Consider the following 110,810-nt stretch of genomic DNA (forward strand, 5'->3'; position numbering starts at 1 on the left):
AGTACTCAGGAGGAGAGTCGGGATTTGAACCCCAGACCTCTGCCTCCCAAAGTCAGTACTCTTTCCCTTTTACCACATTGTTGCTCACCTCTAAGCAAAGGATGGAGGGGAGGCAGAGGGGTTCAATAGCAAGACAAGGCAAGAGAAGAGAGGAAATAAGCATTTATTCAGTACCTACTATGTGCTATGCATTAAGTGCTAAACACTTTACAAATATCTCATTTGATTCTCACAGCCCACTGAGGTAGATACTAATATGATACTCTCTTTACAGTTGAGGAAACTGAGGCAGGCAGACGTTAAGTGATTTGCCCAGGGTAATACAACTAGGAAGTGTCTGAGGCTGGTTTTGAATTCGGGTCTTCCTGACTAGATTGTTGTTGGCCAGTCATGTCCAACTTGTTGGGGGTTTTCTTGGCAAAAGATACTGGAGTGGTTTGCCATTTCCTTCTCTAGCTCATTTTACAGATGAGGAAACTGGGGCAAACAGCGTGCAGTGATTTACCTAGAGTCACATAACTTAAGTCTTTCTGACACTAAGCCCAGAGCTTTATCCACTGTGCAACCTAGCTGCCTTCTCCATGCCAACCAGTGGGTTAGAGAATGTAAACATCTATAGATGGTCATACTGAATCTATGAGAAGTTAAATGATCTGCCCCACTGTTAGTTTCAGAGTCAAAAAGCCAGAGCAGCTTGTCCAGGTCATATAATGACTATGTATGAGAGGCAGGACTGAAACTCAGATCTTCCTGGCTTGGAAACCAGCTCTCTACCCTCCATACTATACTGTCTGTCTTATACGAGATTTCACTAATAAGGACAAAAGAGAGGTCTTAAATCCCTGCCACTGTAGGAGTCAGAGCTGATTCCTTGGGCAGAACCTGAGACACAGAACCCCAAGTCTGCACCCCAGATATGAAGGAGATTATCTAGGGAGAAAGAGAAGAAGAAAAGGAACCATGTCCAATCCTCTTCCCTTCCAGCCAGCCACCCAACAGGAGGCTTCCCATCACTCATCCAGCTGATGGCCTTTTGGATGGCAAGCGAGCCACACCTGATAAGAGCTGTATATGTGGGTCTGGTGGGCCAGTCGTTACGCCCCTTGTGTGCTCAGGGCTACAGCTCTGTGCTGATTATGCAACCCCAGAAGAGGAGACAAGTGAATTCACAGCCTCCTGGCACTAGGAAACAGGTGAGGGAATGCCTGCTGCTTCTTTTAATTCTCTCTTATTTACTTTCTATTCTATTTTAAGAAAATGTCCTTTGACTTGCTGTATTATCACATGTCTGGTTCTGACTGATCGGAGAGGGAAGATTCGGGAGAAAATGGGAGCTTGTGAACGGTGGTTTTGAACAGATGATGAACCCAAACAGAATGTAATAATATGAATGTAGCAACAGGCATAATCTATATGGAGAGAGAGACAGAGAGAGGAGAGGGAGAGAAAGAGAGACAGAGACAGAGACAGAGAGAGACAGAAACAGAGAGAGACAGAGAGAGGAAACAGAAAGAGACAGGAACCGAGAGACCAGCCTTCTCCCAGAAGCTTCATTTAAGGAGGGAGCCCTGGTGAGCCATTCTTCCTTTCTCTTCCCACTGCAGCCCCCTGGATTTCTCCATCACGCCCCCACTTCATGTTTCTTTTTGGATGTTCTCATTCCCCCATTAGACTATAAGCTCTTTGAGGACCGGGACTGTCTTCTACCTTTCTTTGTATCTCTAGCACTTAGCACACAGTACCTAGCACATAGTAAGTGCTTAAAAAATGTTTATTGACTGACTACTGTCTTAGCCACCTCTCAGGATGGGTTTAAGTACAACAGGACACTAAAAGACTGGAGAGGAAGAAAACAAGTCAGGGGTCAGGCAGAAAGAAAAAGCCTCCCCAATCCCTGGTTAACAGATGACATTGCCATTCAGCAGGGTAACCACACACACATACTTTGGAATCTGCGAAATAACCCTATGAGGAAGTTTGCAGCCAGCCCTGTATGGCAGAAGCTGCTGTTTCTTCTAGGATTATGCTACCCACACAAACCCTTCATCTGAGTTTCCCACAGCACTAGCTTCTAGCGAACACCTGCACCCACGAGGAAGGACCAATAAGCACCTTAAACACAGGTGCTCACTAACACGTACTCCCCTCTAACACACTAACTCTGCGTGCCTTCACACTGACACACACAAGCCCAGCTCTATGTGTACATGCATTTATAAATGCACAAAACAACTCATCTGTTTTTCCTAGGCATACATGAGCAGGGAGATATGCCAAAAAATGTGTAGTTTTATTCAAATGTATTCATTCATAAAAACAAAATTCTGGATATTAAGAGGTAGGTAGAGAAGAGGTGATAGTCCCATTTCACTTTGCCTCGATCATACTCTACGAGGGGGACATTAGGGGAGAAAAGGAGATACCAATGGAGGACACTGGCTATCCACCCATCATCCCTTGCTCTTACTACTAGATCATCCTATTTTTCTTGACCATCATAATTCCTTCAGGACATCCTTCACTCCCGTTCTTCTTGAGGGTTCCTCATTGGTTATCAGTAACAACCTGTTCACACCCACCCTGTACCTCTCCATTGACCCCTGAGAGATGTTCATCTTTAGTTCTTCAGAGGCAGTGGTGTTTGTCATCTCAGTTATATAGAAGCATTAGTAAACCATTAGTATTGAAGATAGGTCCTTTTTGTTGTGGGAAGTTTGGGGTCAGTAGAGCTTTGCAATTTCTTTTTTTTTTCTTCCACTTAATAGTATTTTATTTTTCCAATTACATTCAAAGAGTTTTCAATATTCACTTTTACAAAATTTTGAGTTTCAAATTTTTTTCTTCCTTCCCTTCCTTCCCCCTCCCCAAGAAGGCAAGCAATCTGATATAGGCTATACATGTACAACCATATTAACTGTATTTCCATATAAGTCATGTTCTTCAATCTCATTAAAGCAATCTAGCCCACTCTCCTCCTACTTGCTAATTATACATCTATACTATCCTGTACATACATACTAAGAAGCTCTATCACATGTCCATTCAGATGCTTGGTGAAATCTGGGCAACTGACATTCTTCATCCACTTGATCTTTCCTGTGTGGATGAAGAAGCCAAACTCCTCTGGAGGATTACAAGCTCTCTTCTGTATCACTGAGTATCATTGAGTTCTTCATATATGAGTGTTGTCTCTTCAGTTCAGCTATGAATAGGGAGAAGAAAAGAGGAAGGGACCAGGCCTCTGAGAGGCCATGCTAATTGGGCAAGGGTACAGTCTTTGATTTAGAAGGGACCTTAGAGGTGATCTAATGCAACTACCTCATTTTAAACAGAAATAAGTAACTTCCTAATATCACACAGTTATCAAGTGGCAGAGCAAGGATCTGAACCCAAATCTTCTGACTCCAAAACCAACAAGTGTACTTTCCACTTTAGTCATTGACTTCTCTTTCTACCCACCCCACATCCCCCACCCCCCACCCTGAATGCTTTGGGGTGTGAGAAAGAAACAAAGATTCTGTTCCCTCTCCTTCCTTTAGCTCTCCGTGTTAGCAGCTGGTCCACAGCAGAGGGATCCAGCTGTGTTTATCCTGCTCAGGAGAATTGATAGGGAAGGGAGTCAGGTAGATGGGAGATATTTGACCCTAGGCACATCTTGTGTTGGGCTGATCCATTGAGTACCAGGGATGTGAGCTGGGGCTGGGTTGTAGGGGCAATCAAGATATGCTTGTTTCTATCTCTACCCTCAGGCTTCCCCAGCCAATCCCAGCTGTGCCTTTCACCTGGATTCCCCATGAAGTTTGGTCTCCTATTGTTTCCAGTGGGAATTTCAGGCCTGAGGCAGCTGGCTTGGCTCGTTTGTAGAGTCTATCACCCCACTCCCTTTCTCAGCTGCCTTCTCTTTAGTGCCTCTATATTCTAATTTCAGAACCAACACTCTCATTTCCAGGAGATACCCAGGACTTCAACCCAGAGGTCATGGGGGACAAGTAGGGTTCCTGCTGATATGGATAGTACAAGAATATCTGCAAAACTGATATTAGAGGGATGAGTCAGGGGCTTCTGGGAATAGCACCAGCAAGAAAGGCTATAGGGTAAAAAGTGTTCAGAAACTTGGGCTATTGGCAACCTCCCATCCCCCAGACAACAAATATAGGCCCCTGTGGGGTCGGGCTGGGAGTGGCCATTAGGGAAGAATCTCCAATAGTGAGAGAGAAACAGACCTTTCTGATCTCAAATATGTTTTGACAACTCTCATGCTGGTTTTAATGCAGGTATGGCCAGATATGTTTGTATGTGCATAAATGGATAGATTTGTACATGCTTGAATGTGTATGTGTATATACATATATACGTATGTATGTATAGGTGTTTTCTTTCTCTTTCTCTACCTAGATAGATAGATATAGATATACCTATGTAGATATATACATATATACATATGTGCACACACATATATATACATTTATGCATATATCTATATACATATATAGCCATGTCTGACTCTTTGTGACCCCATTTGGGTTTTTCTTGGCAAAGATGCTAGAGTGATTTACCATTTCCTTCTCCAACTCATTTTACTGATGAGGAAACTGAGGCAAACAGGGTGAAATGATTTGCCCGGGATCACACAGCTAGTAAGTGTATGAGGCCAGATTTGAGATCAGGTGACTGCTGGTCTGGCTCATTATCTTCTACACCACCTAACTACCCACATACATACATATGTTTGCATCTATATATTTGTCCATTTTAATTTCTAAATCTATATTGGAAGAATTTCAGAGTTTGAAGGAACCTCAGAAGCTATCTGATCTAATCTGTAGCTGAAAAAAAATTCCTTTACCACGTCCCTGGGAAGTGGTCATCTTGGCTTTGCTTGAAAACTTCTGATGAAGGGGGAGTCTCCCATCCCCAAGGCCATCCATTTTACTTGGAGAAAGTTCTCATTATTAGGAAGCACCCCCTTCATATCAGACCTAAGCATTCCACTATAGAATTTCCCCCCTGTTACTTCTAGTTGTTCCCTCCAGAGCCAAGCAACATAAGGCTATTCCCTCTTCCATGGGAGTTCCTTCAAGGTCATCATATCCCCCTTTGATCTTCTATCCTTCATGCAAAACATGCTCAGTGTCTTCAACCAGTCCTCACATGGTGTAGACTCAAGGCCTTCAATATCCTGGATGCTCTCTAGCTTATCCATATCGTGTTGAAACCCAGAATTGAACACAGAATCCCAAATTGTCAAAGTCCTTGAATGCCAGAGTCAAAGATTTGTTTCTATGGGTATCTGGCAAGCAAAGGGGAACCCTTGAAGTTTTTGAAAGAAAAGAACAGTAGCATCATTAGGTAAGTGATTGATAAGTTGGTATCGACTGCTCTTGACTAATTCAAATTATCAGCCTCAGATAAAGAATTTGGCCAAGTACTGACAAAAATGGTGGCTGGGATTGTTGCACCAATAACAATCATGGAGAGTAGAAAAGGTACAATGGGATTTGTTTAGTTGTTTTCAGTCACGGCCAGCTCTTTGTGACCCTATTTTCTTGGCAAAGATACTGGAGTGATTTGCCATTTCCTTCTCCAGCTCATGAGGAAACTGAGACAAGTGGGGTGATGTGACTTGCCTAGGATTACAGATCTAGCAAGTGTCAGAGGTTGAATTTGAACTCAGGTCTTCTTGTCTTCTAGTCCCAAGCTCTATGCACTATAGCGCTACATAGCTGCCCCTCCATGGGAATAAAGAAGGCTAAACATTCCCCTGACTTTCCAAAAGAGGAGAAAGAATAATGTCTACAAGTTACAATAAGCTTAACTTCAATTCTCACCAAAATTTTAGGTTCTATTGTCTAAGAAACATCCAGGGAACACTTGGAGCAAGAAGTAGTCATGACAGAGAACCATCATGGCTTCCTCAAGAAGAAAGCATGTAGGACTGACTTCATTTCCTTTTCTGACTGGGATACTAGACCAGAGCTGAAGAATGATTTTTCTATTTTAGCAAAGCATTTGACAAAAATTCTCATATTGTTCCTAAAGAGATTTGGGTTAATTGAAGGTACAGTCAGGTGGATTTGTAATTGGTTGAATAGTTGAACTCAAAGAGTCATGATAAAAGGTTCAGCAAGAGCTTGAAAAAAGGTCCCTAGATGAGCATGCCAGGGGCTATCTATGGAGTTATTCTATCAGAGACTTGTTAAAGGCATAGAATTCTAGTTTCCTCCAGAGCTCAGCTCAAACATTACCTCCTACTTGAGCCTTTTCTGGATTCCTCCAGCTGCTAATACCTCCCATCCAAAATTACCTTATATTTGTTTAGTGTCGCTATAGCGCCAACATGATACCCACAGCAGCCACTATGGATATGCATGCATATTTCCAGGGTAAATTCACAACATATAAACTCTCTTCCTCAAAGATGAAACCAAAATATTTATTCAGATACCAGAAAGCCAAATCCATCATAGTAACAAAGAAATCTATTCACATCATCCATGGAGGGAGCACAGCCATCCCTAAGCCTTTCTTCTGTCAGGCCTCCCCACAAAAAAGTTCCCGTAGGCAAAATCACTCCCTCTCTCACTCATGCTAGCTGCTCTGCTCTGCTTTGCTTGCTCTCTCTCAGCTCAACTCTTCTGGCTCCACCCCTTCAGTAAGCCCCTTCTACCATCAGCTCCATGTGACTCAGGCTGTGGGCTGGGCCAAAGCTCAAAGTAGATCACATGGGCCTATGAAGGGGCAGGAAAGATCTTCAAATTCCCTTAGCATTACTATTGCTAATTTTTATGTATAGCGGCTAAGAAGCACTGGATCTGAGTCAGGAAGCAGATTTCAGATCCAGCCTCAGATACTTACCAGTTGCATGACCCTAAAGCAATCATTCAATCTCATTCTGATTTAGCTTCCTTATCAGTAAAACAGGGATAATAACAGCATCTGCTTCCCAGGGCTGTTGTGGTAATAAAATGAAATATTTTTAAAGAACTTTGCAAACCTAAAAGCACTATATAAATGCTAGTTATCACCACTACCACCACCATCATCATTTGCACATTTCTTTACCTATAGGATGTAATAGATTGTAAGCCCTTTGAGAGCAGTTTTGTCTCCCCAGCCGCCAACACATTACCTGGCAAATAGTAGAGGCAGCTAGGTGTTGAATTATAGAGCACTGGTCTTGGAACTCTTCTTCCTACATCCAAATATGGCCACAGACACTTATTAACTGTGTGACCCTGGGTGTGTCATTTAACCCTGTTTGCCTCAGTTTCCTCATCTGTAAAATGAGCTAGAGAAGGAAATGGCAAACCACTCCAGTGTTTTTGTCAAGAAAACCATAAAATGGGATCACAAAGAGTCAGACAAAATGATGGAACAGCAAAAATAAGTGCTTGTTGATTGATTGATTATCAAATTTGCATATGAAAGGAGACTGGGAAGCAGTTAACACCTTGGGACAAAGAGTAAAGGTCCAAAAAAATCTTGGCAACTTAGAATATTGGGTCAAATCTAACAGATGGAATTTAATACAAATAAGGGGAAGGGAAGGGAAAAATTATATATATATATACATATATATAAATACATATACATATATACATATAATTATTAGTCACTTACTGTTGTCAGGTGCTGTGCTAAGCACCTTACAAATATTATGTCATTTTGATCCTCACAACAACCCTGGGAGATAGGTAATTATAATACCCATTTTGAGTTGAGAAAACTGAGACAGACAGAGGTGAAATGATTTGTTCAGAGTTACTCAGCTAGGAAGTGGCTGGGGGTCAGATTTGAACCCAAATCTTTCTAATTCCAGGCAAGCCAACACTCTATTCACAGCACCATCTTTGTTATTGTTGTGGGAAGCTAGATGGTGGCATGGATAGAGTACAGACCTCAGAATCAGGAAGACTCATCTTTATGAGTTCAAATCCAGCCTCAAGACACTCAAACTGTGTGACCCTGGACACTTCACCCTGTTTGCCTCAGTTTCCTCATGTGTAAAATGATCTGGAGAAGGAAATGGCAAATCACTAGGCTATATTCAGAATGGACTGAAAGGCTATCCCACTGCATTCTGCCCTGGTCAGACAATACCTAGAGCGTTCTGGTCAGTCCTAGGTGCCACAGTTTGAGAAGGATAAATGATAAACTGGAAGGCATCTACAATAAGGAAGTCCCCTTGTTCTCCTTGGTCCTAGACAGCAGAACTGGAAGACATGGGAGGGGTAGGGCATGCAGAGAAGAACATTTCTGCTCAATGTCAAAAAAAGCTTCCTCACAATCAGAAGTGAAAGAAGTTCAGTAGTAAAAGAAGCAGTCTCTAGTGGCAGTGGGCTCCCCCCATTAGAGAAAGTTAAGGCTGGGACATATAGTAGATGCTTAATAAATGTTTACTGATTGATCGGACAAATGACTGCTTGTCAGGGGTCATAAAGGGGCTTAATCAGACATGGGTAAAACTAAATGGTTTCTGAAATCCCTTCTAACTCTGAGTTTCAGAGATTCAGAGATTCTCGTGCCTTGGGCACACAGTCAGGTACAGTAGAGATTTGGGAAATTAAATTGAATTCGTTCCTTCTCCCAAATATGTTTATCTCTTTTCTCCCACTCTAAGGTCCTGCCTCTGTCTCCTCTTTCTCCTTCTTTCTCCCCTTTTTTGTCTCTCTTTCTTCTACTCCCCTCCTATGATGTCTCAGCTGGGCCAGTTCTTCTCTGTTATAGACAAAAAAAAGGCTCAACTACAGTCAATTAAGAAATGTTATTTGGGACTGTTCTATGGCAAACAATTCTTTTCCAGTTAACCCCAATGAAGACCCAGCCTCTTATCTCCTGCTTCCCTGGGAACAGGGAAAAGCACCAGCTGTAGATTCTCCCACAATCTCACCCACAATTTCCCTCCTGTCACCTGTCCAACCTGACAAAAGATCACCCTGATTAGGGGAGGAGAGGGAAATGAAACACTAAAGAACAAAGAGACCTGTCTGAAGTCCACTGGCACTTGAACACATACCCAGAGCCTCGTCCCAGCTTTATCACTCATTTCCTGTGTGGCTGTGGGCACATCACTTCACCTCTCTGAACCTCAGTTTCCTCCTGTGTAAAAGGAGGGGGTTGAACTCAATGTCCTCTAAAGTCCCTTCCAAATTTAACTCTGTGATCCTATGGGTCTATGGGAGTCTATGACTATGGTGTCTTCCAACTCATGGTTCTCGTGGTTCTGAGATTGTTTTTCAGAACAGCCCTTCCTCTAGGGCTGGGGCTGAGAACTAAAGAGGGGAGTCAGAAAAAATGCAGATCCCAGAGAAAAAAAATGTATTTCAATGCAGAAACCAGAAAAATACACTCTGGTGTATCCCTCTCCATCCATCCTGGGACCATCTGCATGAAAGACACTTTGCTGCCCCCATGTGGTGCTGAGACACAATTGTTCATAAAGCTTCCAAAAAGACCCTGGGCTTATCTATTCCTGAGCAGCCAAAAAAGCCAGCTCTGGGAAACACTGATGATCTCCCAGCAAGGCTGAGATCCTTGGGAGCAGGTTCCTTTATACAAAAGTCATAACCACCCACAGTTTCTGACAACCTAGTGTAAAAGAAGGAGTCCCAGGAGTCAGGGGTTCTTACATAATCATTAGCAATCTGGGGGACCTTGGTCAAATGGAATTATTCAACATGAGAAGCATTAATTAGGAAGCTATTGTGTACAAAGCCTCACTTCAGTGCAGGGTATACAGATACACAGCTACTGCCCTCAAGAATCTTATAGTCCTTTTCTGATCTCTCAAGTCTCAGTGCCCCATGTAAGAGAATCGGGAGAGATGAACCAAGTCTAATTAAGAAATGGAGAGGGGAAGGCTGGGGAAGGACAATCATATAAAACAAGATATGATAAGGTCAAAGAATAACAGAATGTGACTTGAAAGGGAGCACCATGGCCAGCTGATCCAACCAATAGCAGAAAAGGATTTCCTTTTATAAAATATCCAATGATCAAACAATTAATCTATAAATATCTATTAATCACTTACTATGGAAAGTGATCATCCAACCTCTGCCTAAAAGACCTCCAAGAAGGGGGAACCCACTCCAGCTGGGAGTTCCATGATCATCCAGCATAACCCAAAGCAGAAAAGGACTCCCCTCTATAAATAACCAATGATCAAACACTTAATCCCCAATTATTTATTAATCACCTACTCTGGCAAGTGATCATCCAGCCCCTGTCTGGAGACTTCTTAAGAGGGATAACCCCCTGTCTCTAAAGGCAGTTCATTTCATATTCCAACTCTTATTTTTTAGGAAGCTTTTTGTTCCTGAAGTCAATCCAAAATTGGTCTCCTTCTATTTGGATCTATCAAGCAAGCAAGGATTTCTCTGTCTATATGCCAGGCTCTTGATGCTCCTGGTTCTGTTCTTTGGAACCAAGGAAAATGAGTCTCTCTCTCTCTCTCTCTCTCTCTCTCTCTCTCTCTCTCTCTCTCTCTCTCTCTCTCTCTCTCTCTCTTCTTGTTCTTCCGAAACTTGAAGACAGTTATCACCTCATTCCTGAGTCATCTCTAGAATAAGGCTCCTCCATTCTGTCCAGCAGTTCCCATAGGGTATGATCTCAATGTGGTGCGAAGAGTGCAGGATTTGGAGTCAGGGGTTCACAGGTGGCAGTCATTTCCCATCTACAAATTTTCTTATCAGCAAAATGGGATCTTTGGACCAGATCATCTCAAAGGGTTTTTACAGCTAAATTCTATGATGCTGTGGTATCAGAAAGAATAAGATAAGGGGAAAGGACTAGGAGAAATGCAAGAGGTATAGCACATTCGTGGTGAGAGTATGAGTGAGGTACTTTAACCCCATATTCATGAAAGGAGGTACTGTCTGAACTGGACCACGAAGAAAAGTAGGAACGTTCACAGATTGGGATGAGAGAGTCTATCCCAGGAGTGGGGGCTCATAAGATGAAAGGCCCCGAGATCTGAAGACAAGAATGGGGAACAGGGGCTAGTCCAGTACAGCCAGAAGGAGAATATAAGAAATGGGGGTTATTGAGATAAAACTAGAAAGCTTGGTTGTAGCTAAAGGCCCTGAATGCCAGACTTGAGAGGCTATACTTTATTGGGTGAGGGCAGCTAGGTGGTACAGTGGATAGAGTACCAACCCTGGAGTCAGGAAGACTCATCTCCCTGAGTTCAAATTCAGCCTCAGATACTTACTAGCTATGTGACCCTAGGAAGTCACTTCACCCTGTTTGCTTCAGTTTCCTCATGTGCAAAATGAGGTGGAGAAGGAAATGGCAAACCACTCCAATACCTTTGCCAAGCAAACCCCAGATGGGGTCATAGACAGTCAGACATGACTGAAATGACTCAACAACGACAACGCTTTGTTAGATGTACAATAGGGAGCCATTGAAGGTTTTTCAGTAAAGGAAGGACTTGCTTTCCTCTTCTGTAAAATGGGGTAGTTAGACCAGATGATCTCTAAGGTCCTTTCCAGTCCTGAGGTTCAAAGATTATACAAACTCAATTCAAACAATGAAATTTTTATTGAGTATCTGCTATGATTGGGTTGATACAAAACTATAAGGCATGTGCCTGCTTTCAGTCTAGGTGGGGAGAAAAAGAAAATAGTTAGACAAGAGAGAAATATCGGAGATTGGAGCAAACAGGGAAGGCTTCCAGGAGGAGAGCAGGGCTACAAATGTCACTTTCTCTAGGGGTACTTGCTGAGAGCATCATTTCAGCACCAAAGAATCTGATGGAGTTTCATCCTGAAAGGAGAACACCATTTCTCAGGCCTCTCAAGGCTACCTTCCCCTCCCCCCAATACCCCATTTTCCCTGACCTGGCTTACGTACCCAACTACTGCCTCCCAGGGCAGGGTCAATTCAGCACCTCCCCAGCTGGGCCCGGAGGTCCCTCAGTTCAGCCCGATGAATGTTGTTCCCACCGCACACAATGAGCACAACAGAGCCCAGTGAGGGACTGAGGCGGCCCTCAGCCTGGAACCGACCCAGGCATCCCGAATAGATGGCAGCTAGTGCAGCCCCACAGGCTGGTTCCACCAGCATCCTTTCATCATCTGTGGCCAGAAGGGAGGACAAGAGCAGGGGTACAGGAAGACAGGACAGTGAAACAGGGAGACAGAGAGGGACACCAAGAGCCAGTCAGGACTCAGCACAAGGTACCACTGTGTTCCACTGAGTCCTCAATGGTTGCTTATGCCATGGACCATGCTGGTAGCTAGGTGGTACAGTGGATATAGCACCTGAAGTCAGAGAGACCTGAGTGCAAACCCTACCATCGACACTTACTAGCTGTGAGACCTTGGGCAAGTCACTTACCCTCTGTTGGACTCAGTTTCCTCATCTGTAAAATGAGGATGATAATAGCACCTGCCCCCCAGGGTAGATAGGTTAAAAGGATCAAACAAGATACTCTTTCTAAAACACTATTTAATGCTAGCTATTATTATTTCCTGAAAAGGCTGGAGAACTCATCTCCACCATAGAGTATGGACACAGCAAGACCAAACCTGAGGAGTCAAAAGACAATAGTGAAATATCAGCTCTAGGGTAAAATTTCAGGGAAATATTTTGAGGTTAGAGAGAGCAGTTCTCAGGGATTCTCAGGTCGCAGACCTGGGTGGTTGCCTAGTCTGCCTACAGGTAAAGCTGACCTTCCTACCACACTCACCAAGGAAACGTTCAATGGCCTGTATGGCTTCCTCATCGTCCACCACCTCTGAGATGATCGGGCACTCACGGGCACACTCCAGTGCCCGGGCACACACCGTCTTGGCACCCAGACATTTTGCCAGGCTGGGGGGAGCAAAAGAAAAAGAATTCTAATGGGAGACCCTGAAGAAATCAACTCCCCACATGTGAGAAAGACACAGATCATAGATAGTGTGCCACAGTGGAAAGGGAACTGTATTTGGAGACCAAGGACTCGAGGAGGGGGGCATCAAAGCCCAGCAGCTCTGCCTCTTATTAGTTGTGTGACCTTAGGCAAGTCACTTTAACACTCTAGGCCTCTACCATAAACTGAGATCGTTGGACCAGGTGGTGTCTAAGGTCCTACTACTGTGATCCTTTGAAGAGACCTTAGACATTACCTAAGCCAACTCCTTCACTGTTCTTTTACATAGGTACATATATTATGATGCTTAAGGATTTGGAACTGGAAAGGGTTCCAGAGACCATCTAGTCCAACCCTCACATGTTACAGATGAGTAAAATGAGGCCCAGAGAAGGAAAGTGATCTTCTGGGACAGATGCAACCCCTTGAAAGTCAGGTGATGCTCACCTGGTAATGTCAGGCAAGGTGACAAGTCTCCCAGCCCGGATGGCTTGGTTAAAGCTGTCAGCCCCCCGAGTCTCCATGGCTATGATAGGCACATCCTGCCAGCCCACCTCCTTCATTCCTGCCACAACACCAGCCAGGAGGCCCCCACCCCCTACAGAGAGAATGATGGCACCAGGCTGGGTATCCAGAGTATCCTTCAGTTCATGAATCATGCTGCTATGGCCTTCCCTAGAGACAAGAGCAAGAAAAGAAAGGCCCCCATAACTACCACCACCACCACCACCACCACCACTACCACCACCATCACCCCACCAAGGGCATATCTGATGGAGTCAGGAAGACCCGAGTTCAAATCCTGCCTCTAATATTTACTACCTGTGTAACTGTAGGCAAATCACTCTATCTACCTCAACTTCCACATCTGTAAAATCAATCAATAAAAATTTATGAAGCACCTACAGTGTGCTTGATTGAGCCCATATTATTAAGCACCTACTATGTGCTACTATGTGGAAGACACAATACACATATTAAAAATGGAAAGACAGTCTTTGCCCTCAAGGAACTTACAACCTAACAGAAATAAAAATAGCACCTCCCTCAGAGGGTTGTTGTTAGGAGCCAATGAGACAATGTTTGCTAAACACTTTGTGAATCTAAAAGTGACATAAAATGTTAGTGATGATGATGATGACGACGACGATGATGATAAACATAGAGCTCTAGAATGTCAGGGCTGGAAAGGACCTTAGAATATGGAGCTGAGAGGGACCTTAGCGATGCCTCCTCATTTTACAAAAGGAAAACGGAGACCCAGGCTCAAGAGCCATATTCATGCTCATAAGCAAGTTTGTGTCGGAGTCAGGACAAAAACCCAGAGTTCCCAGAGCCCTTCCCATTGTACCAACTTGTCATAGAAACATAACCTGGTGCTCAGATGCCCAAGTCAATGCCTCTGAACCCCATCCCAATTTCCTTTTCCTGTAACAATTCTAATGTTGGCAGCCCACAGCGAAGTTGTGCAGAGAAAAAGAAGGGAGAAAAGTATCTGTATCCCCAAGGATAATCTGAATAGTAGTGAATTAGTTTCTAATGAGAGCAGACCTTAAATCCAGTGGCCAGAATGTTGGAGGTTCAAGGGACAGAGCTGGGAAAAGGGAAGGAGCCCATAGTTACCAGACCAATGGGTGGTCAAAGGGGTGAACGCTGACCCAATCATTCATTTTAACCAACTCCTGGGCCTTCAAATTGGCATCATCCCATACCTACAGGAAAACAGACAGAATTACTCAATGAATCAAAAGGCACTAATTATTACGAATCTAAGATAGTGAGAGGTGAAAAAAAAGATATAGAGTAATCAGGAAATGGGGTCTTATAACCTAATTATATCATCAGGGCTAATGGGGTATAGAAGGGAGAGCGGGGAGGAAATGTCTGGGTCAGGGATTCAGACTCTAAAAATCTTAACGGAGACACTGGGGCCAGGCTGTAAGCCAGTGGCTAAAACCACTTAAGGATTTGTATAGTCAATGGACATTGTTATTCAGGCAGTGTCCCAAATCTGCCTCTTCTCACTTCTTCTCCCCTAATTTAGACTAGACTGACAGAGCCCAAAACAAGTGGAATTATGTTTAGCAGCTTTTTCTCCACTTCTAAACCATCCTACAATATAGAAATGTCATGGAATGTTACTGTGCTGTAATGAACATAAAGAATCCAAAGAAGTATGAGAAGATTCTATGAACTGATGCAGAGGGAAGCGAGCAAATCCAGACAGACAAGGTACATGGTAATGACAGACAATCTAGATGGAAAGAATAATGATAAAGAAAAGCCAATGACAACAAAACTAGATGAAGTTATAATGACAAATCTTATCCTCAAAAAAGATATACAGGGGGAAGAGCCAAGATGGCAGGATAGAAAGACACACATATGCTAGCTCCAAACCCACAGCCCATAAAGTATCTGTAAAGAAGAACTCCCAACAAATTCTGGAGCAGCAGAAGCCACAGAACAACGGAGCAGACGAGATTTCTGTTCCAGAGAGCCCAGAAAACCTGACGCAAAAGGTTCATCAGCGCCCCAGACCTGGAGTGGAGCCCAGCCTGAAAGGAGCAGATCTGAGTGGGCTTCAGGGACGGAATCTCCAGCTGCCGCACAGCTCCCTCCACCCACAGGTGCGGGGGGTGAGTGAGTCTTTTTGGCCTACCAAGAGGGGAGTGGGGTGTCCCCATAATTCAGGCCCCCTCGGGAGGCAGCAGCGAGGGGGGGGGCAGCGGACAGGGGCTCCCCAAGCAGGCAGGAGCCGGGATCCATTGTTGAAGGTCTCCGCATAAACCCCCTGAGGGAACTGAGCCCCAAGTGGTGGCCCTGTCCCCACCTGAGCACCTGAACTTAATCTCACACTGAATAGCAGCCCTGCCCCCCGCCCAAAGCCCTGAGGCTGGGAAGCAGCATTTGAATCTCAGACCCCAAGCACTGCCTAGGCAGATCTGGAGGTGAGGTGGGGGTGGAAAGAAAACTCAGAAGTCAAGTCACTGGCTGGGAAAATGCCCAGAAAAGGGGAAAAAAATAAGACTATAGAAGGTTACTTTCTTGGTGAACAGATAATTCCTCCCTTCCTTTCGGATGAGTAAGAACAACACTTACCATCAGGGAAAGACACAGAAGTCAAGGCTTCTGTATTCCACACATCCAAAATAAATATACCATGGGCTCAGGCCATGGAAGAGCTCAAAAAGGATTTTGAAAATCAAGTAAGAGAGGTGGAGGAAAAACTGGGAAGAGAAATGAGAGAGATGAAAGAAAAGTATGAGAAGCAGGTCAACACCTTCCTAAAGGAGACCCCAAAAAAATGCTGAAGAAAATAACACCTTGAAAAATAGGCTAACTCAATTGGCAAAAGAGGTTCAAAAAGCCAATGAGGAGAAGAATGCTTTAAAAAGCAGAATCAGCCAAATGGAAAAGGAGGTTCAAAAGCTCACTGAAGAAAATAATTCTTTCAAAATTAGAATGGAACAGATGGAGGCTAATGACTTTGTGAGAAACCAAGAAATCACAAAACAAAACCAAAAGAAAAAAGATATACAAAACTATGCCTCCCTCCTTTCTTCTCAGAGGAAGACAACTACATGTGTAAACCACTGCCTACAGATGTTGAATTTGGTTGATGTGTTAGTTTTTCTGAACTGATATTTATTTTCCTCTTTTCTTTTCTCACTTTTTACAAAAGGCGGCCCTTTGGGAAGCAGTGCAGAGAAATGCTGGGAAATGAGGGTGATGTGAAAATAGATAGAGGGCTAGGTCTGGAGTCAGGAATATGTGAGTTCAAATCTGGCCTCAGATACTTATTAGCTGTGTGACCCTGGGTGTTATTTAACCCTGCTTGCCTCAGTTTACTCATCTCTAAAATGAGCTGGGAATGAAATTGCAAAACACTCCATTGTTTTTGCCAAGAAAACCCCAAGTGAGGTCATGAAAAATCAAACATGACTGAAATGATTGAACAACAAACAAAAAGGACAAGAGGAAAATGTCTCCAACTTTTTGCTAAAAATTGGCTGGAACAATCTTCGCTAAAAACTGGCAAATATTTTGCTTGTTTGCTCAACAAATATTAACTCAGCATATACTCAGCACCCAGTTCTACTCAAGGCTCTGAAGACAAAATAGAAGGCATTATGGAATAGTGGGGACAGCACTGGCTATGGAGTAAGGAGAGGGATGTTCTAAAACTCCCTCTGATGATTACCAGTCATGTGACCATGAGCTTTAACTTTCCTTCTTACACATTTAAACTCTCTGAGACTCAGTTTCCTTATCTGTAAAATGGGGATAACAAAATTCTTTACATTTTACCTTTATTCAATGGAATTAATTAATTAATTCAATAGAATTAGAATAGAAGTTAATTATTCAATAAGATAAAGGCAGCATGCTGTGATCCAATACCTGTCTGACTCTTTTCAAACAGTGGTTATAAGGCTCAAGCAAGATAATGTATGTGAAGTGTTTTACAGAGCATCTTAGTACTAGTTCCTACCCTCAGAGAGATTATAGTCAAATCAATAATAATTTACTAAATGCCAAAAATTTATCAAACACAGGGGATACAAAGAAAGGCAGAAACAGTCCCTGCCTTCTACGAGCTCAGTCTAATCCCAACAGCTATGAACAAACAAGATATAGAAATTGGAGGCGATTAACAGAAGGCAGACATATTGGGGTAAGAGAATTCTAATTCTAAAGCATTACAGACCAAGGAGAGTGTAAACTGTGGGATCCCCAGTGCACTAATTCAGAGAACTCCTGTCTTGTTCACTCTTTTCAAGCATTTGGGGGACTTTTTGATCAATTAATAAAAAAAAGTTGCTGGTTTTGGCTTTGATTTACAATATTGACAAAGGTACTGTTATTTTCCCCCTGTAAATTATAATATTTGAGGGGAGACCCAGATCTGCAATTTCCTTGATGAAGGGATTCCCATACAAAAACTCCATCTGCCATTGAAGATTGGCTCCTGGTCTGCAATTTATAACCCCAGTGAGTTAACTGGGGCTTTAAGAGGTTCAGTGATTTAAGGATTCTAGATTTAGAGATAGAGGTCATTTAGAGGAACTTTTCATTATATAGATGAAGAACCAGTGAAGTAAACTAAGGTCACACAATTGTTAAGTGTCTGAGACAGAATTTGAGATTAGGTCTTCCTGACTGCAAATTCAGGGCACTATCCCTTTCACTACATAACTTCAACAGTCATTCTTTTACTCACGTATTGTTTAGGAGTAAATATAATGCTGCTGGTCATGAATTTTTTTGTATGATCAGACCCTGACAAGTGCTCCTGGTCCAAAAAAGGAGGGGTAAGAAGAGATCAGTGGCAGAACGTGGTACACAGAGATGTATTTTAGTTGGATCGGTTGAAGTACCCTCCCATCTAGTGTCACAGGAATGGGTTCACTTGTAGCCTGGGCGAGAGACTGGGCAAGGCTGGAAGAAGATTAACCATGGATAGGGCATGACCTCTCCTGATGCCTTTTGGGAAGACTATCCTCTCTACAGTATAAAAAGAGGATAGTAATACCTGTGATATTTACCTGGTCTGGTTGTTAAAGGGCTCAAATGGTAGAGAAAAGAGAAGGAAAGCACTTGTATTCCTTCACGTATATCAATATTGACCATTATTACAGTATTATGTACAATACGACAGTATTATTACAGCATAATTATTATCTTTGTTATACATATTACTTATATAATTATATTTGTTATGATTATATTAATATATATTATTATTAATTATATTAATAAATGTAATTCTAAGAGATGCCTGGATAGAAAGTGGGCCTTCAAATCAGGTGGGCCTGACTTTAATTCCCACCTCTGATACACATTGACTGTGTGACCCTGGACACTTATTTTATACTGTCTCAGGACCCCCAGGTAACTCTCTAAGACTAGTGATTACAAAGCAGGTACACTCTGCTTGGGTAGAGGGAGTTCCCACACCAGAAGCCGTTTACACCTATAGTCACAGTTCCAATAAAATAACATTACTATACTTCTAACACTGAAGAGATTGAGGAGATAACAGGTAGAAAGAGAGATCCCAGTAGACCCCAGGGCCTCCCACTCTCCCAATGGGCTGTGCATTGCAAGAAGCCTTCCATTACCTTCCCCACCACCTGAACTTCAGCCCCTTCCCTCTCCAGCCTCTGAAGCACAGTTGGATCAGCACCCTTGGGCAACACAATAGTGACTGGGACACCCAGCTTTCTGGAGGCATAAGCAGCAGCCACACCTGCATTTCCCCCTGCAGAAGCAACAAAAGGGTTTAGGGATCATATATGGTTGGTGGGACATTTACATGTACTTAGTAAGGCAGAATATGGGAGAAGAAGATGAAGGACAAAAAAGAAGCTGCTATCTTGGTAAAGGACATTCTTTTGGAGAAGATGTCTTCCAAAAGTGAGTTATGGGGCCCACAGATATTTGGTGTTTCACACATACATGCACACACACACGCACAATCAATTCAACATTTTGGGATCAAAGCATCACAGTATTTCAAACTATAAGAGATCTTAAAGATCATTTACTCCAACTCCTTAATTTTACAAATGAGAAATCTGAAACCCAAAGACACTGTGACTTGCCCAAGGTCACACAGGTCATAAGTAAAAGAATGAGGGCTTGAACCCAAATCTTCCTGTATCATCTTTTCTTCCTCCCAATTCTCTTTCAGAATCTTCCTATCAGTCAACCAGTTGATAAACATTTATTAAGCACCTACTATGTGCCATGCACTATATTAAGCACTGGAGATACAAAGAAAGGCAAAAGATAATCCCTTCCCTCAAATGACATACAGTCTAACAGGAGAGATGTAACATGCAAGCAATTTTGTACAAAGCTGTTCATACCTATGTTTAATTGAACACAACAAAAGAAGGCATGAGAATGAACAGATAGTGAAAGGTTTCTCATAGAAAGTGGGGTTTTAGTTGTAATGACCTCATTTTTTTTTCAGTAAAATATGGCACAAGATTCTCAGGAGAGGTAGAGGGAGGGGAAGCAACTGCTAATTTGAGAAGAGCCACTATGGTGAGTGGGATAGTGAGTTAATTAGACAGGTGTAAGTAGCAATGAGGGTCAAGTTGGTTTAATATTTAAATATAAAGAAAATTTGATATGAAATGATAGGAGACACAGTATGGTTTCATAATTTTCTCTAGCTTTGTTCAACACCACATGTGTCAGTGTAAAGACAGTGTGTGTCAGGACTGATCCAAGGCTGAGACTTGACAGGGCATAATCAGTGATATGATAAGGTAGCAAATGATTCAAGAACAGAGTTTATTGTTGAACTGAATTAGTTCACTAAAGGGGTCAAGATGGGGAATGGAGAAGAGTGTGGCTAGAGTAGGACTGTTGAGCTGGGGAAGAGTGAAAGCTCAAAGGATTGGAAATCCCAATATGGCCAAAGAACAGCCAGAGGGAGAGGTAGTCAGGCAATAGATTGTGATCAGATAAGGGAATTTCAGAATTCCTGAACAAGGAAGTGATGCATTTGTGGGTTATGACAAGATGGAGGGTATGACTACCTTTGTGTATGGCTGAGGTGGGGTAGAGGAGTAGGTTATGGGAGTCAGGGTGCTTGAAGGGGAAATCAAAATGTGTTTTCTAAATGTCCCCCTGGAATCTTTCTTAAACTGCATTAAGAGAGTCAAATTGTCCAAAGCGGGAGAGATATGATGATCCCTCTGTACTCTGCCAAGGTCAGACCATATCTGCAGTATTTGTCTTTAGTTTGGGGCACCGTCGGATAAGACTATTGACAAACTGAAGATCATCAACAAAAGGGAGTCTATGGTGATGATGATGGAGCCACACTATATGAGAATGAACTGAGGGAACTGAGAATGTTTACCCTGAGAAAGAATAAATTTGTGGGGAGGGGGATGATAATAGCTGTTTTCAAATATCTAAAGGTCTGTCAAGTGGAAGAATCCATCAACAATCAGTAAGCATTTATTAAGTGATTACTATATACTGAGCACTGGGGATACACAGAAAAGGAAAAAACAAAATAAAAAAGCCCTCACATTCTAATGGATTAGATTCATTCTACTCAGCCCCAGAAATGGGTAGAAGAGGAGAAAGAAAGTTATAGCGAGGTACCTTCCAGTTCAACATAAGGATAAACTTCCTAAGAACAAAAGTTGTTCAAAAGTACAATGGGTTGCCTTGGGAGGTAATGATGTGCCCATAGCTAGAGGTCTTCAAGATAGGTATGGATACCACTTAATAAGCATAGAGGAGACTCTTAGCTAGGGATGTAATGGATGAGATGACATCTGAGATCCTTTCTGTCTCTGAGATTCTACTGTTCTCTCAGTCTTTCCAGATTTCTTCCAAGACTCTTCCCTCAGACCTTTCTCCAAAAATGTTTAACCAAATAAGGGAGAGGAGTGATGACAAAAGCTAAAACGTAATTTTTCAAATCCATGAAATTGAAGTTTTCACATGAACAAAATCAGTGCAGCTAGAATAAGAAGAGCAGCAATCAATTTGGGGAACATTTTTTTTTGCAACAATATCTCTGATAAGTATCTAACTAGCAAGGTATATAAGGAACTAATACAAATGAAACAAAACCAAGAGCCATTCCCCAGTGTTAGTGGCCAAAAGATGTGAATAAATAATTGTCAAAAGAACTGCCAACTATAAGCAACAATATGGATGGCTCTGAATCATTTGTAATAAATGAATATCAAAACCATTCCCCACTCTCTTACTCAAGTTCACCTTGTGATTTTCCTCTAATGTTCCCTAACTTCTCTTTCCAAATTGTCCCTGTAACTCAACATCTCTTTCTATCAATCTCCTCTAGTCTCTCCTCCAAAACTCTCACCTCCAATCCCTTTCCACAACTTTTTCCCTTCAATCTCAACCCCAATCAATTGTCTAAATACCCACAAATCTTTTCTTCCCCTGTTCCATTATCCTATTCCCCTGAAGGGGGAATCTAGAAGGTATCTCCACCCCCAGACTCCAGTTCTGTGGTTACTGTAGGAGTTCCCACTTCTTACATACCTTTTATTCTTAGGATGCCCAAGAAGAATCAGGCATATAGAGTATGAGCTCACCTGATGAACACACCAAGTGTTTGCAACCCTTCTTGGCCACCTGTGGAAAGAAGAAAAAGAAAGCCAGGCACTCTTCACTTGTCAGGACTTACATGTGGTGATGTGGAAGCATGTGGAATTTACGTATGAGATACTGACCTTTTCAGTCACACATACATACACACTCATGAAGGACACAAATGAACACACTCTTTTAAAAAAAATTTATATCTTTTGTTTTTACATCACCTTCATTTTTTAATATATCCCTTCCCATTCCCTTTCCTAGTCTCTTGTACCAAAAAAGAAAAAAAAAGAAAAGAAAAAGAAAAAAATCAGGTAAAATTAACCAACACATCACCCAAGTCTGATAGTTTAGACTCATAGTCCCCTACCTCAAAAATAAGAGAGGTATAGTCTTGTACACATGGGAAAACACACTCTTACCCAGCCACGTGCATTTATTATCTTTACTATACCCCTCCCTACTCCAAATATGCCTGGTGAGCATCATTTTAAGCCTCAAGGACATAGGTTAAAGTATTCTCCAATAAGTGGTCCCTAGTCTCTCCCATACACATAGCCCAAGGGAAGAAAGAGACCATAGTATCCTAGGCTTCAAGTTTGAAGGGACCTTAGAGACCATCTAGTCTAACCTTCTTAGTTGACAGTTGAGGAAGCTGGAAACTGAGGCCTAGAGAGATAAGATGATTTATTCAGTATCATGTAGGCAGTCATAATAAAGTCATGAATTTAGAGATCATCTTGCTCACCTCCCCCATTTTACAGTTAAAGAAACTGAGGCCAAGAGAGGTGAAATGACTTGTCCAAAGTCACACAAGGAGTACATACTGGAGCTGGTATTTACATAATAGTCCTCTCATTACATAGTGTGGCATTTTGGAGGGGAGAAGAGAACTGGGAAGACTTAGAAGGAAACTGACCTCTGTACTCTTCCTTGGGAAGAAGTGACCATGTTTTAAATCCTTAGACATTCTACACCCTCACATAGCTTCCTAATCCCTAGGTATTGTCCTAGCTTCCCAACCCCTGCCCCCTAGGTCCCAGATACTAAGGAACACCACAGCCTCTCTGCCCCAGAACCTTTCAAGTCCGTTCACCCTGGGATGGGAGTCTAACTGGATCAAGGGAAGCCGGAGCTCTGAACACCTCCCAAACTATCCACCCGCACAGACTCCCTCCCTAGATCCCTTTATGCCAGACATCTTTTTCCCTCTCACCCAAAATCTTTATTTCTCCCTTCCTGCCTGGACACCTTAAAACCTGTCCTCCAGACCAAAGTCCCTCACCTCCTGGCAGAAGTGTCCTATGCCCCTGATCTTGAAGGAGCCAGTAGGCTGAACATTCTCGAGCTTCAGGAAGACAGTAGTGCCTGCAATCACAGAGAGCACAGAGCTTTCCAGGAGAGGGGTGGCAATATGGAGATGCTTCTGTTCCTTGAGATTGTTATTCTGAGAACAGTCCATCATGGAGTCCCACCTGAAAAACCTGACCAACAAAAAGACAGACCAAGTCAACCAAGAATGGAACCGCCAGACACACAATGGACAACAGGGAGAACCTTCCTGGCCCAGCCCACTTCAGGCTCCTTCTAATTCTAGCCTAGCTGCTCACTGTCTGGATGACCTTGGCTCTGAGCCTCAGTTTCCTCCCCTGTAGAATATGGGGGAGGGGGGGGAGAGTCTCCAAGTTCTGTTCCAGTTCTAAGAGTCTGTGATTTTACATGAAAAGGCAGGAGAAGCAGAAAGGAAGGCATGGAAGGAAGCAGAGAAAAAAGACAAAGGAATGAGGGAAAGACATGGATTGGGGTAATAGAGTCAGAACTGGACTTGAAGTCAGGAGAACCAGGTTCAGATCTTAGATTTGCCAGTCATTACTTGTGTGTCCCTGGGAAAGTCAGTTTCCCTCTCTGGATCTCAATTCCTCCTTTTAAAATGGAGAAAGTTGGAGTAGATGATTCCTAAAATTCCTTTCAGGAACTGGTCTCAGTTTAAGCCAGGAAGACTTGCCTTCAAGTTCAACCTTTCATTCATGTGACCCTGAGCAAATCACTTAATCTTTTACTGTTCTAAGAAACGCTCCAGACTGTAAGACTCCACTGTGCAGGGAAAGTGCCAGCTGCACTGCAGAGGGAATTGGCTTGTCTAAGAGTCCCCTAAAACTAGGAAATCATAGGTCCAATCCCTGGGCCAGTGCCTCTGATCCTAAGAGGGGAAATGGAAGAGATCATTAGATAGTAGAGGCAAGAGATCAGAGAAACAGAGTGCATGGAGAGAGACAGAGATGGAGAGTTAACAGAGACAGAGAGACAGAAAAAGACAAAGGCAGAGAGAGAGAGAGAGAGAGAGAGAGAGAGACAAAGAGAAACAAAGGCAAAAAGACAGACAGAGAGACAGAGGCAAACAGAGGCCAACAAAGGAGGACAAGAGATGGAAAGAGAGACAGACAGAGACAGAGGCAGACAGAGGAGGGAGAGAGACAGAGACAGAGAAAAAGAGACAGAAGAGGAAAAGGGAAGAAGGAGAGAGTTCAGAAGAAGAATGCAACAACAGGGAAGGGGTGAGATAGAGAGAGGGCAAGAGGACGGACTAAGAAAGAATCCTGGGAGATGAAAAACTGACCGCTCCACACAGCAATCACTGCAGGGGTCAGGAAAATCCAAAGGTCCAGGGGTCCCTAAGAGACCTCCTCCCGAACCTCTTCAGTTGTGGGTATCCTGACCTGCCCCCCTGGGTTGCCTTCCCATTTCAGAGGGATCCTGGAGGCTGGTTCCTGTGGCTTTGCTTCCCACAGACTCCAGGTCCCAGGCTCCCCTCTCCCACAGCCTTGGTCCCTCCCCTGTGGGCTCAGGCACAGCCCCTATGTGGCCTTTTCTGCCTGGAGATTTGAATGGCTCAGAACCAAGGTCTCCCTCCCCCATCTGCACTAGGAGCCAAGAGCCCAGACCAGAGTGGGGAAGGAACCACCTCATACAAGTAAAAGATCCTAACAGTTCTAGATCTCAAATTACACCACAAAGAAGTCATAACTCCACAATTTGGTAATGATTAAAAAATAGAGTGATCATTGGAGCAGATCAGAGGCACACCATACAGAAGTAAGCAAACATAGCAGCATGATTTTTAGTAATCCCAAGACCCCAGTTCCTGGGGTAAAGACTCACAATTAGACAAAAACTGCTGGGAAAACTGGAAAGAAGCAGTTTGATAGAAATTGGCATTAGACCAACATCTCATACTGAATACCAAGAGAAACTCCAAATGGGTGCATGACTTGGACTTTTAAAACAGAGCCATCAGCACATTGGAGGAGCAAGGACAAATAACTTCTTAGATCTTTGGATAGGGGAATAATTCACAGCCAAGCAAGGAATAGAGAGGTTCACAGAAAATTAAAAGGACAGTTTTGATTATGGAAAATGGAAAAGGGTTTGCACAAACAAATCTAACACATAAAATTAGAAGGGAAACAGGTAACAAGTTGGGGGAAAAACTTTGTAGTAAGTTTCGCCAGTGAAGGTCTCCTCTCCAAGATATATGAGTCATCAGTTCAAATTTACAGGAACAAGAGGCGTCGCCCAGTAGATTAGAAGACAAAGGATATCTATCAGCAGGCAGTTTTCAAAGGAAAAAAATCCAAGTTATCAGTAATCATATGAAAAAATGCTCCAACTCTCTACTAATTAGAGAAATGTTGATTAAAGCAACACTACGGTTCTTCCTTGCACCCAGTTGACTGACAAAGGTGACCAAAAAAAGTAAATAATAGATGGTAGAGGGCTAAGGGAAAACAGGCACATTAATGCATTGTTCATGGAGCCGTGAATTGGTCCAGACATTCTGGAAAGGAATTTGGAAGTGTGCCCCAAAAGTCACTAAACTGTGATCCAACTATATAATTTCTAGGTTTGTACCCCTAAAAAGATCAAAGAAAGAAGAAAAATAACCATATGTTCAAAATATTTCGACTCTTTTCATAACAATCCCCAAACTGGAAACTAAGAGAGTATCCACTTAATGTGGAAGGAGTCAAAGTAGATACTTTGTAACCAGAAAGTTCAAATCCACTCTTCAGACACTTAGTAGCTGTATGACCCCAGGCAAGTCATTTAACTTCTCTGTGCCTCAGTTTCCTCATCTACAAAGAGGAATTTACATCCTCATGTAAAATCAGGATAACCATAGTACCTACCTTCCAGGGTTATTGTGAAGATAAAATGACATAATGTTTGTAAAGTATTCTCCCCTTAAAACGCAATGCAAATACCACCATTATTTGTGTTATTATTTATTATTTCATAAGAAATAGTGAAATAGTTTCACAGGAAATTGGGAAGACCTTTATGAGCTGATTCAGAGTAAAGTGAGTAAAACTAGAACAATTTAGATAATTACAGTCATCTCTTCCACATCTCCGGAGTTAGGGGCATGCTGCCCCTGTGATCTGGAAAATCTGTGTAAATATTTTTTACCTTCCCTTTATACCAGAGAAATTGAATTTTTTCTTTTTCTTTTATGGGAGGTTTACAGGACCTTATTGTAAAATTTGGGGTAAGTATTTGGCTATAGGCTCTTATCATCCTGTGTTGTCCTGTGGGGTTTGCATAAAACTCCCCAAAAATTCCCATTTAAGTTCTTATGCCGACCCACAATATATGGAAACTCCATGGGATACCTGTTTAGGGTTTAAGAGTTTAGGGGCCACTAGGTAGTGCCATAGTACACAGAGTAACAAGCCTGGAGTCTTGGAGAGATCTGAGTTCAGTTTCAGCCTCAGACACTAACTACCTGTGTGAACCTGTACAAGAGTCCCTAACCTATTTGCCTCAGTCTTCCTATTTGTAAAATGAGGATAATAATAGCACTTGCCTCCCAGAGTTGTTGTGAGGATCAAATGGGATAATAATTGATAATTATTGCAAAGTGCCCGAGGACTTCACAGGAGATAGACAAGGAGAAAGAAATTATATATGGAAAAGGGGGAAGAAAATCCTTCCCTATAGATTTAGAAATAGAAAGGACCTTATAAACCATCTAATCTAATCCCTTTGTTTTACAGATAGGGAAACTGAGGTTTAGTGAGATTAAGTGAGTTGTCTATAGTCAAAGAGCTGGTAGTGATCAAAAGCAGGATTTAAACCCAGTATTTTAATCACTCCACATACATTGGACCTAAAACAGGGAGGGATGCGTAAACAGCCCTAAGCGAGAAGAGCAGCGATCAGTTAAACAAGAAAGCCTTGAACTGAAGCAGCAACATTGTGGTGATCTACAAGGCTATTTTTGTGGATGATTAGATACCTACATCCTATCATCCCCTTTCCAGGAAATCTTAAAGGTCATACTGCCCATGAATGAAGCAGGTCATCTGACTCTTTGGTCCAGAACACAGCATTGTTTCCCAGAACTGTCACTGGAATATCTTTTGGAAGGAGAAGGGGAGAAGCCAGGAACCTCTGAAGATAGCTTGTATGGTTGTCTACCCCATTAGAATGTGAGTGTTCTGAGAGCAGGAACAGTTTTTGCCTTTCTTGTTATATCCCTAGGACTCAGTCAGTCAATACATATTTTACACCTACTGTGTGCTAAGGCATTGTGCTAAGCATCTGGGATACAATGCAAGGTTACAGTCTAATAGGTGAGACCCAGCATGCAAACTATGTCCGAACAAGCTACACACAGGATAGCCGGAGATGATCAACAGAAAAGAGACACTAGAATGAAGAGAGGTTGGGAAAGTCTTCTTGTAGAAGGTGGGATTTTAGCTGGGATTTGAAGGATGTTCCAGGCACATTGCTGTTCAGTCATTTCAGCCATGCCCAACTCTCCATGACCCCACTTGAGGTTTTCTTGGCAGAGATACTGGAGTGGTTTGTCATTTCCTTCTTCAGATCATTTTACAGATGAGGAAACTGAGGCAAACAGGGTGAAGTGACTTGCCCAGGATCACATGGATATCAAGTATCTGAGGCTGGATTGGAACTCTGGAAGAGGAGTTTTCCTGACTCCAGACCTAGTACTTTATTCACTGAGTATAGTAAGTGCTTAATAAAGGTTTGTTGATTGATTCTACCCCTCCAGAGAGCTCTCTGGGGAGAAACTTTTTCCCTTGATGTAGATCAGTGCAGGTCTCTAACTTATAGTCTAAGACAGAGCCGGCATGTGTCATAGATAAAGCTTGAACCCAGGTCTCTGTGGACTATTAGACCTGCTTCCTCTCCCCACTATTGCAAATTGCCAAGCTGCAAAAGGTGAACAAAGCTGATCTGGAGCTGTTAAAAAAATGTGGTATGTGAAGAATTCTGAAAATCGTGAAAAGACTTACGTGAACTGATGTAGAGGAGAGGAAGAAATCAAAAACAGAAAAACAATACGTAGAATAACTACAAATATGTCTATAACAACTACAAAGACAACTACAAATATTACAACACCACAGAGCATCAAAACTTAGGTCAAGACAACGGACAACGCTGATGAATTTCAGTTAAAGCACTGCCTTTCTCCTGACGATGTGTGTTCGTCCTTCATTGCCGAAGACCACGCCTTCAGAGAAATGATGACATGACTTGCACTTGACTTTGTTTTGGGTGAGGGAGGGCTGTGCAGGTCACCAGCCTCACTTCTCCTCCAGAGCCATCTGAATACAGTGACCAGATATTCATCAGGATGACTGGAAATGACCCAGGATGAGGCAATTGGGGTTAAGTGACTTGTCCAAGGTCACACAGCTAATGAGTGCCAAGTGTCTGAGGTGAGATTTGAACTCAGGTCCTCCTGACTCCTGCACTAGTGCTCTATCCACTGCACCAGCTAGCTGCCCTCTTCTGACAATAGGAAAACTATGAAAGAGGACATGGATTTGTGCTATTAGTCCCACCACACAAATCCTGTTTTAGGTGAGTTTGCTTGAATGTTTTCAGGGAATTTACTTTGGGGAGGGGTTGTCTGTGTAGTTGTTAGGCCAGCAAAAGGTATTAGCCAAAATTTATATTAAAACAGTTTTCTTCTAGAGCTGCTGTCTTCTGGTCTCAGCCACCAGGTTTGGAGAGATGGAGGAAAGAAAGGGAAAGTCATAGAAAGATGCAAATCATAGATTTAGAGCTTGAAGGGAAGGTGGGGATCATCTAATCAAAATCTCCCATTATAGATGAGAAAACTGAGGTTCAGAGGTCACACAGTAAGTAAGCAGAGGTAAGATTTGATCCCAGATTTTCTGGCATTAGATTGTGATCTTCTCGAGGGCAGGGGCTATTTTTTGCCTCTTTTTGTATCCCCAGTGCTTAATCCAATGCCTGGCACACAGTAGGTGCCTAATAAATGTTTAGTCATTCGTTGATAACTTGTTAATTGAACTATTAATTGATGGAGAACTCTTTGAGTACAGGAGCTGTCTTTTCCCTTTCTTTGTATCCTCAGCACAAAGCACAGTTTCTGGCACATAGTAGGAGCTCAGTATATGTTTATTGAATGGAATTGAATTAAGTCCATATCCAGCTTTCTCATCTTGGAAGGAACTGCCAGACTGCCCATCCTCTCACCTTTGAGCTCAGAGAAATATAATCAAACAAAATCTGAAGTCCCTAGTTCTGTTCCTCCCAACCTCAAACCACCCTGAAGTTGGGGCTACCCATAAGGCCCAAGACGTCACCTCCTTACTTCTCAACCACCTGCCCTCTTGAGCTTTGTGATCTCCAGAATAATTGGAGAACTTGCCCCTAACAAACTCTGTGGTGCTCTCTCCTTAGCTTCAGTTTTTTCTAATATAAGAGGGGTGAGGAGGGATTCCATATTTATTCACCTCTAAAGGCCCCTCTCAGCCCTGACATTCCAGTTTGGACATCCTCTGTTCTAAGGCCCTCCCCATTTCACCATGACTAGGAAAGCTCTCTTGTATAAGCCCCAGGAGTTCCCAGCTATCAGCCTCTCTGTTGCAGCATGTCCAATTAGCCACTGCGTGGAGCCCTGCAACTCTCCTAGACACAACCTCCAAGCCAAGCTGTGCCCAGGGACACAGACTGTGGCCCCCAAGGGGAAGATTCTAGGCCAAACAGGAACTGTCGGGCAGGCTTGCCTCAGGTCCAAACTGGACAGTTCTAGCTCCTTGGAGTTTGACCTTGTTTACTGTCAAGAGGTGATGACATTGGGCATTTTAGACTGGAAACAGTCCCCATCTCTTCAGATGACCACTCGTGTGACCTGGGGCAAGTCACTGACTCATTCTAAGCCCCAGTTTTCACATCTATAAATGAAAGTGTTGGACATGATGGCATCTGAGGTCTCCCATTTCCCAATAGAGCTCTGACTCTTTGACCCTTCCAGAACCCCCATCACAGGGTTTCCCAATGAATGATTAGGTAGAAATCAGAAGGTAGCCCAAGGGGCAACTTTGTCCTCCATTCAATTTTTTGTTTATCTCATTTTGTTTTTAGGGACCCTTAGCACATCAGAAGGATGGGGGGAGGAGGGCAGCATGCTAGGCTTGGGGTCAGGAAAACCCAAGTCAGCATCCAGCCCCAATCATTAACTAGCAGTGTGATGTTGCACTTAACCTCTCTCTGCAGCTGTTTCCTCATCTGTCATATGGGGATAATAATAGCACCTCCTTCCCAGGATTGTTTTGAGGATCAAAGATAAATTTATAAAACTCTTAGCATAGTGCCTGGCACACAGCAGGTATTATATAAATGCTAGCTATTTTTATTAGATTGGAGAAGGAAATGGCAAATTGCTCCAGTATCTTTATCAAGAAAGCCTCAAATGGGGTCAAAAAGAGTCAGATACAACTGAAATGGCTGAAAAACAAAATGATGAGGCCAGTAGGTAGCACAGTGGCTGGAGCCCTGGACCAGGAGTCAGGAATCCATGATTTTGGATCCAGTCAAAGACATTTACTAGCTGTGTGACAAGTCACTTCACTTGTATTTGCCTCAGTCTCTACATCTGTAAAATGGCACCTACCTCTAGGGTTGTTGTAAGGATCAAATGAGATAATAATTGTAAAGCTCTTTACAAACCTCTTTTAAACAAAGTCCTTTATAAATGTTAGATCTTATTATTCTCAATTAACCTCAGAAACTAAAGAGTAGACCCCAGTATAGTACATCTCTCTCTCTCTCTGTCTCTCCCCAACTCATCAAACACCATTCTGATGTGCTAACAGCTGGTGGTGAAGACAGCAACCATCAGTTAAATAAACAGGTTATTAGTTAAGACCAAATATAAACTCTGTTGGGCATTTAACTAGCTCTTTCACCCACTGTACTACATATTGTACTATATATACAACAATTCAAATAAAAACGAATGTGATGGTAGATGGCGGTGGGTTATCCTTTATTCCACCATCTACCATCACATTTCTTTCACAGCCTGGTCTCTTCCTTTCTTTCAGTAAGTAGATTTATACTTCTTACAAAGTTTATCGTCCAGTCACCCTGCCTTCATTTCTGCTCCTGAGATAAGACATTCCATCTCTAACCTCCATACCTTTGCAAAGGCTTTTCCCCCTGTTTTGAATGTCCTTCCTCCCCACCTCTACCTCTTGGAATTCTTTCAAGATTCAGCTCAAGCACTGCCTTCAACATAAAATCTTTCCTTATTCCCCCCTCCTCTGCTGCTAATGCCCTCCCTACCTCCATCACAACCTTCTTGTATGTATTTGTGTGTATATATATATATATATATATACATATGTGTGTGCATGTGTGTGCGTATATATGTATATATATACATATATATGACTGTATGTATGTATTGTCTCCCCCATTTCATTATAATTCTGTTGAGGATGAGGACTGGTTCACTTATGTTTTTGTATCCCCACCATGAGGGAGTCAGCCTAGATGACTAATTAGGTTCCTTTCAGCTCTAAATCTATTCTCCCATGATCCTCCATGCTTTGGATCATAAATTCAGAGTTGGACAACTGTATCGACTAACATCCAACTTTGTCAAAGAAGGAGGTCACAGGATCACAGATCCAGAGACAAAAGCAAACTCTGAGGCATCTAGTCCAATCAACCTCACTCATTTTACAGAACAGGAAGCTGAGACCCAGACAGACGAATGTCTAATTCTAATTAGAATTACTAATAGGTAGTAAGCCTTAAGGGGCAGCAAGGTGACACAGTGGATAGAGTTCTGGGCCTGGAGTCAGAAAGGCTCATCTTTCTGAGTTCAAATCCAGCCTCAGACCCTTACTAGCTGTGTGACCTTGGGCAAGTCACTGAACTCTGTTTGCTTCAGTTTCCTCATCTGTAAAATAAACTGGAGAAGGAAAAGGCAAACCACTTTAGTATCTTGGATCAGAAAACCCCAAATGGGATCATGACTGAAATGACTGGGGGAAAAAAAGCATTAAGCTTCAGAGGCAGGTTTTGAGTCCAAATCCTCTACATCTGATTCCAGAGCTCACTGTAGTATTTCCTAAAAAAAAAAAAAAAAAAAAAAGCAAAACACTAACAGAACTTGGTTTGAGCCCTAGCAGTTCTGTCGGACTCTCTAGTTGTCTCAGACCTTTGGTCACTCAGCTCCTATTAGACCCAATAAAACAAAGATAACAACCCTTCCTCCTTTCTTCCTCCCTCCCAGAGGAGTAATAATAGAAAAGAAAGATTCTGAAATTTATTAAGTACAGGCCAGATCTAAAGGGTTCACCCTGAGGTCAGTTTAATTTTTCACAAGGTGCTGATAATCAGATCCAAAGTCTTTCATATTACAAAAAAAGGAAACTGAGCCACAGAGAAAGAAAATGATTATAGAGTTAGCAGAGAGTGACTGCTACTTATCCCAATAAAGTGCCTACTAAATCATGGGCACATTCTGTGGTGTTCACTGGCAGATACCTGTACCACCTGCCCCTTTACTGTCTCCCAGCCCTCTGGACACACAGAAGACAGAGCAAAGAGCTTCAGGCCAGTCTTTTTCTCAAGAACCCTGACCACCTTTTTCTGAGTCCCATGAAACAGGAGTGAAAAATAGTCATTTCCAGTAGATACCAGGGATGGGGTTCTTTTCTTTAAAAAAAAAAGAAAAGAAAAGAAAAAGCTGTCTCATGGAGGGGAGGAGATATTTCCCAGCCCCAGGCTCAAAGCATCCCTCAGTCCTCTCTCCTCAGATTCACTTAGCCCAGTTTCCCCATCACCAATGAAGAATTCTATTATTTTCTAGAAATTTGCCCTGATATCCTGTGCATAGCCAAGCCTTACCCTGGAAATCAGCTGACAGTCAGTCAGTCAGTCAACAAACATTTGTTCAATGTTTACTATGTACCAAACACTATGTTAAGATCTAAAGATAAAGAAAGATAAAAAACAGTCCAGGGCCCCTCAAACTGTTCCCCTCCCATATTCTAGCGAGGCCCAGGGGCTTGTCTTACCTCACTGCAAACTAACTCCTGCTGACCTTCCCCTCCGACTCACTCTTCAGGCTGCTGGCCCCTGGTACCTGGCTCACTTTCCTGCTGGAGTTTAGACCTTCAGCTCCTCCTCCCCCTAGGTGAAAAGGCCACTTTGCTCAGGCTCCTGGAGGACCTCCAGATCCAATGAAGAAAGGGATAAAAGGGAGAAGAGGGAGAAAAAAAAACAGCTGGAGAACCTTCTAGAGGCAGTGTGATGGGATAGAAAGAATTCTGAACCTGGCTTCTGGACACCTGCCACTTAAATCCTGGAATTCTAGATCTGGAAGAAACTAGGCGCAGAGACCTAAAGGACCACATGAACTAATCCCTTTCATTTTACAGATGAGGAAATTGAGGCCACTAATTGTGTGACTAGAAAGATCTGGTCTGCCCCACAGGTCTTCTACATCCCCTTCTCCCACCTTCATCAAGAATGCCCTTGGCAGATATATAGATCATTGGCCATGATTTTGGAGGGTGGAAAGCATCCTTTTCATCCTGACAGATGCCTCTACCCCTGCAGTCATTTCCTCTTATAGGTCAGCTCCTCCTAAGGCAGCTAATTGGTGCAGTGGTTAGTGTGATAGCCTGAAGTCAGGAAAACCCTAAATTCAAATCTAACCTCAGATACTTACCTGGGGAAGTCCCTTCACCCCTGTTTGTCTCAGTTTCCTCATCTGTAAAATGGGTATAATAATAGCACCTACCAGAGACCATCTTGTCTAATCTCTATATTTTAAGGATAAGGTACCAAGTGCTTGAGACAGAATTTGAATCCAGGTCTTCTGGACTCCAAGACCACTGTTCTCTTCAGAGCAAGACAAAGGACAACCGAATCACCACTTACCTTTTGTTTTAGAATCTTTACCCTTAAGAATATATTGACGGAAGTGAAAATATTTTTGGATTTGAATGTGATAACCTGTGTTCAAATCCTGGATCTGTGTGACCTTGAGCAAGTAATTAGTTATTTGGTGTTGGTTTTTTTTTATCTTTTCCATGAGGGGAACTAAATAACACCCTAGCTCTAAATTTATGGTATTATAAGAGGGTGTTCCTTCTTAGAATTCATTACCTCTCTCAATCCAAACATGAAGGGGAAGGAGGAAAGAATCAAGCACTTATTAAGTACCTACTATATCCCAGGCACTGTCTCATTTGATCCTCATGCTAATATCCTCCCCATTTTTTTAAAGTTGAGGAAACTGAGGCAGGTACAAGCTAAGTGACTTGGCCAGGGGCATACAGCTGGTGTCTCCATCAGGACTGATCTCAGATCTTCCTTGATTTCAAGTACAGCTCTCCTATATACTCCATAAATCTCAATAACAGATTCCTAGGATTCTACAAAGAAACTGGGCTGGAGGTGTATTTGACCGTCTCTAAGGTCCCTTCCAGCCTCAGCTTCTTTATCTGTAAAATGAGAGAGATGGGTAGTTTTTAAAGTTTGTAAAGATTTAGAGGTGGAAGGGACCTTAGAAGCCATGGAATCACACGACTAATGTGGAAATATTACTGTTATTGTACCTGTGTAACCCAAATCAGATCGCATGCCATCTTGGGGAGGGGAGGGAGGGAGAAAAAAAAAGTTTGGAACTCAAAATCTTATAAAAGTCCATGTTGAAAACTTTCTTTACATGTAGATGGAAAAAATGAAATAACATGAAAATGAATATTTTTAATTAAAAAGAATATTTTAATATAAATATTCATATAAAGTATAAAAGAATATTTTTTAAAAGAAGTCACTTTATCTCCTTCATCTTAAAGCTGAGGAAACTCAGGTCCACAGAGGTGAGTCCCTGACCAAGGTCACAAAACGGTAAGTAGAAAAACTGGGATTGGACCCCAGAGTCTCCCAGGACAGCCAGAGTTCTCTTGACTGAGCCACATTGGGTGTTCTCCCAGCTAGGAAGGCACAGGGCCAGGAATGATGCTATGGGGGATTGCAAGGGCAGGGGCAAGAAGAGATGTAATAGGAGATGAACTTGGAGAGGAGGCTGGGGCCTTGCGTCTAAAACAACCCTTGACCTGCAGGTCACTGGCCCCTCACCTAGAGTCTGCCAGATGGATGTTCGTCAGCCAGCTTCAAGCCTAAGGCACCTCTTGCCCCATGATTGCATCTATTGGCCACCATGCACACACCTCTCTGTGTCCTTGGGTTATTGCTTAAGCGATTGTTTCGCCTCCCACCCACCCCTAGGTCCACTTGGCTGGGGCTTCCATTCTCAAAATAAGACCCAACACTGGTTTCCCTCTCCTGAAGAAGAGGCACCTTGCGGGCACTCCACTGGACACGTTCAGCAACCTATATCATCTCCCTCTCCATGAGGACCATATAACCTCTTAGTCTCAGTTTCTTGCTCTGAAAAAGAAGAGGGTTGGATTTGACAACCAGCCAAATTGATGATTCTTACCTCTAATAGAGAGGGTTATGTAGTTCTCTTTAAAAGTTTGTAAACTTTTGTATTTTAAGGTTTGTAAAAGACTTTTCAAATATTATCTCATTTGGCCCTCACAATAATCCTGGGAGGTATTCTCATCCCCATTTTACAGATTAAGAAACTAAGGTAGACAGAGGCTTAAATGCTTTGGCTGTGGTCACATAGCTATTACATCTGAGGCTAAATTTAAAGTCCACTGCATCACCTAGCAGTCTTAGAGATTCTCCAGGGATGGGGAACCTTTGGCCTCAAGGTCACATGTGGGTTGCAGGTTCCCTACCCCTGTGTCTAGTCTGATGCTCTCATTTGACAAATGAGGAAACTGAGGCATGAAGAAATGGATTAACTTGCCCAAGATCATATCACTAGTAAGTGTAACAGAAGCAGGATTTGGACCCAATTTCTCTGATATGCCAGAAGGGACCATACCACACTTGGCACAAATAGCAACAAAGTGGTTGATGTTGTGGGTCTGGGGCTAAGAGATAGCAGGGAAAGAAGGACCCCATAGGAATCAGTCATCTCTACCCTCCCAGGCTGAAAAAGTTAGTCCCTAATCCAAGCCTCTGGTTTCTATAGACATAAGATATAGACAGATACAAAGACAGACAGGATGAGGAACATTGAAAAGAATAGTTAATAAATAGATTTATAATCTATAATGTATACTATATAACAGCAGTATATATCTAATTCCTCATGTAATTATTTTTATAACTAAGTATACCTTATATATAACACAAATTATATATAATGTAAACCATATGATGTATTATGTTATAATTTATACATAATTATTGTTATATATTATATAACACATTATAAGCTACATAATAGAAATTATATATTACAAATTACATGTTTTATATACACACATATATAGATATATAATTTGTTCTTGGCAACTGGTCGCATCACTTCTTGGCAAATAGAGGGAAAAGAACTGGAAGGAGTGTCCAATTTGATCTTCTTGGGCTCAAAGATCACTGCAGATGGAGACTGCTGCCTTGAAATTAAAAGACTCTTGCTTCTTGGAAGGAAATCTATGGCAAATCTGGACAGCATACTAAAAAGCAGAGATATCACCTTGCCAACAGTCAAAGCTATGGTTTTTCTAGTAGCAATGTAGGGCTGTGAGAGTCGGACTATAAAGAAACTGAGTGCTGCAGAATCGATCCTTTGGAATTGTGGTGCTTCAGAAGATTTTTGAGAGTCCCTTGGATAGCCAGGAGATTGAATCATTCAGTAGTTAAAAGAAATTAATTCAGACTATTCACTGCAAGGTCAAATACTAACACTGAAGCTTAAATACTTGGGCCACGTAATGAGAGGATGCGGCTCATTGGAAAAGTCCCTGATGTTGGGAAAGTTTGAAGGAAAAAGGCTTAGAAAAGGATGAGGTGGGCGGAGAGTGTCATGGAATTTGGTCAGACTTCAAGAGATAGTAGAGGATGGAAGGGTCTGGCGTGCTATGGTCCATGAGGTACCAAAAAGTCAGACGTGACTGACCAAAAAAATACATCATTATAGTATATATACATATATACATATACATATATAATACATTATATTAATGGGAGTATAGAGGATTTATAGCTCTAGAACTGAAAGAGATCTTAGAGATTATTTCATCCCATTTCATCAATCACTATATTTTAAAAATAAGGAAACCGAGTCCTAGGAAGTTTTGCATAGGGCACCCCTGAGTGGGATTAGAATCCAAATCATCTGACCCTAGAATCTGTGTCTTAATAGAGGGAAGCCCCTCTTTAAAATCATGTTTAGGTAATCCAGCTTCCTCGCAGGCTTGGCATGGTTTTGCCTGCTATTATATAGTTAGAGGTTGGCATGACTCCTGATCAGCTGAGAGAATACTTATTGAAACACCGCCTACCTGCCATAGGGAAAGTTCCAGAGACTCTCCAAAGAGCCACCTGGAGAAAGAGCTTCCTGGGAAAGTGAGAGAGAGAGAAGGGCTTTTGAATAGCAGAATATAGTTTTCTACGCAGCAAATATTTGGGAGCTCCCATCATATTCTTAACCTTTTATTTAGTTGTAGTTGGATTTCTTTATCAGTTCCATCTGATTCTTCATGACCTTATTTAATGTTTTCTTGGCAAAGATACCGGAGTGGTTTGCCATTTCCTTCTCCAGTTTATTTTACAGATGAGGAAACTGAGGCAAACAGGATCACACAGCTACTAAGTATCTGAAAAAAAAAATTTTGAACTCACAAAGATGAGTCTTCTTGACTTCAGGCTCAGCACTTTATCAGCTGTACCACCTAGCTGTCCATTCTCGAACTTAGGGCCTATAAGTTTAGAGATTTCTAAAGAAGGACCTCTCCTCCCTTTCTCCCTTTCCTGGTTTGAGCCTCCTGTTTATGCTTGAATACCTCAAGGGAGGGGGAACTCACTATCTCCAATGCACTGGGACAGACCTAAAGGTTTTAAAGTTTTCCTGATGGCAAGCCTAGATCTGCTTCTCTGCCACTGTCCTCTCTAGCCAAATAGTAATAATATGACTAATATTTATATAGAGCTTGTTATGTGCCAGACACTGTGCTAAGTACTTTACAATTATCATGTCACTTGATTCTCACAATAAGCCTGGGAGATGGGTGCAATCATTATGCCCATTTTATAGATCATTTTATTCATGAAGACTAGTCAAGTGACAGAAGGAAGGGAAGGAGGAGGGAGAAGGAAGGAAGAAGGAAGGAAGGAAAGGACAGAGGGAGGGAGGAAAGAAGGAAAGGGGGAAGGGAGGGAAAGAAGAAAAAGTAAGGAGAGAGGGAAAGGAGGAAAGAAGGAAGGAAGGAAAGAAGGAAGGAAGAAAGGAAGGAAGGAAGGAAGGAAGGAAGGAAGGAAGGAAGGAAGGAAGGAAGGAAGGAAAGAAGGAAGGAAGGAAGGAGCAAGCACATAGATAAACCTTACCTACTTGCCTACTTCATAGCCTTACTTCAGGTCAGACCTTCTGGGAAGGACAAACAGAACAGAGATCTGAGTGTTCAGACAGCTGTGAAAACAAGCATCAAAATTCCCACCTCCTCCAGAGCCAAGAACACACAGATCGAAATAGGAAGATAGGAAGGCCAGGGGAATGAGTGACATAAGCAGGGCAGACAGATAGGTGACCTGGAGGTCTCTGCCACATGGGCTGGGCCGGTTGGCAGGAGGAGGTGGGGGAGGTGCTGCATTCAGGGTGACCAAGAGGTTTTACACCTTCCTTTGGCTTTGATGGTAGCCCTCTTGACAGGAGTAAACTGAGGCTCAGAGAAAGTCCCCTTCCATAAAGCTCCCATAATTCCTAGTCCCTCTTCTTACTCCCTACCCCTATAGGGTCTCTTCCTTGAAGTAATCTGTGAAGGCTATAGGAGGTAAGAGTGTAGGAAGGGAGGTGAACTGTATGTACAGGAAAGGAAACTTGTTCAATACCACTGACAAGGAAAACCTCCCCCAACCAAGACACACACACATACACACACTTCTCCATTGCCTCAGCCACTAAACAGATGATTAGAGCTGGCCAGTTGTGATTTCTGTATACTTCCCTTTCTTGAAGAAAGTTTACTGGAGGGGAGGACGGGATGTAAAGAAATCCCACGGGGAAGTGCTCCGTTTTTTCTTGTTGGGTCTTACAGATTGCTGAGACATGGGACACACTGTCCCTGGGAAAGAGAAGACTTTAGGGATTTGTTTTCGTCTCAGCTGCCTCATCCACCTCATCATCATTCCGGTCCCTGCTTTCAGCTCTGCATCCTGGCTGGAGCCCCTACCACAGCTATCTGACTCAAGGAGGCTTTGTCTGATGGGTCAAACCCTGCTGTGTGTGTGTGTGTGTGTGTGTGTGTGTGTGTGTGAGAGAGAGAGAGAGAGAGAGAGAGAGAGAGAGAGAGAGAGAGAGAGAGAGAGAGAGAGAGAGAGAGAGAGAGAGAGAGAGATGAAAGACAGAGGGGCAGAAAAATGGAGAGGCAAACAGGCCCAGAGACACTGAGAAAGAAAAAGGAAGAGCTAAGAAGAAGGCAAATTACTGCACAGGGAGACAAGCCCTTGGGTTCAAATCCCACCTCTGAGAGTAACTACCTCTGTGACTTTGTAGAAGTCACAACCTCTGTGGGCCTCGATTTCCTCATCTGTAAAATGACAGAAGATGTAGGTAGTTTCTGAGGTTCCTTCCAGAGCCAAGATCCTATGACCCAGAGACAGGAACAAACAAAGCTGGGGACTATGGATTAGAATTCACTTTAGGTTAAGCCCGACCTCACTGTATGCGGTAGACCAGATGACCTCATGAGAGTCCCTCTGGCTGGAAGATACTGAAAGGAGGAAAGGACCTCAGAAACCAATCAAATGGTTCAGTATCAGAAATGAATATGGTTGTATTAGTGGAAATGACACTAAGGAAGGTAGGTAAAGATCTGCTTTGTCCCTGCACTCTAAGGGCTACAGGATCTTTTCATCTGACTTACAACTTTTTATATGTATGGTCTTTTCCCATTATAATGAATGCTATATATGTTATATATAATGCTCCTTGAGAGGTGGCTGTCTGACTTTCCTGTTTTTAGTCCCAGAACTTGGCATAGTGCTAAGTTCCCTGCCTGTTCCCGTGTCCTCTCTTACCTCCCACCCTCTGTGGGCACCCCTTGGGATAACTGTCTGCTCTCCACAGGTCTTCTGAGGGGAAGAGAGGGGAGGGAGCTGGCATCAGGGGAGGAGGGGAGGCGGGGCCCTCTCTAAACTTCCATTGGCTCCCCTGGGACCAGCCAGACTATATAAAATTGAGAGAGGATTTGGGAATTGACAGTAAGTGCTCACCCCTGGTCCTTGCAAGAGGGCTCTGGATACTCCCTCCACACCCTTGGCCAACTTCTTCCTGGTGAGTGAGTTCTGATTTCTCCCCTGTCCCTCTCTCTTCTTCTTCCCTCTTCTGCTGACCAAAGTCATGGGGAAAGGACTGGCCAAGCAGTTGGCCAAGAGAGTCCTCAGTTTGGGGGATGGGGTGCTAGAAACAAACCAAAAAGAAGCAAATTGGTAGCACCACTTAAAGAGAGGGTGTTTGGGGATGGAAGGAAAGAAGACAGCTTGCTCTTCTTTTGTCCCTACTTCACCCTGGTCCTTTTGAATTATTCAACACCATCCACCTCCAAGGGGCAGCAAGATGGCCCTTTTGAGAAATGAGATCCCAAGAGCCTGACACTGTGGGCAATGCCCAGGCTGCCCCGAAGATTTTTTAGCCAATACTGTGCAGACAAGAGTCAGATTGCTGCACAGAGGATTCTATCTCAACTACAGGTTGTCCTGGAGGGCTTCTGAGGTCTGAAATTCTACAATGCCAATTCTATGACCTCCACCAATCCAGACCCCAGACCAGCGAGAAGGTTAGCCCCAGTAGCCCAAGCCCCCAGTGCTAGAGCCTCTTCCCCTCCAGACTTTTACCTGCAAACTCAGAAGCTCCAAGTCTCATGAATGGAGTACTTGGGCATGGGATGCAAGTCTCCAAAGAAACACCACCATACATCTCAGCACCCCAAGCCCTGCTCCCCACAGGAAACAACAATTTCTTCAGCACTCTAAGATTTATAAAACACTTTCCCTAACATATCCCTTGGAGAACGTTATTGCAAGTATTTTTATTTTAGGAGTCTGGACTCATGATCCCAATGTAGGAACCCCCTCCTTCTACCAGTGTGACTCATTTGTCATTTCTAATCTTCCCAGAGATGCCTCCAGACCAGAGAGGATGAGTGACTTGCCCAGGGTCACACAGTCAAAGGAAGGTCTTGATCCCAGAGTCTTCCTCCCTCCAAGGCTGGGCCATTATTCACTATGTCAAACTATCTCTTGGCTCAAGTTCCATTATTTTTATTCTTACTTTTTTCTCCTTTTTTTTGTATAGAGTTTAGACAGAAACAGTGCAAGGATAAGTCACTCTCCTGCTATTTGGTCTTTTATACTTAATGTTATGTGGATTCATATGCAACTGGATAAAATCATTGTTTTTTGTAATTGAGTAGCATTGGAATGTCAACTCATCTTCTCTAGACTTAGTCTTATGATTGTCTGAACTTAGTATGTAACTGAATAGAAAATCCCTAATGAAGAAATTCTGTCTGTCAATGCAGATCAGTAACTATATCTCCAAAGGACAGTCCTCCGATAGAGACTCATCTTTTTGTTGTCACATATCCCTTTTGCAGTTTGGGTCCCCTAAAGACCTCTTCTCTGAATCAGGTTTACCACCCACATTTATGATGAAAGAAAATGTTAAATTTCAATTAGAGGTGAATGAAAATAAAGGTGTAATTTTTTTCCCCATCCAAATTCATTCTGACAGAAGTCAGTTTCTCTTGTAGAAATAGTAAGATGTGGTGGCTAAAGCAGTGGTTTTGGAGTCAGAAATTCCCAGGTTCAAATCCTACCTCAGACACTCAATTAGTTGTGTGACCCCCCAGGCAATTCACTTAACTTCTCTTTTAGGATTTAATTGAGCAGGATAAATCCTAAGTGCCTCAGTTTCCTTATCTTTAAAAAGAAGTTGGACTCTTAAGGACCCTTCCAGTCCTAAATCTATAATCCTGACCCTTCCCAGTCATTTCTAACACTCTTTCCTCAGCCAGTGTAATTGAAATGGATGGAGGTTAGGGAAGGGAGGGCATAAGCATTACTATAGTCCCCACTATGCTGAGCACTTTAACAAATATTATCTCATTTGATCTTCACAATAACCCTGGAATGTAGGTGCTGTTATTATTCAGTTTTACAGATGGGGAAACTGAGGCAGGGGTCAAGTGACTTGCACAAGGTCACACAGCTAGTACATGTCTGAAGCTAGAGTTGAACTCAGGTCCACCTGACTCCAGATCCAGTCCCCTGTGCACTATGGCACCAACAACTGCCTCTGATGGGGAGTGATGGATTCACCATCCCCTTCCTCTCTCTCCCCTCATAGAATTTGAAAGCTGGACCATAATACATCAGTTTAAGCTGATCTGACAAAAGGTCAGCCTGAGATTTATTTGCACAGATGGTGGTGATGGTGATGATTGCTTGTATTTCTTTGGGGCAACAGGAAAACCTCCATAGTATAACAGAAATCAGACTAGGATGAAACTGTTTCTCTAGCCCAGGGGCCCTGGGGCCCTGCAAGTCACAGACCAGCAGCAGGGCAGAGGGGGTACCACAAAACTGGATAGGGTATGCCCACCATAGGCTTCCCGCTATCTCCTTCCAGATCCATGCCACTTCCAAGGAAATACATGGATTCCCTCTACCCCTGTCAGGCAAGCATGGACAATTCCCCTCAGCCTAGCCTGGCAGGGTCAGGAATGATAGAATGGAGTGGAGAAATAAGTTATTAGTTCTCCTAGGGAAATTCCAGAAGGTCAGGCCGGCTCTCCCCATCCATTGACAGACACTACAGATTTAAAACATTCTAAAATCCTAGATCCTCCTTCTCTTCTCCCTGAACCTAGCATCCAAAAGAAGGACAACCTCATTTGATGGAGGGAGGAGCAGGCAGCGGGGATACACAACATCTTCTACCTTTCACCTTCCACCAAATACAGAGGCTGATCATTGGTATTAACACCAACACCCTCTTTAACTCTAGGCCAACTAAGATCCAAGGAAAGAAGTATTTATTAAGTATTTATCAAGTATCTAGTGTGTGCTAAACTCTTAAATAACTACTATCTCATTTAATCCTCACAACAACTCTTTGAACTAGATGCTGTTATTAGGTCCATTTTACAGAAGAGGAAACTGAGGCAGACAGAAATTAAGTGATTAGCTCCAGGTCAAAGCTGTCTGCCTAGGAAGGGCCCCATGCCTGGAAGTCATAAGATTTTAAGTTTAAAGCCAGAGGAGGAAACAGACACTCAGAAACATAAAATTACTTCCCTTAAGTATCAGAAGCAGGATTTGAACACAGGTTTTCTAACTCAAAATCTAATATTTTTCCTGATGGATCATGGATATGAGGAGGGAGAGAGAAAGAGATCTAGACTCATAGATTTAGCTCTGAAATGGACTATGTGTGTTATCTAGTTTACTACTCTATAGATGAGAAAACTGAAACCCAGAAAGGGTAAGCAACCTTCCCAAGGCCACAGAGGTAGCAAGCCACAGGGCCAGAATTGGCACCCACATCATCTTGGGGGTAACCCATAACCTTCAGCAGCAGAATAGGGATTCTCCTGAGTTTTTAACTATACCTGCTTCACAGAACAGATTTACAAGAAAATTGGGGACTTTCATATCCTTCTCTGTGTCTCTGTCTCCAAAACTAGTGCTACTTTCATTGTCTCCTTTATCCCCACCACATTACAAGCCAGCATCCTTCCAGGCAATCATCCTTTCCATTTTCTAGATGAGGAAACTGAGTCCTAGAGAGGGACATTCCTCCTACCCCAGGTCCCTCAAAAGAAGGAGTGTGCTGGTAAATATTTCATAGCAGCACTCTCTTCCTAATTATTAATAATTATAAATAATAAATAATCCACTTTCAGATGAAATCAGCAGTATTAACATTGTCTCCATCCCTTTCTTAAACCTAGGCAATCAGTCAACTCTCTTATAATAGAACTGACCTAAAGTGGAGTGGGCTACCTTGGGAGGAGATGGGATCCCCTTCCTGGAGGTCTCCAAGCAGACGTTGAATGGTTATTTGTTGGGGAGAAACTATAGAGAGGATTTTCCTCCAAGTATGGATTGGACTAAACAAGATGATCACTAAAGCCCCATCCTATCTTTTTTTAAATTAAATTTTATTTTTTTTAATTACCAGAAATCTAACTCATCTTCCTCCCACCCATGCCCATGGAGGGCAGTAAATAGGGATAAGGAAGAAAAACAAATTCCCATATTAATCATGACCAAAAATACCTTTCTCAATCTATACCCTATGTCCATCCACCACTTGCAGTCAGGTCGCATATTTCATCAAGAGTTCATTGGAATGTTGGTTCATCATTGAGTTGACCAGAGTTCTTACATCTTTCAGCTGATTTACTTTACAACATTGCTGTGACTGTATACATTGTTCTCCTGGTTCTGCTCACTTCACTTTCTATCAGTTCCAACAAGCCTTCCCAGGTTTTCCTGAAGCCATCCCTTCATCATTTCTTACAGCACAATAGAATTCCATCATAGTTATATACCATAACTTGTTCAGCCATTTCTCAGTCAAGGTCCCATCTTATTCTGAGTCTCTGATTCTGTAATGAGAGTTGTTCTATGTGTGACCTGGGGAAGAGTCTCCTTGCTTTACACAGGCAATAGGAGTTCAAAACCTAGCTCTGCTACTGTCCAGTTCTGTGATTTTGAAAGAATCACTGGACCTCTGAAAGTCTCAGTTTCCTCTTCTATACAATCAGGGAGGTGGACAAGATGGTCTCTAATCTGAGATTCTGGTGGTTTTTCCAAGTCAGAAAGGTTTCTTTTGCCTCACTCTTCACCTTTCTCTGCCCCCCTGCAGTGATCATGCCTCAGGAGCCTCTCCATGTAAAGACCCCCATCAGGGACAGCATGTCCCTGTCCAAGGTGGCAGGCACAACTGTTTACCTCAAGATAGACAGCGCTCAGCCTTCAGGGTCCTTTAAGATCCGGGGCATTGGACATCTGTGCAAGACGGTGAGAAGGGAAGGGGCACGAAGATGGGGAGGTGTCAGGGATGACAGCAGCAGGCACTGCCCTGGCCCTTTGGAGGGAGATGAAGGTCAGGAAGTGTCTGGGCCGCTGAGGTCATCAGAGGAGGGTGAAGGAGGTCCACAAAGGGTGAAAAAGGAATAACCCATCAGTGTGGCTATGTGCTTGGAGATGCCCCAAGTATCCTGGGACAGAGGAGCACCAAGGTCAATCTTTTGCATGAAAGTCCTAGGGGGCAACCTGACACAATCTTGGGGGGGAGGAGTGCCAGGAAAAGCCCTACTCCAAAACTGTTCTCCCACTGACTATTCAGTACCCCAAGATCCATCATTACAACATCATTCCTTTAAGTTAAGACCTTCCTATCTCCCAGTTCCTCTGCTAAAAAGCATAGCTCTCCCCTGGGAAGGCAGTTGGGTGGTATAGCGGATAGTGTGTTGGACCTGAAATCAGGAAGAGGTGAGTTCAAATCCTGTCTCAGACACTAATGACTCTGTGCAAGGGTCACAAAACCGATTAGCTTTAATTTTCTCATCTGTAAGATGGGAATAATAATAATACCTATCCAATAGGATTGTGGTGAGGATATTAAGAACCACATATATGTAATTTTTCATGTTTAATGCAGATGAGTTCAGCATAAACCCTTCTCTGTGAATATTAGTAGGAAAAAAGGAAGAGGAGTTTGGTAGGGAGATAGGGAGTAAAAGGGGGCTGGAATTTAGAGCTCAGGGCACTTTCTAGTTACATGGAGAGCCCTGGACAATAAACAGCGTGAGATGAATTCACTGCACAGCTGAGAGAGGGAAGTACCAAAAGGGGAATCACAAGAACCCTGCGACTTTGGAGGTGGAGGAGAAGGCATGGGAACATGGGATGTCAGGGCTGGGAGGGGTCTCAGAACAGGGGATGTCAGAGCCTTGCTCTGACTCTAAATCTAGCTCTTTCCACTGCTCCCTAGTGCCTTCCCCTACCCTGACCCATCTCCCTCTTTTTCTCCACAGTGGGCTGAGAGGGGCTGTGAGCATTTTGTCTGCTCCTCAGGTGAGTTTGCTAGTAGGACAAGGCTCCTGGTTTCCTACCCATGGAAGAGGCCCCCACATATCAGCATTTCATGGGCAGGAGAAGAGAGGAAGAGAATACCCGCTGGGGTACAGAGGGTTCTCATCTAGTCCAACCACCTCCTCTTACAAATGGGGAGACTGAGGCCCAGAAAAGTTACTGTCTTCTGTCTACTGTCTCTATTTGTATCCCCAGCACTTAGCACAGCACTGGCACACAGTAGGCACATAATAAATGTTGATTGATTACCTAATTTGACCCTAAGGGCAGGAAGAGAGACTGAACCTATGATTTCATTGGTAAAGAAAGTCGATCTGCTGGACAATTTACAGTCTCACTGGCAGGATGCGTCAAACCTGAACTCAGGTCTCCCTGCCTCCAAAGTCAGCTCTTTGTCAACTATTCTCCCATTCAGTGGATGACTTACTAACATATGTCTTACTTAATAAGTATCACATACCAGGGTATAGCTCCCAGGCCAGTAAATAGCAAATTACAACCCAAGGATTCTGACTCCCAAGTTCAGAGTCTTTCTACTCGTAGGATGAGGGAAAGACTGATGAGCCATGGGCTGATAGAAGTGCTGGTACTCAGGAAATCTGGAGCCTGACTAGGCTCCATCTCTTTCTGCTTCAATAGCACCTTGGGCATGACATTAATTAAGTCCTAATTTCTCATCAAGTCTTTCCAGGAGTCTCGAGTTAGAGGAGAGAAAGGCAAGTGAGGTTGGGTTCCTAGAATAACCATGCACCATTCTGGGATCTGTCTGAAATGATGCAAACCTATCTTCCTCTAAAAACTCCACCCTCTCCTGTAGCGGGCAATGCTGGCATGGCCACAGCCTATGCTGCTAGGAAACTGGGCATCCCTGCCACCATCGTTGTGCCCAACACTACACCTCCCCTCACCATCCAGAAGCTCAAGGCTGAGGGTGCCATGGTCAAGGTCGTAGGTGAGGTGAGTGCCTGAGAGGTGGACACATATATGTTGATGATGTGATGTATAAAGGGTGGGTTGGAGCGAGGTTGTTCATTTGTATTTCATTCTAGAGGTACTAGGGAGCCATTAGAATTTCTTGAGCATGGGAGTAATGAACTCATAGCCATGTGACAGCGGTGTGGAGGACTGGAGAGGGAGGAGAATGGGAGATCAGGAAGCCAAATGGGAACCTATATAAAATGTCCTGCTAGTGGGATCTCAAGGAAAAGAGCCTTCTTTCACCTGTGTCCCTTTGATTCCCAGACTCTCGATGAGGCATTCAAGTTGGCGAAAGCTCTTGCTAAGAACAACCCGGGCTGGATCTATGTGCCTCCCTATGATGACCCCCTCATCTGGTACGTACTGTCCTGGTTGGGCTCAAGGACCATATCTAGGCTGATGAATCACAAATCTACCTGTCCTGCCCCAGCCTCTCTGCTAATCTCCAATCTCAGAGATCCTACTGCCTTTCAGACATCTCAAAATGGATGTCCAACAGACATCTGAAACTCAACATATACAAAGGAGAACTCACTATCTTTCCCCCTAAACCTTTCCCTATGACACCATTCTCCCTCAGGCTAGTAATCTAGAAGTCATCCTGGACTTCTCATATCTCTCACCCACCCACCCCATATCCAATATGGAGGCAAGGCCTGGCAAATCTTCCTTCATTAAATCTCTCCAATATGGCCCATTCTTTCCTCAGACACAACCACCCCTCTGGTCCACATCCTTATCACCTCACACCTGGACTATTGCAATAGCCCATGAGGATGAGGAGTTGGGCTAAGGGCTCTGCCTCAAGTCTCTCCCCACCCCAGTCCATCCTCCACAGGGTCATCTTCCTAAAGCACAGATCTGACCACCTTTCCCCTTCCCCCCAACCCCACCTGACCATGCCCATACCCACAACACTCCTCTTTCACCCTCCTCTCCTTGTTAAATTTCTACCCGTCCCCCTCCAGGAAGATTTCCCTGATTGCCCTATTCAGTAACACCTTCCTTCTTGTACCTCACACAACCCTTAGCACTGATCATAAAACAGTCCAGTAGGAACATGGGATCTCAGATCTAGAACAGTTCTGAGAGATTACTGAGTCTAGGCTCTGGAGAAGAGACAGATGGGGGCCAGGTTTGGAGAGATCAGAAAGGGAAATGGAAGAAGTCTAAAGGAGGCAACCTAGCATAATGGATAAAGCACTGAGCCTGAGTTCAAATCCTGTATTAAATACTTAGCAGCTGTATGATCCAGGAAAAGTCATTTCCCCTACCTCCTGACACAGGGGATGAGTTAACCTTTATCAAATGCTTTACAAACTTTATTTTTTTCCTTACAATAAGCTTGGGAGGAGGGTGTTACTCTTATACCCATTCTACAAATGAGGAAATTGAGGCAGACAGAAAAGTTTCAGAGACTTGACCATGGTCACACAGCTAGTCAGTGTCTAAGGCCAGATTGGAACTCAGGTCTTTAGGCACTGCATCATCCAGCTGTCTCTAGGTGATGTGGACTCAAGGTGAAGGAGGAGACATACATTTTCAGACATAGTTGCCTCAGTTGTTATTTCTTTTAATCTATAAAATGGGGGTGATAACAGTGCCTGTATCACAATGATAAGTATCAGATAAAATCAAGCTTGTAAAGTATTTTACAGACCTTCAAGTACATCATAAATGTACATTGTTATTATTAATTTGACTTTCCATAGATGGTCAGATGTATCATAAGATCCTAAGATCATGAGAGTTAGAAGAAACACCATGTGGAATTTTCAGCTCTGGGAAGTTAAGTGATTCATCCGAGGTCATACAGGTAGCAAGACTTGAACTCAGGTCCTCTGACTCTAATCAAGACTTTTTCCTACCACACCAAAAGTCGGTCAACAAGCATTTATCAAACACCTACTATGTACCAGGCACTCAGCTAAGCTCTGGGGATACAAATGAAGGGAAAAAAAAATAATTCCTCCTCTCAGGAAGCTCATAATCTTAACAGCAAAAAACAAAAACCATGCAAACAACCATGTTCAGACAAGATAGAAACATAATAAATTGAGATAAGTCTTAGACAGAAGGTGCTAAGGTTAAGGAAGACAAAGAAAGGTAGAAGGTAGGATTTTAACTGGGACTTGAAGGAAATCAGGAGGAGGAGATAAGAAGGGAGAGCATGCTAGGCATGGAGCACAGCTAAGGGAAATACTTGGAATCAGGAGATGAATCTCATGTGGTTTTATGTAATAAAGAACTACTTTAGGATCACTGAAGGTTTGGTTTTTTTTTAATTAAGTTATATACATTTTATGGAAGTATGTTTTGCATGATCTCACATGAGTAATTAATATCCTGTTGGCTGCCTTCTCAGTGGGTAGAGGGAGGGTCTGGAGGAGGAAGAGAGCTTGGAATTCAAATTTTTTTGAAAGGTAATGCTAAAAATAAATAATAGATTTTAAAAATGAGCATTGAAACAAATCAATAATGAATTTTTGAAGAATGCTATAAATAAATAAATTTTGGGGAGGAGACTAGGCATTTTCAATTAATAATTTTTATATATTTTTAAATTTGCAAACATTTATTTTTCCTCCCCCAATGAAGAAGGAAAAAAACAAAACCTTTGTAACAGATATTCATAGCAAAGAAAAGCAAATTCCCACAGTGGTCATGTCCAAAAATGAAAAACATCCTGAAAATGGAGGGTGTCCAAAAGAGGACTTGGGCTACCTTGAAAGGTAGTAAGTTGTCCATTCTGGCAGGTATTCAAGTGAAGGTTGATGTTAAGTCATATCTCTTGTATAGACTGAATTTCCAGCTCTGAGATAATAGCATTTTCTGATTCCCCACTTCCAGGGAAGGCCATACCACCCTTGTGAAGGAATTGAAAGAGAACCTTCCTGTGAAGCCGGGCGCCATTGCCCTGTCAGTGGGCGGTGGTGGCCTCCTGTGTGGCGTGGTGCAGGGCCTGCTGGAGGTGGGCTGGAAGGATGTGCCTATTGTGGCAATGGAGACCTACGGGGCCCACAGTTTCAATGCAGCCATCAAAGCTGGCAAGCTGGTCACACTTCCCAAGATTACCAGGTAAGGGAGAGAGGAAGAAGGAAATGAGAATTTATTAAATGCTAAGCACTTTACTATTATTATCTCCTTTGATCCTTACAAAAAAACTTTTCAAGGCAGGTGTTATTGTGATCCCCATTTTACAATTGAGTAAACTGAGGCACACAGCATCACACAGCCGGTAGGTATCTGAGGTTGCATTTGAATTCTGGTCTTCCTGACTTTAGGTAGCATCTAGCTAGAGTCAATGGATGCTGACTGGTGACACATAGACCCTGGGCCAAGCATCCAGAGGCTCAAACTCCTTCCTATCCTAGAAAAGGAGCAAGTAGCTCCCCTGTTCTCACCACTGGGTATAACCACTACTGCCATCTAGGAAACCTCTCAATCACAACCCTCAGGGCTGGAGGTATCTTATCGATCCAGGTGAACCCCATCCTTTTATGAATTTGGAAACAGAGGCAGAGGAAAATTAAAGAACTTACCCAAGCAAGTGTCAGAGCCAGGATTAGAACCTGAATTATTCTGACTTTAAATGCAGAGTTCTCTCTCCATCTTGAAGAGGCCATGTGGCACAGTGGGTAGAAGCCAGCCTCAGGGATAGAAAGAATACACTTGAGTTCAAGTGAAGGAAGGCTGATACAACCCCAGTGCCTGGATGTCCTCCCTCCTCCACTCTTAACTACTGACTTACCTGGAAATCCCACCTTCTACTTGAAGCCTTCCCCAATCCCTCTTCATTTCAGGGCCTTCCCTCTGTTAATCATTTTCTATTTATTCCATAGATAACTTGCTTCGTACACATTTGTTTGCTTGTAGGCTCTCCCTATTAGACTGGAAGCCCCCTGAGAGCAAGGACTCTCTTTTGCTTCCTTTCCTATCCCTAGCCCTCAGCACAATGCTTGGCACATCCAGCACTTAATATCATCTCCAGTCATCCTGATGAATATCTGGCCACTGGATCCAGATGGCTCAGGAGGAGAAAGTGAGGCTGGTGACCTTGCACAGCCCTCCCTCACTCAAAACAAAGTCAAGTGCAAGTCATGTCATCATGTCTTTGATCGCATGTTCTTCTTCAGCAACAAAGGACAAACACAACAACAATTTATTAATTGATACTTCACAAGTGACGTAAACCTCTCAGTGGCATCTAGATGACTCTCCAAGGCCCTAACATGCAGAAAAGATTGCCTATCCCAGTGAAATCATAGGTCCTGGACCCATCTACTATCTCCGACCCCAACAAAGTATGGATTAATCACTCAGTTTCCCCTTCCCTCTAAAATGCCCATGTCTTGTGATCCTTGATCCTGGTTACTTGATCCCTAAACACTAAAGGACCTTTGAACATTAGCCTGCCCTACGCCTCTACCTCCAAAGCCTTGGAATTCTGAACGAGGCAAGAATGATCAAGTAAAGGGCCATACTTGAGGACTTAAGAGGGCTACATGTCACTTTGAGGTAGCAGATTCCTCACCCCTGCCTAGGGCCCTTAGAATAGAGTTGTGGCTTAGTGGATACACTAAGGGACTTGCAAATCTTGCCCCTGGCACTTACTTTCACCAGGGCTACAGATAAGTAAATCCCTGCATCTCAGTTTCTTGTCAGCAAAGTAAAGATGCTTTTTGTGAATCCCTAAGATGATGTACTTAAAGCACTGGATGGTGTCAGTTAGTGGGAGTATTTTTGGCTGAGACCTGTGATTTCGTTGGTATTAGGGAACTCCCTCTGAGAAGCTGGTTAACAGGGTAAGCGATTTGCACACAGCCAGAGGAGAGGCTTGAACCTAGGTCTACCCCACTCTCTCTCATCTACATGCCACCACTTCTTAAGAATTAATTCTTCATAATTATCAATTACTTATAAAATTATTATTATTATTTACAAAAGTTCAGACCACTCACCTTTTTCACAAGCACACTTACCATGTAAAGCAAGGCCTCTTTGCCTCACCAGGAACTATGCCCCTGGTGCTTATATTGGAAACACTCCTTCGAAATGTAGATGGGAGTCTGTCTGATTCCAGTGCCTTTTTTCTCCATCTCTCTTAGTATGGCTAAAGCCCTCGGGGTGAACACTGTTGCGGCTCAGGCCTTGAAGCTGGCCCAGGAATACCCCATCTTCTCTGAAGTGATCACAGACCAAGAGGCAGTCGAAGCTATTGAGAAGTTTGTGGGTAGGTACTAGACTCAGTCCTAAGCCCCTGAGATGAAAGCAGGACATTGGGGAGAGTGGGACTGGAGGAGCACAGAGGTCCTCCCTCTAGGCAGGGGCATGCTTGTAAATGTTTAACAACTCCAGACTAGCTGTCTGTGTGTCTGTGTGTGTGTCTGTGTGTGTGTATATATATATATGCAACAAACTTTTAAGTTTCATCTACATTATTAACATTTTTCCATCACTTTTGAAATCGAAACAACAGTCAACACAACAAAATCAAACTATAATTCGTTATGTCTGCTGATTTCCACGGAGAAAAAGATTACACAGAAATTTAACAATCGGCTCGAGAGCTAACTTTAGCACACCACTGCCTAGTCAATAAATATTTATTAAGTACCTACTATGTGCCAGACACTGCGTTAAGTACTAGTGATACAAAAAGAAGGAAAAAAAAAAAACAGACCCTGCCCTCAAGGAGTTTATAATCTAATGGGGGAGACAAGGAGCAAACAAATACGGACAAGCTCTGTATGGGATAAGTAGGAAATCATTAACAAAGGGAAGGCACTGGAATTAAGTGAGGAAAGCTTCCTGTAGAAGATGGGATCTCCATGGGGCTTCAAGGAAGTCAGAGAGGAAGGTAGGTCCACTTTCTGTGGAAGAACAATCATGAGCTAGTCCCCCTCCCCAAACTGTCCCCCTCCCAACCTTGCAGGGTCTGACCAAACCATTTGTAATTCAATCCTGTGAGTCAACAAGTCAGTAGACATTTACTAAGTAGGCACTATGTGCCAGGCACTGGGAAAACAAGTGGAAAGAAAGACAGTCCCTTCTAATGACAGAAGACCACTCTAAAAAAGGGGGGCTGATAAAAGGGTGAGGGGCTCAGTTGGGGAAAACCTGGAGAGTCAGGTGTAGAACCTGGAGAGGAATGAAGACATGACTAGCCTGGTCGATAAAGTGCTTTGCAAAATTTAAAGTGCTCCATAGATGTCACTGTTGTGATCGTCATCATCACCATCATCATCATCGTCGTTGTCGTCATCGTCATCAAGAACTGTCTAGGGCTAGTCTTAGGACAATGGGACAGCCAGCTTCAGCTCTTTATTCTGTACCTTTCTTCTCTTCTGTAGCTCACACATTTTTATTTACATATAGTCTCCTCCCTTAAAATAAATCCCCTCGAAGACAAAGATAGCTTCTATTTTTTCTTTGCTTCGTATCTCTTAGTAAGTGCAGAAGAATCTTGTTGATTGACAGAGAAATTGGTGTCACTGTGCAGCCCTATTCGAGGACTTCCTCAAGAGCCAGCTGGCTCCCCAAGGCTCCGTGCCTCTGGTCTCAGACCCTAACCTTTGCCTTCTTCTGGTTCCTGCAGATGATGAGAAGATCCTGGTGGAGCCGGCGTGTGGGGCGGCTTTGGCAGCCATCTACAGTGGTGTAGTACAAAAGCTCCAGGGAGAAGGGAAAGTCCCGGCCAAGTTGTCCAATGTGGTGGTCATCGTGTGTGGTGGGAGCAACATCAGCTTGGCTCAGTTGCAAGGGCTTAAAGAGCAGCTGCGAATGAAGACTAGCTAAGCCCGCTCCTACCAACCTCCTCTGGCACCCTACCAAGCACCCCCCCCCCTTGGGGCTGGAGTTTTATCCAGCTCCTTATTTTATTATCATTATTGCAGCTGTACTGTTGTTGTTAGAGGTACATATCCAAGGGATTGGAACAGTCAGACCTCTTTCTGGTAGGAGAGCCAAGGCTAGCCACTTGTGAACCCCTGGCTTTACAGGAGAAAAAGAGGAACCCTTCACCCTGTTCTTGGACTCCTACTTAGCCCTACTGTAATCCACCTCTTCCACCAGTCCCACAGAAACCTGGGAACCCTAGGGATGAGAGCTGAGACAAGTGGGAGGGAGCCGTGGAGATGGATCATGGGACTTTCATACGGTGTCCCATCTCTCTCTCAGATTAGAAAAAGAAAGGCCTGTAGGTCAAAAGAGAACTGGACAGGGGAATGAGAAGTACTTGGGTTTCTTCTCCATAACCCACCACTACTGGTTCCTTTCTCCAGGGCTGCAGAGTTAATACCAGCCTCTACTCATTTTTCTAATGTCCAAACTGTTTTACTGAAAAAAAAATTATACATCTATTTATGAAAGGTGACTTCTGTTATTTCTTTAGCGTCTTTTCATTTCTCTTTCTGTCAGGAATCTTAAACGGCCCCAGGAGGGATGGCTTCCCGGCTCAGGAAAGCACCCCTCACTCTAGCTATGTCTCATGGAGAAGTCATTCAAGACTAAGGAAACATGGGGAATAGGTTTTGCTAAAATCCCTGAAATGGAGAAGAAAATTCTGGAGTCAAATCCTCCCTTCCCCCGACCCCAGCTAGCAGGGACCACTACTGATTGAGTTCCTACTTCCTGAAGGGAAAGATGTTGGCCAGCAGGGAGTGCTGTGGTGCTACAGCGGGGAAGTGCAGGGGTGCCAGAAGATACAACATCTTAAAGCTAAGGATTATGGGAAACTCCCAGTGGGGCTTGAGATTCGTTTTATGAATCATGGTGGATAGAGGCTTAGCCTCCAGCCAGGACGACCTGGATCAAATCCTGATTCCAACACAGGCTGCCTGTATGATCCTGCACTGCCCACTGGAATTTCTCCCAGACAACTCCCTGAATCAATGAAATCCCAGATCCAATCCCTATCCCCCTACTCTGTGCAAAGCTTTGGAGAAACAAGGATAAAAAACAAGAGCCCCAACTTCAGGATTACTTTTTATTGCAGATTAACAACACCCATTTCTTCAATGTACTTAAGCTTTACAAAGCACTTTCCTCAAAAACCATGTGTGAAGCAGTATCAGTAATGATGCTAAAAAAAAAAAATGGAAACTGTAATGAAAGGAGGGAAACCATTTATTAAGCGCCTACTATGTGCCAGACAATGAGCTAAGTGCTTTTTACAAATATTATCTCATTTGAACCTCACAACAACCCAGGGGAGTGGGTTGCTATTATATTATCTTCTTTTACTGTTGAGAAAACTGAGGCAGGCAGAAGTCCAGGGTCCCATAGCCAGCTAGGTGTGAGGTGGGATTTGAACTAATGTCTTCCTTACTCCAGGCCAAATGCTCTATCCACTGTGCCACCTAGCTGCCTGCTACATTTACAGTAAGAGGTAAGATCAAAATTTGAACCCAGGCTCACTCCAAATCCAGTTCTTTTCACTGTCTCTTGAAAGCACCACCAACACCAACAAGAGAGGGCTGTTAGGGCATTATTCTCAACTGCTCACTCTCCCTCATCAGCCTCCATTCAGCTACCAAATCTTGGCACTTTTACCAGCATCCATCCCCTTCTCGAATTCCATAGTCTCATCTCCTCTTGCTGTATTCTTGGTCTCCGAACCTCAAGTCTCTCCCTACTCCAACTCATCCTTCACTCAAGCTGCCAAAGTGATTTTCCTAACTCACAAGTCTGACCATGTCACTCCCCTACTCTATCCACTCTGGTGACTCCCTATTAGCTCTAAAATCAACTATAAACTCATCTGGCTTTGAAAGTCCTTCACAAAAATGTTTCCAAGTTACTTTTCCAGTTTTCTTGCTGTTCCTCACAGACAGAACTCCATTTCCCACCTCTATGCCTTTGCAACGCATCCTGGAATGCACTATCTCCCCACCTCCAATTCACAGAATTCCTCACTCCTTTCAAGACTCAGTTCAAGCACTGCCTTCTACATGAAACCCTTCCTGCTCCCCCAGCTTACTAGTTCCTTTCCAAGATTTATTGAGTATGCATATTATAGATTCATGTTGTCTTCTCCATTAGAAAATAATCTCCTCCACAGTAAATATTGTCTTCCTATCCAGAGACTAGTACAATGTCTGGCATATAGTAGGTGCTCAATATATGTTTGTTAAGAAATCAGTTGCCTTAGACAGGCAGCGTTTGAAGGTCAAGATCCACCTCTCACTTCGCACGTCCTAATCCCATTCCCTCTGAGTAACTTTTCTCCTCTTTAAAATGAGAGGATTATACTGGGTGACCTCTCAGGCCTTTCCAGCTCTAACACCTTGGTGCTGGGATCCCTCCAGAGCAAATGCCCAAGTCGAAGCATTGGATAGTGCAGTGTGCTGTCAGCCTGGGAGAAGAGCAGGCAGGGGAGGCTAGTGTACAGAGATTATAAGAGAATGAAAGAAAGCTTACAGTTAGGCTTGAGAATGAGGAAGACCCAAGGATTTCTTCAGTAAACAGTAGAAAGAGGAGGAGAAAAGAGGTGAAAAGGGGGGGAGAAAACAGGGGAAGAGAGGAGAGAGAAAAGGGAGGAAAGAGAAAAGGGAGGAAAGAGAAAAGGAAGGAGAAGAGAGGAGAGAGTGGTCACAACTAAAAGACCTAGAGAATGTGCTGTAAACATTTCTGCACTGATTATTAGACCTGAGTTGGAATCCTGGCTCTGAAACAGAAATGAGCTATGTGAACCTAGGAAGTCACTGACCATAAAACATGGGGATCATAGGGAATAATTGTGACAATAAATAGTAGCCATCCTTTACATAGCGCTTTAAGGTTTCCAAAGCTTTTTACAAACCCTATCTCATGTGATCCTTATAACAACCTTGAGAAGTAAATGCTTTATCCCCATTTTACAGATGAGGAAACTAGGGCAGACATGGGGTTAAAGGACCTCCAGGCTGCAAATATATTCAGCAGGATCTGAATTCAGGTCCTCCAGCCTCTGGGATCAATACTGTATCCAATGGGCCACTTGAAATCCCTTCTTATTCTAAGTTGTATCAGTCAATGAAACATATACTGGAGTGTGCCTGTGAGTCAGAGGCTGCAAGAGTCCAGGAGGGATAGATGCCCTTACCCCACCCTCTCCCTGCTGGAAGTCTCCCTCCTCATCTCTGCCTCTTGGCTTCCCTGAAATACCAGCTGAAATCTCACCTTCTGTAGGTCTTTCCTGATCCCCCTTCACATTATTAATACCTTCCCTTTTTGTCATTTGTCTCCAATGTATCCTGTCCATAGTTTGCACATAAAATTTGCATGTTATCTCCCCCATCAGACTTCAAACTCCAAGGGTAACTGTCTTATACCTTTCTTTGTATGCCCCAGCAGGTAGCATACAGTAGGTACATGATGCTTACTGAATGACTGGATGGATGCTGACCCCTCATAATCTTCACTCCCTTGAGAGGGAACCCTGACCCTTTGGTTCACTCTCTTCTTCCCAAAAGTCATGGGCTAGGCCCCTCCAGTCAAACCCCCAACACACACAGACACACAGACACAGAGACACAGACACAGACACACACACACACAGACACACACAAACACAGACACACACACACACACACACACACACATACACACACCCCATCACCACCACTACCCTCACCATCACCACATCACAGCTCTGGCTACTCATACCCCTTCAACAAGGAGTCACCAAGTACAATCCTTTGAGTAAAATAGATGATCAGTAGACCTAACCATCTAGTCTACCGTGGCTTCCAGAACCCCCTCCCTCCAAGCATTAGATACATCTTATTTGCAAATGCACCCTAAGAATGCCTACGTCTTGCAATCCTCCACCTGCTGAATTCCAATAACCACTGGGCCTTTCCATCTACCCTGAAGGTGAAACCTCTTTAGGGCTCTCGCTTGAGAAAAGAAATTGTCTTCTCTCACTTTCTGTTTTAGGCAGTTAGATGTCTACTGTAGGGAACAGTGGCCTTGGAATCATGAAGACTTGAGTTCAAACCCTGATCCAAACACTTAGGAGCTATATGATTGTGGGCAAGTCACTTAATTTCTGTCTCAGCTTCCTCATCTGTAAAATGAGAATAACGAACCCCACCTCGCAGGGTTTCTCTGAGAATCGAACAAGGACATGCAAAGTGCTTTGCAAATCTTAAAAAACTACACCAAGGTTTGTTACAACTTGTATCCACAGTGCTCGGTATACAACAAGCATCCAATAAATACTTCATTCATTTGCTGTTCTCGGCATTAGGGATAATGGACAAAGAGGAATCTGCCCCTGTGCTCTGGTTTTAAGACTGGAGCGGGCAGATGCCCCTCTCTGCCTCCCCAGACCAGCCCTCTCGGGTCTCATCACCCACTGCTCACTGTCCTTCCATGTCGGAGCTCACAGAGAGCAGGGAGGGACCTGAAGAAGCCACCTAGGCCAACTTCTCATTTCTCAGATCAGGAAACTAAGACCCAGAGAATCAAGTGACTTGCCTGGCATCACGGAAGTGGAGCTCCCTGTCAGGTGGACCACTTTATGGGGAGGCCCAGGGAAGCTGTGACCCACCCAAAGACCTCTGGCTAGAGAGGGCATTTCAGCTCAGGTCGGGGTTGGACTTAGGTGGACAGGCTTGGACAGTGAGGTCCTTTTCATGTCTGAAGTCCTGATTCTCTGTAAGCCCCAGCCCATTCCTAGCCAACAACATCCCAACCCCCTCCAAAAAGCAGAGCGGGGCTGGAGGCCATAGTCTCTCTCTTTTAATAACATTGCATCCATTTGTAGCATGGCCACTAGAGAGCCCAAGGCTCAATCCCCACAAACCCCTCATGCACTCTGAGGGTGGCCATCAGGAGGGGAGAGGCTGCAGCAGCGGGGGCTCAGGAGGAAGAAGACATCGGTCTCTCATGGAGGCAGCTGCTTCCCTGCCCCAGCCTTCTCTCCAAGGCCTCCAGGACAGTAAGTATGGCCAATCCCTCCCCTACCCCCCACAGTAGGTCTGGCCAATGAAAGGTGGGAGAGTTAGCTAGGGTGAGGCGGGGGCAGGGCTGGGGGCAGGATAAGGCAGATGTCAGCAAAGGACCACCGGAACAGGAGCCCCACCCCAGACCCAAGAGGGCTGGCTCCCCTCTACAGTCCCCACTTATGGCAAGGTCAGGCACTAGAGGAAGAATCCACAAGCCTAGGCAGCTACCATCGGGAAGCAGGGGAAAGGTACAGGGAGCCCAGGGGAAATCCAAAGCCCCCAAATCTGCAAGTCCGAGGTTTCAAGGAAAGGTCGGATGTAGTTTGTTGGTCATTGGCTTTTTCCAAATTTGTTCCCGAAGGGTAGTCCAGTGAAGGAGGCTGATACCATGGACATGGGGGGAAAGAAGCAGGGGGTCATGCCTAACTCCTCCACCACCATGTCTGTGGGGAGGGAGTTCAGTCTCAGTAAACACAGCTGTAAGTGGGAGGTGCCCAGAAAGGAGCAGAGGAAGCTGGGAGCCTGCTTCCTCAATGAGACAGGTCTGGGGAGACAGGAAGCAGGCTCCTCAGAGTCCAGCAGATCCTTAAGGGTTTCAGTTCAGAAGCCCCTTCCCCTCTCTTCCTTCTCCAAGAAAGCCACCTTGGCTTGGGAGCAGGAAGCTTAGAGGCTGGAGCCTGGGACTCAGGAGGGAATGGAAGGAATGGGGCTGGGAAACCAGTGGTCCCCTAAGGCCTTCGGGGCCTCTTTGGACAAGGCAGGTGGCTCAAGAGCCAATGAAGCAGCAGAGAGTGGAGGGAGCTCAGCCCTCCGGGCCTGGCAGGCATATTCCTTGGGGTTCCAGGGTCAGATGGACAAACAGGCAGCCAGGGGAGATGAAGAGAGGAAGAGCCAACTTCCTAAGGGCACTGGGGTCAAGGGTGCTGGGGTGATGGGGAGAGGGGCTTCACTCCCACGAGACCTTGATGGGGAAGAACTTCCAGAGGTCTGGATGGCCCATGTGTAACAGCTTGTCAAAGGGTGAGGAGCTCCACTGGAAGGGGGGTAACTGGTCCCATGTGGGGCCACTGACTGCAATCAGGCGCAAGTCTTTGGACAACTCATAAGAAGTTACCTGAAAAAAGGGTTGGGGGAGGCCAGTGGGTAAACCTGATCCCTTCTCATCCCAGGTTCTAGCACTCTACCCCAGCCCCTGCGTTGGCCCTCAACTTATTACACCCACATGCCACCATCGAATCTAACTACTTCCATGCAAATTGCTAGGATTTGGAAGCTGAAAACTGAGCACAACCATGCCCCCACACCAGGTTCCCTCTCTGGGACAGAGGATACTCTCCCCAGTACTACCCAAGGGCCACACACAAACCTTCATATCGATGCCTCCATGGGATCTCTGAGATAGAGCAGAAAACGGGTATGTCCCATTAGCTGGGTTGAGGTCTGAGCGGGCTGAGATGGCATTCTCCCCATTCTGCATAGGGTTGCAGTCCTCACACCGGGACAGGGGATCATGGGGGAAGTTGTTGAACCTGAAAGAGGGGAGTGTTGTTAGAATATGGGCAAGAGGAAGGGAAGCTTAGCCCTAAGAAGACAAAGGCCAGAGTGGGGAGGCCAATCAGCTTTCCCAGGACCAGTATCCAGAACCCATAAGAGGACCTCCCCAAATCTATCAAACTGAAAGGACACTGGAATCTACAAAGCACAGCTACAGACTACAAAGCATTTGGGAAAGAAACCTAAGAATGTGGGGGCACAGTGAGATGAGTCATCACCGCCTTAGGAACACAAGGCTTCAGAAGAGAGAGACAGATTCAGGAAGTTACAGCTGGTTAAATATACATTTGCCTAAGAGTCATTCTCCAACAGATAAGTGGTCAAAGGATATGAACCGTTTTCAAAAGAAGAAATACAAAGTATCAACAACTATGTGAAAAAATATCCCAAATCATTACTAACAGCAAAAACGCAAATGAAAACACCACCATCAGTCAGCAAATTGGCAAAGATGATAAAAGATGGAACTAGTCAATGCTGGCAATCAGGCACATTAATACAAGGCTGGCGGACCTGTGAAGTGGGTGCAGCCATGCTGAAAAGCAATATGGAATTATGAGAGAAAAGTCACTACCTGTTCATACTTTTAGACTCAGCCCAGTACTGGAAAAATATCCCAAAGAGAGGGTGTGTGTGTGTGTGTGTGTGTGTCTGTGTGTGTCTGTGTCTGTGTCTGTGTGTGTGTGTGTCTGTGTGTGTGTGTGTGTGTCTGTGTGTGTGTGTGTCTGTGTGTGTGTGTGTGCCACAGCATATGACCAAGGATGGAATCCTAACAAGAGTTCATGAAAATGAATCTGCCTGAAGTCTTATAAATCTAATCAAAAGCAAAAATGAAGGAGAAGAATAAACTACCTATTTGTATCTACCAAATTTGATATTATAGAGAGCAGCTACAAGGAAGGAGGAAGAAGGCTGGGAGAAGAGACATGCACAAAGCTGAAGGCAACAAGATCTAAGAAATGAGCAAACAAAAAATCTACAGACTCAAAAGTCAACATACAAATATACTAAAATACAAGTGAAAATTTCATAGAACAAGCCTCATACTTTATGCAAGGCATTCTTCTAGGCACCAACAAGATGACAAATTTGACCTCAGATGGATCCCTGGGAGTTGAGAGAATAAGCCCATTGACTGGCTGATACTTGTTGAGGATATTATATTGGGGTATACTCTAATCAAAAGAAATTGTGGGGCAGCTAGGTGGTGCAGTGGATAGAGCACCAGTGCAGGAGTCAGGAGGACCTGAATTCAAGTCTCACCTCAGACACTTGACACTTACTAGCTATGTGACCTTGGGCAAGTCACTTAACCCCAATTGCCTCATCCTGGGTCATCTCCAGTCATACTGATGAATATCTGATCACTGGCTTCAGATGGCTCTAGAGGAGAAGGGAGGCTGGTGACCTGCACAGCCCTCCCTCACTCAAAACAAAGTCAAGTGCAAGTCATGTCATCATTTCTCTGATGGCATGGTCTTCTTTGGCAACGAAGGACAAACACACACAATCAAAAGAAATAGGGAAAATAAGAAGATAAGGAGAGTGAGGTTGCATTAAATTCTGAGAAGGCATATGCACATAAGGAAATCAAGAACATGATGGAGAGAATTTGGGTAAAAGTCAATAAAAAAGAAAGAAAAGTGATTTTGGAGAGTATATTATAGACTACCTAGACAGAAAGAGGAAATGGAAGAGCATGGGAAACATCACAAGCCTGGAACAAAACCATGATAGTGCTAAAGGGCTTCAATTATCCAGATATCCGCTGATGCTCAATCTCAACGGCAAACCAGAGAATCATTTCATGGTTTGCCTTAAGGATGGTTTCGTGCTTCCAAAGACAGAGGAGTCAACAAGGAGAAATTCAATTCTAGATCTGATTCTCACCAATTAGAAGAAATTGGCTGCTAGACTGAAAGTAATGAGAACCCTGGGGAGTTCTCCCTTGTGAATACTCCATTCAAGAGTTTATGATAGAAGAGTGGGGAGAAGAGTAGACACAGTCTGATGGGCACCCTGCATTGTGGGTGAGCAGATTTCCAAGGATGGCTTGCATGCCATGAACTAAAGTTCTTCTGAAGAGGTCATCCTAGGAGGTGAGGGAACTCCCAAGAAGGCTATTCTAAAGATTTCAAAGTTCAGTCACCTGACTGTAAATCCTGGGTTCTTTCCAGTGCACACCACACTGTCTCAAAAACAGTAAGAACAAAGTCTGGGATCCTGACCTCATCAGCCGGATCATGGAGTCCATGTCATGCACCAGCGACTGGTTCCGTCCAAAGATCCGGGCTCGGGGGCTGTTCTTGTATGAGAACCAGTCCCCAAACTGCTTCACCAGGTCAGGCATCCCACTCGCATTGAACACCGACTCAAAATACCTAGGGAGGGGAAAAGTGCAAGACAAAGTGTCATCGCCACACCATCCCCTCCTCCCATCTCCCCTGCCCTTCCACACCACCATTCACAAGCATCATTTTTTTCTGTTTCACTACAATAATAGATTGAAGGCTGGAAGGCACCTCAGAGAGGACTGAGCAAACCCTGTTATTTTACAGATGAGGAAACCGAGGCCCAGAGAGAGAAAAGGACAGAGAATCCACAGCAGGGCTGAAATTCAAACCCTGGTTTTCTGGTTCCAGCTTCCATCCCACTACCCCACACCAGGTCACATGATACACTTAGTCTGGCAAGAACTGTCACTATCTTAATGAGGCTAGATGGTTCAAAGGACTTGGAATTCAGGAAGATCTGAGTACAAATCCTGCCTCAGATACATAACTAGCTGGTCAACCTTGGGCAAGTCACTTATAACCAACATCTGGCTCGACTTCCTCAACTATGACATGAAGATTATGATAGCAGCACTGACTCCCAGGGTTGTTATGAAGAGAAAGCCAGGTAGTTCAATAAAGCTAGTGACGGCTATCGGTGCCTTCAGAGACTCTTTACCCCATGAGGTAGGCATTATGCCCTCTAAGAGTGGGCACTTAAGCACTGGTGAATGAATGAATGCTAAGGGGGTCGTGAATTCAACTCAACAAACTGCATGTTGACTTCATTTTAAAATATAGCATTATTTATGCTTTACGGTATGTTATTTTATTAAATATGTCCCAGTTATATTTTCATCTGGTTTGGGCCACACTCACACATGGTGGCGGCCACGTGCAGTCCCCAGCGTCAACTATTTTGGTAACTCTGCTATATTGGCTAGGACAGTGGACTTGGGGTCAGGAGGACCCAAGTTTAAATCCTGCCTCAGACACTTTCTAGTTATAGGACGCTAGGCAAGTCTAGGCCTCAGTGTTCTCATCTGTAAAATGGCCTCTAAGTTCCTTCTAGCTCCAAACTGACCCCCGAACATTTTTCAAGCACTTCTTCAGTAATGAGGTTCTGTGCTGGCTATGGGGGAGGGGGAGCAGTGGCACGGAATGCAAAGACAAAACACAAGTGGCAGATGGTGCCTTTCGGCTGTGTCTGTCACGCTCCCCACCCTGCTTCCAAGAGGGCCCAAACCTCTGAGAGGGAGGGAAGGGGACAAGGCAGGAGAGCTAGCAGTCAGTGCTCACGGTAAGTTGTAGCTGGCCCAATAGCCCTTCTCATATAGTTCTTGAGTCTTGTCAGCCACCACCACCAGGCCCCTGGGACACAGGAAAGAATCACAGAATTGCAGAGTTAGGTGAGACCCCAGGGACCAGATCTGGTGATCCACCATATCAACAAGTGACCGTCCAGCCTCCCCGAGGCCCCACAATCTCCCAGCCTCCCTGAGGCCCCACAACCTCCCGGCCCAGTCAGCTTTTGGAAACCTCTCAGCATCAGAAGTACCCCAATATGAAGCCTCACTTAGCCTCAGGTACAGCCTTCAACTCTGGGCTCCTAGGCCTGTGGTCTGGGAACCATACAGAACAAAGTTTGTCCCTTCCATCTGATGGCCTTTCAAATATTTGGAGACAGTTACCCCATTCCTCCCACCTAGCTCACCTATCCCCAGGCACTCCTATTTGCTGCATATTAAACATCCCCATGCCTCTAAATAACCATGTCTTCCTTCCTGACTTGACAAAACCCCAGGTGGCAGGAGCTATGTCCAGATTCAGTGAGGCATTCAGCCAGTCCAAACCCTCCTTTCCAAATGCTTCCCCACCCCAGCTCAAGGTAACCACCTTTGTTCTCCTACCCACCCCCTCAAGGTCAGACAGGAGCAAGGCCATGGTCCACCTAACTCCCTAGAGCCCAAGAAAGGAGGTGGGCAGGATACCAGACACTCACGGAATCTGCTCAAGAATGGTGAGCAAGCCATTCATGGGCTTGGACTTTCCAGGAATGAAAGCGTTGTAATCTACAATCATCCACTGGTTGTTGTACCTGCCAAGAAAAGAATGGGGGTTGGGGAGGAGAAGAGGAGTAAGCAGAATCCTGGTGACCTCCATCCCTGCCCCTGGGGTACCAAACCAGACCTGGCCCAGAAACCAAGAATTTGGCAATGCCAGGGATCACCATGAACCCTGCCTCTGCTCAGCCCATGCTCACACCCTCAACGGCCCTGGTCATTGGAAAACGCTGAATTTCAGAGATGGAGAAACCTCAGTAGAGATCTCATCTTATTCCTTGTTGGGGCCTCAGTTTTCACATTTTTAAAATGAGAAAGGTTCCTTCTGGCTCTAACAGGCTCAGATGCCATCACATATGGTTACCAAACTAAGTTTCCCCAAATACAGTGGTTCCCCACTGCCTACCAGACCCAACACAAGTCTTCTCTCCACCTGGCCCTCAAATCCCTCAAAGTCTGACTCCGCCCGACCTAGGGAACTCCCTCTCTTCCTGAGGTGTGGGAGCCAGGGATGGCAAAGTCCTCAATATCTGGGACTCACGTGCCACTGTTGAACTTCTTAAAGATGGTAGACCACGTGGAGCCGTCCTGGGCAAGTCGGTTGGCCACGATATTACGTAGCCACTCAAGAACGCTGTTCTGAGGCTTAACGTACTTCCACAGCTCTGCATTGCTGTTGCCAATGGTGGTCTCCAGGGTCACCTGCAACCAGGGCACAGCCGGGAGATGAGGGAGAGAAGGGGGCTGGCACCGGCCTCCTGCCTCCCTGGCCCCGCCAGCTGGCAGGGCTTCTCCTCTTCTCCCACCGCCTTCCCCCCTACAAGACCATCCTTATTGGCTGTTCTTATATATCTGCGTGTTGACTCCCCATTAGTACGTAAGCTCTTTGGGCACTAGGACTATGCCACTCTGGTCCCTACGCTTAGCACAGTACCCAGCATTTAATAACCAGATGCCTGTATTGCAATAGTGCAAACGTGAAGAAATGAGGGCTTGCACCAGCATGTTGGCAGTGGTAGAGGAGAAAAGGGGGGCCTTTCACTCCTCTCTCAACTTTGCAAACTGTCTTCAGTTCTCACTCCCTCAGCCTCTGCAACATCCCTTCCCCCTTCCTGATTTCCATGGGAGGAAATCAGGAAATGTCAACAGATTTATTCAAGATCCTCAGAAAGCTCTAGGATTCCTGGCTTACTTCTCTTTTAGATTTGATCCCAGGCAAAATTTTGGAATGGATTTGAAAAGTACTGTTTCTTCCTTCCTACCTCATTTCTTTGTTAACTCACCAAACAGTGACTGGGACTCTCTTTCCCCTTAGCCCTCTGCGTACCTTAAGGGTTAAAGATTTTCATCCCCTCCCCCTCTTATCACTCACGAAAGGATCTGATAAGCTCATGGGCATTAATTCATCAAAGAGTGAAATATGGAAAGTACATCCTTCCTAGAGACATTTACATTTTAATAAAGGCCAATTTGTAGGCCAATAAAATAAAAGAAAATAACCAGACGCTGGCTGAATGAATAAATGTTGTGCCCTCTGGGAGAATATAAGCGTCCAGAGGGTAGGACCTATCTGGATTTGGTCACTGTCTCCCTGGCCCCTCCCACAGTGCCTGGTACATATCAGGTGTCTAATTAATGCTTGCTGGTAGACTGATTCTTCCCCCACATTCCCATGGGGCAGGGAGAAATGAGATGAACAAGGGAGAGATGGTTAAGACAGCCAGGACACACAGTTACCAAGGGGCTGACTCCATAATGACCAAGTTTGAGATAGTGTCCACAACACAGCTTCTGCTTCATCCCAGCTCTAGGAATCTCTCCCTTGAACCCACCCATCTGTGCCCATGGAGCATCTTGGGCCCAGAGAGGCAATAGTGAAACCAGCCCTTCCCAAAAGAAGGGATTTCTGGCAGCAGCCAGACCAGTGGGGGAGTGATGAGCCTCCTGGGGCCCAGCCTCAGATGGAGCCTGGACACTGCCCTCCCTGAATCGTGGAGGTCTGGGCTGTAAGTGCCTCAGTCCTCACCACACGGCTCCAACCTCTCCTTGCAGACTGACTTCCCATTACTCCGCTTCATGCATGTTGTGTTCCAGGTAAACTGGTCTATTACTCCTCAACATGACATCTCACCTCCCAGCTCCATGGCCTTGCAAAGACTGTTCCACCCCCCACCCCCACCCCCCCCACACACACACCTCCATGCTTGGCATGCTCTCCACCACCTCCAACTCACACACAGCAGAGTATGTGGAGCCAGAAGGGATCTCAGAGTTCATATACACCCACCTGCTCATTTTACATTTGAGGAAACAGGGCCTTGGAGATTGAGACTTCCCAAGGATACATCAGATTCCTGCAATCCTTGCCTCTATTCAAGACTCAGCAAAATCACAGACTCTTCCACGGGACCCTTCATGATTCCCTCAGTTGTTATCAGTTTCCCCCAAAATGACTTCATATACATTTTGCAGTGACTTGGCTGCATAAACATTGCTCTCCTTGGACAATGAAAGACCTTTGAGGACAGGGACTCATTTCTTATCCCCGTGCCTAGCACAATCCCCAGCATACAGTAAGGACTTAATAAATGCTTTTGGAATTGAATCAAATCTAGATGCTGGAGAGGCAGTAGTTAGAGCCAGAGAACCTGGATTCAAATCCCACCTAAGCCATTTATTACCTGCATAACTTTGGGTAAATCACCTTATCTCCCTGGGCCTCAGTTTCCTTGTCTGTAAAATGAGAGAGCTAAACTAGATAGCATCACAGGTACCCTCCGTAAACTTGTCACTTTCCTTCCCTAGGTCTCAGTTTCCTCATCTGACAGACAGAACAAGAATGCTGGCGCTCCTTCCTTCACAGGGTTGGGATAGAATGCTAAAAGCCTTTACGGAGATGTATGCTGTCATCGGCAGTCACCAGCTGCTCCTTGCTGGGTAAAACGGGAAGCCACATCACTCAGACTGAAGATACCTTTTGTCTGGCTTTGGAAGAGTCCCTTCATCTCAGGATCAAGGATTTGCTGACAGCTTGTTTCCCCCTTTCGGGCCTTTGACGAGCTTAAAGATACTGAGGCTCACAGATCTAGGGGAGGGGACCTCCTAGGTCATCTGGTCGAAGCCCCTAATTTTGTAGATAAGGAAACTGAGACCCAGACCTAATCTTAAAATACTTGGCCAAGGCAATCATGGCAGGATTTGCCTACAGATATTCCTGACTCCCATTCCAGTGTTCAGACACTCTTAGATGACCAAGGGGCTGGGACTTAGAGGAAAGCAGTCTTGGGTTCGAGTCTTGTCTCTGAAAACCACTGCCTGGATGACCCCGAGCAAGTCATCTCAATGCCTCGAGGTAGCTCCTGAAACTCGTAGGGTTACCAACCAGTCACCCCTCTGCCATGGCAGAATGAAATCTCCAGACACAAAAGAAATCATAAACCCAGTCCTCAAGACTTCAAAGACCCATGAGTTTCGCTGTGGATTTCATCAGACACAGAATTCCCCCCACCCTGATGCTAGGGTTCCAGGGCTGCCACAGCCAAGAGAAAGTCAGTGCCTCTCTAAACTCAAAGAAAAGGGACCCAACCCCAGCATTTTACAGATGGAGAAACAGATCCCCTCAGAAAAGTACAGGCCAGACAATGGAACAATGCACTCTTCATCTTCCCAGCCTTGTATGAGTTATCAGAACTCATTCTCCAATAGAAAAGCTGTGGAGGGCCTCATCAGAGCTAAGGTAGGACCCAAGAGGCCAGCCCGAGTGGAGAGGTCAACCCACATTTACTCATCAGGAGAAAAGCTCACATTTCCCTAGTCCCCTTCTGTCTACAAAGTAGGGTCCCCCAAAAGGGGCCATGACCTTCTCCTTCCTGATCAAGACAGCTCATCACTGTCCTTGAAGGACCTACGTTACAAGACCGAGAGACCATCTAGTTCATCTCCCTCATTTTACTGATGGGGAAACTGAAGCCTGGAGGGGCAGTGACTTGCCCAAGGTGACCCAGGTGGTGGCTGAGCCTCAGGGGTGATCCCTGCACTGTGCTATCCTGCTCCTCCAGGAGGCAAAGGTCCCAGGAATAACAGGAACACACCTCAGGTTCTACATCCCATGTAGGGAAACAAGAGGGGAGAAATGATCAAAAGAGACTCACCAACCCACTGCCCAAGATATAGAAGTCATCACAGGAGAAGATGGTCCCAGGGTAGGAGGAGAAAACCTGCTTGTTCCCAGGGATCAGTGGTGACCCACCTAGGAGAAACAGCCCCCAAGGAAGACCCAGTCCCATTAATCAAACAGCAATAAATAACCACCACCAGCAGCTCCCATGTCTTCAAACCTATACCCAGAAGACTGACAAAGCCACTTCCTCACAATTACACCAGGAGACAGCTGGGTTCAGAGGCTGGGTGACTTGCCCAGGGTCACACAGTCTATAAAGGTCAGAGCTGGGATTCAAATCCATATTTTTTTTTTTTTGAGGCAACAGGTGTTAAGTGACTTGCCCATAGTCATACAGCTAAGATGTGTCTGAGGCCAGAGTTGAACTCAAATCCTCCTGACTCTAGGACCGGCACTGTATCCCCTATATCACTTAGCTGTCCCTTTCTCCTATTCATTTTACAGATGAAAGAAACTGAGGTAAACAGGGTTAAGTGATTTGCTCAGGGTACTACAACTAAAAAGTGTCTGAGGCCAGATTTGAATTCAGGTCCTCCTGACTTCAGGGCCAGTGCTCTATCCACTGCAGCACCTCCTAGCTGCCCCTCAAGCCCAGGTCAGCTGACTCATCTAAGACCAGCTCCTGCTCCCCTCCACTGCTTCGTTCATCCAGGAGCGGGTCCAGATCCCCTTCCCTTCTGCATCCCCCTCCCTTGAATTCCCCACCAGCCGATGAGGCCGAAGTTGTGAACTGGCACCAGGGAATCTGTGGTCTTCTCAAGAACACCCACTCTTACTATCTCAATGGGACACTGTCTACTGCAGATGTTAACTCAGTCAGTAAGTTGTAGCACTTATTGAGTACTTACTGTATGCTAGGCACCAGCTTAACAAAGATGAGAAAAACTGATGAAGAAACAAATGACCCCATTGGTGTAGGGAGCTCTGGGAGGAGGCTATCTCTGCCAACGAAAGGGGGCAATGCAGGGGTTCAAATCTCTGGAGCCCTGAGAGGCTGAGCTATCTTGTGGGGTCCCACAGTGAAGCTTTATTAAAGTTCACAAAGTACTCTGCATAAGCTCTCTTATTTGATCCTCAGAACAACCCTGCAAGGGAGGGACTTACAGGGATTGTTACCTCCATTTTAAAAATGGGGAAATTGAGGCCTGCAGGGGCAAGGTGACTTTCCCAGATCACACAGCACACCCTTCTCATTCCCTCCTTTTTGTCCCCTGCTGTCAGGCATCCCCCTACCCCCCTCCTCAGAGCCCCAGTCCTACCGGTGCATTTCCTTCCCCCTAGTACCCACCTTTGGGCAGCGTCCGGAAACGGAAGTCGTATTTCTTGATGATGCGAAGCATGTGCTGGTAGGAATTCCAGGTGTCATGGGACACCAGCAGCTCACTGTTGTTGGGCAGCAGCTTGATGAGGGCTGAGCAGGAGCCTGAGCCCATGACCCGCCTCTGCTCTGTCTTGTTCAGGGCCGGCTCCAGGTCCTCCAAATCACCTGACAGCTGAAACAAGCTGAAGGAGGGGGTATGGCCAGGGTCTCAGTCTCCTGGGCAAGGAGGAGGCGACCACTGAAGAGGTCCCTGACACCCTAGTATAAATTAGAGTAGCAGGGCCTTTAGGGAGGCTTGGAAGCAGAGATTCAGGAGGTCTCTCAAGGACCTCATTGGCCACAAAGAGAACGTGGCACACTCTGCTCTCTCTGCTACATCTAGACGTTCTCTCCACCTCTGTCCCTCATCAGTCACTTGCTCCTTGCACTTGGATCACCACACCTAGAGCCTTTTAATGGCTAAAATTAGGCTCCCTTATTTCTTAAAGAGTTCTAAAACATAACCCACAGCTTTTCCCCACCCTGGAATCTGGGCCCTCACCCTCAGGGCATTTAAGGTCTACTGTGGGTCCTTCACTTCAGTTGCCCATAGGAATAGTCAAACCTGAGACCTTATCATCACTTCCCTTATCTTGAACACTCAAATCTGATACTAACCTTTGATCTTCCAGCTGCTGGCTCTTCTGCTAATCCCATCTCTTGCCCTTACTGACAGCCAGTCCCTTCACCTCCTCTCCATACTCCCAGACATGACCCCTGAACTGGCTTCATTTTCTTCCCTTTATAGTTGACCAGGTCAACTCTCCACCATCCTGGAATCTTGAACTCCTCAATCCCTTCTCCTATCAATGCTTATACTGTCCCAAAACCCAACCAAAGATTTGCCACCATCATCCACCTTCTCAATTCGATACTCTCTGCAAAGATACCAATTTTTTTACTACAAATTCATCTATTTAAACTCAACCGAGCCCCCAATCTGTTTGAGAGTAATGCCCAAGGCCATTGTGACAAAACTCCTGGTCTCTCCTCAAAGTCTCCAAAATCCCTCTTTTGCCTTGCCCTCTCTCTCCACACAAGGCCTCACCTTCTACTTTGCTGAGGTAATGGAGACCACTCATAGCAAGTTACCATATTTCTCCTAGTCCACACCTCAAATACCCTCTCCATCCTCACCCATCGTTTCCTCTTGCTCCAATCTTCAAAAAGACATTGAGACCTACCAATGCCTTCGATCCTTTCCCTCCTGTTTGCTGTGAGAGTGTGGCCCACTGATCACTTCTTTACCCATTCTGGGTATGTACTATGATTTCTTCCCAAAGGCCCATGGGCTGTGAGAAGTAGCAGTGGGATGAAAGTGGGTGGGGAGCCCTGTGCTCTCAATCTGAACCCTTTTGGGACCTTGGTCAAATCCCTTTAGTGCTCTCCAGTTTTCTCCTCTGCACAATGGGGATTATTCTTGGCTGGGCAACCTCAGAAGCAAGAGGTTGACAGAGTAAGTGAGGGGTCAAATGAGCTCACGTCTGCCAAAGGCTTTTTCATAGACTATAAAGCACCAGATGAACACAATGGATTATAAACACACTGGGTATCTGGAAGGAATGAGGCTATTTGTCCTTTGTTCTGGAAGAGGACCATGACATCAGGAAGGTGATGCCAAGACTTGCAAGTGAATTTAGATTTAAGTGAGGCAGGGCTGTGCAACGTCACCAGCCTCACTTTCTCCTCCAGAGCCATCTGGGTCCAGTGGCCAGATACAGCAGGACTGGAGATGGCCCAGGATGCAGTCGGAGACCTGGGCCTTTTTAAGTTAAGATCTTTCCCAGGTATTAGTTTGTCTGAGGCAATGCCCACTCAGTGATTCGTGACTAGGTATGAAATGAGTCAAAAAAAAACCAGTCTCTTTAACCTATTCAAAAAAAAATCAATCTGGGAAGGGAAGACTCTCAGAGTTTCTGGCCAAAACAAAAATAAATAGCATTTTGGAAGGAAAGAGGGTGCTGAAGGCCAGGGGAGAAAGAAGGGAAAGGCAGAAGGAGGAAGCAAGAAGTCTACCTATTTCACAATTTTGCCAGAGGCTGGTCTTAAGGCAGAAGCTTTGGTTTCTATGAGCTCTCTGAGTTCTTGCTCCAAATAAAGGTTACTCTCACTACCTGCCCAACTCCTCCATACCCAGGAGGATCACTTACAGGAAGCCAAAGGGCGTGATAGTGAAATTCTTAGATGGGAAAGCTATGCGTCCCTGGTAGCTGTCCTCCAGTCCCTTCAGCTGCAGGAGGGCAAGCTCCACCTACCAGAAAGACAGACAGACAGACACATGGTCAGTGGAGAGATCTGACCCAGTCTTCAGTCACACTTGGGAAATGAAATCACACAGCCTCTCTCAAAGGGCAGTGTAGGGCCCCCTCTGCCCACGGCCCTACAGAGATGCTCACTCAGCCATGTCCTCCCAGTGCCAGTACTCAATGTCCCTGCCTGATGCATGGGTCACAATCATGGCTCTTCCACTAACTTGCTAAATGACCTTAGGTCAGTCACCTTCACTCTCTAGATCTTATTCACCTCATGTACAAAAGGAAGGACTTAAACAAAATGAAGGTTTAATACAAGGCAAGTATGCCTGGATCCCTTGTATAGATCCATGGGTACCCCCACAGATCATGTTAAGGACCCAGTAAGTACTTGCTGATAGTACTTAGTAACACCTAGACTAAGGATAGACACACAGTAGGTATTCAGGAAACACCTAGAGATCATTCCAAGTCCTTGTATCCTCAAGAAGGTCCCTTGAACTCTCAGCTTCATTTTCTCAAAATCAGGGCAGTTAGATGCAATGGTTTCTAAGGTCCCTTCCAGGCCCAAATCTATGATCCTATCTCCTTTCATTTTACAGATGAGGAAACTGAGGCTAAAAAGCTATGGATCCTAGATGTAAGAGACCTCAGAATCCAGTGAGTTCAACTGCTTCGATTTATGGATGAGGAAGTTGAGACCTGGGGGGAAGGGAGGGTCTATAGGTCAAGGAGAGCTGGAAGGGACCTCAGAGTCCAAGGACAGATCCTCTCATTTTGCAGATGCCCAAGGTCACACAGAGAGCTCAGTGTCACCACCAGGGTTCTAACAGATCTTCTGCATCCAAATCCAGCATTTTCTCCATGGTCCCTGAGGTTCCCCTGTAGACATTTGGCTTTGGGGTCTTTAAATGGATTATTGAACAGTATGGATAAGCCCATATCTGACTGTGATAAGATGGGACAATGGGTGACCAGATAGGTGTCAATGGTCCAGTTAAAGAAGGGCCCTCCCCTAGGGCCCTGCAGGAAGGCTCCTTTCTCCATGCCCACCTGGTGCCAGTACTCATCGTCCTTGCTCGACGCAATCTGCTTCTGCATCCAAGCCAGGTTCAGCTCGATGTAGTTCTTCAGTTTCTCACAGTAGGTAGTCTCATATTTGAAGGGACCACAGTAATCCACCACCGTGTTCATCCAGTGCATGTAGATGAGCTATGCATGGGGAGGGGAGAGAAGTGGAAACTGGCCACGGCCAGAACCCAGGGGCTACCGGCTACCTGCCACCCCATCCCCCCAACCTCCCTGACCCTAGAAGATCAACAGCACCACTGTCTTTGTTCAGCCTCCCCTCCCATTACCAAAATCTCAAGCATGGCTCCATGGCCCTCTACTCCATCTTCCATTAAGATAAAAGGCAGACTCCTTTACCTGACCTCTGAAGCCTTCCCCAATCCCCCTTAATGTCAGGGCCTTCCCTCTTCTGACCATCTCCAATCTGTACTGTCCATAGGTCTTTGTACAGTTGTCTACCCCATCAGACTGTGTGCTCAAGATCAGTGATCGTCTTTACCTTCTCTTTGCAACTGCTCAGCAGAGTGCCCAGCATACAGTAGAAGCTTAATAAATGCTTGCTAATGTCATCATCAGAATGTGAGTTAGAGAACAGGGATTGTCTTTACCCTTTCTTTGCATCCTCAGAGGTTACCATGGTGCCCAGTACAGTAGGAGCTTAATAAACGCTTGCTGATGTGACTATCAGAATGTGAACTCTGAGGTTAGAGATGGTCTTACTTTCCTTTCAGCAGCCACAGTGCTTTGCACACGGTAAGGGTTTAATAAATGATTTATCAATTGTTTCATTCTTTTGATCAGCAGCTAATCCTATACCGGGGAGACCCAGGGGATGTGAGCTTTCCCCCTGGAACACGCCTCGCCACCTTTGGGGCCCCCTTCTCCCTTGGGTGTGTTCCTCCCCAGGCATCTACTTTGGGGCTGAGAAGACAGAAGAGCAGGTGACCAGAGGAAGTCCATGGCCCCAGTAGGCAGGACCCCTCTACACCCCAAGCTCCCTTGGTGATGCCCACCTGGTGCCAGCAATTGCCAGACACTGCTTCTGCAGCCAGGCCAGGGCAACCTCCAAGCAGCTCCTGAGTCTTTTACAGCACGTGCTCTCATACTGAAGGGACCTTCCTTCTTTCTGGCTCGGATCCAGAGTTTCTGAGCCTCATCACAGGTACCTTCCTTGCCCTGTCTAAGCTCCTGAGGGTAGGAACTGACTTAGCATAGTGACTGATGTACAGTAATAGCTTGAAAAATATTTATTGAGCAACCTGAGTTCAAATCCTGCCTCACTCACTAGCAGCAGTATGACCTTGGACAAGTCATTTTTGCACTGTGCCTCAGCTTCCACAGCTGTAAAATGAGGGAGTTGGACCCCTCCCGCTTAGGAGCACACACATGAACAGTCTCCATCTCTGTCCTCTGACAATTTGCATTTCATTTAACTTTTCCTTTAGGACTCTGCTGGTCCTAAAACAGAGGTACTGGTGCCTGGGAGAAGCCTCTCTAAATTGATCCTTATATGTGGCTAAGGACAAGGATAAGGTTACAAAAGGGATCTCCTCCCCAGGGGAAAGAAGGGGATCTGTACCACCACCACCATCTGCCATTGCCCCTTCTTCTTACCTCAGCAGACACAGCTGCCTCCACCACCCCAGCTGCATACGCCTGCAGGGCATCGCTGAATTTCTCATTGGTAGCCAAATCCAAGAAGGACCACCTGGCATGGAGAGACAGGAATAGCTTGGGGTCAGCAAGAGGGACTTAAGGGCCCTCTCTGAGTCACCAAGCCATCCCCAGGACCAGAAGCAAATAAGCACCTCCTGAGCCCTTCCCCAGCAAGGGAAAGTGCCACATCCTTAGCATGCCATCGTTTTCTATCTGTGCAGTGGGAGAACCACACATCAGCAACATCTTTCCATTAAAAAAGAAACTCCTGGGAGGCTGAATTGCTTATAAGTAGATGTTCAACGTTGTTGTTGCTGCTGCTTCATTCTCAAAGAGGACCATGACATCAGCAAAGTGATGTCACAACTTGCAAGTGAATAGGACTTAAGTGAGGCAGGGCTGTGCAAAGTCATCAGCCTCACTTTCTCCTCCCGAGCCATCTGGGTCTAGTGGCCAGATATAGATCAGGACGACTAGAGATGGCCCCCTCAATACTGTATGCACATATTTAAAATCTCCTTTTAGTAAAACTGAAACTATTAAGACATAATATTTTCCTCTAGACTTTTGCAAAGTTCTTGGGAACATCTCTTAGGAAGGAGGCCTAGGACACAAGAAGGATTTTTTAAGGTGGTCCTTTAAGATAGAATAACTACAAAGCCAGGTCATACAGTAGGCACTCTAGAAATGCTTGCTAAATTTGATATCCTCCTTAAGTGACATCTGGCCCACAGTTACCCTTCTCCACAAAGAAAGGAGGAAGGCCCAAGAGTGAGGAGATTGGTCCAGAGGGCCCCCTTTGAAGCCCAGACCCTCCTCAGAGATCAATGATCCTCTTAAAATGCAATGCCCAGGCCAGAAGAGAAAACCCCAGAAGGCCTTGTGAACACTAATGCCCTCTTAAACAGCTTAAGACAGTGGAATCCAGGCTGGGCATGGCAGGCTATTGTACTGCACTGCTAACGTAGTTAACTTGTCCATTCAGTTGTGACCCACTCTTCATGACCCCATGGGCCTGGCATGCCAATATCATCCATGGGGTTTTCTTAGCAAAGACTCTGGAGCAGTTTGCCATTCTCTTCTCCAGTGGCTCGAGGCAAACCAAGGTTACGTGCAGGCTGCTAAAACCTCAGGGTTTTTGTTTTTTTTCATACCTCCTAGTGTCACCGTAAGCTCTACTTGGGCAGATGATTCATTAAAACTCAAGTACAGAACTTAACATCTCTCCTTAAGAAATTTTGTCTTCATGGATTCTGGCCTATCAAGATCTTCCCAGATCCCAAATCTGTCTGCCCTGTCAGTTCTGTGTCTTCAACTAATTTGATAAACACATTCAGCCTGGTTACTGAATGAAAAAAAGTTAAAAAGCACAGGACTGCGTGCAGTTAGTCCCACTATAACTCAGCATCTGCTTTCCCAAAAAGCAGCATACTCTACAAAACCACATAATAAAAATCACAAGGCTTATGGGGGAAACAGAGTTGGGGGCACAATAGCCAAAAACTTTGTCCTTGGCACACAGATAAAAAGATAAAAAATAAAAGCACAGCTTCACTGAGGTTAAATGGCTAAGAAATACATATATGTGCCAATAAATAGTGGCCTGTAAAAGGTCTCAGGGCTCAGAGGCTACAGCAGAAGGGGGTCCCAATGCCAGCCCTCCCACAGCTCCTACTGCCCTAGACTATAGACAGAAAATATGGCCCATTTCCTTGAAAAAGACTTGGTGTTTGCTTGTGGAAGGGGACATAGGAGGGGCTGCAGCTTGGGAGTTACTGTAAGTTTTCTGCAATCTAGTTTCTTCTCATGGACAAAATTTACCTAGTCATTCTTTGCCTCATTTCTTACCTAGCCCTAATCACTGAATGGGCTTTGCCTCTGTCACAGTGAGAACTCAAAAAGACCTTAGCCTAAAAAGGCCAAGGTCTCCCACTTTCCAGTCGTCCTGACCTATATCTGGCCACTGGACTCAGATGGCTCTGGAGGAGAAAGCAAGGCTGGTAACTTTGCACAGCCCTACCTCGTTCAAATCCAATTCACTTGCAAGTCATAGTATCACCTTCCTGATGCCACAGTCCTCTTCCAGAATGAAGGACAAACAAAAATAACAACCTAGACAAAATTACACAGAAGATAACTCAAAAATCACATTACGCTTCAACTGTTCTCTAAAATACCAATAACAACTGGAACAATTTTGCATTTTCAAAACAAGCGTGATAGCAGAAGTGAGTGTGCAGATTCTTTGAGGGTACTCTAGAGACAAGCAGCTAGGCAGCACAGTGGATAGAGCATTGCGCCTGAAGTCACGAAGACCTGAGTTCAAATTCAGCCTCCGACACTCACTACAAGTCAAGCCATTTAATTCATTTGCCTGTTTCCCCATCAGAAAAATGAGGGTACTAACAGTACCAGCCTCCTAGGGCCGTTGTGAGGATCGAATGAGATAACCTGTGTAAAGGGCATGGCGCCTGGCACACAGTGGGTACTTAATAAATGCCTGTTGCCCATCTCCTTCCAACATACCATGAAGGGTCAATCTTTGAGTCTGGTCCCTCCACCAGACTGGACCACTGTCTAAGCCCATATCTCCCCACCTCATCAACAATAACACATAAAACTCTGCTAGGTTGAGGCCCACTCTGTATATCTGCTCAGCTTGATTCACCTCAACCAACACTGACTAGAGTATGCCAAAGGTGCCAGGTCCTGGGGACATAATCCGAGAGGAGAAACAATCCCTGTCCTCAAGAAACTTACTTCAAAAACCAGAAAAGTGCATGCTTTTTGTATACAGTTTATATAAACAATCTGCATATATAATATATAAGTAATTTGAGGAGGCAAAGAATATTCACAACCAGTGCACACAGCTGAGCCTTGAAGGAAACTAAGGATTTTTTTTTTTTATTTTGAGGCAACTGGGATTAAGTGACTTGCCCCGGGTCACACAGCTAGTAATTGTCTGGAGCTGGATTTGAACTCAGATGGTGCACTATCCACTGTGCCAAATGGCAGGCCTGAAATTAAGAATACTAAGAGACACAAGTAAATGGGGTCCAGGCATAAGGTACAGCTGTACGAAGATGGGTTAGGAAATTTAGGAAACAACAAAGTAGCACTAGCTGGCACAGAGAGGGCATAAAAAGGGATAAAGAGGAAATCAAGACAGTAATGTGGCACAGCCTGTTCTTGATAAAGCCAACCTGGGTCTCTGGGATCCCCACTGTTTTTTCTAAATACTCACAAAAAGATCTCTTTACTAAAAGGTTCTTATTTTTCGTTGTCATGCTAACAAGTTGATGGTTTAAAGGACCTCACCTAATTCCCTTCATAAAAATGGGGCATTTGCTCATTTTCCAAGACAATGTTGGATAATGGAACTGAACTTGGAGTCGGAAGAGGCCTGTGTTCAAATCCTGGCACCTCCTCCCAACACATGCCAAACGTGGAATCCTAGGAGAGCCACTGAACTTCTGCTTGCCTCAGTTTCCTCATTTACAAAATGAGATCTGTGGTAACAGCACCTGCCTCACAGGGTCATGTGAGGATCAAATGAGATACTTATAAAGTGCTTTGCACATAGTAGGTGCTATATAAATGCCAGCTATTATTCTGCTATTTTTGATAAATTAAAGAATTCAGGCCTGCATGAAGTTCTGAAAAAAATTAGGATGTGATCTTTGAAAAGTAAATTGAGTAAGTACCGAAAGGTCTGCTGGCCAGCCGTGCGGGTGGTATGGCACTTTAGGGTTGACTTCCATTGCTTTCCATCTGTTATCTCATTTGATCCTTACTGAATAAGTGAGTGAGGTAGGATTTTAATTCAGCTTATCAGCTTAGGTGCTTGCCTTCTTGCTACCTCCCCAATTATCTGAAGGTTTGACCCCATTTCTTTTCAGCACTCCTTCCCCAGTCCAAAGATCATCCTTCCGGCCAGGAAAAAGCATATCTTCTCATCTCTATACCTACTCCGAGAAGTGAAGAGTCCTACCCCCTCTTTGGCCTTCCTGTTGCTTCCAAGATGGCCTTTACATTTTTTCTTTCTTTTTTTTAATGTTTGTTTTTTAACAATCTTTTTTTTAAATTTTGTGTTCCTGATTCTCTTCCTGGGGTAGCTAGGTGACGCTACAGGGCATAGAGCACAAGGCCTGGAGTCAGGAAGACTCATCTTCCTGCATTCAAATCCAGCCTCAGACACTTACTAGCTATGTGACCCTGGGCAAGTCACTTAATCTTGTTTGCCTCAGTTTCCTCATTTGTAAAATGAGCTGGAGAAGGAAACAGCAAACCATTCCAGTATCTTCGCCAAGAAAAGTCCAAAAGGAGTCACAGGGAGTCAGACACAATTGAAACTTTTCTCAGTATTTGGGTAGTTGGAGGGATTATATACATATAGACAGAGGGCACAGGGTGAGTTCAATAGAAAGGGATGATATCTAAAAAAATAAAATTAAGGAGTGAGAGAGGAATATATTGGGAGGCAAATTATCTCTCATAAAAGAGGCAAGAAAAAGCTTTTCCAATGGAGGGGAAAAGGGGGGAGGTGAGAGGGGAAAGTGAACCTTACTCTCATCACATTTGGCTTAAGGAGGGAATAACATGCACACTCACTTTGGTATGAAAATCTATCTTACACTACAGGAAAGTAGGGGAGAAGAAGATAAGTGGGGTGTGGTGGATGGTGGAAGGGAGGGCAAATGGGAGGAGGGAGTAATTAGAAGTAAACACTTTTGGGGAGGAACAAAGACAAAAGAGAGAATAGAAGAAATGGGGGGCAGGATAGGATGGAGGGAAATATAGTTAGTCTTCCACAACATGACTATTATGGAAGTCTTTAGCAAAACTACACATGTAGAGCCTACATTGAATTGTTTGATGGGTGGGGAGGGAGGAAGGGAAAGAAGTTGGAACTCAAAGTTTTAGGAACAAATGTTGTGAATTGTTTTTGCATGCAACTGGGAAATAAGAAATACAGGTAATGGGAAATAGAAATCTATTTTGCCCTACAGGAAAAGAGAAGATGGGGATAAGGGAAGGGAGGGGTGTGACAGAAGGGAGGGCAGATTGGGGGAAGAGGTAATCAAAATGCACACTGTCTTGGGATGAGCGGAGGGGAGAGATGGGGAGAAAATTTGGAACTCAAAATCTTGTGGAAATGAATGTTGAAAACTAAAAAGAAATAAATTAAAAAAGAAAAAGAAAGAAATAAAATGTATGCTCCCCTAGGGCAGGCACAGTCATCTTTGTCTTTGTATTCCCAGAATCTGGGAGGTGGAATGCACTAAAATTCTTGCCTACTGAATGATCTGAGCTCCCTCTTTTCTTCCTCACAGCAATTGTTTCTGTGGCTTCAACATTCCTTTTTTTGAGAGTTTCTCACCCCTCCTGTCCTGACTTCCTCAGTAGAATTTTACTCTTAAATATGATTATGCAAATCTGGCACAATCTGAACTTCATCACCATAGGGAACTCCCAGAGGGGAAGAGAAGAAAAATCCCCACAAGTTGGAGATTCAGAATCAGATCCCAACTCCACCTCAAATGAGTCACACTTCTCCTTTCTCTGGGCTCCCGGTTTCCCTCTCTGTAAAATGAAAGGGATTGAGCCTGATGATCTCTGAGGATCCTTTCAGGCATAAATCTAGGAGCTCCTGCCACCAACTTGAAACAACTAATAATATCCATTCACACACATGCACATAGGTACACAGGTGGATTTTTAATCTTTCCCATTAGAACGTGAGCTCCTCCAGTGCAGGGCGTAGCACACACTTAAGAAAATGCTTGCTTGTCTCTAGGTCATCCCTGCATGTGGCTCACTGGGACACTCCTTCACTCTGATTTCACTACTACATACTTGTGACCACTGGCAAATGACAACTTCTCTATGAGCCAGTTTATTCTGCTACCATCATCACTGTTGTCGATAAACATTTATTAAGCACCTACTGTGTACAAGTGCTATAAAATGAGGGAGTCATATTTGATGGCCTTTAAGGTCCCTTCTGGCTTTAAATTGTGACTTGGTGACCACAGCAGGTAAGAGTTAGATCTGAATTCAAATCCACTTCAGACATGAGTTGTGACTTTGGCCCAGATATTTAACTTTTTTAAGGCTCATTTCTCCCAAGACACCCATCACTTCAACCACAGAGAGGAGTAAGGTCTCCTAACTCCCTGGTCAGTGCTATTTCCAGGCTGCTGAGAGCAGGACAAACAGCCCTGCATAGTGTTCTTCATGGGAAGGTCCTCCCTCAATGGGACAACACAAACTTCTGCTGAATCTCTGGCATCCCCCAGGACAAATCCTCAATTAAGAAGCAAACATTTGTTAAATGTTTTCTCTGCATTAGGACCTGGGATAAAAAAAAGGGCAAAAACCATCTCTGCCCTCAAGTAGCTTACATTCAGATGGAGACAACATGTGTGCATCCACATACACACAGATAAACACACACACAGATACATGCGCGCACACACACACACACACACACACACACACAAAATAAATACAGGGCAGTTCTGGGAGTCAGGGCATTAGCAGCAAAGGGTCTTAGGAAATGAGTGGATAAAAAATCATTAGACAAAAAAAAAAGAAAGAAAAATCATTAGACTATGTGCAAGGCTTCATGTCCACAGGGCACATGAGCCAAATCTTGAAAGAAGTCAGAGATCCCAATCAGAGGGGACTGGGTCTCCTGACCATCACCAGGAAAAAGAAAGAGCTGAGTTCAAGTCTCTCCCCTTAACAAAAATCCGGCTGTGTGACTGTAACATCACGATCTCTCAGCTTCCCCAGGCAGCTTGGACTCTTAAGATGCAGCTCAGATACCAATCGGCACTGGTAAGGGGCATTTCTTCACTGGGACATTCCAGCTCCATTACCATTTTATGGCAAATGAGGGTTGTTGAATCACAGACAGAAGTGATCTGCCCAAGGTCACACAGCTAGTTAGTGTTAGAGCTGGGATGGGAGCCAAGGTCTCCAGAATCGCAATGTTCTCGTAAACTCCGGACCTGCTCTGACCCAACATACCCTGTACAAAAGATGCTTTTATACAGTGGGGGAGGAAAGGGGAGGAGGAGCCACCAGGCCTGGATTCCTGCCCTGGACACTTGATATCTTATACAAGTTACTCAACCTTGGTACTTTTATCTGGAAAATAAGGGAGTTATCCTAGGTCAGTATTTCTCAAATTTTTCAGTAGCAGAACCCCTTTAAACTCTTATTGAGGACTCCCAAAATAAATTAATAAATTAAAAACTGAGAACTCCCCCCACTGAGAACTTTTGCTTAGGTGGGTCATAACTATATTGATCACATTCATAATTAAAACATTCTAGCATTATTATGAAAATAGTCTTTACCTCGTGGACCCCCTAAAAGAATCTCAGGAACTCCCAGAGGTCCCCAGACCACGGTGAGAAGTCACTTCGAGATCTTAATCTATGATTCCTTTAATGATCAGTCTCTCTCCCATGGCCACCCTCTGGGGTGGTCTCTATCACTGACCTTCTGCTCCCAGAAGTCACCATTACACTCTCTCCTCTGTTTGAGAGCTATAAAGAAAACAGAATTGCTTAGCCCTGAGTGATTCACAACTGTTCCAGGTCTCAGTTCCACCATTTTTTAAATGGAAAAAATTATCCCTACCCTGCCTACCTCAAATAAGATGAAAATAAAATGGAGGGGTGTTTTGAAAGTTAAAGAAACATGACATAAGCAGATAACACACCAGTCTCAGAGTCAGGAAGACCTAAGTTCTAATCCTGCCTCTGATACTTACTGGTTTTGTAACTAACCCTGGAAACCATCAATTACCCTCCTGGGGACCGGGGCAACTCACTAGAACTCTAGATTGCAGAGAAGATGGCAGGTAGCTGTCTGCTTTGATAGAGAGAATCTAGTAAAGGCAGCTAGGTGGTAGAGTGGATAAAGTGCTGGGCCTGGAATAAGGAAGACCAGTGTTCAAATCTGGCCTCAGACACTTACAAGTTGTGTGACCCTGAGCCAATCACTTCACATCTGTCTGCCTCAGCTTCCTTATCCATAAAACGGGGATAATAATAGCACCTACCTCCCAGGATTGTGAGAATCAAATGACATGTTATTTGTAAAGTGCCTGACCACCTTAAATTACTACGTAATGTTAGCTATTGTTTTCCTCACTGGAAATTCTTCATATTATGAAGTTGCCGATCTCATCCTTCTCCTCATTATCCAGCACAGCACAGAGGAAAGAACGAAAGGTTTCGGAGTCAGGAAATCTGGGTTTTGACACATCAGTTTCCCCATCTCTAAAATGGGGATATAAATGTCATGAAATTTAAAGCACCAGAGAGGTGGGCACTATTTTTATACCCAGTCCCTGAAATCCCTTCTACGTCTCTCGAACTCCCTTTCCATGATGTGGTTACAAACACAAAAAATACCTGACTAAGGGGTACCAAGAGGGGGACAAGGCACTTAGCAAGGGGTTATTAGGAACTGGAAAGCCCTCTAACATCCCCACAGCAGAAGAAGGCTAGCTCTCTGTGGGTACTGCCCAAGAGCATTCCAGAGAACGACTGACGCAGACAGACCCTTTCGGCCAGGAGTGGGGAACCTGAAGCCTTGAGGCCATGTGAGGCCCTCTAGGTCCTCAAGTGCGGTCCTTTGACTGAATCCAAACTTCACAGAACAAATATCCTTAATAAAAGGATTTGTTCTGGAAAACTTGGACTCAGATTTTCTTTTCTGTTTTGTTTTCCTTTCTCATGGTTTCTCCCATTTGTTACAATTCTTCTACGCAACATGACTAATGTGAAAATGTGTTTAATAGGAATGTATGTGTAGAGCCCATATAAGATTGTATGTTGTCTTGGGGAGGGAGGGAGGAAGGAGGGGGAGAAAATTTAAACCTTATGGAAGTGAATGTTGAAAACTAAAAATAAATTAAATAAAAAAAAAGACTTGGATTCAGTTAAAAGGCCACGCCCCAGGACCTAGCAGGCCTTGAGGCCGCAGGTTTCCCACCCCTGCTTAGTCTTGGACCTCCACAAATCTCAGGATCCCAATTCTCTGGCCCCATCCTAAAAGGTCAAGAAGTTCACAGCTTTCACTGGCTGCTATCGCCTCTGGAGCTGAGGGACTGGTGCAAGACCTGCTACCTACAACTGCCCAGTTCTGCTCCTTCCTGGGTCTACATCCTGGGTCACTGACCCAGAGGGCCAGGCCCCAAAAGGCTTAGAAAACACAGGTATCAGCACCTCCCCCAAGGATCCCAACCTCAAATAAGGCTTGTCATTCCACAGAATGTCCTTCCTACTGCCTCTCTGAATTTCTTTCCTTCCCATAAGGCTTTAAAACTCACAAAGTATTTTCCTGGGAAGTAGGTAGCCCCAAATCCTTAATACTCTTTTACAGATGAGGAAACTGAGGGTCCCCAGAGAGACAGACAGTGAGAATTAAGAGGAAGAATTTGAACCCAGGTGTCTCCTGACTCCAAGTCTCCATCACAACGTCTTCTCATTGTGGCTTGTCTATGTTTTGGCTGTAGGTGTCCCTCTGTCTCCCTCACCAGCTGGCCCAGAAATCATTTCAACAAGAAGCATTTACTGGTTGTGTGCAAGGCATTCAGCCAGGTCCTGGGAATCCAAAGGTAAAAACAAAAGGCCTGCCCTGAGACATTGGCAGAGAAGTAGACTGCAGGGTAGCTGGAGAGAGAGCCAATGGCTGGAAGGGCTGGGGAGATCAAAGAAGGCTGCCTGTAAGAAGAAGCTGTAGGGCAAAAGGTAGAAATACATTGCAGGCATGGGGAGAGCCTCCACAGAGGGATAGAGATGGGAGAAGACATGCCAAGAATGACAGAAATGTTTTTCTTTTCATCCTACTCATAAGCACTCCCTCCCAGCACCTAAGACAATACTCCGACTACAGCAGATGCCCAAGAGTGCTGACGCCTGCTGCCCAGTGGCATCAGCAGCTCACCTCCTTCTCTGTCCTGCTTCAAGGGAGTCAGCAGAGTCTAACAGAATTGGTTCAGATCACAAAAATGCAGAGCAGTTGCCCAAGGCCCTTGATGATGGAGGCTAGAGGCAGATGGGTGCAGCCAGACAGCTCTGAGTACCTTTGATGTGCCAGACAGGGCATCCAAAGCCCTTCCAGAAAGTCAGTCCCTGCCTAGTCAGCTGTTCCCTCCCTGCTAAAGCCTCAAGGTAAACAACCCTCCCTCAGGTGCCTTCCTCCCAAGACTGCCTGGAGGGCAGAGGGCAGCAGTCCTAACCCTACCAGGGGTGGGGAACCTGCAGCCTCCTCAAGGCCACATGTCCCTTGGGTGTGATCTTTTGACTGAGCCCAAGTTTTACAGAACAAATCTTTTTATTAAAGGGATTTGTTTGGTGAAGTTTGGATTCAGTCAAAGGACAGCACTTGAGGACCTAGAGGGCCACATGTGGCCTTGAGGCTGCAGGCTCCCCACTCCTGCCTACATGAACACACAGGCCATAGAAGTGAGAAGGTGCTGCTGACCCCTGCCAACTTCATCACAAGTCACGGTGGGGAAACAACAATGATTTACCTTCCTTCAGTAATGAGTATGCTCTCACTGAGGGTGAGTGCAGACGAGCTGTGACCCGCTCCACTTCCAACATGAGCTAATTTGCCCCTCCTTAGGCAACTTGGTGGGTCTCCCTCCCAGGGGCTCACCATATGGGTGCCAAACTTGGTTCGAACAACCCATCAGCTTCACCCACTGCAGCTCCACCTCGCTGGGCTCAGAGCCCTTTCCACACCACCACATCTGGGGTGGGGGGGGCAGGGTAGTGTCTCCCTTCTATTTAATAACACCTACCTCAGAGAGTTGTATCAAATGAGATAATATTTGTAAAAGTGCTTAGCACAGACGATCAACTACAATACACTTAGCTCATCTCAAAAATAAAAGACAATTCCAAAAGACTCATGATGGAAAATGCTACCCACATCCAGAAAAAGAACTGTGGAATCTGAATGCAGATCAAAGCACACTATTTTCACTGTTTTTTGCTTTTTTCTTTCTCATGGCTTTTTCCTTTGGTTCTGATTCTTCTTTCACAACATGAACAATGTGGAAATATGTTTAATACGATCATACATGTATAGCCTATATCAGATTACATGCCATCTTTGGGAGAGGCGAAGGGAGGGAGGGAGAAACATTGGGAACTTGAAATCTTATAAAGATGAATGCAGAAATGACACAATAAATAATTTCCAAACAAAGGTGCTTAGCAAGATGCCTGGCACCAGTAAGTACTACATAAATCCTTGTTTCCTACCTTCCTTCCTTCTATAGAGGCTTCAAGGTCTTCTCCAGCTGACATTCAACGCTCTCTGCACCCACCTCCCAATCTGTCCAAATCTGCTACAGCCACTAACACTCACAGACTAATCAGAAGCTGAAGGAACCCTAGAGATGACTCAGTCCAAACCCCTTTGGTGAACTGAGAAGATCCAAAGGGAAGGGGAATAAAGACAAGGGACTCATCCAAGGTCTCAATGGGAGTCAGAGGTCAAGTCAGGACTAGAACTCAGACTCCAGACCTGGACTCTTCCTACTCATGTCTACTCCTGGGGCCAAAGATCTGAGCAAATCCAGGGGGGTAGATGTAAAGGAGGGATGGAGACGTGGGAGGGAAAAAAAGGGTAGAGATGGGGTTTTCAGGGGTTGAGCCTGATGGTGGCCTCATCTTTTGGGTATAAAAATTTCTGGCCTGGTAGTCAAGTTGGTGAGGGCAGGAACAACTATGAAAAGAGGCTGAAAACCAGTGAGGGTGGAAGGCAGGAATGATGGCCAGAGGGCCAAGTCTATGGGCTTTCAGAAATCCAGAGTCCTGGCCCCCATGGGTGGGAAAGGCAAGCAGTCACGGGTAGAGGGCTGGTCATACTGAAGGGGCTAGCCCATAGGGGCTGCCAGAAACCCAAAGCCCATGGGTGAGGGGAATGATTATGGGCTGAGGGCTGGCCAAGGCTGCTGGTGCTGCCAGGAAACCCGAATCCCAGCCCCACCAAGAGTGGAGACAAAAGAGATGATGGCCAGAGACCAAAGTCTATAGGGACACCCAAAAACCCAGAGTTTCAGCCCTGACAAGTGAGAAAAGCAGCGGTTATGGAAGGACTGGGGCCCACAGAAAGGACAAGTCTATAGGACCCTCCTGGCCACAATTTCCCTGGATATGGGAAGAGGGCTCGTCAACGGCCCAACCCCTATGGTGGGGTCAGGGATGAGAAGGGGAATGTGTTTATGGTCGGAGAAAAAAGGCTGGTCTGTAGAGGCTGCCAGAAATCCAAATTCCTAATCCAGAGGTTCCATACAGAAGGCTGGAAACTCTGAATGGGCTAGAGCAGAGATGCTGCCAGAAAAATCTTGAAGTCCTGGCCCCCAAGGTAGGGATGAGCCCAGGGCCAGTTCACAAAGGCCTGGGGTCCCAAGTCTCGGTCCCCGAGACTTCCTAACCTGGCAGGGTCTAGCTGGGGAAGCTGGACATTATGTCAGAAGTCTGATCTGGGATAGCCGGGGCCCTCCCCAAACCCAGCCCAGCCCCCGCCCTGATCCCTTCGCCAGATCACAACTCCCTCCCCAGTCTGGGCCCCCAGTCTCGCCCCCTCCCAGTCCCGCCCCCGCCCCCGAACCTCACCCGGTCTCGGCGATGGCGTTGGTGAGGTTGGCCCAGGCGATGGCCCCGGCCTCCCAGCCCTCCACCACGTTGAGCTGGCCCGTAGCCGAGTCCATCACCACCGATCTGGTCCTGGAGGGTGGCGGCGGCAGCGAAGGCTGGGGCAGGCTCAGCACCAGCACCAGCCCCAGCCCCAACGCCAGCCCCAGGGCCAGACAGCCGCCCTGATACATTGTAGCGACCGAGTCCGCGCCCGCTGCAACATTGCCGCTCACGTGACTCCCGAACCCAGGGCGGGGCCTCCCTTAAAGGGGCATGCCCCGCTCCTTTCAATTGGCCCGGCCCGGAGTCCCCTCCTCTGCAGCCCCCGGGGCGCATCGGAAACTACCTCTAGGCACAAGAGTCCTGAGAACCTGTGTGGAAGTCCCCACTCAGCCAGACTGGCTACGACGTCCCCTTGGACAATTTGCTACTCTGGGCCTCAGTTTCCTCATCTGTCAAATGAGAAGGTCTGGACTATCAATAAACAAGCATTTATTAAGCCCCTACTGTGTGCCAACATCTCTAAGGTCCCTTCTAGCTCTGGTGAGGACTGATAGATACTATGCACCTGACTTGTACATCACACCCCATCTCTGGGCCTCAGTTTACTCCTCTGTAAAATGAAGGTGATGGCCCAGAGGGTCATTAAGGTCTCTTCCAGCTCTGACATTCTGGGTCTCTGGGTGCTGTGTGTCAATGGACACATTCCCTATAGGACTGAAGCTCTGCCTACCCCCTTTTTTCTCTGATATCCCCAGTGCCCAGCACATAGTAGGTGTGTATGGAATGCACTGCAGAAACCGGAAGCTCACCACATAATTGCAAACAGTCTACAAGTCCTGCCAGAAGCTCAGGAATCTGCCTCCAGGGCCTCCAAAGAAGTGGGGCCTCTGTGAACTCCAGACTCAAGGTTCCATTGAAATGAAGTCTGGGCTTTCTAAATTAGCATTCTTAACAATCCTGACTCTAAGTGATCTAAGCTCTTCTGGCATTTTCTCTGGTGCTTTCCAAGGGAGAGGGGTAAAGCTCACCCATAATAAACGGAATTAAATTTTAATTTGTGTAAATTTAAAATAGGTAGAGACTTCAGAGGTAATGTGGGCAGGATTGTGCTCCTTACCTAAGGAAAATGCCAAAGTGTGTCTGTGCTTCTGCCTTGCCTTTGAAGCCTTGGAGACCTATGGGTCACTCTGAAGCAAAACAAGAGTCCTAAAAATCCAAGAGCTAGGGCCCTAGCAAGCTCTGAGGCCCTCTGGAAAATGTTGTACTTCTTCATTACTGAAATCCTGCTCTGCTTACAACCTAGTGCTACTGATTACCTTTGCAAACAAAAACCTGTACTTGTACCTTTGGCAAAGGACATAAAATCGATGGTTTCCTCTCCACTTCATACCCTATCCTTACACAACCTGGATAGACAGCAATTACTAACCCTATTTTACAGATTAGGAAACTGAAACCTAAAGATGTCAAGTGACAAGGTGCAAAATTCACCCATATTTTTCCTGACTCTTTGCAATGGAGTAACACCACAGACTCTAGATGGGTGATTTGGAGATCAAATATACCATTCCCATTTTACAGATGAGGGACTTGGAGTCTAAGAAAGAGAGAAAGAACTTTCCCAAGATCACACACTCTTCTGTTTGAAAATATCAGTCCAAAAAGGAACATGTTGGATGTTGGAGAGGATATTGGAAGACTCCACTGTTGGTGGGGCTGTGAGCTGATTCAGTCATTCTAGAGATCAATTTGGAACTATTCCAAAAGGGCTATTAAACTGTACCCTCCCTTTGATCCAGCAACATCACTGCTAGATCTGTATCTCAAAGACATCAGAAAAAAGGGAGAAAGGAACTATTTGTATAAAAATGTTTAGAGTAGCTTTTTTTGTGGTGGCTAAGAATTAGAAATCAAGGGATGGCTAAACAAGCTGTGGCACAGGATTGTAATAATGGACTATTATTGTGCTGTAAGAAATGACAAACAGGATGATTTCAGAAAAACCTTGGAAGACTTACATGAACTGACACAAAGTGAAATGAGCAGAACCAGGAGAACATTGTACCCAGTAACAGCAATATGGTTAGATGAAGAGCTGTGAATGACTTAGCTATTCTCAGCTAAGACAACCCCAAAGGACTAATGATAAAGCATACTATCTGCCTTCAGAGAAAGAACTGATATTGATTAAGGACAGACTAAAGGATGCTATTTTTCACTTTCTTTTCTTTTTCTTTTACTTGAGTCTTCTTGCACAAAATGACCAATATGGAAATGTTTCACATAATTGCATATGTATAACCTGTATCTACTTGCTTACCACCTCAGGGAGGAGGGAGGGGAGAGAGGAATAGAATTTGGAACCCAAAACTTTAAATAAACATGTTTAAAAAATTAAAAAGGGAGTGACAGTGCCTGGATCTCCCCTTTGGGATCAGTGGCTGAGAGACAGGCAAGCAAGCTGAGTTTGCCCAGAGTTTAATTTGTCATACCGTCCATCATTGTTAATGTCCTTCCCAAGGTTTTCCTGGTTTAAGATTTATTTAGTAGCTATACCCTTAAGAAATATCTTCTTGCTTGCTACATAAAGCAGGGTTTATGACATCAGAATACATCAGGGGCAAGAGGTCTCATTGCATTGCCCTAGTGAGAAAAAAAAAGTAACTAGATAGATGGTACAGTGAATAGATGTCTTCCTGAGTTCAAATCCGGCCTCAGACACTTACTAGCTGTGTGATCCTGGGCAAGTCACTTCACTCTATTTGTCACTGTTTGCTCAACTGTAAAATGAGCTGGAGAAGGAAATAGCAAACCACTCCAGTGTCTTTGCCAAGAAAACCCCAAATGGGGTCATTAAGAGTACAAGAAAAAGTAGACTTCTTAGTCTTTCTCCCATCCCCACCATAGCTATTGACTATCCTTCCTGAACCATTCAATGGAAAACATCCCCAGCCATTTGTTTGTTTTATAGTGATCATTGGCTGAGAGGATGGATTCTGTTTAAAGGACCTGGTCCAACCAGAGAAGGCATAAACTCCCTGAGACTGGGACTGACCTGGAAATAGAATCTTATACTTGGAAGGTATCTTGGAAGCTAAGAAGGTGAACACAATTGCTTTCTACGACATATTCTTGATAGGTGGTCATCCACCTGGAATCCGGTCAGTGAACGGGATGCTAATATCTTTGGAGGTTACAGCTCTCATTTTTAGGAAGGGAATTTTGTTTGTTTGTTTGTTTGTTTCTCTGGACTTCCAGCCTTAAATCTAATTCAGCAACTCTACACCCTGCTGAGCTTATTTCTTCCTTCTGTCTCTAAACAGACAATCGAACATTTATTCTGAGCATTTCTTAAATGCTAACTATGCAGACATGACTGAAAATGACTAAAACAAGAAAAGTATAATGTGCCAGGCATTGGACTAAGCCCTGGGAGTACCAAGAAAGACCAGAAAATAAAAAATAATAACCATACACACAAGGAATTCACAGTCTAATGGGAAGAAGACATAGAAATCAATTGGTTGGTTGTGGTCCTTCTTAATCAGAAGACAAAGATGACATCACTCTGTTGGACTCAAGGTATAATGTGTCTAACTGTAGCTGATCCAACCAACATGAGCTTGGAAAGCTCTGCCACAGGTCAGACACAAATAGTCCACCTGAACATTTGGAGTGGAGATGGCTAAACTTGCACATCTCATGTTTCTTTTGAGCTACTGCAATTCTGCCTCAATCACAGAGCACAGTGCCATCTTTGATGTAGGCACACCACACTAAGTGGTCCTATGCCAGTGTCTTCCATGTCTTACAATTGATTCCACAGTTCTTCAGAGAGATGTAGAGAGTGTCCTTATATCGCTTCTTCTGACCTCCATGTTAGCACTTGCCTTGTGTGAGTTCTCCATGAAATAGACTTTTAAGCAAATGCACATTTGGCATTCGAACAACGTGGCCAGCCCATCAGAGTTGCACTCTCTGAAACATAATTTGAATGCTTGGCAGTGTAGTTCAAGCAAGGACCTCAGTGTCTGGTACCTTATCCTGCCAGGTGACCTTCAGAATCTTCCTAAGACAGTGATTCAGTTTCCTTGCATGGTGCTCGTAGACTGTCCATGTTTCACGACCATACAACAATGAGGTCAGCGCAACAACTCTGTAGGCCTTCAATTTGGTAATCAGTCTAGTATTTCCAAAACACAGAGCTAGCTCTGGTAATGCATGCATCAAACTCGTCATATACATGTACATGCCTGGAAAGTATACTGCCAAGGTAAGTGAACTTACCCACAACATTCAACAGTCTCCATTTGCAGTAATCAATGGTTCCACATATGGATGGTGTGGTGCTGGCTGGTGGAGAACCTCTGTTTTCTTGGTGTTATTGTCAGGCCAAAATTAGCACAAACAGCAGGAGAATAAATTCATACTCTATTGCATCACAGTCTCAGAGGCTGCATTGAGTGCACAATCACCTGTGAACAAAAAGTCACACACCAGCTCTCTCTCCACTTTAGTCTTGGTTTGTAGCTTTTTCTTTTTAATTTTTGGAGGCAATCGGGGTTAAGTGACTTGCCCACTGTCACATAGTGTCTGAGGCTAGCTTTGAACTTAGGTCCCGCTGACTCCAGGGTCCGTGCTCTATCCATCTAACTGTCTCGTCTTTTCAAGTTAAATTATTTACCATCAGTGTGGTAGTTGACCTTGATGTTGTTTTCCTCCTCATTGAAGTGTCTGACAATGTCCCTGAAAACATCATACTAAAAGGCATGGGAGAAAGTACACTGCTTCGCTCCACTGATGATGGGAAAGTGCTGGAGCATCATCTATTATCCAGAACTGTACAAGTATGCCATCATGAAAACGACATACGATACCGATGAACTTCTCTGGGCAACCAAATTTTACCATGATCTTCCAGAATACTTAGTTACCTACTACGTAAACAAAGAGGCCCCTCAGTGGCTCAGTAGAGGGCTGGAAGGTTAAGCCTGGTTTCAAATTCTACCTCAGATACATAGGAGCTGTGACCATGAGTGAGTCATTTCACCTCCCTCTGCCTCAGTTTCTTCAGTAAATATAAAATGGGGGTAATACTAGTACCTGCTTTCCAGGGTTGTAGTGAATATCCAATGAAATAATATTTGTAAAGTGCTTAGCATAGTGCCTGGTACATTATACACATACATACAAACATATATATGTATACATATATGTACATACAAATGCACACAAATCTGCATATTTTGTGTGTATGTTAAATGCCTAAATTATTGTATATATACGTTAGTATATTAAATATAATGTGAAAATATAATAATATAATAAATACAGTAATATAATATAATCATACATTATTATAATTATATGATATAAAATATATTTTATACATTATATTTATATATAAAATGTGGATATAATAAAGAATAATTGCGTATGAATATTATATATATAAAACTGTATAAATGTGTATTGCTTCTCTACACAGACACAGAACAAATCCAAACCTTCTTCCACCTAAAAGCCCTTTGGATGTAGAAGATGGTTATATTACCCCCAAGTCTTTTCTCCTCCAGGTTAAATATCCCCAGCTAGTCCTAATACTGTATAATGTCAATATCTTTTAGTCATCATGACTGTTTGCCCCAAGATGTTGTCTGACGTATCAATGTCCTGACTAAATTATAGGACTCAAAACTAATGAGGTCTGATGGGCAAAGGACAGGGGGGTTATCAGTCAATGAGTCCATCCGTCAATAAGCATTTATTAAGCTCCTGCTATGTGTCAAGCTCTGTGATAATTGTGGGAGAGATACAAAGAAAGGTAAACATAGGGTCCCTGCCTTCAAGGAGTTGGTAGTCTAATAGCGTGAGGCCAATTCCAGTCTTCCTGATCTATATCTAGCCACTGGACCCACATGGTCTCAGAGGAGAAAGTGAGGCTGGTGACTTCGCACAGCCCTCTCTCCCTTAAATCCAGTTCACTGGCAAGTCATGGCATCACCTCCCTGATTGTTGAGGGCCAGGATGGAGTGCAGTTGACAAGTTCAGGATAGACCTTCGGGGAAACTGTTCTTTGAGACTGTGCTCATTATCATCCAGAATGATTCTCCATGCCCACCTCCACCCCCCCACCCCACCCCCGCCCACTGCATGTTGCTGTCTCTGTGAGATAAACAAGAGAACTACAGAAAACAAGAGATATGTAAAATAGATGCTCTCTAGCCTAATAGTCTTTAAGACAATAAGACTGGCCAAATCACTAGGACAGGAGATGAGCAGAATGTCACATAGGCTTGCAGTTTCTGTCTATATATACCCTGACCCTCAGATCAATAAGCGGAGTTGGTCTATCTTCTTCTGCCTGCCTCTTTCTTCTTCACCACATCACCGAACCGTGTGGGGACCCAGCCCATCCGCCACACCTGATGTCGTAGCTCTCTTCAAGAACACATGACAAACCATAACAACCATCTAAGCGAGGAGATAACATGAAAACAATTAGGACCATACAAGATTCTATATAGGGTAAATTGGAAGATAATCTCAGAGGGAAGGCAGGAAAGGAGAGGTTACAGAGGAAGAGGGCAAAGTGGAAGTTTCACATAGAAGTTGAGGTATGAGTAGCAAGAAGACACAGTCAAGAAGACCAAGTTCATATGCCCAAAGGCATATGACCCATCTCAAAGAGATCACAAAAAAGGGAAAAGGACCCACATGTACAAAAATATTTACAGCAGCTCTTTTTGTGGTGGCAAAAGGTTGGAAATTGAGGGGATGCCCATCAATTGTGGAATGGCTGAACAAGTTGTAGTATATGATTCTGATGGAATTGTGCTATAAGAAATGATGAGCAGGATGCTTTCAGAAAAACCTAGAAAGACTTCCACGAACTCATGCAGAGTGAAGTGAGCAGAACCAGGAGAATATTGTACACAGTAACAGCAATATTGTATGATGATCAATTGTAAATGACTTAGCTATTCTCAACAATAAAATGATCCAAGACAGTTCTAAAGGATTTATGATGAAAAATGCTATCCACATCCAGAGAAAAAACTAATGGAGTGTGAATACAGATGAAAACATTTCACTTTAAAAAGTTTTTTGTGGGTTTTTTTCCCTGTAGCCTCTGTATTCTTTTACAACATGACTAATATTGAAAGTGTTTTGCATGAATGAACATGTATAATCTATAGCAAATTGCTTACCACTTGCTCAAGGAGGGAGGACGATACAGAGGAAGGAAGAGAATTTTGAACTCAAAATTTTAATAAGCAAATGTAAAAAATTGTTTTCACATGCAATTGGAAAAAATATTATTTTTTGAAGTTTATATTTTTATATTTTTCCCTACTACCCTTCCTTTTCTTAGAGTATGTCCAATATTCCAGCCTGTCTTTGAACCCTGACTGCCATCCAGTATGTAAAATTAAGCTATCCTCCCCCCTCCATTTTATAAAAGATATTCTATTGGTCATTACTTCCTTTCAAAAGAAGAAATGTAAACTACCAACAGCCATATAAAAAAATGTTCCAAACAACTAATAATTAGAAAAATGAAGGCAATTCTGAGGTCTTACCCTAAAGTGTCCAACAAATTAGCAAGGATGACAAAGGATGGAGATATCTTTGGAGGGGATATGAGAAGATTGGAACATTCATACAGCATTGGGGTAACTGTGAATTGGCCCAACCCATTCTGGAAAACAATTTGGAATTATGAGAAAAAAGATGCTAAAATGTTCATACTCTTTGATCTAGCAACATCACTCTTTAAAAATTAAATTGAACACATATTTATCAAACACCTACTATATATAAGGCTCTAGAGCAGACCTGCACAACTTAGCAGTAAGTAGGGCCCCAAATTAAAATAGGTTATACTTCTTTGGGCCACAGATAGGTTTTTAGTGGCTCACTTTCCAAGTAGTTACAATGAATGATTAAACTATTTTGCAAATAACCAGGGGAAAGGAAAAAGGGAAAGTCCAATTAATATCAATTAATTATCATTATTACTTAAAATTTTTCTTTTTCATGAAATCACTTTAATGTAAAAAAAGTTACTTTGCTGAGTGGGATAAGCTTTAATACATTTTTCAGGCTTTTTTCCTGTTTACATTTAGTTAATGTGGTATAATTCTTGTCAACTATCAGTTTATCATATTCCAGAATTATGTTTGAAATCAATTTCTTTAGAAATCTGAAAACTAACCATAGTAGTTATCTCATTTTCTGAGTTCATTTTCTTGAAAAACCATTGTTCCACACTGATATTTTTCAACAATTTGGGTGCTTTAATTTGTTTTTCATTGGTGTTCAATTTGCTTAAGTCAAAATGTTTTGATTCAAAATGGTGACAAAGATTGTATTCCTTGGAATGGCTATTATGTCTGGGCAAACAAAGCATAATATTTTGTCTCTCATGCAAATAAGCAAGAATCTATTTGTCCAATCTGGATTAAACGCTTTATGTTCTGATTTGATCTTCCATTTCTTTTCATCACCCATTTTACAAAGTCATTCCAAAAATTTTAATGTTAGAACAAAACTTCTCCATAGCAACTGCTCACATGCAAAGAAATACTGAACTGGGTGTCTGACCTTCGAGAGAGTGCCAGACACTCATGTAACTTGGAACCGCACAGTAAGGGAGGAGAAGGACTTGCATTTTTGCTAGTTTTTGCATGGTGGACATCAGCTGCGTTGGCACATGGCTGCCCTCACTTTGTGCGTGTTCAACGCCAGTAATGACAGAAAACACAGCAAGAAGATATGACTCTAGTTCCTCTTAGACTAGAGACAGACTGACAATGGTTGGTTGCTGCAAAGAGAAAAGAGTGCCCAGTGGCAACCCACCTACCAAGGTACATGATGGGCATAATAGTGACGAATGGTTAAGCAGGACGTGGACAAGGCACTCATTACATCTTTACTTTCTTTTATATCCTCTCCATTTTTCATGGGCTGCTCAAAATCCTTTGGCGGGCTGAAAGTGGTCTGTGGGCCCTATGTTGTAACAGGCCTGATACAGCAGAATATTATTGCAAAATGAGAAAAAAACAAGAATGAAGGATTCAAAGAAACTCAGAAAAACAAGCATGAATGACTCAGGGTAAAGAAAGAGGAACTAGGTGAACAATTTTAAAAAATAAAGATGTCATTGGGGTTTGGAAACTTACTGTTATCATGGGACATGTAGTTCAGAGGGACAGCAGCTTTGAGCTGAAAAATAGACTCTGAACCACGTTCACCCAGGAGTTTTGAAAAACTCACCCATGGTTTTTGAGAGAACAGACTGGAAATAGGCAGAGAGATAGATGGGTGGCCCCTTTTGTATTTACTCTCAGGACGGGCTCAGCAACTCTTGATTTATCAGTCTTTCTAACTCTAGTAATTTTGCCTTTTTATTTTTTAAAGTATTATGTTATTTTCATTTCTGAATGCTTTCTCTCTTCCCTCCCTCCATTCTTTGAGAAGGTGAAAAAAAACTATGACAAATATGTACAGTAATGCAATACAAACTCCTGTATTAGTGAAAGAAAGAAAGAAGGAGAGAGAGAGAAAGGAAGGAATGAGAGAGAAAGAAGGAAGGAAGGAAGGAAAGAAAGAAAGAGAGAAAGAAAGGAAGGAAGGAAGGAAGAAAGAAGAAAGAAAGAAAGAAAGAAAGAAAGAAAGAAAGAAAGAAAGAAAGAAAGAAAGAAAGAAAGAAAGAAAGAAAGAAAGAAAGAAAGAAAGAAAGGAAGGAAGGAAGGAAGGAAGAAAGAAAGAAAGAAAGAAAGAAAGAAAGAAAGAAAGAAAGAAAGAAAGAAAGAAAGAAAGAAAGAAAGAAAGAAAGAAAGAAAGAAAGAAAGAAAGGAAGGAAGGAAGGAAGGAAGGAAGGAAGAAAGAAAGAAAGAAAGGAAGGAAGGAAGGAAAGAAGGAAGGAAGGAAGGAAGGAAGGAAGGAAGAAAGGAAGAAAGAAAGAAAGAAAAAGAAAGAAAGAGGGAGGGGAGGAGGGAGGGAGGAAGGAAGGAAGGAAGGAAAGAAAGGAGGAAGGAAAGGAAGGAAAAAAATAAACATCAATTTGCCCTCTGAGACTACCACTTCTCCACCTGGAGGTGAATAGCATGTTTCATTACAAGTCCTTTGGAATTAGGGTTGATCATTGTGTTAAACAGAGTTATTAAGTTGATTATCTTTATAATGTTGCTGTTGCTGTACAAATTGTTCTCATTGTTCTCCTCATTCTGCACATTTTCTTTTCTTTTGGTTCATACACATCTTTTCAAGTTTTTCCAAAACATTGTCTTCATCATTTCTTTTTTTACAATTAATTATTTATTTAGTATCTTCTTTTTCCCTTGTTTACATATAAAAACAATTTTTAAGATCTGTTGTTAAAACTTTAAGTTCCATATTCTTTCCACTCCTCCCTCCCCACTCCATCCCCCTCATTGAATAGGCAAGTATTTCAATATAGGTTATGCATGCCCTTTATCATTTCTTATATAGTAGTATTCCATCACAATCATGTGCCATAACTTGTTCAGCCATTCCCCAATTGATGGACATCTCCACAGTTTCCAGTTCTTTTCTACCACACACACACACACACAAGCTGCTATAAGTATATATTGCTCCTTTTCCTCTTTCTTTGATTACTTTGGGTATGGACCCAGTAGGAGTGTTATTGAGTCAAAGGCTATGCAGCTCGGTGATGATGGTTCCAATTGCCCAGCAAAATGATTGGACCAGTCCCTTGTTCCACCAAGAATCTTCAAGTCATTTCGAAAACTTTGTCAACACCATATCAAACCCCTCCCCCCATGCGGTTATTTGAATTGAAACCAAGGGTTTCATGCTTGAAGGATTGCTCCCTGCTCCCGTAGTCCTGTCAACTATAACAATGTAAATGAAAAGGCAGACAAACTAAGGTTAAATGAAGTGACCAGTTGTGTTTCCAGAGGGCTGATAAATATACCTACCTCTTCTCAGTGACAATATGGGGCACTCCAGATATGCAATGTAGTATATACTACATTGCTATGTTGATTGCCTCTGCTTAACGGTTTTGTTTTGTTGTTATAAAGAGAAGGTGAACTATGGGATAGGAAGTTACTATGAAGTAAAAAGCAAAACACATCACTCAAAATCACAACCCCCCCCCCAAAAAAAGGTACATTGATGGATTATTGGTTGACTTATGCATGGGTACAATCATTGTGGAAAGTAATTTGGAATTATACACAAAACGTTACTAAAACCTGGCTTGAAGTTTAACATTACAAAAAACCCTAGGATCTTGGCAACTGGTTCCATCACTTCCTAGAAAATAGAGAGAGTAGAAATGGAAGCAGTTTCCGATTTTATATTCCTGGGCTCAAACATCACTGCAGATGACGATAGCAGCCACGAAACTAAAAGATGCTTGCTCCTTGGGAGGAAAACTATCACCAGCCAGAAATCAGGAAAAGCTTCCAGGAGGAGGGGGCACCTTTGTTTCTCTTATATGTCCTTCATTCTCGAAGAGGATTGATGACATCATGAGAGTGATGAGTGATGTCTTGACTTGCAAGTGAATTGGATTTAAGGAGACTGAGCTAAAAAAAGTCACCTACTTCTCAGCCCCGAAGGACTCCTTCCCTTGAGAAGTGCCTCCCCATATCCTTGGATCATTTATCAATGAGGGAAAGGTTCTTATTCTTACAAATTTGAATCAGTTCCTTATATATCTTGGAAATGAGACCTGTATCAGAGAAATTTCCTGAAAAAAATTTTAATTATTTCCCTTTTAATAAAATCTTGATTGGATTAGTTGGTGCAAAAAACTTTTTAGCTTTATATAGTCAAAATTATTTATTTTATCTTCTGTGACCCTCTCTGTCCCTTGTTTGGTCATGAATTTTTTTTCTTCTATCCATAGATGTGATAGGTAATTTTTCCCATGTTTCTTCAATTTATTTATTACGTGACCCTTTGGAACTTAACTTGATTTAAGATGTGAGTTGGTAGTCTGTCTAGTTGTTTGCGTACTGATGTCCAAATCTCACAACAGCTTTTATCAAATAATGTGTCCTCATCCAGTAAAGGGAGTCTTTTTGTCTACAGATTATTAGGATATGCTATATATTTGTTTCTGTATGTTATTGTTTTTGAGTTATTTTTCATCCTGTCCAACTCTTTATGACCCCGTCATTTCAAAGAGACATGGAAACACATAGTGAAGTGAGTAGACCAAAAATAAATTTGTATAATAATATCAACATTATTAAAAAAATTCTCATTTGAGGACTTTTATAAATTAATGAAACTAACGAGCCAGTACTAAATGAGCAGTGCTAAAACAGTTTTACAATAACAGCACTGTAAAGACAAACAACTTTGAAAGATGTGTTATAATCAATATAGTCAATGAACCAGCCATCCATGATTCTAGAAGGCCCATGATGAAAAGAGATAATAGATTTCAGGTACAAAATTGCACACATACACACAAAATTACAAAATTACACATACACACACGTATGTCTCATATATTGGCTGTTGTTCTTCAGCTGTGTTGAACTCTTTGTGTTCCCGTTTGGAGTTTTCTTGGCAAAGGTACTAGAGTGGTTTGCCATTTTTTCTCCAGCTCATTTGACAGCTGAGGAAACTGAGGCAAACAGGGTCACATAGCTAGCAAGTATCTGAGGCCAGATTTGAACTAAGGAAAATGAGTTTTCTAGACTCCATATCTATCACTCTATCCAAGGGACCATCTACCTACCCTCGGGGTAAGAGGGAAAGAAAGTAAGTTTCTGTTCATTTAATTTAAGAAAAAAATAGAGAAGTGGGAGGTGTTTCAGATGTAAAATGTTGCATGTGCTTTCAGATGAGGTCCTTGTATCAGTAGTTTTGCTTAATTCTTTTCTTTTGTTACAAGAGACGCCTCATAGGATGAGGGTTGTTTGTAAGTGTTTACCATGTAAAAACAGCAAAAAAACAGGACTAAAAACAAAACGAACAAACAAAAAACACACACACACACACACACAAGATTTTTTTAATCCTAAAGGCTGAAGGAAAGAAGGAAGGCATTCTAAGTGTGGGGTACAGCCTGTGCAAAGTCACAGAGATGGGAGATGAGTGATGTGAATTAAAATTCAGAGTTGAAGGGACAACTAGTAATCCAGTTTAGCTGGACCGAAGAAACTTATGAAATGATTTGGACAGTAGGTCGGAGTCACGTTCTGGAGGTTTTAAAATTTGAGTCACCATGTGTCATTTTGTTCATCACTAACTGCAAATTCTGACAAAATGAGTCTTGGGTAACTAGTTTTGCCGCCTTGGTTTGGGTTTGGGGTTTTGCTTTGCGAAACCTGTGGTTTAATTGATAAGAAGAATTCTCAGCGAGGAAGCTGTCTTTACCAAGGCAAATGAGTACCTTCTACAATTTATAGACTTGCCTGTATCATTGAGAGGTTCACAAACCAGTATAGTATCAAAGGTGATACTTGAACTTGGCCCTTCCTGACTCTGAGAATCTATTCATTAAGCCACAGGGTTTCTTTAGAAAACTTTCCTTCCTCTAGCCTCTCCCCTTGAAGAGGCATTACTAGAAAGAAATCTTTTGATCATATGAGTTACCAGAACTGGGTGATGCCTGATACATCCCTGAAACTCAACCTTCTGTACCATTTCATGACTCCTCCCTCCCATGGCATGATCCCTGGTCCATTCCAAGATGCTTTTGCTCTGGCTGAGGGTATGGAACCAGCTATCGTAACTTGGGCTAGGATTAAGCAAACACCAGGTGGCAGGATAACTCCCTTTATGACAGAGACAGTCTGTGGTAGCCTTATTTCTTCTAGTCCAGAGGTCTAGCTAGCTGTAAATGGGACACTAATGAGGGTATTGTGAATATTCTCCACCATCTACGACTGTAATACAGTGAATTTGTCTTCAGGAATTTAACTAGATACTCCCTAAACTCATTTCTTTTGTTTGTATTTGTTGCTTTTTTAAAAAGATGTTTCTTGCTATCTTTGTTTTTCTGTCACCTTCATTTCTAAATATGTTTCTCCTCCTCTCTCCCCTTCCCATCCCTTATAACAAAAAATAAAAGGAAGGAGAGAAAAGCAACTCAGTGAAATTCACCAATACATTAACAACATGTATGCAATATTTCACAGTTATAATCCTGAAGCTTTCAAAGAAAGCACAAGGGTATGTTTTCTCATTTCTTATTCAGGGACAAACTTGGTCATTGTTGGAGACACAGAATCAGACTGGAAGTTAAAGGACCTGTCTCTGTCATATATTATACATGGGATCTTGGGCAAGACATACCTCTGAAACTCAGTTTCCTCACCTACAAAATGAGGGGATTGGACAAGCTGGCTTCCAAGCTCTAAATTCATGATCCTTTTATATGATGTTCATTTTTAGCATTGTTACTCTTTCCATGGTTGCAGCATGTTGTATATGTCACTTTCTCAACTTTACTTATTCCACTCTGCATCAGTTCATATAAAATCTTCCTATACTTCTCTGAATCTTAAGCACATTTTCTACTTCCATTTCTTGACACTTCTTGGAGTTGGTCAATCAACATTTGTTAAGCACCACTATGCTCCAGGCACTGTACTAAGTGCCAGGGATACAAAGAGACAAAAGAGAGTCCCCGCCCTCAAGGAGCTTACAATCTAATAGTTCTTCAAGTTTCCTTCTCACTCTAGAAAGTAGGACAGTCTTTTTATTTCACCAAACCCACTTTTTCCCCTGCTGTTACTATCTCTGCTGCAATGACCACGTATGGTATTACAGGCTGCAGTCTCATTTCATGTGCTCTGACAGCTTTCTGTTGCCCTAGTCTACGTCATCCCTGGTGTATGAGTCTGAGTGCTTTACTCAAATGAAGACCACAGACCACTGACACTATACAACCAAATCCTTTTTAGTCCTTTAGGGGAGTGTGACTTCTATGTAGACTCTAGGAAGTCAATTCAAGTCAACAAGAAATTATATAGCCTGATATGTTCTAGGCACTGTGTTAAGAGTGAGGGATATAAATGAAGGTAAAAACATCCCCTGCTATCAAGGAGCTCCTAGTCTAATGGAGGAAACAACATAGAAACCACTACATACAAACAGGACGGAGACAGGATAAAATGGAGATAATCTTGTCTCCAAACGGGGTAATACTTTCTCAGAGTAAGCTCAGGTTGAAGCCAGCCTTATGAGTTGGTATCCAATATAATATATGTCCAATGTAATACTATATTATATTACATATAATAAATTAGAATATATCCAATATAATAATAGCTAATATTTTATTGTTGAGGTTTGAAGGGTGCTGGGAGATCCCAAAATACTGACACGCCAGATGCTGCTCAAATGAATTTGACACAAGCCTTCTTAAAGCCAAAGAAAAACAAAGTTTATTAAAGATTTGCCATACTGGGTTGACTCTTAAAGAGCCTAAGCACTTATAACACTTGTATTCACAAGTGGGCCAGACAGAATCTCAGCTAGACAGAATCTGAGCTGGATTGAATCTGAGCGCCTTCATGGAGGCGAGATGGAACTTAAATACAGAAAAAAACTAAGGGAAGCATCCAGGAGTCGCCAGGTAGTTTGGGGTCCCAGGGATGGTCTTGATAGATCAAACCCAGGGAGGATCCTGATGGGAGTGGCTGGCAATAGGATCAAAGGGAGGACTATCAAAAGAATGCTAAATAGAAGACTGGGAGTATCTGGCCAGGGAGAAATGGAAGGGGAATTCAAGGAGCTCCACCCACCCATCCAGGGCCAGACTTGCTGGGGGTCCTTCAGACAAATGGGACAAAAGCCCTCCCTATCCAAGGCGAAAAGGTCTTGACTTGGGCTTGTACCCCATCATTATGGTGCTTACCATATTACAACTGTTATCTCATCTGATCCTCACAATACTCTGGGAGGGAAGCGCTATTATTATCCTTATTTTCCATTTAAGGAAACTGAGGCAAACTGAGATTTAAGTGACTTATCCAAGGTCATACAGTTAGTAAATGTCTGAGGTCGGATTTTAACTCAGGTCTTCCTGACTCCAGGTCTGGTGCTCTATCCCCTGGACTACTGAGTTGTTTAGCAAATACTTATTCATTCATCTCTTTATTCATTCATTATTTCATAGAATGAAACAGTATTTGAGAAAGATAGCATTATATAATAGATATGTCACTGGTCTTAATTCAAGAAGATCTGAGTTCGAATTTGGCCTCAGACATTACCTGGGTGACCCTTAACAAGTCACCTAAAATGAAGGGGTCGGACTGGAGCCTCCAAGTTTCCTGCCAGCTCTAAGTCTATAATCCAATGAGATTCAATTGAATTTCATTAGATAAACCTGTATTAAGCACCTACTGTGTGCCAGACACTGTGCTGAGCCACAGAGAAGATTGCTCTAGAGAAGAGTATGAGAATGAAAGTCTGTCACCTCAAATGAGACCAATATGAATGAAAAAGGGGAAGCATCCAATGAGATGGATGTAAATACATGAGGAGCATAGATGACCTCAATTTTAAGTCTGTCTATAGAAAAGAGCCATCAGAAAGAACATAACTGGAACCTAGGTCCCCTTTTGAAGGAGAAGGGGCCATATTCCATTTTTTGCCTTGGAATCTCCCTTGTCTAGTTTATACAGGTGCTTAATAAATGCTTATGTATGAGATTGGAGAGAAAAAATAGGCCCATAGGAAATAACAATATGGATAGAGAATAAAGAGTTTTGGATTTGGAGTCAGAATCCAGTCAACAAGACTTTATTTTTTGAGGCAATCAGGGTCAAGTGACTTTCCCAGAGTCACACAGCTAGTAAGTATCTGAGAGTGCATTTGAAGTCAGGTCCTCCTGACTCCAGGGCTGTTGTTCTATCCACTGCACCTAGCTTCCCCTCAATAAGACTTTATTAAGCATTTAATTTGTGCTAGGCTCTGAGTATACAAAAAAAAGTAGAAAGAGTTCCTGTCCTCAAGGAGCTGATGTTCTAATGGAGGAAACAACCTGTAAATAATTAGGAAGCATCCCAGCTCTGCTTCTTAAGACCTGTGTGACCTCAGACAAGTTCTTCTTTTGTACAATAAGCAAGTGGTACTGGATGGTTCCTTTTAACCTAAGATTCTGGAAATCTGATTATTATATGTAATCACAGGTAGCCAGGTACCTGAGATTATAATGAGGTTATGTGTATCACTCTGTACCAAAGATCAGAGGTATATGAAATGGTATGTGGATGACCAGCATGTGATCTGGGGAGTGCTCTCACTAGCATGGCACCAGACCTAATAATCTCCCCTGAGACTCTTATGAAGCAATTTGCTAGACTCTGCTTATGACCTATGTTCCTCCTGCGGCAGGGGGAGGGGGCTCAGAGCCAAGGATCTCACTCCCCAAGTAGGGGTGGGAAACAAGAAACATCCCAGCCCCCTCCTTCCTCTTCATCCCTAGGATGTGGGCAGTAGGGAAGGGGGTCCCTGGGAGTGAAAGGAGCTGTTGCAACAAATCCTCCCTCCCTTCCCCCTTGCCTCACCATGAGGGAAGTGGTTAGCACTTTGATAGTAGAGGCTTAGGGAATGAGTCTGCCCAGATGGAAACAAAAGTGAACCTCCTACCCAGGCAAAGTATCAGTTTACGCATGAGGTGAGAAAGAAAAAGGTTCCAGGAAAGTCCCCTCTGTCTCTGGCCCCTTTCTGCTTGTGATGAACTCAAGGGGTTTAGGCTAGCTGGATCACATCCTCCACAGGAAGCCTTTCCCCTTAATGCCAGCACCTTCCCTCCACTGATCATCTCCAATTGATCCTGTCTATACTTGTTTGCACATAGCTCTTTTTTTTTTCAGTTTTCAACATTCACTTTTATAAGATTTTGAATTCCAAGTTGGTTTTTTTCTTCCCTTCACCCCCTTTCCCCCAGATAGCAAACAATCTGGTATAGGTTATACATGTACAATCATGCTAAACGTATTTCTGCATTCGTCATATTGTAAAAGAAGAAATCAGAACAAAAAGAAAAAAACACGAGAAAGAAAAAACAAAAACAATTGAAAATAGTATTATTGAAGAGAGAGATGGGAGAGCTGGTTCAAAAGGTGAATGAATTCACTTAGATCTCTGTAGCCATTGGGGACTTTATTAACACAAAAGCAGCGGGCCTGAGATTTAGTAAGGAGCTAAACAAAGGCGATGATATAAGAAAAGAGTCAAACTTATATAGGATGATTTCAGGGTTTCCTTGTTGGGGTGGGAGATCTAGGGTAAGTCTTGCAAGATAAAGGCACTGGGTGAGTGCTATAAATGACACAAGACAAGGAAATGCCATTCCCCAGGATGAGGGGTGGGGACAAGGAGTAATGTGGTCCAGGATAAGGGGAAGTTGTGTGGTAAGGGGAGACTTTAGGGCACCACGGTCTTCACAAAGTCAATCAATATTATTTTAACTCTTGGGACACTGTCTCTATCCAAATCAGTCCGCTTCGATCTGCATTCAGACTCCATGGTTCTTTCTCTGGATGCAGATAATAACCTCATGAGTCTCATATTCCTGAGGAGAGCCAAGTCTATCAAAGCTGGTCATCGCACAAGGTTGCTGTTACTGCGTACAATGAATGTAATAGAATGTTATTGTGCTATAAGGAATGATGAGCAGGATGGCTTCAGAAAACCCTGAAAAGACTTGCTGAGTGAAGTGAGCAGAACCAGGAGAACACTGGACATAGTTCTTGGAGTCCTGTCTCCCCCATAAGTTAATTTTTTACCTTTCTTTGTAGTCCCCAGACTTTAGCATAGGTATTTAGGCATTTAATAAGGCATTTAATAAGTCTTTCTTTAGCATAGTACCTAGCACATAGCAGGCATTTAATAAGTGCTTCCTTAGCACAGCACCTAGCACATAGTAGGCATTTAATAAATCTTTCTTTAGCACAGCACCTAGCACATAGCAGGCACTTAATAAGTGTTTCCTTAGCACAGCACCTAGCACATAGTAGGCATTTAATAAATGCTTCTTTAGCACAGTACCTAGCACATAGTAGGCACTTAAATCCTCTTTGACCCACTAACTGCAATGGTTGATCATTGCATTGATCAGAGTTTGTGAAGCATTGATTAATGGGCATTTAGAAATGGAAGTTATGGCTCTGCCAAGAATAAATCATGCCATGCTAACTTCATTTGCTTTTTTCCAGAGGACTTAAGTACTGTGAAATCAAGAATATGCCATTCAATAAGTGTCTGGTTCACTCGTCTATGGCTGTTCTTCTGGTATGTCTAAAGGTATGCTGGACTCTTAGAATTTTGCAACTGCCCATACTATCCTTCCTCAAGGCAATGCAAAGGAATTTGCATGCTAGAGAAAAGCTTTGACCTTTCCCCCTTTATTGGAATTTTTATATGGTGGAAGTTCTTCCCTATAGAATCTGAGGGAGTAGTCAGTGCATAGTAGTCATGGGGCTCTGGTGCTTACTTGAGAGAGCAGCCAAAGACTATCTGTCATTTTGGTACCGGCCAGGCGATTTTGAGGCAGAATTCTTTCTGAATATTTTGTGAAATCTTCTTACAATGGTTTTCCTCCAATTAAGCATTTTTTTTCTTCTCCTTCCCCCTTCCCTCTGCCTCACTGGAGAAGAAAAAATGAAAGGATTTTATAAACAAATATGCATTATCAAGTAAAACAGATTCCCATAACAGTTAAAATAAGGTAATCAATCTTGATCATTTCATTCCCATATCATAAAAATAATATTAGTTAGCCTTTAATTAATGCTTCACGGTTTGCACTGTACAAACATTACTCATCTGATCTTCCCAATAACCCTAGGAGATAGGTTCTATTATTATCCTCATTTCAATGAGGAGGAAACAGACAAAGATTCAGTAACTTGCCCGGGATCACACAGCCAGTGTCTAAGGTCAAATTTGAGTTCTGGTCTTCTTGACTCCAGGTCCAGAGCTCTATCTACCATTTCAAGAATAAAACACTCCCTGCCCTCAAGGAGGAGAGACAATAAGCACACATATAATCAATCAATCAACAAGCACTTAATAAACACTTACTGTGTGCCAAGCACATAGTAGGTACTTAATAAATGCTTTTTTTAAACCTGACCTGCAACCTCAGTGTTGTTCGTGACTCTTCATTCTCTTTCCCCATATAATCAGATGCCAGACATTACTATTTCCCCCTTTTCTTCCCCCAAACCTGGGAAACAGGAAGAAGGGTAGTGTCTTCAGTAGAAATAGGGAAGTTCAGAGGAGGCTTGGGTTGGAAGTGTGGAGGATAATAAATTATGTTTTGAACACATTGAGGTTACAACGATTATAGGACATTCGGTTTGAAATGTTTAATAAGCATTTGGTGATGTGGGTAGAGTCAGAAACAGCACGAGAAAATCCCAGGAGGGAGAGAAGGTCCAGAAGGTAGTCAACAGTAACTGTAGAGGTTAAGTATGATGAGGATGGGTAGATGAATGAATGAATGAAATGAAACAAAGTTTCAAAGGCATTTATTAAGTGCTGTTGACCTGAAAACTTGGTTAAAGAAAAAGGCAACAGGCTAATGCATACATTTTATGATTTAATTAATTAATCAATTCCCTATTAAAGACAACGGTAACATAATGCATTATGGAGCCAGAAATGTTCTGGCTACCCAGTGCAGAAATCTTCTGGCTTACATACATTTTGCTGTGAGAAAGGAACTCTCCTAATTGAGCAAATCATAAATTTAGAAAGACAAGACAATTAACAAAGTAATGTTGGTCAGGCCTTGGGATTCCAGCTGGGTAAACACATGTCTCGGTGATAAAGAAGAAAATCCCACCACTAGTAAGTGGCCGGCTTCCTGCCCTACCAGATAACTGACATAGGAAAAGGTAAACAAAGTTCAATAGAAATTACGACCTAAGATGTCTGTGTTTTCTTTACCATTAACATGCCATAACATAGTATATGTCTGCAAATATTAAGATATGGAAAATGTATCATTATTCAAGATAGTGTCTTAGGTTAAAGGTCTCTTAAGGAATGTTAAGTCAGCCTTGGCTGGCTTTGTTGACGTAGGAAGAGGCACCCTCTGAGTTTGCTTCAGAGAGAACAAAGAGATTATTCTAAAATTTTATATTAAACATTATCAGTGCTTACTATGTGCCAAACACTGTGCTAAATACTGGTCACAAGGGACAGCTAGGTGGTGCAGTCGATAGAGCATCAGCCCTGGAGTCAAGGGAACATGAGTTCAAATCCAGCCTCAGACAATTACTAGCTGCAAAACCCTGGGAAAGTCACTTAAATCTGATTGTCTTCTAAATAAATAATTAGATGGGGAGGACAAATTCCCAAGCAAAAATAGTCCCTGTCCTCAAGAAGCTTATATTATAAAAATTGGGAACAGCCCATAAGAAGTGGTAGCTATGGGCTTTGGTTTGGAAATCACAAGTATGCTGAGTGGAGTCATAAGGGAGTTGATTGGCATATCCTTTCAGAAGCAATGACCACAGAGTTTATTTGAGGAAGGATTAGGAATTAGAAGGGGTTAAAGGAGAGAGAGGATATGCTTGAAGAGTATTGGTAAGGAGCTGGCTGTGGCCTAAATCTAGGATCCATGAGGATAGTTGAGTATAGGTCATTAGATTTAGACATTAAGGGATCATTGGTAACCCCGGAAAGAATATCTTTAACTGAGTGTGGCAAGCCAGTTTGCAAGTGGGAGGAAAGGAAATGCAGCCAATGAGTACAGAAGTCTCCACCAAGGAGTGTGGCTGTGAGGGACAGATATATAGAATGGCCGCTTGAAGGGAGGGCAGAGTTTTTTTAAAGGGTGATGGAGACACAGGTGAAAGGAAGCAAAGTAGGGAGAGATTAAAGATGAGGGAGAAGAATGATGGATGTAGTCATAATAAGGTGTTCTTTCCCTTGGGTCAGAATGAATTGAGAAGCAAGGACCAACAGTGGTAACTTAAAGAAAACGATATGACTTGTGGGGGTGACTGCCCAGACAGAGCTGGATGAGGAAGTAGCTACACAAGGCAGTTGGTGGATTCGAGATGAAATGGATCCTCACCCCTGCCCCACCCCACGTTGGCACCCTGAGAAAAAGTCCTATTCACTCTAGCCTTGTTATTGCTCTGAATTGATGGGATAAAATTCCAGAGTTTACAGGAGGAGAGAGGATTAAGGTCACAAGTAGGAGTGTTGATCTCCTCTTCTTCAAAGATGAGCAAAGGAGGTAAGAATGAGAGGTGAAGTTAAGGGGGTTAGAAGTATAGACTAGAGGAGAATCAATCAGTTA

General features: G+C 43.7%; 3 protein-coding genes across 12 annotated transcripts; 1 reads left to right on the forward strand and 2 right to left on the reverse strand.

The window, feature by feature from the left end:
* Nucleotides 1-2,737: 2,737 nt before the first annotated feature.
* Nucleotides 2,738-33,426, reverse strand: SDSL (serine dehydratase like). 8 transcript variants are annotated; one of them, XM_072600353.1, is made up of 9 exons: nt 33,340-33,426; nt 23,250-23,448; nt 21,961-22,000; nt 18,985-19,124; nt 14,483-14,571; nt 13,307-13,534; nt 12,695-12,819; nt 11,857-12,080; nt 11,526-11,769 (listed from the first exon to the last, which is right to left on the reverse strand). In XM_072600353.1, exons 2-8 carry the CDS (start codon nt 23,427-23,429, stop codon nt 11,887-11,889), a joined length of 996 nt encoding a protein of 331 aa, XP_072456454.1. In that variant the 5' UTR covers nt 23,430-23,448; nt 33,340-33,426; the 3' UTR covers nt 11,526-11,769; nt 11,857-11,886. The 8 variants fall into 8 exon arrangements, with proteins under 8 accessions (XP_072456460.1, XP_072456461.1, XP_072456454.1 ...); XM_072600352.1 differs by lacking the exon at nt 33,340-33,426 and adding an exon at nt 27,265-27,317; XM_072600355.1 differs by lacking the exon at nt 33,340-33,426 and adding an exon at nt 24,582-24,799.
* Nucleotides 33,427-40,614: 7,188 nt separating this feature from the next.
* Nucleotides 40,615-54,864, forward strand: SDS (serine dehydratase). 2 transcript variants are annotated; one of them, XM_072600351.1, is made up of 8 exons: nt 40,615-40,685; nt 45,285-45,439; nt 46,459-46,498; nt 47,334-47,473; nt 47,759-47,850; nt 50,345-50,572; nt 52,603-52,727; nt 54,093-54,864. In XM_072600351.1, exons 2-8 carry the CDS (start codon nt 45,290-45,292, stop codon nt 54,290-54,292), a joined length of 975 nt encoding a protein of 324 aa, XP_072456452.1. In that variant the 5' UTR covers nt 40,615-40,685; nt 45,285-45,289; the 3' UTR covers nt 54,293-54,864. The 2 variants fall into 2 exon arrangements, with proteins under 2 accessions (XP_072456452.1, XP_072456451.1); XM_072600350.1 differs by lacking the exon at nt 40,615-40,685 and having other exon boundaries at nt 45,182-45,439.
* A 603-nt stretch (nt 54,865-55,467) lies between these two features.
* PLBD2 (phospholipase B domain containing 2) lies at nt 55,468-88,759 on the reverse strand. 2 transcript variants are annotated; one of them, XM_072600349.1, is made up of 12 exons: nt 88,496-88,751; nt 75,795-75,888; nt 74,163-74,321; nt 73,008-73,108; nt 70,786-71,000; nt 69,469-69,566; nt 65,859-66,019; nt 65,257-65,352; nt 64,554-64,625; nt 63,210-63,362; nt 60,794-60,956; nt 55,468-55,577 (listed from the first exon to the last, which is right to left on the reverse strand). In XM_072600349.1, the coding sequence occupies exons 1-12, from the start codon at nt 88,705-88,707 to the stop codon at nt 55,566-55,568; spliced, it is 1,536 nt and encodes a 511-aa protein (XP_072456450.1). In that variant the 5' UTR covers nt 88,708-88,751; the 3' UTR covers nt 55,468-55,565. The 2 variants fall into 2 exon arrangements, with proteins under 2 accessions (XP_072456450.1, XP_072456449.1); XM_072600348.1 differs by lacking the exon at nt 55,468-55,577 and adding an exon at nt 59,200-60,541 and having other exon boundaries at nt 88,496-88,759.
* Between the last annotated feature and the right edge of the window lie 22,051 nt (nt 88,760-110,810).

Source organism: Notamacropus eugenii, chromosome 4, assembly GCF_028372415.1.
Source record: "Notamacropus eugenii isolate mMacEug1 chromosome 4, mMacEug1.pri_v2, whole genome shotgun sequence".
NCBI classification, from domain to species: domain Eukaryota; kingdom Metazoa; phylum Chordata; class Mammalia; order Diprotodontia; family Macropodidae; genus Notamacropus; species Notamacropus eugenii.

Bases quoted from the DNA above. Each gene is read 5' to 3' on its own strand.
- SDSL (XM_072600352.1), bottom strand. From the start codon at position 27,311: ATGGGCAGTATGACCTTTAAGATTTCCTGGAAAGGGGATGATAGGAT. The intron at 23,449-27,264 runs GTAGGTATCTAA...TTTGTTGGTCAG, and splicing joins TGGAAAGGGGATGATAGGAT to GTTTTTCAGGTGGGACTCCA. The intron at 14,572-18,984 runs GTAATGGAAGGC...GTTTTCCTGTAG, and splicing joins AAGTTCAGGTGGTGGGGAAG to GTATGGGATGATGCCAATTT.
- SDS (XM_072600350.1), top strand. From the start codon at position 45,197: ATGGTCTCTAATCTGAGATTCTGGTGGTTTTTCCAAGTCAGAAAGGTT. The intron at 46,499-47,333 runs GTGAGTTTGCTA...CCTCTCCTGTAG, and splicing joins GCATTTTGTCTGCTCCTCAG to CGGGCAATGCTGGCATGGCC. The intron at 50,573-52,602 runs GTAAGGGAGAGA...CATCTCTCTTAG, and splicing joins ACACTTCCCAAGATTACCAG to TATGGCTAAAGCCCTCGGGG.
- PLBD2 (XM_072600348.1), bottom strand. From the start codon at position 88,707: ATGTATCAGGGCGGCTGTCTGGCCCTGGGGCTGGCGTTGGGGCTGGGG. The intron at 75,889-88,495 runs GTGAGGTTCGGG...TCTCCATGCCAG, and splicing joins AACGCCATCGCCGAGACCGG to GTGGTCCTTCTTGGATTTGG. The intron at 60,542-60,793 runs GTTTGTGTGTGG...CCCTTTTTTCAG, and splicing joins ATGGAGGCATCGATATGAAG to GTAACTTCTTATGAGTTGTC.